Source organism: Mustela lutreola, chromosome 8, assembly GCF_030435805.1.
Source record: "Mustela lutreola isolate mMusLut2 chromosome 8, mMusLut2.pri, whole genome shotgun sequence".
In the NCBI taxonomy this organism is placed as follows: Eukaryota; Metazoa; Chordata; class Mammalia; order Carnivora; family Mustelidae; genus Mustela; species Mustela lutreola.
In genome coordinates, this window is record NC_081297.1 from 116,890,924 (window position 1) to 117,035,102 (window position 144,179).

Below are 144,179 nucleotides of genomic sequence, written 5' to 3' on the forward strand. Positions count from 1 at the left end.
GTATCATGATGCATGTAATTGTGTCCCCTTCCTTTCTTCTTGTATGGTAGTTCCTCACTCTGTCTTTATTTTTCATGATTTTCACAGTTTGTGAATTCACAGAATTCACAGTAATTCACAGAATTATCTGACTTTAAGTTAGAGTTCTTAAAATCTAACTTTAAGTTAGAGTTCTTTTTTTCTCATGATTGGACTGTGACTAAGGGTTTTTGGAAAGACTATCACAGTGGTGACATGTTCTTTTCATCACATTGTATTAGGAGATAAATGATATCAGCATGACATAACTGAGGATGCTATCCTTGATCACTTGGTTAGAGTAGTGTTTGGCAGATTTCTCTACTATATAGTTATAATTTTTCCCTTTCCGTATTCTATTACTTGGACACAAATCACTAAACTGAGCCCACCCTCAAGAGAGAGTGGGATTAAGCTTCATCTACAGGAGGGCGTATCTAATATACCTTAGAATTCTGTAAAGATTTTTTCATTCTTCTGTATTTACATAATCATCCATTTGTATCAATGGATATTTATATATATATCATCCATTTATATCATATGACCTTACGAATATTTGTTTTATATATTTGGGTTATGATTCAGTACTATGCTACTTATTTATTTTTAAATGTGTTCTTTTTTTTTATTTTTTAAAGATTTTTATTTATTTATTTGACAGACAGAGATCACAGGTAGGCAGAGAGGCAGGCAAAGAGAGAGAGAGGAGGAAGCAGGCTCCCTGCCGAGCAGAGACCCCGATGCGGGACTCGATCCCAGGATCCTGGGATCATGACCTGAGCTGAAGGCAGAGGCTTTAACCCACTGAGCCACCCAAGCACCCCTATGCGACTTATTTTATTGCTCAAATTGTTCCAGTGTAGGCCATTGAGAGTCCTTTAATGTTGGCTCCTGTACCCTTTGATTAGCCCCAGCTTTTCGGTTTTTTCTGCACCTAAGTTCCTGTCCTACAAGATGCTGCAGGATTACCTTGCACTTTCACTATCCCAGTCCTAAAATCAGCCATTTACTTAAGGATCCTTGGTTCCTTTTGTAGGAGAATGGTATATAGGAGCTGAGATCTTGACACCAGGTGTGTTTTTTCCTACTGGGGTAAATCTCATCATTTCATTTTACTTATTTACTTTCTAACTTAAAACTACGTGTGGATTAGGCTCTCTTTTTGGTCATTATCTCATCTTTTTGATGAGACTATCCTGACTACCCATTTCTTGGTGAAATCTTCCTCTCCCCCAACCTCCATTACAAGTTCCCATTATCTTTTTTTTTTAAATAAATGTCTATTTTAATGTTTTTCACAATAGAATAAATGCTTCTCTTGATGACTGCAGATATTATAAGGCTGTTTGGCAGTATTCAGAACCACCACAGTAATGGTCATCTTCCTGATTGTTGTTTAGTCTTCAGTAATTATAAGGAATTACTTGTCTGAAACTGCTGTCAAACCAGCAGGACTGCATTTAAGCATCCATCATTTTCAGGATTGTTGGTAACCTGGGCCTATTTTCCCCAAATAACTTTACCTCCTTGTGTCACAAGGCCCAACTAGCTCACAATCACCTCAATTACAGTACCTTTGGTAATAACACCCAAAGTTGTATATATTAAGGGGTGAAGGATTTTTTTTTTTTTTTTAACACTAAGTGTTGGCAGGCAAAAGGTGGCTTTCAATTCAGGATATGTTACATGGGCCTTTTTGAAACATAAGTCCATTGGCCTAATGAATCTTTCATATTTAGGTGGTTTTTGAGTAAAGCCATCTCCAACAAAGCAGACTTTAGTGACCATTCTCTTCCATGCTTTCTTCTTTCTCTTTCCTATTCTTAATATTTCTGTTTCTCCCTGGGCACGAACTTTGAGTAAAGGAACTTCCCAGTTTTCCGGTTTTCTCTTTTCCTTTTTGCTTAATCATATTGGAAAGTACTTTAGCTTGAGACTGTCCCTCCCTGTCCAGTAGGTACACAGGTACTGCTCCTTGTGGAGTCTTTCCATCATTCTTTTGTTTGGTGTTTCTCTTTTCATGCATCTTGATAGTCTTTTTCCTTTGTATTTTCTCAGCATGGTGCTGTTTATGGTAGAGCTTAGCTTTCATACCAATCATCTTTTTTGCCTTCTTTGACTGTTCATGAGCCTCTCTACCTTCTTTCTTTCTCTTTTTCTCATGGTAATCCAAAGAATAGCCACAGCGCTTCCAGTGTAACTCAATATATTCATTTTGTGGCACGGTGAGGGCTGCAGAGCCGACGGGTGCAGCTGTTGGCAAGCAAAGAAGCTTTCAATTTTCGGATCTCCCAGACCCACAAGCTAACTCCATGCAAGACATGACAAGAAAAAGATTCCCATTATCTTTTTACAGTGTTTCCTCTTTCATAGCACATTCAAAAATGTTATAGAAATGGGGCACCTGGGTGGCACAGTTAAGTGCTGACTCTAGGTTTCGGCTCAGATCCTGATATCAGGGTCAGGAGAGCAAGACCCTAGTCAGGTTCTATGCTCAGTGTTGTTACTGCTTAAGACTCTTTCTCTGCCTCTGCCCCTCCCCTTTCTCTAAAATAAATAATTATTTTAGGAAGTTACAGATTTTACTTATATTTTTCTGAGTAGCTCTTTCCCCCACCCAAAGATTTTGTTTATCAAAGAGAGAAGAAGAGAGAGCACACAAGCAGGGAGAGAGGTGGGCAGAGGGAGAAGCAGGTTCCCCACTGAGCAAGGAGCCCAATGAAAAACTTGATCCCAGGACCCTGGGATCATGACTGGAGCTGAAGGCAGATGCTTAATTAACTGAGCCACCCAGGTATACCCCAAGTAGTTTTAATGTCTGTTTTTTCCGCCCCTAAAATTTAAGTTTTATAAAGGCAGGGATTTTTACTTTGACCATTACTGTATATATAGCATACAGAGCAATATCTAACACAAAGGCGGGAGTCAAAGATATTTGTTAAAAAGTATGGATATTTGCAAGAAAAATTTAAGATCTAAATACATTTTAGCTTTCATCTCATCAAACATTAAATATCTCAAATTATGTTTAAATGTAAAATAGAGCAATTTAGGCAATTCTTTTAATAGGATTGGAAAAATACAAGAAAATCAGAAAACTGTACTGTTAAGATTATTTATTAAAGGCCACAAACTTAGTGTATTTTACATGTTAAAATGTAGATAATTGTACCTAAACATGTAAATAATTTATCTTTAGTGGAAGTTTATTTTTATCAGGTAAGACATACTCATTTAATATCTAATATTACAATCAAAACCTAATTTTCATTCATTAAACTGTCTGTAAATATAAGGTCATCAAATACTGTCAACTAATTTTACCATCTTATTGTTCTGTAATTAAATAATGAGTTGAATAAAACATTTGATATATGCTCATTTCATGGTTGCATAAAAGTCATAGTTTTAACCTTTGAAGCTACACTTCAACCAACTTGCTGCATTAAATGAGCATTAACAAAATAGTAATAGTTAAGGGCTTATCTGATCTTGATTCAGTTAGAACAAAAAGAGACAAGAAATAAAATTTAAGTGAAAACTTTATACTCTTAAAAAAAATCGTTTGCTATAGAAGTGATTGTGAAAACTTACACATCAATTTGGTAGTGCATGGAATCTAAATGTGTTTTAAATATGAGTTTATGCAAAATGATGCAATTATAGTTTAAAATTTGAATAGGAGTCTATATCAATTTCCTAAACTGTGATTCACAGTTTAGGAACTAAACTATATTTGAAACTAATGTTTCAAATACCTGAAAGCAGACTTTGATGATTCAAACCCTATTATAAATACCAAACACAAAAAGGAAGAAAAAGTAATACAATTTTGGAATCATAACTTTAGAGTAAAAAAAAACAAAAGTTAAATAAAAAACAAAACAGACACTATAAATTTAACTGGAAAAACAAAACCACCTTGATCCTTTCAATATATTGATATATTCACGAGACACCTGGTCATAAATAATTTCCTAGCCATGCAGTAAATTATACAATATTTTCTTGACAATTAATTTACTGGTAATATCTGAACAGTATTTAAGAAAGATAATTCTTTCTCTCTACTGTCTTTTTCCTTCCTTCTCACAAAAAAATTCACATTCATTTTCATAGTCATCCACAAACACACGCACACTCACAAACACATACACTCATGAATTGCACTTTTAGGCATTAGGAAGGATGCCAGATGAAATGCAAGATTGGTTTTCAGTCTAACCATGTCAATCTAAATATTTATAAGAAATAATCATTTATATACAAAGTAGGTTTTTAAAAATGATAATTTTTGTCTTTTAAAATACATGCTAATAGCAGTATTTCAGTAGTATATAAAATTTTGAGAAAAAAATCAGTAAGATCAATTAAGCTTCAGGAATATTGGCATGTTTTGCCCTAAGAGCTACATATAATGCAAAATAAGCTGTATTCTTAAGGAATGTAACTTCATCAGTTGATTGGTAAAAAAAAAATCATATTTATGAAAAAAATCGTTCAGAGATATAACCAGCATGGTGCTGGAGTCAGCTTTTACCAGGTTATGAGAGCTGAATGTTCCTGTTACTTCCCATCTCTGTGTTCCATCTTTCCTGACATGTTGGTAGTTAGAAATCAACCATGGTTGCAGTATTTACACAATGAAGATTGGAAAGCACTATACATTAAAAGGTTGCTTATGTGTGTGTGTGTTTTTGGTTTATTTTTTATTAAAGATTTTATTTATTTATATGATAGACAGAGGTCACAAGTAGGCAGAGAGAATGGCAGAGAGAGAGAGGGGGAAGCAGGTTCCCCACTGAGCAGAGAGCCCAACACAGGGCTTAATCCCAAGACCCTGAGAGCATGAGCTGAGCTGAAGGCAGAGGTTTAACCTACTGAGCCAGGCGCCCCTATGTGTATGTGTTTGAATAATTGATTACTAAAAATTAGCCAGCAAATCCCTGAATATCATCTAACCCTTGCACATTTAGCAACACAGTCATCTGGTTTTCTGTTTTAAAATTACACATTTCTTTCTTTCTTTAAATATATTATTTTTCTCTTGTAATTATAGAAGTCATTGATGAAAAAGTAAAGAATTACTTTTGTTTGATTGTCATAGCATGATAGAAATAATGAAGAATAGCTTCAAAATATATTTTACTGTTTGAATATTCAAGTTAGAATTAATATTTTTAGGAATCATGGTTTTCATTAAACTGAAAATGCTCTTTAGAAATTTTCTAGTCACTCTTTTTTTTTTTTAAGGTTTTATTTATTTATTGACAGAGAGAGAGAGATCTCAAGTAGGCAGAGAGGCAGGCAGAGAGAGGGGGAAGCAGGCTCCCCACTGAGCAGAGAGCCCAAAGAGGAGCTCAATCCCAGGACCCTGAGATCATGACCTCAGCCAAAGGCAGAGGCTTTAACCCACTGAGGCACCCAGGAGCCCCTCAGGTCACTCTTTTTCATCTTTCAGTGAATTTAGAAAATGTCAAAATTGATCTGCTTGATCAATTTCCCCATTTAGATAACTTTTAAAAGACCAAAAACAAAACAAAACAAACAGATGAAACTCTTGGGTAGATTAGATTATGATTGAGATGCCCATCTTAAACCTTGTGAAAAAAAGTTGAGATAATAAATAAAAAGGTGTTTAGCAAGTCAATATTTTCTCTCTGGGGACATACTTCTTTATCAACTAGTCAGAGAACCTTCTGTCTTTATGTTAGTTTTGAGTTCGGCAACATCTGTGCTGTTTTTCTTCCATGACCTAAGGAGCTACAAAATGTGGTCTCACGTATACCATTGTTCCCTGGAGTAAAGCTAGAGACTACATAATGAGGCCGGTAAAGCCACAAGAATATATTTAATTGTATTTACTTCAAGGATGTATGTAGACTTTTAGAGTAGTAATTTGCATCCCTAAATCAAGAAAATTTTAAAAAGAAAAGCTGCTTTTTTTGTACTATTATTGTTTTCATTGTTGCTTAGAAATGTAAGGTATTGTGTTACAAGGAAAATCTTTTTTATGGTAATATTTTTTTAATTAGATCTTAAAGTACATCGAATAGATCTGTATTCATTATCACACAAATTTTTCCCAACTCTCACAGGGAAGACAAAAAGGAGATAATATTTTAGGGAGGGAATTGGTTGATTCAAATTCTTTCTAGGACATGAAGGCTATATGATTAATATATGACAACTTGAAAAATAGGATGCGGTTCCACTAGACTAATCCATTGAAGACAGAATTTCACCATAAATATAGCCAGTCAGGCCTCTGTATTCATGGATTCTGTTTTTTCAAATTTGCCTACTCAGTAAAATGTATTTGTAATCTCCAAATGAAAACTCGTGACACTTTGATAGTCATTTATAGACTTAAGTAGAGAAGCAAAAATTTGAGTTACCTCACTCACGTGTTCGCAGCTAAGGTTTTTCTCTTCTTCTTTCATTTATTTTTTTTGAAATTTATCAGTTTCCTGTTATATTATAAATTAGTGTTCTTTCTGTGGTCTATTTCATGCTACACTTTTAAACTTTTGTGCTTTCTGTTGGTGGTTTTGCTTTTTAAAATGACACCCATTGCATAGCATTGTAGTGGGTTTCCTGTTCCTAAGTACGAGCAGGCTGTGATGTGCCTTAGGGAAAAAATACAGGTGTTAGATAAGCTTCCATTAGGTAGGAGTTATAGTGCAGTTGACTTCTACTGAGTTCATTGAGTTCAATATTAATGAATCAATGATATGTTAAGTAAATGCATAAGACAAGTCATCTAATGGTCAATTTCTGAAAATGTGACCAGAGACTCACAGGAACTTAACCCTGTATTTTTCCTAGGAGAAATGATTCAGTACTAATTAACTGAGCATTTGTAGCCATGTTACAGAATATAACTGTGATAAATTATAAGAATTGACTGTATCTTGAAGTAATTAATGTAGTGAGATAAAATGTCACACCTAAAAGAAATTTTGTGGAGAACTGTTAATTTTCACTAAAGCTTTTATATCAGTAGGTGATACTCTTCACTTGAACAAAAGAGATATTCATAATCCCAATTTTAGAAATAACAATAATGATATAAGTAGTAAAGCCGCCTGAAAATTGTCAGTTTGATAACTATCTGTTGGCCAAAGCATCCTAGAAGTTCGGTTCCTTTTGGTAGCAATTGTTTTTGATAATCAATCATAGTTTTGTATACTCTAGTTGATAAAGACATTCAATTATTAGGATTACTCAACTCAGTTAAAAACTATAATACATAGAAAAATGAGGAGGGGTGCCTGGGTGGTTCAGTGGGCTAAGCCTCTGTCTTCGGCTCAGGTCATGATCTCAGGATCCTGGGATCAAGACCCACATCGGGCTCTCTGCCCAGCGGGGAGCCTGCTTCCCCCTCTCTCTCTGCCTGCCTCTCTGCTTACTTTTGATCTCTCTCTCTCTCTGTCAAATAAATAAATAAAATATTATAAAAACAAAAGAAAAATTAGGAAAATGACTAATAGGATCTAAATATTCAGGTCATCTGTATTTGAAATATAAACTTCTATAATTTATATATATCAAAAAAGTTATTGTCTTTATAATATTAAACTATATAATTTAATAAGGAGGAGAAAAATAGCTACCATATATTGAGTACTTGTTATGAAGGAGATGCTTTTTTTTGCTCTTTATATATATATTATTCCATTTTGCCCAGTAATCACTGTATTAAGTAAATTATATTAGTATCCCAATTATACATTTAAGACTACTAACAAGTCCAATGTCACTCAACTGGTAAGGAAGAGACTCAAATTTATAAGTGGGTATTGATAACTCCACAGCCAGGAAATAAAGACATAACACAGATAACACCTTTTATCCGATGAGATTTTATCAGTATGTGAAAGTCCCATTTTCAAATCTGTTCTCCATCTATGACACCTAATATATACATATATATATGTTTTTATGATGTTCATTCTCAATAAACAATCCCTATTTCAACCCAACAAAGAAAAGCAAACAAAATAATTATTTCCTGTCCATTCTCACCAATTGATCCTCCTTTAGGATATTTGTAATTTGAAATGTTTCAGTACACCAATATTCAATACTGTTAATTAAGAAAGAGAGTGGTCATGAATATAATTAAATGTAAACTGGACTGAAAGTATAAGATATTTCAAAATAAAATTTGTCATACACTTTTTAAGGAAAATAGTTCTTTAGGTTATTGGAATGGCTATTTAATAAACAATTTAAAGAAACATAATAGTAACAGCACCAGAAAAGAACTCCTCCTCAATTTGGTACACATACAGGCACCTTTATATTAAGCAAAACTGATGACAAAAACAAGTTTTTTTGGAACATAAACACCAAAACTACAGCATCCAGATGTTGTACTCTATTCTTGATGAAATTCTCAGATAAATTTGGTTATGTTTTTCTGTTTGTTTAATATGCTCTATACATTTTAATAAAGTTATCACTATTCTTGTTTTTTCTTGTTGAAAGGAAGTGTGAGATTTCTCCCTCATTTTATTTGAGGCAGGATTTCCACATAACCTCAACCCCACTGGGGATCTTTCCAATGTTTTCAAAGAAATAGGTTTTTGACACTCTCTTTTATCAATTCAGTGGGACCTTTAGTTCAGATATTACTGCAGTTCTTTTATTTCAGTTCAAATCATTCGGAGAAGACCAAGCCAGATGATCAAATGCAATTCTTCCTAAGGGCATCACAGTACAACAAATGTATTTGTTTTGGGATTTGTGACTAGTAGCAGACTCTGTTTATAAATACAGATTATGCCACAGGTATTAGTGACACTCTGTCACACCATATCACACAGTTGCCACTGAATAATTTTAAGGTGTCTGATTCTCATTCTTTCTGTGACTGTTTATAAGCTGAAGATGATCATCTTTGCTACACTGAAATAAAATTCACAGCAAACATAAATTCTATCCACCCCTTGGTCATGTCCATCCCTGTTTAGTCATGGGCATCCAAAATGACATCAAGGGCAGAAATTTCTTTTCACCTTCAGAGAATACACATTTCATCTGATTTCATCTGTTCCCTTCCTTTTCTTTTTTTTTTTTTCTTTTGTTCCCTATAGTAGAAGAATCTGTCTTAAAACACTAACCTATTTATTACCGTCTGTAAAGTTTTGTGGTGAACTAGGCAGAGCTGAAATCAATGGAAAGTCTTTCCTGCTAGGCTCTTTAGGGTTTGATTCTCCTCCCATGGAATTTTCCAGGAAATCTCAATTATAGTTTGAGCTTTGCTGGAGGGTGTGACTCCCTGTGGGGAGCCTCTCTTACAGAAGGGATGAAGACCCTCCCTGCTGGACTGGTTCTGGAGTAACTCAGAGGATAAAGAGACAACATGGTCTCAGGAGCCTCTGTCCAGATACACGGAAGAGGGATTTAGCAGCCACTGCCAGGTCTTAATTAGAAACAGGTGCGCTGAATCCTTCACCAACAGTTCAATTTCTGTCCTTCTTTATGTTGTAGTGGTGTGTTCATGTTTGACAATTCAACCAAAAAATGCAGATATCTGACTATAATAGAAAAGATTATGAAGTCAGGGAAAAAGATGATTCTAGGAAATAAATTCTAGGATTCAAAACCACATATAATGGAGTTGCTTTTTGAGTTCATATAAGACATTAATTTGTAAGACAAAAATAAATTATCCATAATTGTACTAAATAAGCAGACTTCCTAGACAATGAACACGTTCAAGTCTGAAGTAGTCATTAGCAAAACTCAGGGAAAGAAGATACTGATGTGTGTAGTCGTTCTCAGACACTGAGGAAGACATGAATATGTAAAAGATGCTTAAGCATGTGAACTCAGGAGGCAGGTGGCCTGAGTGCAAATCCTGATCCCTCTCCTTGCTACCTGTATGATCTTGGACATGTCACTTCACCATTGGGGTCTCAGAGTTGTCATTTGCAAACTTGGAAATATGCTAACACTTGTCCCATGGAATTGTTGTGAGGATTAAGTGAGTTTTCACAGAACTGAAGTGCTCAGGACAGTCCCTGGCATAAGGTAAGTGTGATGTGTGTTACCTATTGTTTTCGTTATTGTTACTACCTTTATCTTGGATATTAACTTATCAGCCATCATGGCCTTGTTGAACATTTCCTTTTAGAAACATTTACTTTCTGGGCACCTGGCTGGCTCAGTGGGTTGAGCATCTGCCTTCCACTCAGGTCATTCTCTCAGCATCTTGAGATCGGCCCGCGCCCCATGTCAGGCTCCTTGCCCAGCAGGAGGCCTGCTTGTCCCTCTCCCTCTGCCCGTTCCCCTTGCTTGTGCTCTATCTCTTGGACAAATAAATAAAATCTTTAAAAAAAAAGAAAGAAAGAAACATTTATTTTCACTTGATGTCCAAACCACCACATTTCTTTATTTTCCTAATACACTGTTCTTTTTCTGTATCCTTTGTTGGCCTTTTTTCATCCAGTTGCAATGTCTCTAACATTGGATTCTTCAGGGCCTCTACATTTTGAGTGTGCCTGAGGGATCATTCTTTGGACCTCTTTTCTATCTGTACTTACTCCCTTGGTAATCCATTCTGATTCATAACTTTAAATTCCCTCTGTATGCTGACAATTCCCATGTATATATATCACCAGCCCATACTTATTTCTTAAACTCCAGGAGATCGCTATTTCAGTGTTAGTGGAATCTGCACAAAGCAGGAGCAAAAACAGATTTTGTGATACCTTAAACATGTAATTGGGGAGAAATTTATAGGAATATAATATTATATAATAAAACAACATTATAAATAATATAGTATTATAAATACAAAAACTAGGCATAACAGTGATTTTTCCTCCACATGTGCTGTAGAGATTCACACTACTTTTTCCTGAAATATCTTTTGGCATTTCACCATGAATGCTCATTCTTTAATGTTGCCTGTAGGCAACTTGATTTTTCCTCCTCACTTGGAACATTCTGCATCCCACAAATCAGTATTCATTGAAATCTATACAAGATAGGTGTTAGAGCTTATCTCTCCCTCACTAAGTAATTTAGTAAATCTGCTTTAGTAGAGGTATATTTGCATTGATTTTAATATATTCCTCCCTCCCCATGTCTAGAGAATTGGAAAGCTAAAACATGCATTATGGAGATTCCCTTGAAGCCAGGGTTCTGAGTGTTTTTCTTTTTCTTCTTCTTTCCCCCTACCCCCCAGACAATTAGATGTCTTTGAGCCAGTCTTGGTAGAGAACAGTGGCATGCAGATCATTTTCCTGGAAGCCTTGGCTGTTGTGTCTAGCGATGTAGGTCAGATAATACAAGACTCTCATATAGTACTTTCCAATGTCCACTTTCCAGTTTTGTGGATGAGAAGATTCTATTGTCATGGCAGGGACTTTTGACCTTTAATCACTGGATCACAGATAAATGTACCTGTTATTTGGCTTCTTGGTGAGGATAGGAAGTCAGTGCAGCACTGAGAGAAGAGCTATTGTACATATCTTATTTCTGGGTCCAGAAAATTATCTGGAAAAGGATCCAGTGTAGTGGAACAACAGAAGGGCTTCAGACACATTTGTTGAGTGTGCATCTAGAGGGTTTGCCTTTGATTTTTTGATTCCTGGGTAGAATCAGTGGAGAATGCAAGATATCAGTGGAGCATAGAAGGAAAGGGGCTAGTGAGCCAAGTAAAGTTCTTATGTCTCAATATTCTAAAGGAGGAACAGGAATATTCCATTTGCCTGAGTGTGACATGAACTGATCTGAGGAAACCCAATGTCTTTCCCGCAGCTTCGCCTGGAAGAGCTATGACAAAAATTACTCCCATTCTTAAGAGAAACCGAGAAGTAGTTGAAAGAGAGTGCCAAATGCAAAGGAGTCATGAGGTTGACAATAAGACAATTTTGTAGTAAACTTTAGACCTAAACTGCAGACCACATAAGAATGAGGAGCACTCAGAGAAACCAGTGTGGAAAGATGGTGTCCCAGACAAAATAGCTCCCTGTAATTTTGCTAGGTATACCAAGGAGAAATAAAAACCTTTATCCGTAGGAAGATTTGTAAACGATGTCTCAAAAGGCATTACTCATAATTGCCAAACATTGGGAAAAAAAACTTAAAATACCCAAAAATAATAGATAAACGATGTGTAGGTTCCAAATACAGATTAAAAAGTCAGCTGAAGCAATGTTGTCTCCCTGGGAAGTATCATTAAAATGCAGAGGTTTGTTTTTTTATTTTTAACTGTCATAATTCAGGTAGATATTGGACGAGTGAGTAGAGGCCAGATAGAGGTTTTGTTAAACATTCTAAAATGTACAGGATACCTTCTATGTAACAAAATATTACTCAGCAAAATATCAGAGTGCCACTGCCGAGAAACCTTGCATATGAAGTACAGGAATATGAATATCAGAAACTAGCAATGACTTTCTCAGAAATACAGATATCTAATGTGTCTTTTCTTAAAGTGTCCCAGTTTTATTAAGGAAGTGGTCCAGCTTTTTCTATTGGGGCTTTGATCTCTAAAGTTAGTTTCTCTTTCTTGGAAATGAAAAATTCACCAAATTGTCTATTAGGAAAATAGATTTTCCTTCTAAGTGGCGAAATAAATCTTTTCCAATTCCCAAACACTTTGCTAGTCTTCTCACTATGTAACTAGTACTATTGTGCATAACTGAAATCCCAAGAAGTCACTTTTTGTGCTATTTTAAACGAGTGAGTATTTCTGAATAATTAGGTATACTATACCAAATAGAGAAAAATCAATATGTCATTTTTGTTTGGCAGTTTAGACTTTAATTACATCATTTTCCTATTTATGTTTGCCTTTTCAAGTCTAAATAATGTCCATTAGCTTTTTTTTCTTCTATATTAAAGTATTACTTTTCTCATATTGAGATTTTAAAATATATCTTACATGTATGTCATCAATATCTTAAGTACTGGAATAAAGGGACTAGTTGGAATTACTGTAATGTCAGCAATAGCCTGTATCTATTGCTTTGCAGAAGAATAAAGAGCTTACATTATAAAGATCTATACCCACCAAAATGTTTGAAATATAAAGTTAATGGACCAAATATCTGTTTAAGAGTATAGAAAAATACATAATGATATTCAAACAAAACCATAGTTGATAGTAATTCATAAAAATTAGTTAATAAGATAATTCATTTTGTCGTAAACTAGTGAGTTTGTGATCTCTGGATCTTTTTTTCTTACTTATATTGAATGTCATTATTTTGGTCTTATACCTACCAAATATAAAAACAACATTTCAGAAAGAAGAATTTCATATATTGATCTGTGGATGAAAGATGAAGAATATGTCAAGATCTTTAAATGCAAAACATTGAAAAGGTAATTAAAGCATCTGAAAAATGAAATCTATAATATATGTTAATTAAATACATATTTAATGTATAGTCAATAAATATATGCCCATTAATTAAAATATTTAGTGACAATAAATAGTTTAATTTTAAAAAGTTAAAAAAGAAAAATTTTAATAAACCGGCCTTGATTGAGAGGAGTGTTATATTGGCTTCTCCTGTGTTACATAATTCGATTTTTCCAAGTAAATTTGGCAGGAACTTAGAAATTTTTACTGTCTGACTTTTTTCTTTTTATTCTATCAGGATGTAAATCTGATGGATCAGGATGGAATGACGTCTTTCATGCGGGCAGCTTATAGAACACAGAGGTAGGTAATCATTATAAAATATTTATTCAGATCATTTTCAACATATTAAAATGTAAAATAAATGAGGATAAAAAACAGTTAATGTTCTATTTGTTAATATTTAAAATGCTTATTATGAATATATACTGTATAATAAATTACCTTACAAAGATGAATTTAAAATAAGTTTAAAAAGTCAAAGAACTCCTGTTCTATTTAATGAGATAGATGTCTCAGGCATATAGGATAATTAGTCCAAACTGGAATTAAGAGAGAGAATTTTAGGGAGTAAAACTGATAAAATCCGTGATGCATCAGGATGTCTTAAAAGGAGATCAGGATAACTAGGGAAGAGTTTTGATTGAATAGATGTTAGTTTTAATTGTAATTTGTTAAAAAACAATTTGGTAAGCCCTGGATGATGATGTATGGAATTGTTAATGACTATATATAAAAGAAGCAGATTTTTGCAAATACTGATGTCATTTCTAGCACCTTCATTGTGACTATAAACATGCTATTTAAAAAGAACACTCCTGGGACACCTGGGTGGCTGTTGGTTAAGCATCTGCCTTTGCTCAGGTCATGATCCCAGCATCCTGGTTTCAAGTCCCACATCAGTCTCCTTGCTTGGCAGGAAGCCTGCTTCTCCCTCTGCCTCTGCCTTCCACTCTGTCTTCCTGTTCTCGCTCTTGCGCTTCTCTCTCTCTGACAAATAAATAAATAAATAAATAAATCTTATAAATAAATAAATAAATAAATAAAAAGAGCATGCCTCCAGGCACCTGGGTGGGTCTGTCTTCCCTCTGGGTATGATCCTGAGGTCCTTGGGATCAGCCCCTCATTGGGCTCCCTACTCAGCAAGGCTTGCTTCTCCCTCTCCCACTTCTCCTGCTTGTGCTCCCTCTCTCACTGTGTCTCTCTCTACCAAATAAATAAATAAATAATCTTTAAAAAAGAGAGCACTTTTCAAATAAGTTATTTTTAATAAGTTATTTTTAATTGTTAAAGGGTCACAATAACTAATTTAGCTTACTATTATAGTATTAAAAATTACTATAATTCTTGATGAAGACATCTTTAATCCCATGGAAAAGGACTGCACTTTTTAGTTAACAACTAACTTCTTTTTAGGGCTTTATTTTGAAAAAAAAAAATGCTATATCAATTGAAACTCTACATGAAGATCAATCCTTTGCAATTTAACATAATGAGAGATTCCTATCTCATAGATTGATAACATATTTTCTTTTTTTTTTACTATATTTATTTTTATTTTATTTATTTATTGTGGTTAAATATACACAAGATACGATTTACCATTTTAATAATTTTTAATGGTACAGTTCACTGTCACTAAGCACATTCACATTGTTGTGTGACCATTATCATCATCCATCACAGAACTCTTTATCTTCCCAAATTGGGGACAGCTTCAATTTGGGATAACACATTTTCTTAAGAGAAAATATGAACAAATACTGCAATTAAAATACGTTAAACATAAATATTCTATGCTTTAAAATTTTCCTGGTTCAGCTATTGAAACATTTTTAGGTATAGAAACACTGAAATCATTTCACAACACTTAACAAAATTTTTAGTGTTTCCTTCTTTTGTTTCTCCTAATATTCTAAATATCTGGAACATCAGCAATTCCTATTTTTCCTCACTAAATGGTAAGCATAAATTATGGAATGTGTTGATGATTATTATACAAATTTGGAACAAAATCAGACTCCAAAAATTGAATTACACTAGGGAAAATTGGGAGAGGAAACAGGGACTAATATTTACCCAAAGCCTGATGTGTGCCAGGCTTTGCAAGACTTATTAATATGCATAAAAAGTGACAACTTTGTAGCTACATCATTATGCCTGTATTTAGAACTGAGAAATCTGGGATGCAGAGGGATTATGTTCTTTCCCTGATCCTCACAGTCGGTAAAAGCCTATTAAGATTTTATCTAAGTTTGACTCTAAAATTTGACAGCTTTTGTTTTTGTCTTTTTTTTTTTTGATGGAAGTTTTCATTTATTTACTTTGTTGAAATTTACTGTAAGAGTTGCTTAATAGTGGGGCGCCTGGATGGCTCAGTGGGTTAAAGCCTCTGCCTTTGGCTCGGGTCATGATCTCAGGGTCCTGGGATTGAGCCCCACCTCAGGCTCTCTGCTCCACGGGGAGCCTGCTTCCTCCTCTCTCTCTGCTTGCCTCTCTGCCTACTTGTGATCTCTCTGTCAAATAAATAAAATATTTTTAAAAATAAAAAGTTTTAAAAAAAAGAGTTGCTTAATAGTGACATGGAAAAATTTGTATATTCTTAATGTGTACAACTTGATGAATTTGGAGATAAGTATACATCTGTGAAATATCATCACCATAATCAGTGCCATAAACCTATCCATTACTTCCAAAAGTTTTTTCCCTGTCCTCTTTATCATTATTATTTCTATCATTATTATCACTATTAATTTATGATAACACAACATAACCATCTTGTACTTATACAGTACATTATTGTAACTAAGCACTGTACTTATACAGTACATTATTGTACTTATATGAACTTTAACCATCTTGTACTTATACAGTACATTATTGTAACTAAGCACTGTGCTATAGCAGCTCTTTAGAACTTATTCATTTTGGGGCGCCTGGGTGGCTCAGTGGGTTAAGCCTCTGCCTTTGGCTCAGGTCATGACCCCAGGGTCCTGGGATTGAGCCCTGCATCAGGCTCCCCGCTCATCAGGGAGCCTGCTTCCTCCTCTCTCTCTGTGATCTCTGTCAAATAAATACATTTTAAAAATCCTTTTAAAAAAAAGAACTTATTCATCTTGCATAACTAAAATTTTGCTCCCTTTGACTATTAATACATTTCTCTCTACCCCTAGATTCTGGCAACTGCCATTCTCCTCTCTATTTCTATGAGTTGACTATTTCATATTTCTTATATAAGTGGTATCATATAGTACAAAATGCGTAGGGAACTCAATAGCAAGTCCCCCAAGTAATGTGATTTTTAAAAGGCAAAATACTTGAATAGACATTTCTATAAAGACATACAAATGGCATAGGTAAATGGAGAGGACCCACTAAACATCACTAATCATCAGGGAAATACAAATCCCGTGATAACCTATCACTTTACACCAAATAGGTTAGTTGTCCTCAAGTACTTTTTTTTTAAATCAAAAAAAGAAAACAATTATTGATGAGGATGTGGAGAAAAAGGGAGCTTTGTACACTGTTGGCTGGAATGTATATTCTTAGCCAGTACGGAAAACAGTATGTAGATTCCTTAGGAAATAAAAAAACTAAAACCACTATATGATTCAGCAATCCCATCTCTGGGTACATACCCAAAGGAATGAAATCAGGATATCAGAGATATCTGTACCCCCATGTTCATTGCAACAATATTCACAACAGCCAAGACACAGAAGCCTCATAAATGTCCATCAATAGATAAATGGATAAGGAAAATTTGGTATGTGTACACAATAAAATGTTATTCAGTCTTAAAAAAACAGAAAGAAATTCTGCCGTGTGCAGCAACATAGATGAAACTGTAGGCTATTATACTGAGAAAAAAATCTGACTTTCTGCTCATTAGAATATAGTATTAAATTTAGTGTTAAAAGATGGCATTGGTATTGGACCTTGTAATAGCAGTTCACCTGAGAATAGCCATAGTAGTAGCAATAGTAGTAATTGACAAAGGAGAAAGAGAAAAAGAGCTAGAACTATTAAATATTTGCGATATGCTAAGGACTTTGATTGGATTACTTACTTTAATCCTCAGAACACCAAAATGCAGTGGACAGTGCTACTTTTCACATTTTAATAGGTGAGAAACCTGAAGCAGAGTTAGATTAGTTGTCCAGGTAACATACTAATAAATTACATAGTTCAGATTCTAATTCAAGAATCTAATTTCACAATCCCTGTTACCACCTGACTGATAACTTATTATGGTTCATAATATTACAACTAAAAAATGTATTAGATGTAACACAGTAATTCTTCTCTGATCTACAATGAGATAAAACATGAAATGGATAGGAAGGATCTTCAATGAACAAAAACAGAATGAAAATAACACATGCAGTATAATCAATTATATTCAAAATTTTGCAAAGTGTATAAAAGTTACTGATTATTTTCCCTGTGTTGTGGAATCATCGTCATCATCATCATCATTTGATTTTGCTTTTTGTAAATTTTCCAAAGTTTCGTAAGTTATAATGTACAACTTTAACATTTTCATTAGATAATAAACAACATCTGTATGAGCTTTTACAGATAAGGAAACTGATGGGGAAAATATTTAATGATTACTCAATATCAATCTTTGATTTAAATGAAGAATAAAATCAAATAATATTATGAAAGGATTATTACTTCTATGCTTAGAGCAGGTACACACAAAATATAGGTGGGAAACCCTTTGTCAAGCTTTAAGGAGTAACTTTAATAACTGAATAGATAATTTTGTTGCTTTTCTTTGGGCAACAGCAAAACCATTTTAAATTTCATCTTTAACTTTCAAGCTGTTACAATTGGGAGGATTCTGTGATTTGTCCTGCTGTGCGTAAAAACTGGTTTTCCTACTGAAATTTACCATTAGCATATTATCATGTGAAGAAATAGCTAAAGAGAAGTGACTATAGTATCTTTTGAACTGCCAGATCAAATTCTATATAATGAGGGTGTTCATCTGCTTGGAATAATTTGAATAAAACATGTATTAGAGGATTGTTAATGAACAAGAAGAATATGAGGTTTTATTCCATTTATATTTTAGTTTCAGTTCATGACCACATAACAGTAAATGAAATATGGCAATAGAGAAATGAAAGGCTCTATTTTTAAGATGCAAAACTGAAAGATAACATGACAATTTGAGAGACAAGGTTTGAGGAGAAGCAGTTTAATCTTAACCTCAATTACACATTAATTTTTGTTCAGAACATAATCTTTCCAGGGTTTAGAAACATTCCCACATGGACTGTTTTTATGACAGTACATCTTCAACAATGGAGTTAAAATAGTTGTAAATCAGAATTTTAAAATAGAATTATTTATAATTATTAAAGAAAAATAGATACCTTAAAGATGAAAATCTGAAAAAAAAAACTTTTTTAGTTATCTAATTTATGAAATAACTTATTTTTGGTAATTTTAGAATGTTGAGACCTGGATTATTCAGGAAAGCAATATAAAAACTAGGATAGAAACAGCATGTTAAGAAATTATGGCATACCAAATACATCATCATCCTCTCTCCATACACGTCATTTCATTTTACTTTCAATTATTAATTACATTAGGAATTTTTCTCTATATCAAAGTATGATTTATCTTAATGCTTTTATAATAAAATAATTTATCCACAGGAGCTATGTAAATAGCAGCTAGTTGGGTTGTTAAAACCTTGATCAAATCCTCTATACCACATTCCTAAAATAAAGTTTTAACTTAATCTAGAAACATTCTAAATTGATTACTTAGACTCTTATAAATAATAGATCATTGAAGAAAATATGAGGAAAAAGGAAACAATTTTGAAGGAGAAAAAAGAGAAAGGTAAACCATGAAAAATAATTGTAAAATTTGCCTTATACTAGGATAACAACTGCCCTGATTTTTCTGCTGAAGATTAAAGTTACGAAATACAAAACTATCAAAGAACATCCTTTGCATACTAATCACTTGTAAACTTCATCTCCATTATGTTCACCATTCTCTTTTCCTTAGAAGTTTTTAACTTGGAAAATCTAGATTTCACTACTTATTATCACAGTCATATAGCAGTGTTTACAACAGTAATGACAACAATGTACAACTAGCATATTATAATAATATCACTATTGTGTACTGTGTTTCTCTTGATGCAAAAGGTTTTTTTGTGGGTTTGTTTTGTTTTGTTTTGTTTTTTGAGTAATAGTAATCATCAACTTGAGATGAGGAACCCTGTTTAAACATTTCTATGAAAAAATTCCAAACAGTAATTTCCTGATGATGATGGAAAGCAAAAATATTTGCAAAATGGCAGCAATGACTTTTGTAATATATTTGACAGAATAACAGTAACAGTATAGCATTTAAAAATAAAAAAGGATATTAGGAGGAAACATTGTCTCAATAATTTTAAAGTCTTTGCTTTCCGGAAAGTAATCTACCTTTCTTTCTCTTCTTTAGGATCAGTATTTTAGGTTCTTTTCCAGCTTGTCTGCCAAATTTCTATGCCAAATTTCTAATTGTATGGGTCAGTACTCTGTCAATCTCTCTTATTTTAAAAAACATTATGAAATTTTAACTCTTGACCTCCTTAATGGGAGTATTGTCAGTTCAAATTGTGGGTCCTTTGGCACTCAACAGTTTCCATCAGATACTGAGTTTAAAACTACTCTGCCACATTTCAAAACGTAAGTGCCAAAGAAAATACTGAACGAATCCAGTGAAGGATGTGGAGTTTAGATCAATTCTTTATTACAAGAACAAAAGCCCAAGTCTCTATAGTGATGAGTTTTGCTCTTGGAAAAAACCAAAGTTTAGATATAACTATTATATATTGCCTTTTTATTGATGCATTTTTTTTAGACTGATAATCATCATCAAATTAGGATGAGGAATCCTGCTTGAACTCCTCTATGAAAAAAATTCTGGGAAATTATTTCCTAAGATGAAAGAAGGAAAACAAAAATATTTGCAGGGTCTGATTTGCATTATGCCCTCGGTTAACAAGATTGACTTTTTCTAGTATGTTTATTATAATAATAGGAAAAAAATACAGCATTAGAAAATAATTTTAGGAAGGAAAGCTCACTAATTTTTGCCACTATTTTATTCATCTTATCTCATACATATTTGAGTCACACTTTCTGTTTTTATTAATCATTTCTTTGTGCTTATATGATTTTTAAAAAGTTGAAATAAATGTAATTATAAAATAATTTAATGCAGATTTTATATTGGATTAAATAAGGAGGGCTTCCCCCCCCCTTTTTTTCTTCTTTTAGTGGTAGCACTTTTAGAAAGGAGAACAGTCCTTCAGAGAAAAATAATTTAAAAATTCAGAGAAAAATCTAGCAAGTAGTATTTTCTGATATGTAATACTCTTCTTTAGAGGGTCTCTAAAAAAATTACCATGAGCTATTTTTATCCACTTGGTAGGCAGGTCTATTAGCTCCATTTATAGATAAATAAAAAGAGATTAAACAAAAAAAAAAATTAAGTTACTTGTCTGAGGTCCCGTATCTGGTCAAGGATGGCACAGTTTCCTCAGCTGCCTGACCCTGGTGACAATGCTTTCATCCACTACATCTGTGTTGTTTCTTTGTATAGTTGCCAGGTCCAAGCATTTTATCAACTCTGAAGAGTTGTTCAAAGCTTTCTGTCAAGAATGATCATATAGGGGCACCTGGGTGGCTCAGTGGGTTAAAGCCTCTGCTTTCGGCTCAGGTCATGATCCCAGAGTCCTAGGATCGAGCCCCGCAGAGCCTGCTTCCTGCTTCCTCCTCTCTCTCTGCCTGCGTCTCTGCCTACTTGTGATCTCTGTCTGTCAAATAAATAAATAAAATCTTTAAAAAAAAAAAAAAGAAAAGAATGATCATATAGACAAATTATGTGTGTGTGTGTGTGTGTGTGTGTGTGTGTGTGTTTAAAACAAGTTGTGGCCAGTTTTATTAAAAATTCTGCGTGGTTTACTTTTCACCAGTCTGTTCTGGCAGGCTTCTTCTGATATCAGAATCACCTGGATCAATGATAGCCAGCGTGCACACTCTGTAGTATTTGCCACAGGCTGTACCCAACTCAATATTATTGCCACTGTAGTGATGGACACCAGTTTTGGCCAAATGGTATAGTATTCTATTTCAGATTTCCTCAAGGCTGAGCAGTTGTCAGAGAGGATGACTAGCTTCACTTTGCCATGTCTGATCATTTTCAGAATCTGCTTGTACCCCAGCACACACTTTACACTTTTCATAGTGAGCTGGAGCCTGGAGTTGATCGACTCCAGCGAATTTTTCGTCTTCTTTGCGGCCATCATCTTTCTGCCTTAGGTACAGGACAGCCCCAACCAAGAGCCGCCACCAAAATGGATGGGAGAGAGAATGGAAAGAGCTTATAGACAATTTTTTTAAAACATGTATGCATGTATTTTTTCGATAGCATCCAAATACTTCAATATAATATCAGAATATTACTGTCCTTTAGACAAGGGTAAATAATGATCCAATTAAAGAAAATATAAATAATGGAAAACAGAATAAAGAAGGAATGCTTTATATAGATAAATAGAAGAAGAAACCAGAGTGAGAAGAAAATTCTCCTTAATATCTCACTGTCTAAATAACAAGTGTACAAAATTTGACTTCTCTCAAGATATATCTTGATATTTTAAGTTTACAAACATGACAGCATCTCTGTTCATTGTTTAATGTGTTTAATAAAAACTCTTAGTTCTAATAGAATTGAGTGAAGTTTTAAAGTTTTCATCTAAATATAGACATTTAATTAATATGAATAGTACAGCATGTAATATGGTCTAAAAATAGGGTTAGAATATAGCTCTAATTATTAACATTATAGATCTCCAACAGTTTCCCCTAAGAATGATGATACAGTCTTCCAAAACAAATGTTTTTTAGTTTTATTGCTAAATCAAACATTAGATTTATAATTATTTTATGCAGTTGTCATGGGTTTGATCTCAAAGTTTAAAAGTAGATGAGTATTTTCAATTTCCTTATTATTTATAGTCCTCAGTGAAATCCAGTTCTGAACATCAGAAAAGTTAAATGAAAGACAAATCAGCTAATTGGTATAGGAATCTCTTTTTCAGTTTCAGTGATATGAGAATGCTTTATAGTCTCCCTAGAATGGTGAAAAATGATGTGTTCATGCTATGATTAATACATGTAAAAGACCTCAACCTGCCTCACAAGAAGAAAATATATAAATAGCTTTCCTCTGCAAGATATTTTAGGCACTATTTTAATGTTAAAACTAATTGAAAGAATAATATATTAAATATATAAAATATGCAAATTAAACATCTTTTTTTAGATTAAGATAAATTTATCTTCAACATCTGCCTAACACATTTATTCAGCTGGTTTTTGTTCAGAAGTAGTATTTTTTTTAAGGATTTTATTTATTTGACAGAGAGGGACAAAGTGAGAGAGAGAGAACACAAGCAGAGGGAATGGGAGAGGGAGAAGCAGGCTTCCCCTCGAGCAGGGAGCCTGATGTGGGACTTGATCCCAGAACTCCAAGATCATGACCTAGCCGAAGGCAGATGCTTAACGAGCACCCACGTGCCCCCAGAAGTGGCATTTCCTTATGATGATCAATTTTATATAGGAAGCCACTCTCAAAAACAATTTGTTATGTCACTATTCGTATCTTCCTGACTGCATCTCCTAAAACATACATAATTCGGAAAAGCCATCATTTTGGCTTTTCCAGTGATTACTGTTATTATATTTTTCCCTCTTTTTTTTTTTTTTTTAAAGGAGACTATCCCTATACCCTCTTCAACTGCAGCCCTTTATGTAAGAAATATGTAGGGGTTTTTTGGTTTTGTTTTTCTGTTTTTAGGATAACATAATATATTCAGCTATTCCAATTAGCTCATTTTCCTCCACCCCCACTGTGATTTGTTATCTGTGGTCTTTGAATTTTACAGTCAGTTACAACAGAATGTCTACAGAGATTTTCTATAAGGTCATCTAAGTGTCCAGACTTCAAACAATATAAATTTCACTCAGAGTGACTATATCTAATGAAAGTGAAATTTATTATCATTTAACTTCATTTTGCTAAATAGTTACTAGAAACAAATTCCCTTACACATGAACTTGCTTTAACAGTTGATAAAAAGAAAAATCAAGTCCCCTAAGATACTATAGCTTCAAATCATACTGTTTTATTGCTATTAATCTGTTACTGTTTTATACTGTTTTTATACTGTTTTATACTGTTTTAATGCTATTATTGCTAATAAATTTGTTTTAACAAAATAGTGTAGGAAATTTAACAAAAAATCCCATTTTTCAGGTACCTAAAAAAGATGCAGAAGAATGAGTAATAGTTCAGGACTTGGATAAATAAATATGTATGTCATTATAAATTTATACCAACAATTGTAAGTGTCTAATCACATCTCATCAATTAAACTACATATATTTTCTAATAAAAAATGTTTTCTTTTGTGAATAGGTAACACATAAACTTAGTTGTTAATACATGAAGTACTTTTTCATTACTTATGCAGAAAAAATCAAAATTTATCAGTCAATAGTCATATGTTCATGCACACATATTTTCATGATGTTCACATATCATGTAACCTTTGTGGCAAGAAAGTTAAGTATCATATTATACTAAGAGCTTCAGTTGAGGACTCATAACTCACATTGCAGTCCATTAGTCTCAGATAAAGCTTACAACAGCAGACATGATTACTTAAACAGTTCAGGAATATATGATGAAGGCATTATTCAGTCATCTACTATAAGTAATCATAAAAGATATGTCACAATTTATTACAGTTAGATCAGCCAATGGGTCCTGAAGCACTAGCAAAATTATTTCCCTTTATTGTATATCCAACTCATCTTATAAGTAGGTTCTCATGAAGACAACAGTCACTGAGATTAAAACAGACCAAGGGAAAAAAATAATATGTATCTGCTGCTTTTCATGTACACTATAATGTAAGGTCAGCAAAAAACAGAGTTTGACTTTCTCTTTTCCCCTATGAAGAAGTAAGATGCCAAAACATCTTAGAACTTGGCTTTGATTCACCTGCAGGTGCGAAGAGTTGAATATGAGTAGTCATGGTGATTGAATAAATAAAAAAGTAATGTGAAAAAAAGTATACCTTTGAGATTTGAAATTTTACCTCAGCCAAAATGTACTGTAATATTTTAAAGACAGATTTTTTAAAAAATCAGAATTAAGGATACAAAATCTTACATGTGAATTCATTTGATTTTACAAAGTAATAGCTTATATTTTTTGGTAAATAGTCATGCAAAACCTTTTATTTCTTAAAGCATGAGAATTTTTATGTGCTTTAAAATTGCATATTCTGGAAAGCACTAAAATCCATGAGCTACATTCATTTTCTAAGTAATGACTAAGAAATGATGATAGATACTCAAATATTTTCTCCAGAATGAGCTTACAGACAGTGATTAAAAATAAAATGACTGATTTCATAGGAAATTATTTTTACAACCATTTAATCAAGTCAGGTTTATAGGAATCTCTGTTTATTACCAAATATAAACACATCTAAACTTAAACCATTTTTTGAGTGTTGTTTCAAGTATAGTCATCCTTTGATTGCCAGAAAATACAGTATCTAGAATACAGATTTTCCTAAACAGTTTACGTTAAAATGTGGCTTTTCTTTGCTATCTAACTTGCTTCTAACTTCTCACTATCACCAAGAAATGTCTCATTAGATGCTAACTTATTTTATTATTGTTTACAATTCGTGATTTAAATCACAAATTTGTGACTCATAAACAGTTAAGAGAATCCTATCTTAAACTGAACAATGTTTTCAAACACAAAAAAGAGTTGTATGTAAGTGTAACTTTGTCATAGAGGTGACATTAGCTTTATAGTTACCCTTTCTATTCAAAAACAGTAAAAAAAACTTTATATAGAAGATATTATAGACAATAATGATAGTGTCACATAATTATTATTCTTAATTCTTTTGATGTTTTTACCTAAGCTCAAGTCCGTAATGCTGATGTCTACCATCCTTCCTCTTGATAAATCTCCTGTAGGAAGGCTTTTGATTGCTAGGTTCATCATGCTGAAACCTGACTTGTCATTTTTTTTTTTAAGATTTTATTTATTTATTTGACAGAGAGAGATCACAAGTAGGCAGAGAGGCAGGCAGAGAGAGAGAGAGGAGGAAGCAGGCTCCCTGCTGAGCATAGACCCCAATGCAGGACTCCATCCCAGGACCCTGAGATCATGATCTGAGCCAAAGGCAAAGGCTTTAACCCACTGACCCACCCAGGCGCCCCGACTTGTCAGCATGTTTGCCCTAGTCTGTGGAGTAAGAACCTACAAGATCTAGTAGGCATTCCAAAGCCAGATATTTATCTGAAATAAAATGTAAACCTGCTCTCTATCTTTCAATTAAATATATTATTATTATTATTATTAATTATTGCATGTATTTTGTTTCCCAAGTTCTACCCTTTACCTCCCCTTCAAAGCCCTGACTCAGTCCCCCAAATATTGACACTTTGGAGGGGTCCACTCCTTTTTTCAATGACCAAGTTTTAAACCAAGTGAGAATGACACTAACAACATTGTGCAGGATGATTTTTTTTAAGTATTTCCTGATCTTGGCGAGGTCCTCAAAGTTCATTTTTGCTTTTGTTTCCTTTGCCTTTGGAGACATGTCTTGAAAGAAGTTGCTGTGGCTGATGTTGAAGAGATTACTGCCTATGTTCTCCTCTAGGATTTTGATAGATTCCTGCTTCCTGTTGAGGTCTTTTATCCATTTAGAGTTTATCTTTGTTTATCGTCGAAGAGAATGGTTGAGTTTCATTCTTCTACACATAGCTGTCCAATTTTCCCAGGATCGTTTATTGAAGAGACTGTCTTTTTTCCACTGGATATTTTTTCCTGCTTTGTCGATTATTATTTGACCATAGAGTTGAGGGTCCATATCTGAGCTCTCTACTCTGTTCCACTGGTCTGTGTGTGTGTGTTTGTGTCACTATCATGCTGTCTTGGTGATCACAGCTTTGTAAGAAAGCTTGAAATCAGGCAACATGATGCCCCCAGTTTTGTTTTTCTTTTTCAACATTTCCTTGGCAATTTGAGGTCTTTTCTGGTTCCATATAAATTTTAGGATTGCTTGTTCCAGCACTTTGAAAAATACCAGTGGAATTTTGATCAGGATGTCATTGAAAGTATATATTGTTCTAGGCAGTATAGACATTTTAACAATGTTTATTCCTCCAATCCATAAGAATGGAATGCTTTTCCATCTTTTTGTGTCCTCTTCAATTTCTTTCATGAGTATTCTATAGTTCCTTGAGTACAGAGCCTTTACGTCTTTGGTTAGGTTCATTCCCAGATATCTTATGGTTATTGGTGCTATAGTAATAGGTTATGCACAGCAAAAGAAACAGTCAACAAAACAGAGCCCACCATGGAATGGGAGAAGATATTAGCAAATGACAATACAGACAAAGGGCTGATATCCAAGATCTATAAAGAACTCTCAAACTCAACACACACAAAACAGATAATCATGTCAAAAAATGGGCAGAAGACATGAACAGACACTTCTCCAAAGAAGACATACAAATGGCTAGCAGACACATGAAAAAAATATTCATCATCATTAGCCATCAGGGAGATTCAAATCAAAACCACATTGAGATACCACCTTACATGAGTTAGAATGGCCAAAATCAACAAGATAGTAAACAACAAGTGTTGAAGAAGATGTGGAGAAAGGGGAACCCTCTTACACTATTGATGGGAATGCAAGTTGGTGCAGCCACTTTGGAAAACAGTGTAGAGATTCCTTAAGAAATTATAAATAGAGCTGCCCTATGACCCTGCAATTGCACTACTTGGTATTTACCCCAAAGATACAGATGTAGTGAAAGAAGTGTCATATGTGCCCCAATGTTCACAGCAGCAATAGCCACAGTCACCAAAATGTGGAAAGAACCAAGATGCCCTTCAAAAGACAACTGGATAAAGAAGATATGGCCCATATATACAAAGAACTACTATGCCTCCCTCAGAAAGGATAAATACCCAACTTTTGTATCAACATGGATGGGACTGGAAGAGATTATGCTGAGTGAAATAAGTCAAGCAGAGACAGTCAATTATCATATGGTCACACTTACTTGTGGAGCATAAGGAATAACATGGAGGGCTTTGGGAGATGGAGAGGAGAAGTGAGTCGGGGGAAATCAGAGAATGAGACGAACCACGAGAGACTGTGGACTCTAAGAAAGAGAGAATTTAGGGCGGGGGTTGGATGAGCCTGGTGGTGCGTAATATGGAGGGCATGTATTGCATCGAGCACTGGGTGTGGTGCATAAATAATGAATCTTGGAACATTGAAGAAAAAATAAAGTAAAATTACAAAAAATTAAAAATAAATTTTTAATAAAGTATGTCCTATACATTTTAAAACAGTGTTTCTTTTTAGTAATATAAATACTACATGACATGGCATGCAGTGTAATAAAATGGGAATGGAATGAATATTGATGCTAAGAGAATATACCAACAAAAGGAGAAATAGAATATAGGACCTCATGTTTAACAGAGGTGAAGAGAAATGAGAGTTCATTCTAATTTTCAGTAGGATATGTGCTCGCTTCGGCAGCACATATACTAATTTTCAGTAGGATAGATATGGTCAATTCAGTTGAAAACACATTATTTTGAGAGCTTTCTCTATCCTGGTCACTGATTCATGCACTACGTTCATCAAGTGTTTATCCATGATCTACTGTCAAAGTACTGCAACAGATATATTGTAGAAAAATTAAAAGACACATTTTTTGTCTTGAAGGTTCTTTTAGTCTACTAAAAAAAAAGAGAGAGAATTAAGGGATTATTGCAATACAGTAAGTACTGCTATATTAGAAAGTGACTATGGAAACATTCAATGATCCTTTGTGTAGATTAAAGGATGAAAAACCATTTTGGATGAGATTTTGCCAAAGATTAGTCTTTTTTTTTTTCCCCAGAGTTACAAAATTTATCATTTATGCACTACTCCCAGTGCTCCATGCAATACGTGCCCTCCATAATACCCACCACCAGGCTCACTCAACTCCCCATCTCCTTCAGTTTGTTTCTCAGAGTCCACAGTCTTTCATGGTTTGTCTCTCCCTCCAATTTCCCCCAACTCACTCCTCCTCTCCATCTCCCAATGTCCTCCATGTTATTCCTTATTCTCTACAAGTAAGTGAAACCGAGTAATTGACTCTCTCTACTTGAATTATTTTACTCAGCATAATCTCTTCCAGTCCCTTCCATGCTGATACAGTCTTAAAGAGAGAGTTCCCCCATGTCAAAGAAAAAGAGCTGATTCCTTTTTGTTACTTATTTTTCATATAGTCTACAATAAGAACTTATTCTGTCAATTTGCTTCCTCATTCCCCCCAGCACCATGTTCTTTTGTTATGAACACATTGAAAGTTTGTTTTTGTGTTGTTACCTTTGTTTACTTGTATATTTTGTTGCTAAGAGTTACTTAAATGTCAGGGTTGGTAAATGGAACCATTTTTTACTGATTGGAAAGTATTAATAGTCTCTTCAACATTAGAGAAATCATTTGTTTAAAAAAATAAATTAAAAACACTTTTCCACTCCATATAGCTTCCAGAATACCTTCATTCAATACAGACTGGGGCTTGTTCACTTTAAATCCTCCTCTTAATCCAACACTATTTCTTTCAGGTTGTTGTAGGCAGAAAACCTGGAAGACAGCTCCAGTTAATGTCCAGTATAGTTGGGGGGGGGGGGGTGGAGTGAAACTTCATGTAAGCCACAGAATTATAGACTATTGGTATACATTTAGTGTCATAATTTTAACTATTTTTAAAATATATCCACTTAATTAATTTTTCATATTCATTACAGATTATGTCAAAATATTTGTATTTTTATTCCTTTAGTATTTGTGTATATAATTCACACTTTTTAATATGATTATTGCTATTATTTTTCTTATGCTCTTTTTATTAGCTAAACTTTATATTTAATAGCATTTGTAGTTTATGAAACTATAAATTATTATCTAATTTTAGTATATCTATACTTCCTAGTTTTTCTAATTGGTATAAATAATTTTTACCCCATTGCATTCTTATTATATTTTTCCTACAGTTTACCAGTCTATCTATTTTAAAAGACATGGAAAAAAATATAAGTTTTAGCAAACTGTCGTGGAAATATTTATGCTTTAATCAAGGAAGGGTTTTTATATCCCTAAATGGTTGTTCATGAATTAGCCTTTTCATGCTGTGTAACATCCACCCTTAAAAGTAGAGGACCACAAACTCAAAGATCCCTATCTTGCTGAATTCAATTATAAATCAATTACTTCAGGCACCTGGGTGGCTCAGTTGGTTAAGTGACTGCCTTTGGCTTAGGTCATGATCCTGGAGTCCCAAGATTAAGTCCTGCATCCAGTGCCCTGCTCAACAGGGAGTCTGCTTCTCCCTCTGACTCTCTCCCCTCTCATGCTCTCTCATTCTCTCTCTCATGTAAATAAAATCTTTAAAAAAAAAAAAAAAGAAATCAATTATTTCACAGGCAAAAATGTTTCTCTGTATATCAAATATACTTCAGGAACACTCAGACAAATAGCCAGAATGTTACCTCCTAGAAACTCAAACTCATATACCCCTATATGAGGAGACCAATGGGCATGAGTCAAGGAGCAGAGAGGGAGAAGCAGACTCTATGCTGAGTGTGAAGCCCCACATAGGGCTCATCCCAGGACTGTGAAATCACAACCTGAGCTGAAACCAAGAGTCAGACGCTCAACTAACTAAGCCACCCAGGTGCCCCAGATGTTCAACCTTAATTTAAAGCAAAACTGCTAGCAATAAAAACCAAAGACTCCTAAAATGTCTATAAAAACACTGTGGAAGTTACAGCAGAGTATCTGTTACCAAACAGAATTCTTGTCATACTCTGAATGCAATCTGTTTTCGTTGTAGTTGTCATTTCTTCCCAATTATCAAGAGAATGTTTTTCATCTTTTGTTCTTGATAGTAAGAGCTTAAAGGAAGCGCTTAAATCAACATTTATTCTCATGTCATTTTTACATTTTTATTTGCAAGTAGTGTATAAAATACTTTATTTCTAAACAAGAAGCTAGGGGTGCCTGGGTGGTTCTGTCAGTGAAGCGTTAAGCATCTGCCTTCCCAGAGTCCTGAGATCAAGCCCCCCTATGTTGGACTCCTTCTTCAGCAGGGATCCTGCTTCTCCCTATCTCTCTGCTGCCCCTCCTGCTTGTGCTCCCCCTGTCAATTAAAAAAAAAAAAAATCTTAAAAAAAACCCAAGAAGCTACCATCACATTTAATGCACAAACAGGACTATCATTAATAAGCCCAACCAAATTAAATAATTAAGATTCTCTTAAAAAAAAAAAAAAAGGAAACCTAGCTTTGCGCAGTGGTAGTATGGTAGCCAATGAGGTTTATCCGAGGCGAAATTATTGCTAAAAAAGGAAACCTATGCCATTTCTCAGCTATACATGTCTGTTAAAAGGAAAACATTTCCTTTTGACAACGAATTTGAGTAGATATTAAAAGCTTAGAGGGAAATCATTGCAAAGATTCCCTGACTTAACAGAGGAGTAAGATGTAGGATTCAGAAGTAATATCAAAGACTCAATTTATTATGGTAAAAAGACTTACTTGTTGATTTTTTTTTCTTTCTAGCAAACTAGTAGAAGCACATAACCAGGATTTATACTTCTACACAGTTGTTTTTGATCCAGGATTATGTAAGAAAAAAAGGGAGTGGGATATGGTACTTAACCAAAAGAGAACAAACAGTTGATGGGGTCTGGACGTTAAGAAGGTAAGTTTTGACAGAAAACAGTACTGATTAGGGAGAAAATAAGAGTTGATAGAGCAAGTGGTTGGAGGAATACAGAAAGAGTAGAAAGTAGTAAAAAACAGTGGAATAAGCTTCGAATCAGGGTTTTATTAAAGGAAAAGCCATTTTTCTGGAAGCAGCCTCAGGGTTAGGAGTGAGATAATAGGTAAGCTGTAGGAAATGGATATTCTCAAAGGAAAATATATTGGCAGCGAAGGACAGAGGTAGAGAATTTATCAATCATAGAATGACTAGAGTTTCAAAGGACACAATGGGAAAATTTGAAAGAAGGTGTCAATTTAGGTCACTAGAGAGGAAGCTTATAGCTTTCTGTGTCTGTAGATAATCAATCAAGGTATAGATAATGTTATCAGTTTAGGCATGGAATAAGAAGAATGGAATAACTCTCATGGCAGACATCATTGACTGATGAGTGGCTATATATTAAATCACATTGGTCCCCAGTGTCACACTGAAAGCTCAAAACGAAGTAAATGCCTTCTCAATTGGTCTAAAGGCTATGGTGCGGTCAGGATAAGTTATCACACCAGGTGGCTGAGAGCAAATAATATGTTCATTTGGCACTTGTTCCTTTCCCATAAAGCCCTGATGCACAACGATGGGCAGAGAAGCCTGGGCTGGTACAGCAAGATTTGCAACTTCTGTCAAATCATATCATCTCTTGCATGTGGCTTCTCTGCTTTGCACTGCTCGAGGGCATGTTCCTTGAAATGAAATTTCGAGGGACCAAATGTCTCCTTCCAAATGTATTAGGATGGTGATACATATTTGAAGTAGTTCTGCCAGCTATATTTGGAATTTTCAAGAAACTTGGACTTGGAAAAGGTAAAGCCTTATTTCTGTGGTTCTTGTCATATTATACGGAGGGAAAAAAGGAAAGAAAGTGAGCAGGGACAAAGTTGACCACGTTTATTTGGTGAAGCAACCAAATTCATGTAATAAAAATTTCTTATTTCTTTCATTTAATTTAATGTTCAATGATACAAATATATTATGTCCTGGTGTTTATATCTTTGTACAGGATGTATGTGGGTTGTTTATATATCTGAACTAAATTTGACATCATTATGACTTCTGCCTCTTGTAGGTGCCCAATGATTGGAAAAAGTATTTCTGAAAATTTAAACAGCAGAACTAGAGACAACATTATAAAATCTCTTGAGATTAAGTGGACAGAGATTATTTCATCATTTGTCAGTATCTTATGGATAGTTAGATAAGGATAAATTCCAGAGAATTTCTTTTGTAACTATAACCTGGAATTAATGTTTCCAAGACATGGTTCTAGGAAAATGTATTAATAGGTACAATGTTTTGATTATGGAATTAACACCTTCTCATTGACTGTTACCAATCCTAAAGTGATTCCTTCAGATTATCTGGGAATTTATTTTTTAAATCCCATGTTTACCACAACTATTTCCTAAATGTGTTTTGAAGTGATAAGATCCAGAACTTAAAAGGCTAACCTAAATGTATATAGTTCTTATTCTTCCAGTAATATTTAGCTATGTATATAACTTTAAGTGATTATCCTTTTTCCACTGGGCTATATTATTAATAGAGTCAGCTGGATTTATATCTCCTCTGGCTAAAGTCAGACTAAAGTGAGGCTAAAGTGAGACTCACAGAATTTACTAATTTAAAGAATCTGTCAAGAGGACATAAAGAATGGAGAGATAAGGGAGAAAACACACACGAAAACATACAGACACACACCATACCTCCTTTTCTGGCTATATTTTTCCCTTCATTTCACCTTTCCAATGAAACATAAAATCTGCTTTCTTATTCCTGCAATTCCAATACTTAAGAATCTCTCTGCTACTACAGGTTACCAATATGATTACATCTAGGGCACTGTTTTTGATACTAAGATAGTGGATCATGATCCATTAGTGGGGTTGTAGAATTAATATAGGGTTTAAAATTAAGTAGTACAGAATTGAAAATTTAAGTGTATCAAATGCAGAATACACTTGCAGAATAAGAATAGGATTATTTCATGAGGCTTTAGTTTCAGTAATTATTGTGAATGTGTGTTCATGTGTATATATGCGTGTGTCCCTGCACGTAGCCTGCTTTGCAATGTTTGCTGTACTTAGAACTCGGGTTCATGTTCAAAAACATTTGAAAATAATGTCTTAGAAAGCAGATATTTATCCTTAAATATTTGATTTTTACAAACCCATGACTATGAAACTTTGGGTGCTACCACTTTGGGTAGCTACCACTTACCTCTATAGGAAAAAAACCATTATACTATTTTACATCCTATAATGTCATGTTGCCTCTATTTATATGCCTGCATTTCTTTGATGAGGTATATTACTTTGATAGAGCATATTGATTTGTTAATTCATCTTCATAACTAACAATTTTAACTGACTGGCATATAATAGACACTTATGCATGTCTTTTGAATAATTGTATAAACTGGTGTATTATTAATTAAAACATGTTCTATTTGAATGAATTAGTACTTATTTAAGGAGATGCAATTTATAGCTTAAAGTCAAATATTTTATAGTTATAATCGAAGTTTTATTTACCATTGGACGTAGAAAGTACATTTGTTGGTGCTACCTTACCAAATAACATTCTTAAAATGAATAGATGTTATTACTCAATTAAAAAAAAATAGGTGGAACGATATTAATTATAATCATCTGGAAACTTTCAGCTCCAATTAATCTACACAATGAAGAATGGGCTCATTTGAAATGTAGATGTAATGTATCTGTGCCACAGTGTCTACAAACAAAATTTAACTACTCTGAAGAAAGCTTTATAATATCATTGCTAATATTTGCTCATGTCAGGGATCTGCTGTGTTTTCTCTAGAGGTCAGATGCTAATACTAGCAGAGCTGGTTGCCTAGGTACCACCACACTCATCCAGCCTTCTTAAGCTAAGCAGCAATTAGTTCCGTGAACAGAGAAATAATGGCTTTCTTCTGACATTCCTAAAACAACTTTTATTTGAGCTGCTTCATGGGTGTTTTCTTTACTTTTATACCACTAAATGATAATTAACATTTTCATTAAGTGGCAGATGACATGAAAACAGACACTTCTCCAAAGAAGACATACAAATGGTTAATAGATACATGAAAAAAATGTTCATCATCATTAGCAGTCAGGGAGATTCAAATCAAAACCACATTGAGATACCACCTTACACCAGTTAGTGGAGCCAGATTAACAAGACAGTAAACAACATGTGTTGAAGAGGATGTGGAGAAAGGGGAACCCTCTTACACTGTTTGTGGGAATGCAGTTTGGTGCAGCCACTCTGGAAAACAGTGTGGAGATTCCTTAAGAAATTAAAAATAGAGCTTCATTAAATAAGTATTAAAAATAGCAAATGAAGTCATCTAGAAAGTTCTTGCAATGGACTAGATTGATTTACTAGTATTATTGTGATCATCTTTTTCTAACATGTCCCAATCCACAGAATGAAATTACTTTCTAATAATTACTCATGGCATTATTATATGTTATATATGAAAATATTATATGAGATCTACATATTTATAATAGAACATATAGCACCAAAATAATACAATTATTTTTATTGTGAAAAAGTTTGCATGTATGTGTATTTATATATAATATATATACATATATAAATATACACAAATCAATAAATAATTTTCCCTCTTTAGTATGCTATTCATATGGAAGACTGTTTTTCAAAGAAAAACAAGAGGGAGTGACACTTGGGTGGCTCACGCCTTGTGTCCAGCTGTTGACGTCCCTCAGGTCATGAGCTCCTGGTCTGGGATCCAAGCCCCCAGGCAGGCTCTGTGCTCAGCAGGGAGTCTCCTTGAGATTCTCTCTCTCCTCTCCCTCTTTCTCTCCTCCTTCCCCCATGTGCACTCTATTTCACTCTCTCTCAAATGATGGATAAATATTTAAAAAAAATAATAATAAGAGGGAAAGTGTCCATTGTTTTGTAATTTCTTATATATAATTTATAGCTTATAATTAAAAGAAGAAATGGTGAAAAGTCAATGATCTTTTAAAAAAATAACTGACTAAATTTTACAGAAAAAAATGATACCAAATTCATTATTTCATTGCCTATAAAACTCACAAACCTTTGTATATTTACATATATTATTCATAATGTAATATTGTTGTTCATTCTTTAATTACTAACATTTTATTAACAGTGAAAAATGAACCCCCCTCTTCCCGGCAACTAAAGGAATTTCATAGGCATAACAAACAAGCCTGTAATGGGGGGGGCGGGGATCTATTTTGATGTAATTTGGTTAGAAAACATATCGACACAGTTGAGATTTAGAGTCAATATTTGCCCAAATAATTGAAAATAATCGTTTAGCAAGATAAGATAGTATTTTGATGTGAAGTTGAATTATTCTTTTCAGAGCCACTTTGTTCCTTTTGTCTCTTTGTAAAGCTAAACCACAATTTTAATTGCTTTTATCTCTAGCAATATAAAATAAAATTTATTTTTGAACTTTAAGAACTAATTAAAATTGGACAAAGTGATACCCATCTTTTACCTTTAGCTTTCAGCATGTATAGAAAACATCAAACTGAACATGTATATTAAAAATTGCTAATCATTGGAAGTTAATGAATAAATACTACGTTAGTAATTTTTTAAAATTTTACTTGGCAACTAACATTATGTTTATGCAAATATCTTACGGTTTTTATTAATTTTAAAATACTCTGGCAAGCTATTGTGTTATTTTCACTAAATTCAGTAGGAATTTAGCTCATCTGAACTCAAATAATGTCAGTAGCGAAGTCAAACCAGATTACTTTGAAATTTTAAATATGACTCAGCAAATTTTTCAGTCTTTCTCTTTTGTCATATCTGTGGCAAATGGTTAATTCTAAAGATCAGTTCTGTCATGTCTGGCCAATTCAACAGATGATGAATGAAATCATAAGAAGTAGTTCAATAAGCATAACCCAGCTTTATTTCTGATTAGAAAGTAATTATTTATAAAGGGAGAAATCTCAATTTCTTACTGACAGTTTTAGTAATAGAAAATTAGTTGCCCTGCATATAATTTGTGATTTTTTAATCTTTCCTCCTTGCCAAGGAAGAAACTAACCAAATTAGGGAATTTTTTATTCTTGATAGGTTTGTACAAAGAAATGCAATCACTTCTCAATTCATAAACATTTCTGAATTATCTTTTCTAGAAGATGTCTCCTAAAAATTACGAAATCAAAAAAGATGAAGCATAATTACATAATCTCATAATATGAGGCTAATAATGGGAATATAAATAATTAGATATATTCCTGGCTCTTGGAATATGTGATAAAGCCACAGGGGAGTTGATGTATCTCATATATTTAGAAACCCATTCTTGGAGACATTTTCTAATATTTGCAAAAAGTAAAATAAAATCAAATTGCTTTTGCTAGAGTTGCTAGTAAGAGGTAACTAGTGCATGAATAGGACAATCATTAGTGCTTTTTGCAAAGTATTTCCGGTATTCACCATTGTAGAAATAGTTAAGATCCATCCCCCAGAACTCTCCTTCTCCTCTGGTGGTGTGAGGTGGCTGCTGCTTCATTATTAGCTTGATTCCCTGAGTTATCCACAGAGCCAAAATCCCTCCCCAAGTTGCAACGAGTGGTAGCATGAACAAGAAGGAAATAACATTTTGTAGGTTTTTTTTTTCAATATTATAAATTTGCCTTTCTCAATTGATAGAATGTAAGTAAAACCTGTGAACTTGGATATTTTACTCCATGTCCAAGGCTTTCATTTTCTTCACTATTCATCCTGTCATAGTGTGTTAGTAATCCTTAGTGGGTCATAACACCAACAGAATAGGTTATATCCAGTATCTTCAAATAAAGAAATTAAAATAGCAGAATTAAATGATAAATTCATCAGAATCTGTCTATCTATATATTGAGATGATCAGTTCATTTATATATATATATATATATATATATATATATATATATATGGTAGAATGTAGGTCACAGTCTAAAATATGATACAAGAGGGACACCTGGGTGGCTCAGTGGGTTAAAGCTTGCCTTCAGCTCTGGTCATGATCCCAGAGTCCTGGGATCAAGCCCCACATTGGGCTCTCTGCTCAGTGGGGAGCCTGCTTCCCTCTCTCTTTCTGCCTGCTTCTCTGCCTACTTGTGATCTCTGCCTGTCAAATAAATAAACAAAGTCTTTTTAAAAATATGATATAAGCAATAAGATATTTGAAAAAGGAAAATAAAAACATAATAATATATCATAATTTATGTGTTATAATCAAAGAAGTGCTCAGAGGGAAATTTATAACACAGAATAGTTGTATTAGGAAATAAGAAGCATCTAATATAGAAACCTAGATAATTGATATGAGGAACATTAATAAAATGTCTTTAGCCATCAAGGAAATACAGTTTTGATATTCAACAAAATATAGCTCAATTTTCAGAAAATAGTGTACATGATAAGATGTTATAAAAATAAGAAATACTGATGTGACAGAAACTTTTTTTTTTAAATGTGTTTTGTGTTTTTTTTCTCCATTACCACACTTAGCCAGACTATTTCTTATCAACTTGGGTATGGCTATGGGAGTAAGTTCTGGCTGCGGACTGCAAAAGCAGTGTTGTTTGCCCATTCCAGGCCTGGTTCATGAAAAAGACCTCTGTATGAGGTCCTCTGTCTTCTTTTGCCAACTAGATGAAAATAATCTAGCAACTTCAGATTATATGTTTTGAAGATGGTATAGTCTTCCTAAGTCTGAGCATCTGAATGGCTATATACATCTTCCCTTAAGGTATCAGTTAATATACACAACTAGAAACATCTTGAACAGTTCAAATGAATGAACAAAATAAATTTATATTTTTTATAGTCTCTATATCAGTCAGCCTAGCTAATAGCATTTGGTATAAAATTCTGCAGAAAAGATTCTGAAATATCTACACATTTAATCGCTTAACAGACTGATACCTTGGAATAAAAATTAAACTGCTGACTATTGGCTTACAAACATTTAATATAACTTGGCCTTAGGTAGTCTCTGAGTTTACTTTCTATCACTAGCTCCCTCTTTGCATATATTTCAACCTCAATGACTTTTTTACCATTATCCAAACATACCAGCATGTTTTGTACCCAGGACTTTTGCACACGCTATTTCATTTGTCTGGAAACAATATTCCCCCAGGTAATAGGACAGCTCTTAACATGACCTCACCATTTAATCTATTACTAAAATAAGAACCTACTCCCATTCTATCATTCTCTGCCTTTTGATATGGCTTCACTTTTCTTCAGAAAGTTATTACTACCTTTCACTGTATCATACGATACACTTACTGTTAATCTGTTGATTTCTTATATCTACTACTGATTCTTGTTTATTGCCAGAATATAAATTGCATGAGAGTGTTAATAACAGCTACAGGAGTACATACTAATTATTCAGTAAGTCTTTGTGGAAGGAATTAATTAATATATGAATATAATTATTGAGAATTTTGATCTTCTTAGAAATCAATGAGCAGAGCAGCCAAGCAAAGAAAACGAATATGTTAACATGAGTAACTCATCCTTTCATTGTAAGGTGCTCACTTTCCAGTTGGTCAAAACACAATTATTGTGCTTATCTTCTTTGATTTCTGTCTGAAAATCAGGAAGAAACATCTAGACAGCTAACATCAAAGAATTAGCATTTCCATAAATATGACCAACTAATGGATTTATTATTTAAAGGAATTGTCTGTGTTTAGGTAAAGTGTTAGGATGAAAAAATTGCAGATGTGTTTTAGATATTTGAGTATGTTGTTAATTAAAGCAATAAATTATGTACAAAGAAAGGCACACATAAAGACAGATATATTGATTTTCTTTAACAAATTTTTTGTTTACTTTAGTATGCTTTTAAACTCTTTGGTTGCAGGGATGTATTATTTATAACATTAAATAAATATAAAATACTGTATACTACCTGATAAAGTTACAGGTGAAGCTTTAGATACAGGTTAGCTAAAAGTCACAATTATTTATCCAAATATTATTGGATAAAAAATGTATGTTAGTTAAAACATAAGTCCAAAATTAGAAAAATATTTCACACTGGGTTGTATGTAATGATTTGCATGCCTATATCTTTTATTAGTTTTTGTCTTACCCAAAAGTAAGTATCGTATTCTTGCCATCATTATATCAATAGTACTAAATAGCTTCTTATTTTTATTTATTTAAATGCAATTAGCTGACCTGTAGTACATCATTAGTTTTTAATGTAGTGTTCAATGACTTGTTAGTTGTATATAACACCCAGTGCTTGTCACATTACTTGCATTCCTTAATACTCATCACTCAGTTACCCCATCCCCCTACCTACCTCCCCTTCAGCAACCCTCAGTTTGTTTCCCTGAATCAAGAATCTGTCATAGTTTTTCTCCCTCTCTGATTTCTTCCTGTTCAGTTTTTCCTCCCTTCTGTTCTGATCCTCTGTACTCTCTATTATGTTCCATATATGAGTGAAATCATATGGTAATTGTTTTTCTCTGATTGACTTATTTCACTTGGCATAATCCCCTCCAGTTCCAGCCATGTCGATGTAAATGGTAGGCATTCATCCTTTCTGATGGCTAAGTAATATCCCATTGTATATATGAACCACATCTTCTTTGTCCATTCATCTGTTGAAGGACATCTCAGCACCTTCCACAGTTTAGCTATTATGGACATTGCTGCTGTGAATATTGGGTTGTAGGTGCTCCTTCTTTTCAATACATCTGTATCTTGGTGATAAATACCTAGTAGTGCAATTGCTGGGTCATAGGGTAGCTCTATTTTTATCGTCTTGAGGAACCTCCATACTGTTTTCCAAAGTGGCTGTACCAGCTTGCATTCCCACAAACAGTGTAAAAGTGTTCCCCTTTTTCCATATCCTCACCAATATTTGTCGTTCCCTGTCTTGTTAATTTTAGCCAGTCTAACTTGTATAAGATGGTATTTCATTGTGGTTTTGATTTTTATTTCCCTGATGACAAGTGATGTGGAGCATTTTTTCATGGTCTGTCAGCCATTTATGTGTCTTCTTTGGAGAAGTGATGGTTCATGTCTTCTGCCCATTTATTGACTGGATTATTTGTTTTTTGAGTGTTGAGTTCGAAAATGTTCTTCATAGATCCTGGATACCAGCCCCTTATCTGATATGTCATTTGCAAATATCTTCTCCCATTCTGTAGATTGCTGTTTAGTTTTGTTGGCTGTTTCCTTTGCTGTGTAGAAGATTTTTATCTTGATGAAGTCCCAATAGTTTTGCTTTTCTTTCCCTTGCTTTTAGAGACATGTCTTGCAAGAAGTTGCTCTGGCCAAGGTCAAAAAAGTTACTATCCGTGTTTTTCTCTGGCATTTTGATGGATTCCTGTTTCATATTGAGGTTTTTCACCCATTTTGAGTATATCTTTTTGTATGGTGTAAGAGAATGGCTCAGTTTCATTCTTCTGTTTGTGGCCATCCATTTTTTTCAGCACCATTTATTGAAGAGACTGTCTTTTTTCCATTGGATATTCTTTCCTACTTTGTCAAAGATTCACTGCTAAATACAGATTCTTAATCAGTAAACAGTAAGTGCTGAAGGGATGTTTGTTTAATGGAAGATAGAATAGTAAGTGAAAGATTGATATGTGAGTTAGCGTTTCTGGTACACTTAGCCTTTTGGGACTCAATTCTAAGTAGGAAAGTGTAGTCAAAAAGGTAAAAACACATGTGTTAAAGTACTGTATTTCTTGGGTGAGTAGTTTCCAATTTTAATGTATATAAGAATAATCTGAGGACCTAAAATATTTTGTTTCACCTGACTCAGTAAATCTAGGGTAGGGACCAGAATCTATGTCTTTAAAGACATAAGAGCTACTGATATTCTACATTTTTATGTAGGAGGCCCTAGAAAGAGATTTTGGCAAATTCTCTATTAGGTTTTTTCAAAAACTTCAATTGCTTCTCATATGATACTTAACAATGTAAGTTATCTGGCTTTCTAGCTCAAGGGAAATTAGCTTTATCAATTCACAAAGAATCATAATGCACAGGATTTTTAGGAATCTACTGAGTGCATTTAGCTCAGAAATGTATTTTCTTCTCCATAATTATGCAATAAGGTGATTTTATCACAACATTTTAAAGAATGAAACAGAACTATTAAAGAAAACTACAAGGCCAATTGATGTTGTCCTCACTAATGCCGACTTGTATAATCTTGGTTAGACCTATAGTTCTACTAAATCCTGTCCTTCTGTTCTACCTCTATCATCTTATTTTGACTTAACAATTTTTTCTCACATCTTTTCATTTCTTGGGTGGTTTCATTTCTTGGGTTTTCATTTCTTGAGTGGGTTTGGTAGATCTGGCATCATAACCCCATGATTTTACACTCTCTAAACTATATAGTCCCAGCTGCCAAACTGGAGCAAATGAAAAAGACAGGAATTAATTTGTAAACACAACCCTCCTTTCAGAGAAAAAATATGAAAAACCATAAAGAAAATAAATGCCATATCCTTGTGATCTCTTATCTTTGTGACTTTAGAGCAAGTAACCAGCTATGGAGAAAAGAAATGATGCTTACTATATGATTTTTCCTATTATTTTCCTGACAGATAATTTAACATTTAATCTAAGATTTTCCCTCTTTCATAATCCATACTTTAGCAGCATGAAATAAATTATCTTTCAGGACACCTGGGTGGCTCAGTTGGTTAAGCCGCTGCCTTTGGCTCAGGTCATGATCCCAGGGCCCTGGGATTGAGTCCTGCATTGGGCTCCTTGCTCAGTGGGGAGCCTGCTTCCCTCTCTGCCTCTGCCTGCCACTTTGCCTGCTTGTGCTCTCGCTCTCTCTCTGATAAATAAGTAAAATCTTAAAAAAAAAAAAAAAGATTGTTTTTCATTGATTGGAGTCTGTCACCAGCTATAACCATTATTTTTGATAATCATTTTTAATTAGGTTCTGAAAATTGCATATTGCATATTGAAAATTGCATATACTCATAAAAAGGTAACATTCTGGCAGCATTTTGTCATATGTTTAAAAATTGTATAACCCTGGTAAATATGCTAAGTCTTTGTAGAATTTAGTTTCCTCCTCTAGAAGAAACAGCAAAAATACCCCTTATGTGGCTATTATGAAGGTTGTATCACATAATGCACAGAAAGTATTTATTACTGTATCTGGAAATCAAAGTTCTTAAGATCACTTTTGTACTCATACTGTAAAAAAATTGAAACATTTTTGTCAATAAATGACAAAATGTGACCATCAGGAAATGAACAGAAGTCTCAAAATCAGGACTGTCTGTGACAATTGAAAATAATGTAAAACCTTACTGGCAAAGTGAGGAACTGATTATACATAAATAACAAAAGATTCCATATTCTGTTGAAAAATAATATATATAACTTAAATAGTTATACCAGAATATCCTTTACATCCAGTTCCCTGAACTTAATTTTAGTGTATATTTAGGCGCATGTTCTTTTCACAAATATATTTCATTTTTTTTCATACTATAGATTTTCATTTTTAGATATACATACAATTTGGTGGTAAAATTTGTAGTGAAAAGCTCTAAAATTGAATATACAATATATGTAATACATCTGTGTTCAAATAATTCATTAAATATAATGTTTAATAGTTCTTCCATAATCATATTTATGTAAAATACTAATCAAGATTTATTTCTTGTGTTTAACATATAAACAGACCATCTTTTGACTTAAGTTAAAATGTTGAATAAGGAAACAGATTTCATATCTCTGTATATTTTCCTTAGTAATTATTTGAGACAGTGGCTAATTATATTAGAGAAGAATTCAATACTGACTGATAACTTTCAGGTGTGTGTGCAAATGTGCATGCATGAGTGTGTGTTTGTATAATTATATTTGTATAAATATGTGAGAAAATCCTGATACTTTGATATCACTAAAACTCTGGGGCACACGCTGAAAATTACTTTTCTAAATATCAATTTCTACAAATTTTTCAGATTGTTTTTAAAGCCGTTGACCAGCAAATAACACATGAAAGCTTTTTTCTTTTTTTCAGAAAAGATTTAGAACATCTTTACATCTAGCCTCTCATACATAATCATCTAAATGCTCTTAACCAATGTAAATAAAATGCACATTGAAGTCCAAAGGGAGGATAAATTCTCCCTGGTTTTCTGAGTTTCCTAGGCTTATATGTGACTATAGCATTTCATTTTCCCAGGAAGCTGTCAAATTCTACATACTTTGTACCACACTGATACTTGTATGCCTTGCCTAAAGGAGGTAGAGAATTTGATCAGTGATCTCAATTTTGTCAGTATACAGTCACCATGAAACAGATGCAATGCTAGAGGCAATGATGATATATGGGAAAGGACTCAGCATATTTTCTCCTTTTGTTCTTCCTCTAAGCATGAGGGGGGTTGGACTCATGCAAAAGATAAATGTAGTTTCTTTTTACATTAAGTCATATATAGAGATATGACTTTTAGCTCTTCACAAAAATCCATGGTTGTAATTCTGAAGAGATGAGATTTGGGCTCTCAAAAGGGCTCTTAACTAGGGATCATGACATATAAATTATAAAAAGCTTTGTCACTTTTCAACTTCAAGATCGGACATTCACTGCAGTGTCTCTGTGTCCCAGCCTTACTGTCAGTGTTTACACTAATAAAAAGGCTTCATTTTATATAACCCATTATGCTATTGTAAGGATTAAGTTAAGTGATATAGTGTATATTTAAACTGCCTTGTAAAGTATAATGTATTACAAAATCATTGAGAAAAGATTTGATGATTTATTCAAATTAGCAAATATTAATGAGAGGATTAGAGATTTAAATGCCATTAAAAATCTTAAACTCCTAACTGTTTCTGGTTTGATTAAAAAAAAAAAAACATAAATGGATGGTGAGAATTATCAAATATGTGTTTTTTTCACCGATCAACACTATCATATAGTTTCCCTGTTAATATGCTGAATTTCATTAAGTACCTTTACAATTAAATCAACATTTTATTCCTAGACTCTCCAAGATAAAATTTAAAAGGCCATGATGGGTTGCCTTATTTAATACTTTTCTGGATTTAATTTGTTAATGTTTTATTTAGGATTTTGACATGTATAGTAACAAATATGATTAGATTGAAGTTTATTTTTCTTGCATTATTACTACCAGCTTTTAGTAATAGTGATCCTAGTCTCACAAATTAGTTGGGAAATGAACCTTATTTTTCTGGTCTTTGAAAGTGTTTATGCTTGATTCTAATTTTCTGTTCCTTAATGCCTGGAGACACAACTTTTGTGGAGGGTGTGTGTATGTGTGTGTATATGTGTGTAGTGTGTATTTCTCTGTATCCATTTGTTTGTCTTTCTAATTTTGGGGACATTTTTATTTGCCACCTTTGTATTGTTTTTTGGTGAGATGGCTGTGAAGGTCCCTTGTTCTTTTTCAGTTGATTTGGTTATTTTCTTATTGTTGAGTTTTAAGACATCTTCGTATTGAATACAGTACATATTGTATATAAAGGATAGTACTTCTTTATCAGATAGGTGTTTTACAATAATTTCTCCCAGCCTGGGGGTTGTCTTCTCATTCTCATGACTGTGTATTTCCTAGAGAATTTTTTTTCTTTTTTCTTTTAGTAAAAGTCAGATTATCAATTATTTCTTTCATATATCATGTTTTTAGTGTTGTATCTGAAAAGTTATCACCATACCTAATGCCATCTAGATTTTCTCCTATTATTTTCCCAGAGTTTTTGGTTTTTCATTTTACATTTAAGTCTCTGACTCATTTTGAGTTAATTTTTGTGAAGGATGTAAGGTCTCTGTCATTTTTTTACATGTGGTTGTTCAGTTATTCCAGCACCATTTGTAGAAAATATTATTGTTTTCAACTCTATGGTATTTGGTCCTTTCTCAAAGATCAGTTGAATACATTCATGTAAATCAGTTTTGGGACTATTTCTCTGTTCCATCGAGCAGGTTGTCTATTCTTTTGTCTATTCCACATTTCCTTGATTACTGTATATTTTTGGTACATCTTTAAGTAAGCTACTGTTGGTCTTCTGATTTTATACTTCTTCAATATTGTGTTGGCAATTCGGGGGGAGTGTTTCTCTATATAAAACTGTAGAATTGTTTTCTGATATCCTCACAAAATCATTTGCTTATTTTACTGGAAATACGTAGAAGCTACAGATCAAGTTGGGAAGGATTGACATATTAACAATACTGAGTCTTTCTACCCGTGATCATGGATTATCTGTCCATTCATTTAGTTTTACATTCAATATTACATTCTTCAAAGTTTTGTAGTTTTCCACATATGGACCTTGTGTATGTTTTGTTAGATTTATACCTAAGTATTTCTTTTGAGGGAATGCTAAGTGGTAGTGTGTTTTTCTCTTAAGTCCTTTCGTTCATTGTTCATACATAAGAAAGTGGCTTTTGTATGTTAAGCTGGTATTCTGCAAATGTACTTACTATAATTACTTATTCGTTCCAGGAGATTTTTTTTGTCAATCCTACGTAGATTTCTACATAGGTTTTGGATTTTCTATATAGACAATTATGTCATCTGTAAATAAAGACAGTTTACTTCTTCCATCAGTCTGTATACTTTTTTTTTCTTTTGTTATTACATAAGGACTTATTGTGAAGGATTGCTAGTATGATGTTGCAAAGAAGTGGGGATCTCAATTGGGAAGCTTCTAGTTTCTCACCATTAAGTATGATATTGGCTGTAGGTTTTTTGTAAATGTTCTTTGTCAAGTTGACAAAGCTCCCTTCTACTCATAGTTTTCTAGGTGCTTCTTTATTTTTACTATTATTTTTTAATCATAAATATGTGTTGGATTTTGTCAAAAACGTTTTATCTGCATCTATTGATATAATCATTGATTTTTCTTTTTTAACTTATTGATGTAATGAATGGCATTAATTGGTTTTTGAGTATTGAACCAGCCTTGCATATTTGGGAATCCTACTTGATTAAGATGTATAATTTTTTTGTGCATTACTATATTCAATTTGCTAATAATTTGTTGAGGACTTTTCCATTGATATTTATGAAAGATTTTGGTTAATAGTTTTTCTTTCCTTATAATGTCTTTATATCTGGTTTTGTTATTAAGGTGATTTTGGTCTCATAGAATGAGTTTAGGAGTATCACCAAAACCTCTGTCTTCTAGAAGACATTACAGACACTTGGTAGAGTTTCTCCCTTAAATATTTGATGCAGTTCACCAGGGAAGCATTGTAGGCCAGCTGCTTTCTTATAGAAAGTTTAAATTGCTGATTCACTATCTTTAATAGATATAGGTTTATTCAGACTGTTTCTTCTTGAGTGAGATTTAGTAGATTATGTCTTTCAAGGAATTGGTCCATTTCATCTTCTTTATCAAATTTGTGAACATAGAGAATATCCATCTCCCTGCTTATATTACCCATTTGTTCTTGCATGTTGTCTACCTTTTCCTTAGTGGTCCTTAGCATATTAATTACAGGGTTTTTTTAAGATTTTATTTATTTATTTGACAGAGAGATCACAAGTAGGCAGAGAGGCAGGCAAAGAGAGAGGGGGAAGCAGGCTCCCTGCTGAGCAAAGAGCCGGATGCGGGGCTCAATCCCATGACCCTGAGATCATGACCTGAGCTGAAGGCAGAGGCTTAACCCACTGAGCCACCCAGGTGCCTTTTAATTACAGTTTTAAATTCACAGTCTGATCATTTCTACATTTATGCCATATCTTTGGTTCTGATGCTTTCCCCGTGTTTTGTCAGTGTTTATTTTTATTTTTCTTTTAGTATGCCTTATAAATTTTTTTTTGTTGAAAGTCAGTTGCAATATACTGAGTAAAAGGAACTCTGGTAAAAAGACCTTTAGTGATGTGGCATTAAGGTGTTGGTAAAGTGTGTATTCTATAGTGCTATGACAGGATCTCAGTCTTTTAGTGAGCTTATGCCTGGGGCTGTGAATTTCACAACTACTTATTTTCTCCCTCACCTAGTAGGGACATGATGACTAGAGGGACTGGAATGGGGAATTTCCTTTCCCAAAGCTGAGTTAAGCTCTGATATAATCGTAATAGATTGTGTTCTGGTAAAAATAGTTTTTCTTAAGGGCAGGTCTTGTTAAGAAAAATACTATGTTCTGACTATTCTAAAATCATTTTTCTCTCCTTCTGCCCAAAGCCTGAGGGGATTTTTCTCTGAATTTTTCTGTGAGAACCCAGTAAAGGTAAAACTTACAAAAGTGTGGGGACCTCCTCACCTTTTAACTCTAAGACTTATCTACACTGAGCCTTCAGCAATTCATGAATTATAGTTAGGGTTTTCCTATGAATAGTACTAGTTCCCAGGGAGGTTTCTGCTTAGGATTTCTGATCCAGTGAATTGTAATTCTCTGTATTCATCTGTCTGTCTTTCTAATTTTGGGGGCAGTGGTTTGCCCTGTGGCCTCACTTCTCTAATGGATCTAGGAAAAATTACTAATTTTCTGGTTTATTCAGCTTGTTATTTGCTGTTAGAATAGATTAGCTCCTTATACAGCAGACTGCACACAAGAAGTCTTAAGTCAGTTTTGATATGTTGAATTTTAGAAGAGATTTAGCCACATCCTCTCAGTTTTCAATTAACTTTCATAAAATTGACAATGTACTTTTTAAAATCCCAATATTTTTATATTCTAATATGAATGCTTTTTTCCTGGTTGGTTTGTTTCTGGCAAGTGTTACCAAAGATTTGTCCATTTTATTAGAACAAATATATAATATTAGGAAACAGGACAGAGAGATGATATATGTGTATGTGAAGGAGGGAAAATTGAAGCATTTTCAGACCATTTTAGCGACTTTGGCTTTTACTTTGACTGAAACAAGGAGACAATGGAGGCTTCAGAAGGAGGCAATGGAGGCTTATCAAACTGCTCTCTTATAGACTGGGGAGGTGGCAATGGTGAATACAGGAATATTGATAGGAGGATAGAGTCGCAACATTATGACAGATACTGGGTGCTGGTACCATATTGGTAGCAATGAAAGTGATAAGATACGGTTGGATTCTAAATATAATTTGAAAACAGAATTAAGCATTGCAGACAGATTTAAGGATTACCATAAAGTTTTTGGCCCAAGAAATAGAATGTGAGTTAGCTGAGATAGGGTCACTACTAGTTGCTGGGAGAGGGTTTGGTGATCATGATGGCAGTTAAATTAGAAATTTAGTTGCGTTAGTAACACACACACATGCACACACACGTTTCAATCCTCATGAAGACATTCTGCAAAAATGCATTTTTTGGTGTGGGAGAGAATGATTTTTTCCCTTTGTCCACTTGATAATTTAGTATTTTTCTTGGACATGAGTGTTTCATGATCTTCAAATTGTTTTAGCACTTTATGTTTTGATCCTGTGTTACTTTTGCCCTTTTAGTATATTTTATCCAGAGGGGTAACGTTCACATTTTGGTCGAAGTTGCAATAGATTTCACTTCATCTTTGAGAAACACATATGCATGACATTTCTTATTTTATATTATTCCTCCCCCTCCTTCTTTCCTCCCCTTCCTCCTCCTCCTTCTTCTTTAATCTATCAGCCATCCATACATCCTAATATTTTCTTTTAGATTCCCATGTTCCACTCAGATATAGGAGAATTATATTAAACCGGCAGTAAGTTGATTAATTTTACTGTGGAAAGGCAATTGCTTTAAACATAAGATTAACTCCAGCCTCAAACTCCTTTCCTTACTCAATAAATGCAGATTTCTTGATCATATGAGACATGAAAAATTTAGGTAGCATTTATAACTTACATAGTTTGGCATCACTAAGTAAAACATTTTCATGTATACCCTGTGGCATTTCTAAAACCACTTCCACAATTCACTAGCTGATTTCAATTCAACTCTTTTCACTTTAACTTCTTGCGAGCAAACATAGCTGGCACTTGATTTGGCTCTCTCAGTGTGCCTTCCCTCATGTCTATTTCCACCTCCTTCACAGATACAGAAATGCAATTACAAGGCATGGAAGTACTATTCTGCAGCCTCCATTATTTCTCAAAAGGTTATATTTTATAACACATATTCCCAGTTTTCTCTCCAATTCACCTCTAGTGTTTCTTTCCAAAATTCTCTTCTCTAATTTTCTAATTATTTTGAACAAACTACACATTCATTCTCCGGACTGTGGGTGTATTACACAAATAATCTCTCTACAGAAATCCTAAACCAAAATTCAATCCTATTGGGGTTGGGGAATTACTTCAGTTGGATATCAGAATAAAATTACTCCTCAGGTGATTCAGAAGTTTAATCTTATGGTTTCAAGCAGACATAGTCTGAATGTCTGACAGTTTTAAGTAGAAATGGGAATAAAACTATTTTCCTGGATCAGATCAGCCTCCAGTTAACCATGCCAACTTTCATTAATAAATGTTCTCAGAGTTTTGCTCTCCAAGCTATTTTCATTGTTTTTATTTCCTTTTTCAGACAATATACATTAAACAGGTGGGATTTTGAAATATAAAGCCTAGGACAATTTAAAGGTGTCCCAGGTGAATAAGACTACAACATTGTAAGAATGTCCCCAAACTAGGTCCTCAGTATTATATACATACTTAAACAACTTTATAGATTTTCAATAAAACTTTTGATGAATACTAATTTTAATAAAAGTCTTATATTATTAATATCAAAAATAAAAGTATAAAGCCTAAAAGATTATTTAAAATAAATTATGAACAGGTGTTTTATTACACAATTTTATTAAGTGTTTAATCAATGAATTATTAAAACAGTACAGTTTGTAATGCCACCTAGTGGATTTCTAACTGAAAAATGTCCCTTGAGTATAACGGATATATAATATGAAACATATGCAAAAAAAAAATGCTAATCCAGTCTTCCTGTATGTTAACACTATTCTTTCTCTGTGTCTGTAATATAGTATATATAGTATTTTACTTGAAAAATAAAGGATTAAAATTTTAAAAACATTAAATTAGAATAGAAAGGAAGAAAATGTATGTTTGAGAAGTTTATTTTTAAGTTTTCTATAGGTAGATAATGTTTAAATAGAATCTGAGAGACAATAGATAAATTCTTGGCACAATATGTTATAAATAACAGCCTATAAAGATGACTAAAATAAGTAAATAGCAAAGTGTGTGTGTGTGTGTATAAAATTTATGGTAATATATATTACATATACACATCAATGCATAAATTAAATTATTATTGGTTAATATCAGTTAAGTCTTTGATTTTTAATCCCATGTAATATGTTTGGATAAATACAAAGCTTTGGTTTGTAAATATGTCAGTGTACCAAAAATCTTCTGATCAAAATTCTTTAAGGAGGAAGCCCAAGAATGTCTGCTTCTGCAACCTCCCCAAGTTAATATGATACACAATAAAAGCTGATAATTGCTACTATAAATCATTATCTAGACTCAGTGACTAGTGTCCAGATTGCCTAAAACTAAAAAAATGAAACCTTATACAAAATATTGTCTTAGAATGGTTTTTATGTTTGGATATAAAAGTAGCATGACAATATTCACTAGTTCCAATTATCTATTGATTGATTTAAATACTGGCCTAGCCTATGATTCTTTGTTCCATCCTCTTTCCTCTCTTAACAATTACCCTGGCTCATATGCTTCATTTCCATGGTTTCAATACCACTTATATGCTGATATCTTCAAAATATATGTAATAAACTCATGTCTGTATCTTGACTCCAAAATCTATATGCAAATTCCTCCTAAAATAGCTCCATAGAGTTGCACAAATTTCACAGCATCCAGAGTTAAAGTCATTTATTCTATCTCTAAACCCCAAAGAAATTCATCAGATTTTAACTTCCCTATTTTAGTAATATAATCATCATCACAAAGAGAAGCAAAACACAAACATTTAAGTCTGATTCTTCCATTTACCAGAGTCTCATAATTTAGTCCTTAGAGCACATACTTTATACTTCATAGTCTTAAATCTACTTAATTCTTTCTCTCCACACTGGGATTACCTTAGCTAAACCTTCCTAATTTCTTTCTTTGATATTAAACTCAGTTCTGTTTCCCTCTAATCCACCTCTCCCCTTCACCCTATAGAGTGATACCAACGTGATCATTCTAAAATATAATACTTTAGACTGTTCCTAATATTCTTAAGTTCCTTTAAATGGCTTTTGAAATAAAATTTCTAAATTTTAACAGAAGTATCCCTGAGAGGCTCTTCCATAATCCAGTTGAACTAGAATCACCAAATGGTGTGCTTGTAGAAATGTGGATTCTAGGGTTTAATCCTAAACCATGGGGTGTGGGAAATAGTTTAAGGGACCATCCACTACAGAACAATTAGATGCTAAAAGGCACATTTTTTGAGGCTTTGCTTGCATTACAAGAATTAGGGAAATTTTTAAAGAATACCTTTTAAAACAAAAAGAAGTTGGTGCGAGATCTAGAAATACAATCACAAATTGCCTACAGTGTTACAAAGTAGTGCAATTGCTTGATTGTAGGGTAGTTCTATTTTTAAAGTTTTGAGGAAGCTCCATATTGTTTTTCACAGTGTCTGTACCAGTTTGTATCCTAACCAACAGTGCAAGAGTGTTCATTTTTCTACATATCCTCATCAACACTTGTTTCTTGTGTTTTTTATTTTAGCCATTCTGGGTTGTGAGGTGATATCTCATTGTAGTTTTGATTTGCCTTTCCTTGATGAGGAGCGATACTGAGCATCTTTTCATGCCCTGTTGGCTATTTGAATGTCTTCTTTGGAGAAAATTCTGTTCATGTCTTCAGCCCATTTTTTAATTGGATTATTGGGTATTGAGTTATATTAGTTCTTCGTATAGTATGGATACTAACCCTTTGTCAGATATGTTATTTGCAAATACCTTCTCCCATTCAGTAGGTTGCCTTTTAGTTTTGTTGATCGTTTCCTTTGCTGTGCAGAAACTTCTTATTTTGATGTAGTCCCAAGAGTTTATTTTTGCTTTTGTTTTTCCCTCCCTTGAAGGGACATATCTAGAAAAATTTTACTACAGACAATGTTGGAGGGATTATTTCCTGTGTTATCTTCAAAAATTTTTATGGTTTCAGGTTTCACATGTGGGTCTTTAATCGATTTTCCAGTATATCTTGAAATCTGGAATTGTGATGCCTCCAGCTTTGCTTTTCTTTTTCAAGGTTGCATTGGCTATTTGGGGTTATTTGTGGTTCCATTCAAATTTTAGGATTGTTTGTTCTAGTTCTGTGAAAAATGCTGTCAGCATTTTGAAAGGGATTGCATTAAATATGTAGATTGCACTGAGTAGTATAAGCGTTTTAGCAATGTTTTTCTTCCAATCCATAAGCTTGGATTTTTGTGTGTGTGTTATTGGTTTCTTTCATTGGTGTTCATAGGTTTCATAGTACAGTTTTTTGCCTCTTTGGTTAAGTTTATTTCTAAGTATCTTATTGTTTTGGATGCAGTCATAAACGGGATCTGTGATCTGTCTCGTGTCTACTATCCATAGTATATTAATATGGCTATGGAAAAGAGAAATTTGAAGCTGTTTAATTATAATTAAATTAAAAATCAAATTTTCAAAAAACTAGGACTTAACCTATTCATTCTCTCTCTTTCTCTCTCCCTCACTTTTCTTTCTGTCACTTCTATGTTTGTTTTAGTACTTTAAAAATTGATTTACCAGTCTCTCTTTCTGGAACTGGAAATCAAGTCCCTCTTAGAATACAAGAGTAGAAGACAACACTTACATAAATACCACCCACTTGCTGTGTCCCTAGATGGATGAAGCTTATTTATCACTTAGAGCAGAATAAAACAAAACTATATTATCAGTATTAAATAAATCGCCAAGGGAGAGAATGGGTTATAGAGCAGACCTTGAATAGAGCTAAGGAAATTAGAAAAGGGAATTTAGATCCATAAGTTATACCAGAACAAGACAATCCTTAAAATGTTGAGAGCAATTTTGAATCCATCCCAATATAAATACAGCTTCAGGGGAATTGTCTGAAGAGGATGAGAATGATGTGTTCCTGTTTCCTTATCCTCCTCAAGGCAGAAATGCACAGCCAGAAAAAATATTGTCAATCCAAGCTTTAAAAGTCACTGCTAAATATAGCACAGACTCATCTAAAATGCAAAAAATAGAAACAATTGTCGTGTTTTTTGCACAGTGAGCTTAACTTTATCCTACTGACCTGTATTGTCCCTAATTTATAACTTCCTGCATGCGTTTAATCAGTGTCTATCCTTATTTTCTTTTTTTAAAGCATGTATTAGCAATAAATTTTCAATGCAGTATACTTATCTGGGGAAAACAGTTTGGATTTAACTAATTTCGACTTATTTTGAGCAATATCTTATTGTTAACTAATATATCCTCTCCAGGAAATAATTTAACCAGGAAAGAATTTAACCAGGAAAGAAGGTGGCAAATTGATCATTGAAATTTTTTGAACTTATGTAAAGCTATTAGGTTTACTTGATTCCTAATATAGATAAGTTTATTTTATGCAATGATACATATGCATATTCATTTAAGTGCACCCTTCAATTCATTAAAGGATGAAGAATAATTCAATACTCTTTTTGTATTTGTCATTGAAAAATTATAAGCATAAATTAATAGTTATACCTAACTGAAGATAACAGGAGACATAATAATTTTCAAATTATCAAATCTCAAAATAAGAAGTGGACACAACTAATCCAAATTTGAAATTCCTGAGGGGAGGGGAAAACATTTACCTTTTCCTTTCCCCATTGAATGTAAAATAATAGTAGTTTCACCTGATGTAGAGTAGAGTATGTTCTGGGATTAAAAGCTATTGAGAGTTACCTGCCTTTAGATTATTTTTAGGCATCAGGGAATTTATGACTATTAATATTGTCTGCTTCTTATTCTTGAAGTCATGTAAATGTTTTTGGAATGAATGAGTTATTATACAAAGAGAATGAATAAATGTCCCTGACATTGAGAATTGCTGTTGTTTATTTGTCAAGACACACTTAAGTCAAAATAAATTTTTTTTTTTTACATATATATTTGTAATTTGTCAGAGAGAGAGAGAGAGAGCGAGCACAGGCAGACAGAGTGGTAGGCAGAGTCAGAGGGAGAAACGGAGCAAGGAGCCCGATGTGGGACTCGATCCCAGGACGCTGGGATCATGACCTGAGCCGAAGGCAGCTGCCCAACCAACTGAGCCACCCAGGCGTCCCCAAAATAAATTTTATATAGCTTCTGAGAATAAAGGTGAGAGCTATTGGAGAAAGAATGTCTGCATTGTGTGAATGGTGTTCTGGGTCCTTGGATTCCCCAGGAGAAGGTTTAAGTGGGGATCTGCACTCAGAATAAAGACAGCCATAAACAAAGCAGTTTATTAAAGCAAAAGGACACACTCCAGGTGGGAGAGCTAGTAGGGTCCCAGAGGTGGAACCAGTGTCTCCTTGTTTTGGAACTGGATATTATTGGATCTCTCTGAGCTGGGAGGAGATGTGATGCCAGTGAGGTGATCTCTAATGGAGAAGGCTACAAACCATTTGGGAAATTCTTCCCATAGTTTGGGAGGGAGAGTTTTCGACCCTATAAAGTTTACACGGGAACCACAATGGCAGCCTTTGCCAGTGAGGGAGGGGGCTATTCCTGCAATGCAAATACATTATCGTGAGTCAAGGGGTTACCCTGGGACAGAGGTGGAAGATGAGAGTGCTTGTTCTGAACCTGTGGCTCTTGATCTGTCAGGCACAAGGTCTTGGAAGCTACAGGTCAGGATGTTGAGCTCCCAGGCTTATAATGTGTAGTTATTTGTTGTTGTTGTTGTTGTTTTATCACCTTCCTCGCACCCAGCTTCTGTCTCTATCATTTCCCCTTCAAGGACTTGGGACTCTGTCTTGAGCCATGCCTTCCACTGCTCTTGTCCAGCTTCTACCTAATGGAAAGATACTGGAATATTTTTTGAAAGTTTATGAGAAACAAGAATGTTCTGAAGCATTCCCATGGATCACCCTTCCATCTCCTGCTTTTCATTTTTTGCCTATGAACTCCCAATTTCTCCACTCTTCTTCACAAGAAATATGGTCAAGGATAGCTTCCAAAACTTACATATGAAGACTACGACCAGGGAAGGACTCTCCTGCTCCTTGTCATAGGTTGGAAAATCTACTACAGATTTCTAATTGACTTAATTTGATTCAGGCACACAGCTCAGACTCACACAAGTGTAGTCAGGACTGACATGACTGGCTCAACTGGGTCAGGTTATGCTGCAGGTGAAGGAGATAGGGTAATGTTAGATCAGAAAAAGCCAGTTGAAGCCCAGTAGCATGTATCAGGCCTAGTCTTAGAAAGGAAGCAACTCCTTTGAACTAGGAACTATTTCAAGTTTTTTATCCTTTTGGTTGGCAATTTCACATTTTCTCTATTTCCAAACATTTCTTGATGTTAGGAATAAAAAATAATGTACTAGCTATTGTTCTGAAGAAAGCAAACATATTTCTCTGCAACACATAAGAAAATATAATTTAAAAATAATATATGTATGAATTAACCTTATTGTGAGAATCACTTCACCATATATCCGTATATTAAATCATCACTTTGTACACCTTAAGCTTACATAATGCTGAATGTCAAATATAGCTCAATAAAACTGGGAGAAAAAAGAACACTTATAATTCAATAGTAAGACACACAACATAATATAAAACTCTGGAAAGGATTTTTCCAGAATTTTTCGAACATAAACTTCACCAAAGGATACATATGAATGGCCAATAAACACATAAAAGATGCTCAGTAACATTATCATAAGAGAACTGCAAATTAAAACTACAAGAACACATCCACACATATACATAAATTAAACAGACAATGCCAAGTTTGGGGTAAGGTGAGGAACAATTGGACTCTTACATTGCCAGTGGAAGTGGAAAGATTACAACCACTTTGGAAAAGAGTATGGCACTTTTAAATAAAGATAAATATACAATCACCATATGACCCACAATTTCCAGTTGTAGGTAGTTACCTAAAGAAAATAATATACCATATATTCACAAAAATATTTGTATACAAATGTTCTTAGCAACTAATTACTGATACATACAATAACATGGATAGAGCTCACAAGCTTTATGCTGAGCAGAAAAAGGCAGAAGGGTACATAAACTATTTGTTTATTGTACTCTTTTCTATTTATATGAAGTTGTGAAATTGCTAAAACTATAAAAAACAGCAAAAAATAAGCTATAATATTTTATAAATCTGACGTAGATGAGTTAATAAAATCACAAGAAGATCTTCTACTAAGGGTTTCATTCATAGTTTATATTCAAACAATACATTTAAGTTAGAGTAAAATGTCACTTTCTATACACCACAAAGTACAATCAAAGGGAGCCAAGAGAAAAATGTTTTCTTACTTTTTTCAGGTTTTTTTTGCTAACATTCTAAATCAAAAGACATTCAGATAACAAATGAAATATATGAGGGGAAAAAATAGCTCAGAAAAAGTAAGAGAATAATTGTGAGGTTTTCTTCTTTTTTAACAATTTATAATTAGGAGGAAGAACATGGAATCCTGCCAAAAAAACAAAGTCCTGATTTTTTTTTTTTACCACTTACTTGATACTTATCATAAAATCCTTAGTGAATAATGCATACAGAAGGTCTAAATGTGGGGCACCTGGGTGGCTCAGTGGGTTAAGCCGCTGCCTTCGGCTCAGGTCATGATCTCAGGGTCCTGGGATCGAGTCCCACATCGGGCTCTCTGCTCCGCAGGGGGCCTGCTTCCCTTCCTCTCTCTCTGCCTGCTTCTCTGCCTACTTGTGATCTCTGTCTGTCAAATAAATAAATAAAATCTTTTAAAAAAAAAAAAAAAGAAGGTCTAAATGTTTCAACTGTGTAAAATTAAATGTGAAGAAATGAATGTGTAAGAATTTCCTATTTGAATGTATTCCTTATACTCCAGCTAAAGAATCTGCTTTTGTTTGTAGTGATTATCAGATATTATGAAACATGAAGCTTGCCATTTAAGAAAAAAGTATTCTTTTAATAGATATATAACATAAGGTCTGCAAATAATTATTGTAAAAAATATGTCTGCTGGTGATAGATTTGTTGCACAATATCATTCATTTTTTTCCATGGGTATACTCAACGTTACACAATTAGTTGTTTCTAAAGATAGAAACAAAGAGATGTTTTCCCAGATTTTCCTCTAAACAGTTCTAATTTTGATAGAAAATGCCAACCTATTACCTAGGAACACAAATGTCCATGACACCAACCCAACATCTAAGTATTGTGAATGATTAGTTACCAGTTATCTGAATAGTTATCTTGGTGCTTCAGAGAGGTAGGGTTGGCAGATATAAACTGATTTTTTTCCCCAAAAATACTGGCTCAGCCTTTGTCACTAATGTAAGTACAGATATAAAATTATCTACTGATATAAAGTATGGAATGTAAAATTAGACCTTTTTATTTCCTTTTGAAATTTTTTTTTTAAAGATTTTATTTATTTATTTGACAGAGAGAGATCACAAGTAGGCAGAGAGGCAGGCAGAGAGAGAGAGAGGAGGAAGCAGGCTCCCTGCTGAGCAGAGAGCCCAATGCGGGACTCGATCCCGGGACGAGAGATCATGACCTGAGCCGAAGGCAGCGGCTTAACCCACTGAGCCACCCAGGTGCCCCCTTTTTGAAATTTTTTAAAAGATTTTATTTATTTATGTGACAGACAGAGATTACAAGTAGGCAGAGAGGCAGGCAGAGAGAGAGGAAGGGAAGCAGGCTCCCTGCTGAGCAGAGAGCCTGATGCAGGACTCGATCCCAGGACCCTGAGATCATGACCTGAGCCAAAAGCAGAGGCTTTAACCCACTGAGTCACCTAGGCGCCCCTCCTTTTGAAATTTTCATAGTAATTTGGAATTTTTAGCACAGTATTTTTTAACCTTATTTTAGCTCATGCTCTGAGAGCTGAGCTAACTTTTATTTCTAGAATTGATGTTACAAAGATATATTTCTTAATTTCTTAAATATGAATTCATTTTATAATATTTGGTGTGATGTGTCACAGCCCAATGACTTACCTGCCATCTCCAGAAAGTTTTTATGTGTTCACTTTAAAGAGCAATCTTTCCGGGTCATGACTCATAGGAAAAAGAACATGGACTTTGGAGTCTCAGTAAGTTAGAGTCTACCCTCAGCCATAAGGTCTACCAGTATAATGGTAGTTCTCTGCCCTAACCCTGATAACTTTTTTCCTGTTAAACGAGAATAGTATTTATCCTTCAGATTTTCTGTGAGAATCAACTGAGTACTGACCTGAAAATACATAGGACAATAACAGGCATATAAGTGGCTCAACAACCGCTCAGTATTTCTGAATTGTTGAAATGACATCCTAGGGCCATTCAGTTAATACTCTATATACATGTCAACATTTATTTTGACAAGCAAAAATACAAATAGTAAAATTAAATTATTTTAAATTAAATAGTTTCTTTTTCGGACACCCATTATACTTGTATGAACTATTATGGTAAATATTGTACTTTCAACACTGGATCTGTTGACATGCAGTAGAAACCATCCAGAAATTCATCCAGATGAAACATGCAGAAAAGAGTAAAAAAAATAAGTAAGAGCAGGGCACCAGGAAGTGATGAAACAATCTCACATGACCTAAAATAGATGTAATATGTATAACATATGTCACTATAGTTTGTGAAGTAAAGGATGACATAACAAATATTTGATGAAATACTAGTCAAAATTTCCGAAAATACAATGAAAATATTAATCGGTAGATTCAAAAATCTCAGTGAACCCCTGACTTAATAACACAGTCACAAGCCAGAAGGAAGAGTAACTGCAAGACAATTTGCTTGTTTTGATTGTTTAATGAAGTTTATTTGAGGCAGTTTCTCAGGTTGGGTTAACAATGGTCAGCATGTCAAAAATACTGTAAATAATCAGGTTTCTATTTTTTAACTTTGAAGAAAGTGCAGATAAACAATATTGACCAATTATTTACTTTTGAGCTGTGTAAGCTTTAGCACATAATACATACTAACAAGTTAAAATTTCTGTAATATTTTATTTGCCATTGTGTTTTTAGGAGGTTAAAAATAAGTTTTGTCTCTCCAGAAATCAATACTTAGAAAGCAACAAAGGATCTTCATCCTAATTTAAATGCTCCAGGTAATTTTTTCCAAGGCAGAAAATAGAGGTTTTTGTCACTCTACTGAAGGAGAGATGCTATGATAGAAATGGGGGTAACCAGCAAGACCATGTCTATCATTCTTCTCAAACAAGAAAACTTATACTTAGCTAGAGAAAATTACCCCTTTCTAGTTGTGGGGCTGAAAAGGGGCCAGAGTACAACTTCTCTGAGCTTTCACCAAAGAAGACCATTATGGCTATAAAATCTAAGAAATAATAAACAAAGTGTGATTTAAGTGCACTCTAAAACTAGAAGAGAGGATATCATGGCATTAGCTAAATTAAGAGAAGAAAGGATTGATTTTCCATTTGTTTATTATTTTAAAATAACAGTTATAACTATCTCAACCAAAATTCTCTAAAGTTGCATTTCTAAAAAGGAAAAAAGGAAAGACAGAATACTTATTAGGCTAAATAAGCTTTTATAAGCCTAAAGATGATATCATTAACTGACTTGTTTAAATATATAGTTAAATCACTTTCTTCAGGAGTGTGAGTGAATTAAAACATTCCCTTCATAAAGCAAACTGTATGTGAAGAATTATTTTCCAGTTCAGAGCTTTCATTCTTAAGTTCAAGTTACATAGCAAATTCTCAATTATTATGACTTAAACTCTGTTGTGGCCAATAATATTTTTAATAGGTGCCAAAAATCCTAGAATATTGCACATTATGAGGATTATATATACTATTTCATTCCATGCTGTATTGGGAGTGATCTGGGGAGGCTGAAGTATCAGGATCCAAGCTTCCCAAGATTTTTGCTTTATTCTTACAGTGGGGGGTTTGTGAAAATGGGATGGGGGCAAGTAGGGCTCAAGTGTCCCCTGAAAGAGTGCCTTAGAGTCACTCAATTCTTAGTCAAGCTCCTTGGTAAACTGTTTATGTCACAGCTCTTCACCTTTCCATGTGGAGATCTTCACTAGAAAAACACTTCAAGCTCTTTACCCACCAGCTGTCCATTTCTTTCTGTGGAAGAAGTGAGTTGGAGATTAGAGATTTAAGAAAAAGGAGCCTGGACAAGCTCAGCTTAGTTCTTTCCTCTTTTAGAGTCAGGGGTCTCTTCATGCCATAAATTTTATAAGGGTAAGTTCAATATAGGAAGTTTGTGGTTTTCCAGCTATGTCTGTACCTGGGTGAGTAAGTGTAATTCTTCGATGCACTGTTAGCAAGCCATGTCTTCCAACCTAGCTTTTGTCGTAAATAAAGATGATAGATTAATCTCCATCTGTCTGACTCCTTCATCTAAGCCACACTTTCTCCTGTTGCACTCTTTGTATATATTTATGAAGGCTCCTGTTTCATTCTATTGCATTTTAAATTTATTCATCTCTTTCACGGGGCTGTCATGCCCATTTAGGCAGAGCATGTCGGTTTCATTGCCCTATTTTAACTGCTTAAAAGGTTTAAATATAGGAAATAGGCAATGAATGTTTGTGGAGTAGATGGATCAAAAGTGTAGCAAGAATCCTATATGATAAAGTTTATCTTGGATATGTTTTACATAACAAATCCTAAAATAAATGTTCAGTAATCTCGTTCAGCAGGCTTGGTGCTGTTTACTGGAGTACGAAACATAAAGGGGATAGATTAGTTCTAACAGGAGCTGCAAAAGGGAGCCAACCTCCATCCTTAACCTGCTGAATGAACTTTGTAGAATCAGAGGACTTTTCCAAGTAATTAAACAACCTCCAAAACACATAACAGTTTTCCGTTTCTTCTGTTTGATAGTTCATCCTTAACCTGTGGTTCTTTGTGTGATTCTTTCCACATAGATCAAGTGAAAGAAATAGAAGTTTTATAGAAGGTAAAAGAGAACACACTGGCACAATTACAGGAGAAAGCCTTTGAAACTACAGGTATTTCTCATTCTTTTAGCAGAACAGACTTTGTTTCAAACCAGCCGTTTGATTCTCTAGGGTCATATTTCTTAGACTATCCCAACATTATAAACATTGTGGCATGAATTAAAAATATATATATATATATATATATAATGTATATATGTATATATACATATGTGTATGTATAAATACATATACATATATATGCATGTATATATTCTAATATTATATATATTCTAATACTAATTTAGAACCATAAGATTCAAATAAAATGGTCCATGTATGAATTTAGGATTATCAATATAGTCAAAGAAAAATATATTACTGGAAGTAGGGAATGTTAAAACACTTACTAATATTTATTTACTGAAATATTGGCTTATGAAATAAAAAATAGCCAGGACTTTGTAAGTATTAAATAAAATGTAAAATGCTTCCAGGTCATGTTATATGCCTCAAAAATCGGGCAAGAATTTTTCCATTTCCTTTCTTTTCCAAGAGGAAAATAATAGTAATAACTGTGATATTGAACCTCCTCTGGGATTTGGTAAAACATTATAAAAACTCCAACCTGTGCATTTTTGGTTTTCAGGACCTGAACTGAACATGACCTTATCCCATATTTCCAACTTCCTTTCCAAAATTGAGAAATTAGTGATTTATAACGTCATGTCATTTTTGGCTGAAGTAACATATCATAAATGATGTTGCACGTTGCTACAACATGCAGAGTGTTGAACAAATATTTCTCTTCTCTTTCCCTTTTCTGTGTTGTTTATTCACTTGTATTCCTAGAAGATGCCAACTCAACACAAAACTATCTGGCAAAGAAATCTTTAAATGAGTGGAAAGACCCAACTATATTTTTTGGTTTAGGAATTGTACTAGCTATAGAATCCCTCAAGCCTACAGGAAGAAGCTATTAAAATGGATTCCCTGCATGTTCATTTTAAATGGGTCAGAAGGTTACATAACAACATAAAATAGCACACTAGAGTTTTAAAAATGATTTATACTTTGTTACATTTATTAATACTAATAACTCTGAACATTTTATATAGAAAAAAAAGCACTTTGCTCTTGAAAAATATCATGTCCATCTGTGGACATATGGTGTTTGTAAAGTGTCTTTATTCACAGCTTTATATCCTTATTTCCAGATTTCCTATGAAGTGTGGTTTTTGTCTCAAATTTAGGCTTTTCTTCCATCTTCTGGAGAAAAGTGGCTCTTGATATTAGTAAAGAAAAAAGGTATATTCTGTGTGAAGTCATGATATGTTATCAAGAAAATATATGCAATTAGCTTGAAGAAATGATTTTATAAAGAATAGGCATGTTTTATAATTTCTAGTAATTTCTATAAAGGCCTTTACTCATTTAATTTAGTTAAGAAAATTTTCATACCATTTAATTCATGCCTAGCATTACTATGAATACTTTTCATTACTATGCACTTCTTTCAACAAACTTAGTTACTCCCCTATCATACACTATGAGGTAGCATCTGTTACCATCCCTGTTTTATGGGTAAGAAAATTAAACCACACTGTTTTTAAGGAATGGCTGAAGTGACTCAGCTAGTGTGATGAAACTGGCTCTAGAGACTGAGCTACAGAGCCTGTGATCTTGCTCCTAATGCAGTTACTGAAACCCTAGAAAATCAAGGAGAAAAGCAAGCACTTCAAAATACTACATAATATTCTTATCTACTCTTCTCTATAATCCTATGCCAAGGGAGTGAATTTATGCTTGCATATATCTCAACAGTTATGCCCACATTAGCTACACAAAATTGTATCTCACTTAACCTACAATTTTATCATAAATTTAAGTCTGCTTTTATATAGTGAATTTGACTATCAATTTGGAAGATGAATAAAATATTACTCTATGTTTGTATACTTATCCTTTACGGAGGTTGAGATTGAATACCATTTTCTCTACAGATAATAATTGTGATTAATATTTGGAGAATGGGGCTTAACTTTTTCATAATATAAACAGCATCATGTAGGTGTAATTATTCCTATTTTAATGAGGAGGGAACCAAACACAGGATGATCAGATAGGTAATTGGATGTCACACAACTTATGGACTAATACAGGATATGGATAGGCTGTTTGACTAGAATCTCTGGTCTTGTATATATTATATTCTTTCCCATTGAGTAAACCATCGTGCCTTGGAAGTTGTCCAGGGTCAAAGGCTAAGTGAATTGCCAAGACCGTAGATGCGTTTAGACAATTTGACATTGGAAAGGCTTGTATCATTTACTTACTCAGCTAGACTGGAGATGTTACCCAACCTCTGCCAGTATTAGAAACTTTCTCTTCCTCTGGATCCATCTATCTTTTTATCTCTACACATATGTAGAAATATATAGAAATGTATTTGCTTAAATTATTTTAAAATAAAAAATAACAATTTAAATATACCTATACTTTAATAATCATTTGCATTTAAATGTTATACATATGTTTGACTTATTTCATTCAGCATAAGCTCTTCCAGTCCCATCCATGTTGATACAAAAGTTGGGCATTCAATAAGTCAAGCAGAGAGAGTCAATTATCATATGGTTTCACTTATTTGTGGAACATAACAAATTACGGAAGACATGGGGAGAAGGGAGTTGAGGGAAATTGGAGGGGGAGATGAACCATGAGAGACTATGGACTCATCTAAGGGTTTTGAAGGGACGGGGAGGTGGGAGGTTGGGGGAGCCTGGTGGTGGGTATTATGGAGGGCACTTATTGCATGGAGCATTGGATGTGGTGCATATACAATGAATTCTGTTACACTGAAAAGAAATTAAAAAGTAAAATAAAATAAATATTAAAAGGAAGTTATACATATGTATATATACATGTATATAGTTTTATTTTCCTTTTTTGTATATTTTTAAATAATTTTGGCATTTTTAGTTACTTTGTAATGCCTAGGATGTATTAATATAATAAAACATCATTTCTCTACCTCATTTATTTGTTTTGCCATTTTTGAAGAAGTCCTTTAGCTGTGTTGACACAGTAGCTGAATAATTTTTGTGTCCTATCTTCCTAATACTAATCCAGCAAAAGAGAAATGATACCCATTAGTTTCAACCAAGTGCCAAAATAGAGACTGAAAACTGACTGGCCCAACTTCAGGCAGGATCCAGCTCTAGAAATAGTCCCTGTAGCAGGTTAATGAGATGTGTGCCAGTTCTAACTCACACACTCCACCCTTGAGTCCGGAATTGGAGCTGTACATGAGAAAAGGATGGATTGAGAATTGGTAAGATATGGCTCCCCAAATGAATATGAAGAGGAATTAATATAAACACGGAGAATGCTGACTGACCTAAATCAATAACTATAGCCAAGTTAAGTGAATAAAGCAGATAATTACTGATCTCTTGAAGTTTATATTCTTGTATATGAAGACAGGTTATAAATATATATATAAAGCAAAGAGTTGATATAAATGAATTTATAATGTTATACTCATAATATCTGGTAGCGTTGATATCAGATAGTGCTTACTTTTATAAATTTTCTAACTTTTCTGTGAGCTAGAACATTTCTTTTAGTCATTTAAATATACTGATTTACTAATTACTCATACTGATCTTTAGGACATTTAGAGTCTGATAGGAGAGATGAGATATGTAAATACATTTCTTTTTAAATTTTTTTTGCTTATACTTTTTAAAGTTGGAATAATAAATTAAAATTATAATTAAGGCATAAAATTTTTAGGGCCCCAGGAGTTCAAGCAGATTTTCTATGAGATAAGATATACTAATGGTATAGATTTTATTAACAATATGATACACCTACCTAGCATAGACTAAACAACCCAAGTGAAGAATTTTGGTCAATATAGCATAAACATAACAGAATGATGACAACTTAATCCTGTGCTTATATAAGCAATGTGTATCTGGAGAAGGTGTTTGACAATGTGCAGTGAAATAGTTATAACATTTCAATAATTGTTCATGTATATCTTATTTTAAACAATCTTGATAGTAATTTCCTAATCTTTTGAGTTTGTATTTATATTTGAGCAAAAATTATTGCCTTTAATATAGTTGTTTCTTTGTAGTGTGTCTTCATTTATTTTAACATATACAAAACACAACTGTGTAGAAATGATGAGTAGTTTTTACTATAGTACTTTATGATGAAACTCTTTATATAATAAAAGTAAAACAATTATGATTTCAGAGGTTACAAATGATGGCGCATTTTAAAAAGAAAATTACTTTTATTGGTTATAAAAATTCCTCCTTGATATAAATGACCCCCAAATTTTCTCACTTGAGTGAGATATTTTGGTTACCTTTTTATTGATCTAAGAAATTATGGCCATATTGCAGAATTTTCCTTATTCTTAAACTTTTGGACTTTTGTATCTTTCTCCTTTCAGAGCCTTACATTTTCTTTTATGCACTTAAAAGCTCAAAGATCATTGTTTGTAATATTAGCAGAAAAGCAGAGAGTACCTGGACTTACTTTTCCATTAATAAGCCAAGACAGATGCTTGGAAAAAACTTGTGATACAGAACAGCTATAAATAACTGGAAAATGTAGAAAATATTCGTTGATGCAACACTATGCTTAGAGGAGAATTATAAAAGTCCCCAGAGCTCAAAAAATAAAAATTTAAAAAAATGAATAAATCTGAACCAAAAGTTGCAAGCTAACTTTCAAGCTATAGTCACAGTAGGGGCATTTACTAGCTATCTTTAAGAATACTGGTGTTTAATGCTGGACCCTAGAATGTATAGCACCTCAATGAAAATGTTGACAAAAAAATCCCCTAGATTAACAAAGGTAGCTGAAAAGGAAAATTGTTTATTTTGCATTTATAACATGCAAAGAAGTTCATACAGAGAAAATATTAAATAGTTCTCAGTTTGGTAGCAGCCAGGGACAACTAACAAAAAGTAATTGCAGGGGTGTCTGGGTTGCTCAGTGGGTTAAGCCTCTGCCTTCGGCTCAGATCATAGTCTCAGGGTCCTGGGATCAAGCCCTACATCTGACTCTCTGCTCAGTGGGGAGCCTGCTTCTCTCTCTTTCTCTGCCTGCCTGCTTCCTTGTGATCTCTGTGTGTCAAATAAATAAATAATATCTATTAAAAAAAAAGTAAATGCAAAGTACTCCCATAGATAAAGTTAAAGAAGGTCTCACTAGACTACAAACCCTACTAAAAATGACTAAAAATCCAAAATTAAAAAATAACCAAAGAAACAGCAAATCATGAGTGATATTCCCCAGAACTGAACATCATGGAACTTCACATGATGCAAATGTTGAGTGATACAGTCTAGCTGAATAAGAAAATAATACAAGACTTTCACATATGAAATGGACAAAATATACCTACAACTTTGAAAATTCTCTTACCCTGTGACTCGGGACTCTCTATCCAGTGTTTTATTCAGTGGGAGGGAATGCAATGTCATATAAGAGCAGAGATTCAGGTCACACTGCTGATTCACATTTTACATTTGTCCATGTGGCATCCAACTATCAACCTGATCTTCCACTGCCTAGTTTTATCCTCATTAAAATAGGAATAATTATACCTGCTCATAAAGTTACTATGAATCTGTTAGGGATTAAATTGAATCTGTAGATCACTTTGGTATATTAGCAATTGACATTTAATATTTAAACAATCCATGAATATGAACATGAGATGTGTTCCCATTTATTTATATCTTCTTTAATTTATTTTATTATTTATTTTATTTCATTTTATTTCATTTTTTTCAGTGCTCCAAGATTCATTGTTTATGCACCACACCCAGTGCTCCATGCAATATGTGCCCTCCTTAATACCCACCACCATGATCACCCACCCTGCCAATCCCCCAAAAACCCTTAGTTTGTTTCTCAGAGTCCATTGTTTCTCATGGTTCATCTCCTCCTCTGATTTTACCCCCTTCACTTTTCCCTTCTTTCTCCTAATGTCCTCCATGTTATTCCTGATGTTCCACAAGCAAGTGAAACTATAAGATAATTTGCTTTTTCTGCTTGACTTATTTCAATCAACATAATCTCCTCCAGTCCCATGTTTGTTGATGCAAAACAGGTATTCATCCTTTCTGATGGCTGACTAATATTCCATCATGTGTATGGACCACATCGTCTTTATCCACTTCTCTGTTGAAGGGTATCTCAGCTCTTTCCACAGTTTGGCTATTGTGGACATTTCTGCTATGTACATTGGACTACATATGGCCTTTTTTTTCACTGCATCTGTATCTTCGAGGCAAATACCCATTATTGCAATTGCCGGGTCATAGGGTAGATCTATTTTTAATTTCTTAAGAAATCTCCAGTTTTCCAAAGTGGCTACACCAACTTGCATCCCCACCAACAATGTACGAGGGCTCCCCTTTCCCCATATCCTCTCTAACATTTGTTGTTTACTGCCTTGTTAATTTTGGCCATTCTAACTGGTGTAAGTAACTGGTGGTATCTCAATGTGGTTTTGATTTGAATCTCCCTGATGGTTAAGGATGATGAACATTGTTTCATGTGTTTGCTAGCCATTTGTTTATCTTCATTGGAGAAGTGTCTGTTCATGTCTTCTGCTCATTTTTTGACTTAATTATCTGTTTTTTTGGGTGTTGAGTTTGAGAAGTTTTTGTATAGATCTTGGATATCAGCCTTTTGTCTGTAGTGTCATTTGTGATTATCTTCTCCCATTCCGTGGGTTGCCTGTTTGTTTTGTCGACTGTTTCCTTTGCTGTGCAGAAGCTTTTGATCTTGATGAAGTCCCAAAAGCTCATTCTTTGTTTCCTTTGCCTTTGGAGACGTGTCTTGAAAGAAGTTGCTGTGGCCGATGTCAAAGAGGTTACTGACTATGTTCTCCTCTAGGATTTTGATGGATTACTGCCTCATGTTGAGGTATTTCATCCATTTTGAGTTTATCTTTGTGTATGGTGTAAGAGAATGGTCAAGTTTCATTCTTCTGTACATAGTTGTCCAATTTTCCCAGCACCATTTATTGAAGAAACTCTCTTTTTTCCACTGTATATTTTTTTCCTGCTTTGTCAAACATTATTTGACCATAGAGTTGAGGGCCCATATCTGGCTCTCCACTCTGTTCCATTGGTCTATGTGTCTGTTTTTGTGCCAGTACCATTCTGTCTTGGTGATCAGAACTTTGTAATAAAGCTTGAAATCAGGCAATATGATGCTCCCAGCTTTTTTTTTTTTTTTTTTCGTTTTCAATATTTCTTGCCAATTTGGGGTCTTTTCTGGTTCCATACAAATGTTAGGATTGTTTGTTTCAGCTCTTCGAAAAATACTGAGGATATTTCGGTCAGGATAGAATTGAAAGTATAGATTCCTCAGGGCAGTGCAAACAATGTTTATTCTTCCCATCCATGAGCATGGAATGGTCTTTCATCTTTTTGTGTCTTCTTCAATTTCTTTCTTGAGTGCTCTGTCCTCAGAAGTACAGATGTTTTACCTCTTTGGTTAGGTTTATTCCAAGGTATCTTATGGTTTTTAGTGCTATTGTAAATGGAATCAGTTCTCTAATTTCCCTTTCTACAGTTTCATTGTTAGTATATAAGAAAGCAACTGATTTATGTGCATTGATTTTTGTATCCTGCCACATTACTAAATTGCTGTATGAGTTGTAGTAATTTGAGGGAGGAGTCTTTTGAGTTCTCCACATAAAGTATCATGTCACCTGCGAAGAGAGTTTGACTTCTTCTTTGTCAATTTGAGTACATTTTTTTCTTTTTGTTGTCTGATTGCTTTTGCTGGGAGTTCTAGTACTATGTTGAACAATAGTAGCAAGAATGGACATCCTTGTTGTGTTCCTGATCTTAACGGGGAGGCTTTCACCTTTTCCCCATTGAGAATGATATTCACTGTGAGTTTTTCATAGATGGATTTTATGAAGTTGAGGAATGTTTCCTCTATCTCTATAACCATAAGTGACTCTTAATCTCACAATACTCTGAATAGTTTTAATCAGGAAAGGATGCTGTATTTTGTTAAATGTTTTCTCTGTATCAATTGAGAGGACCATGTCATTCTTCTCTCTTCTCTTATTAATTTTTCTATCACATTGATTGATTTGCAAATGTGAACCACCCTTACATCTCAGGGATAAATCCCACGTGGTCATAGTGGATAAATCTTTTAAATGTACTGTTGGATCCTGTTAGCTAGAATCTTGTTGAGAGTCTTGGCATCCCTGTTCATCAGGGATATTGGTCTGAAATTCTCCTTTTTGATGGGGTCTTTGCCTGGTTTGGGGAATCAAGGTAATGCTGGCTTCATAGAAAGAGTCAGAAGTTTTCCTTCTGTTTCTATTTTTTGAAACAGCTTCAGGAGAATAGGTGTTATTTATTCTTTGGATGTTTGGTAGAATTCCCCAGGGAATCTATCATGTCCTGGGCTCTTATTTTTTGGGTCGTTTGTAACAATGTTTCATAGTTTTCATTTAATAAATCTTTCATCTCCTTGGTTAAGCTAATTCCTAAGTATTTTATTCTTTTTGATAGTATTATAAATGGAATTGTTTTTGTTATTTCTTTCAGATTGTTGATTTTTTATACAGAGAAATGCAACTCATTTTTGTTGTATCCTGCTACCTTGGTGAATTTATTTAGTAGTTCTAACAGGTGTTTTTTGTTTTTGTTTTTGTTTTCAACTCTTTAGGGTTTTCTATATATAATATCATTTTATCTGCAAACAGTGGTAATTTTATATCTTACTTTACAATTTTAATGTCTTTTATTGTTTAATTGTTCTGGCTAGAACTTCCAGTAGTATGCTGAATACAAGTGTCAAAAGTGAGCATTTTGCCCTATTCCTAATCCTAGAGGAAATATTTTTAGTTATTCACCGTAGAGTGTGATATTCACTGTTCATTTTTAATATATGACTTTTATTATGTTGAAGTGACTTCCTTCTATTCCTGGTTTATTGAGTGTTTTTATCATGCAAGTATGTTGAATTTTGTCAAATGCTTTTCCTACATTGATTGAGCCATGTAGGTTTTTTAGTTTCCTTCATTCTGTTGATGTGACATGTTGAATTAATCAATTTTCATGCTGAACTATCCTTGAATTCCACAAATAAATACTATTGGTTATGGTGCAAAATTCTTTTAATATGCTGCTGAATTTTGTTTACTAGTATTTTGTTGAGGATCTTTGTATCAGTGTTCATAAGAGATATTGATCTGTAATTTTCATTTATTGTAGTATCTTTGGCCTTTAAATGAGTTAGGAATTATCCCTTTCTCTTCAGGGTTTTGTTGTTGTTGTTGTTGTTGTTTATTTGTTTTTTGGTTTTTGGTTTTTGGCATTTTTTTGGAAATATTTGAGAAGGATTGGTATTAGTTCTTAAATGTTTGATAGAATTCACCAGTGAAGCCATGTGGTCTAGAACTTTTGTTTGCTGGTAAGTTTTTTATTACAGACTCAGTCTCTTTTTACTAGTTAATTGTCTGTTCAAATTTTCTGTTTCTTTATTATTCAGTTTTGGTAGATTTTGTGTTTCTAGGAATTTTTCCATGTAACCTAAGTTAAATAATTTGTTGATATACAATTATTCATAGTACTCTTATTTTTAAATTTTTTAAAAAATATTTATTTACTTATTTATTTATTTGACAGAAAGAGCAAGAGCACAAGCAGAGGGAAAAGTAGGCAGAGCAAGAGGGAGATGCAGGCTTTCCACAGAACAGGAAGCCCAATGTGGGGCTTGATTCCAGGAACACAGGATCATGACCTGAATGGAAGACAGACACTTAACAGGCTGAGCCACCCAGATGCCCATAGTACTCTTTTATATTCATTTTTATTTCTGTAGACTTGGTATTAATGTCCTTACTTTCATTTCATATTCTAATAACTAGAGTCTTTATTTTTTTTTCTTCATCAATATATAGAATCTATAGAAAGTATTAAGATCAAACATACAGAATAAGGAAGGACATAAGAATGTCTCCTTGATTTCTAGCTTATATTACTGATGGTCCTGTTAAGATGGGAAAGCATGGGAGAAGGTACAATGATAGGATCAAACAAGGAAAAGCAAACTGAAGTCATGTTTCTATATCTCCAAAGTCTATGCTTTGCTCAATTCCTAATAACCTTCTCTCCTATTTGCTATAGAAAAAGCCCATTCTTTGTGGTCTCCTTCCTTAGTATGCTATAACTTTCAAGGAGACAGGGGTTTGCTTTATATAATACATCCACACCTCTAGAATACATCAAATAAATGTAAAATATGAATAGAATGAGAATGTTAATTATTTTGTATCAAAATGAGTTTCCTACCTCAAACATATAGTTGTTCTTTAGCATTTCTTGTAAACAAAATTTGCATCCATCACTCACAAGAATGACAGATTCACAGAGAAAATTCACTAGAGTAAGGACAGGAAGCTATACAGAGAAAGCAATGTCTTTAGGGCCCATCAAGAAATCTATTTGGTGAGTTATATGAAATTGCCAGCATCTGATCCTTTTTTACCTACAAGAAAATGCAGTCTCATATAGTTTAACCAAATAGCAGGTCCAGCAAAAGGTCAAGTAATTTTTTTTTTTTTTGAGAACTCTAATGGTGTTAATCTTATAAGTAGGTCTTCTTTTCTATTCACTGGTATTCATATTACTTGGAAAATCTCTGACTTTAGTTTTTTTTTTTTTTAAGTATTTTTTTAAAGATTTTATTTGTTTATTTGACAGAGATCACAAGTAGGCAGAGAGGCAGGAGAAAGAGAAAGAGAGAGAAGAAGAAGCAGGCTCCCTGCTGAGCAGAGACCCTGATGCGAGACTCAATCCGAGGACCCTGGGATCATAACCTGAGCCATAGACAGAGGCTTTAACCCACTGAGCCACCCAGGTGCCCCTAACTTTAGTTTTTTGCATGTATTTCATCTTTTGCTCCCTTACAGACTAGTGAAAACTCAATATATATACATTTATTTAATTTTTTAAAAAGAGAATCTGGTAATGAATCTTTTTACCATTGCTTTCCTTGGGACAGAGATTGCTTACCAGGTATAAAATTTTTACTCCCTATCAAAATGTATTAAAATCCATTAAGGTTGATCATAGATATTAGGTGTTTCAACTCCGTATTTGATAGATATCAAACACAAACCACCACATTTCCCTCTTAGTCTAATTACACAGACAATAAGCTTTATATTTTTGTAACATTTTTTCTATAGATAATACCACATTTTCAGTTTTTTTCACCAATATAATGTAATTACTATGCTGATATTAATTAATCAACTATTTATTAGTGCAATAGAAACAATCAAAATTTTCTAAAATATTAGATGATTTATCAATAAAATAAATGAAGTTTTATTAAGCATAAAAGTACATATTTTGTATTGAAATTTAAAGATATTAAATAAGTCAGGCCATTGAATTCCATTTTCATCATTATGTTACAATGTGATGCATACATTTTATTTTCTATTGACTGTATTAACTTCAAGTAATATTTTGTCACTATGTTTTTTTGGCAGGGGGAGTATGAATAGAGATTAGGTGACTGTGAGATATATACTAACTTGGCCTTTTATATTGCTCTCCTGTGTGATGCTGGACCCTGCTCATTATACAATAACACAATAAAAGTTAAAAGATGAAATTGCAAGATGAATAAGCTGCATTCAATTGAGCATGGTTCAGGGGATATACAACTGCTAAGAATCTCGGGAACTAAGCTGACATCCCTGAGAATCCCAGAAACTACTTGTCTTCTGTAAAGCAGAAATATGGATTCTTGCCACATCTAATTCATTCAGCTGTCATAGTGATGAAAAATGAGATAATGATGGTGAAAGAACACAATGAATAAATTGTTATAAAAATATACTTAGATATCTGTTTTAAAAATTTTTTTAGATATCTATTTTGTATAGATAAGGAAACTTAGATTTAGAAAGACTAAATGACTAATTAATTATAAACCTTCTTTTAAAAATCTGTGTGATCTTTCTTTGACATTTTATAGAGAATGATACAAACTTTAAGACAATAGTTAGAGTAATAGCTCCTGCATTTTATAATTTTTAGCCTAAGTCATTCCTGTTGCAATTTAGTTCAATTCTCTGGTCTTGCTGTGGAGCAAGGAGAGAACAGGTGTTCATCTACCCATAGAACAGATCATTGATATCACTGCATAATATGCTATTATTAGATTCTTTCCTTAGCTGTATTTTATCAAAGTCACACAAACATAATTTTTGAGATCTTACCTGTTATCTTAATTTTATTTTGAATCATCTCTCTTTTTTCCCCTACTATGCTGCCTCTGATGTTTTTTCTTCCTTTCTTTATAGTTTTTTTTTTTTTTTTTAATTTGAGGCATTGAATTTGGAAACACTATTAATGACTAGGTCAATATCAGTTGTTTTTTCCATATTCTCTGGGTAATAGATTCATTTTGAATATTTAAGACTCGTGCTTGATAGTAACCTTAATTGGTTTCATTTATTGTTTCAAATAAATTATGGTAATCTGCTACACTCCATTCCTCTAAAGTGGGAAAATGTATGTCAAGCTTCATATTGATGTAATTATATATCATTTTTCTTATATTCCCTCATTATTATTATTATTATTATGCACTCAATTTAGCTTTCTTTTGAGGTTGGGATGATTGATCAATAGTATTTTAAAAGGCCTCACACTTATTTTTCACTAATGGTACATAAGAAATATATATAATATAGGCTGAAATAGAATCACATTTATTTTAATGATAACAAAACTTTTGATGAGAGAATCAATATCATCCTTATTGGTTTTAGCAAAGTTTAAGCATCTTAGATCAGTTCGAGAAAGGTAAATTGTCAGTGGAGTCATTATGTTTTCCTTGTACAGTTGTACAGTTATCATTATTATCTTGGAGTCCTTCTTGGACTTTTCTTTGGCTACAAGGCCTTTTATTCTATAAAGAAGCCAAATATTACTTATAGGTAATGAAAAACAATGGTAAACATACCATTTAACAAATTTGTAATATATTACCCAATGATAATCAAATAAACGCCCTCAGCCAATTCACACAGTCCTGTCCTTCACTCCATAGCTTATTATTGCATTGTGTTTTAGACAATAAATTAAATACTAAAAATTTTTTGTAGTACTTTAAAGAACTTTCACTCCAATAATAAAATTTTCATATAGTTATCTGGAAATGTTTTTATTAGTTTTAATTCTAAAGGATTAGCAGAATAGAAAGATGTCTGCATAAAGGAATTTTTATTTGAGCATAAAATGAAATTATTATAACTGATACGACTATAAAATTTCTACATGAATAAGGACAAATTTCTAGGAAATAAAAAATAAAATGAAAAAGGAAGAAACAATATATAAAACAATAGAAATAGGTAACATATGTGCTATGGAAATACTTTTGTTGTTTTAAGTATCTCTTCTGTGGTTTTGGACCTAATATTTACTTTTAGACTTTCCAGTTTTAAGCAGCACAATTAAGAAAAAATATCCCCTTCTCTTCTCAGAAAGGTTTATATTATTGAGACGCATCTGCAGCCCTAAACCATAATACATAAACAAAACAAAACAAAAAACTAGCCAAATGCAATGAAGGTTAAGTAGAGATGTGAAGGTCCCTAAGAAGTGATGACGTTGAACTAAGCTCTGAGAGTAGCAATGATAAATAAAACCTCATACACAACTTTTGTGTCCCAGAAAATGGCTTACCCAAAGAACCATCCTTCTCTGTATAGTTTCTTAGACTTGCTGTCCACTCATTCATGACTCCTAGAAGACTCACAGAAGACATACTTGTTTACCTCTGAGAAGGTAAACACAGATCTTTAAGCTGCTGCTTTAACTTAACAAGGCCAGATACATACCCTCCAGCTTCCCATTCTTTGTATCATCCATGATTAGTAAATGTGGTCTAAAGTAGACAGACACAGAAATGAATAGTCCCTGTTTTGCTGATTTGACTGAGACATGTCCTGATTACAAACTCAGTTCCAATAGTAGATCATTCCAACTATGACTCATCTACTGCTCCTTATAAAAGTATAAGAGGGTATCCTCCTGCCAAGACACTCTCATTTTCAAATCTGAGGTGTTCTTTCTATTGCAATAACTTGAATAAAATTACTTTCCTTGTTTTATTCTGGTTGTTGAAAAAGGGAACATTCAAAGATGTGCACCCTATAAAAATAAGGCAGAGGCTCTTTCTCTCCATGACATTCAAAAACATTAACTCTGCAGCCATTACATCTGGATTACAAATCCCATATCTAACATTTAAAAGCTTTTTGAACTTCAGAAAATGTACTAAAATGCTTATCTTTGAGCATAAAATGAAATTATTATAACTGATTAAAATAGGCATCAGTGCATTACCTATTTCATAGTAATAGGAAAGTTAGAGTTACTGTATATCTGCATAGATACATATATCACTTAGAATTTTGCCTCTCACATGTAAGGATTATTGGAATGTTAGATGTTCTTTTTATTACTCTTTCTGCTTTTGAATATTAGCTCCTTTTATTATTATTATTGATTTTATATTTTTCTCTCAATTAAGTTGCACAGTTTAGAGAAATAAAGCAATACTCAGTTTGGGAAACTGGGATAAAATTGAGTGGGCTGGAATGGAGAACAAACATCTTGAGATGTTGTGTGAAAAAAATGTATGGGTCTAGATTAGGAACCATTCAGAAAATCATTTATGCAATATGGAGTAATTAATCAGGATAGAATAGAGAAAGAGTTCTAAATTATAAGTGTGGATTTTAGTTACAAGTACTAGGAATTAGCTTGCATTTATATACAATATATATACATTATTATAAAAACAATTTATGCTTCCTTCAAAGAAGTACTTGGCTCACCTCTATATGAACTTCATGGAAACAGCTAGTTCAAGAAGAATTAATCTCATAAAAATATGAGTAATATCCAGATAAAGACAAATATACTACTCATTTATTTATTTGTTTATTTATTCAATCAACATTTCATGAGAACTCACTAGTGCCAAGAATTTTTCTGCTACATCAGTAAACAATAATAACAACAAAATAATGGTGACTGCTCTCAAGGAATTTTCATTTTATTGGGAGAAACAGATAATAAAGCTACATTTCAAAAAATAAGCAATAAACTTTATAAGTAGGTAAAATTCATGTTGTGGTAGATAGTGATTAAGATTGGAAAGGGAAAAAGAAAACAAGATGAAGAGAATGAGGAATGCTGAGTAGTACAAATGAGATATACTACCAGTATAATATTAAATAAGATGGTCAGGGTAGGGGGTGCCTGGGTGGCTCACTTGGTAGAGCATGCAACTCTTGACCTCAGGCTCATTAATATGAGCCCCTCATTGGGTATAGAGAATAAGTAAACAAACAAACACATAAATAAATAAATAAATAGATAGATAGATAAATAGATAAAATATTTCTTTAAAAAAAAAGAAGTGGTCAGGGTAATCTTTGAAAAGATGAAGTTTAGACAAAGACTTGCAGAGTGTGAGACAACGGAACTGGATATGTGAAAGAAGAACATACAAAGCAAAGAGAACATTTGGAGCAAAACAAAAATGTGCCTGGTGTATTGGAAGAAGAAGACTAAAGTGACTGGAGCAGAATGAAAAATAGAGTAGTATAAAAATCTGAGAAAGAGTGGGCAGGTTATATAGGGTTTGGTAGACTGGTGAAGTTTTGTTTTTTTTGTTTGTTTGTTTACTCTGATTGAAATTAGAGAGTATTACAGGGCTTAGAGCAGAAAAGGGACATAATCTAACTTGGTTTTAACAGGATTACTATTTCTGCTCTTTTGAAAATAAATGAAATAGTTTTGTTGATTGTTTCCTTTGCTATACAGAAGTTTTTCATTTTGATGGAGTCCCAGTAGTTTATTTTTGTTTTTGTTTCCCTTGCCTCAGGAGAGATATCGAAAGAAGTTGCTATGGCTGATGTCATAGAGGTTACTGCTTGTGTGTTCCTTTAAGAATTTTAATGGTTTCAAGTCTCACAGTTAGGTCCTTAATCCATTTTAAATTTATGTTTATGTATGGTGTAAGAAAGTGGTCCAGTTTCATTCTTTTGTATGTGGCTGTCCAGTTAGATCCTTAATCCATTTTGAATTTATTTTTGTGTGTGGTGTAAGAAAGTGGTCCAGTTTCATTCTTTTGCATGTGGCTGTCCAGTTTTCCCAATCAACACCATTTGTTGAACAGACTGTCTTTTACCCAGTAGATATTCTTCCCTATTTTTTGTGCCAATACTGTACTGTTTTGATCACTGCATCTTTGTAATATAATTTGAAGTCTGGAATTGTGATGCCTGTAGCTTTGCTTTTCTTTTACAAGGTTGCTTTGACTATTTGAATTCTTTTGTGGTCCCATACAAATTTTAAGATTGTTTGTTCTAGTTCTGTGAAAAATAATGTTGTTGTTGTTATTGTTGTCGTTTTTTATAGGGATGGTATTAAAAGTGCAGATTGTTTTGGAATGTGCCGAGAATAGCCAGCACTCCCTGTACCAAAGGATAAAGATTACTCCAAACTTCCCAGTGAAAGAGCGGAGACGGCAAGGGGGTCAACCCTCACAAATGAAGACACTTTGCTCTTATTTGCTCCCACCTTTATTGGTTCTTCAGGATAATCATAGATATTTATCACTGTTTCTCAAGCACTCGATGTGTGACAAGGGCTCTTACTAGAACTAGGAGGATCTGTTTACAAGAAAGATATGATGTGCTAATCTGCATGTTCTACAAGTTCTGCTAAACATGGCCTAAGGGACAATGCATACATCTCTTAGATCAGAGGGTGGCTGTTTGGGTTAAGAAACTTTTGGAGAAAGCAACTCCCTGCAGCATTCCTATAGCAGAGTTGTTGCATAGGCCTCGGCATTCCAATGGTCTACACCCTTCTCAGAAACCTTCCCTGCCCCCAAGATCCCGTGTTACATTTTAGCAAGCCAGGTATTATGGATGATTTTATGTTCTACATTAACCTCAACAGCAATGGGTTAAATAAGTGATTGGGAGTTAAGGGAGTGTCCTTGTGATGAGCACCTGGTGTTGTATGGAAGTGTTGAATCATAAATCCTACACCTGGAGCTAATATTACACTGTATGTTAACTAACTGGAATTTAAATAAAAGCTTTTAAAAAGGGACGCTTGGGTGGCTCAGTTGGTTGGACGACTGCCTTCGGCTCAGGTCATGATCCTGGAGTCCCGGGATCGAGTCCCGCATCGGACTCCCAGCTCCATGGGGAGTCTGCTTCTCCCTCTGACCTTCTCCTCGTTCATGCTCTCTCTCATTGTCTCTCTCTCAAGTAAATAAATAAAATATTTAAAAAAAAAAAAAAGCTTTTAAAAAAAGAAAATAAATGAAATAAACTACATGAATGATAGAAATAGGAAGACCTTTTAACAGCCTATTAGAGTGTAGAATGATAGTGGCTCAGTCTGGGATAATGACAGTGCATTGGTGAGATATGTTCAGATTAGATTTTGGAAGAATAAACAAAAAGTCATTTGTGACATGTTGAGATTTAGATGTATAGAAGTTATTCAAGAGAAGTTTGTGTAGGCATTTTTATAATTTAATCTAGACTTTGGAGAGAGGTCTTTATAAATTTATCCAAGTTAAATCTTAAAATTTAATTTTAATTGTTTAGGAAATTTAAATTGTTTTGGAAATATAATCAAATGCAATAACCAAGGGATGTAGAACAGAAAGCAAAAACGTACCAAATGTGCATAGTGAAAAGTAAAAACAAACTAACAAACATGGTATAAGAATAAAAATGTTTAAGTTAAATTGCTAATGCCATTATATAGGAAAGATATTAAGAGAGCAAATCCTAGGAATACTCATCACAAGAATATTTTTTTTCTTTTTTTTTCCTTTTTATTATACCTGTATGAGAAGATGCATGTTAATCTCTTGTGGTAATCATTTCAGAATATATGTAAATGAAACCATCATCTTGTATGCCTTAAACTAATATAATTATGTATGTCAATTATTTCTCAATAAAACTGAAAAAGAATCTTTAAAAATAGATGTATACCATGTTCATGGATTAGAAGATTCAATATCATTATGACATTACCTCTCCTCAAAGTGATATACAGATTAAATGTAATACCAATTTAATTCACAGCAGACATTTTTAAAGAAATTTAAAAGCTGATTCTAAACTATATCCATGCAAAGAACCTAGAAAAGTCAAACAATTTTGGAAAAAACAAATTTAAAATACTTTCATTACAGATATCACAGTTTATTCTAAAAGCAGAGTAATTGATAGATATATGATATTGACATAGACAAATAAATTGATGTAGCAGAACAACTTCAGACATCATCCAAAATGGAGATCTTCTGAAGAAATATTGCACAAACAAACAAGACCTGGTTGGCTACACTTTAAGAGTAAAACATATTGAATAATACATCATCAAAAATTAAAACATATATGATCATCACATATGGAAGCAAAAAAGGAAGTGGCTAGCCTGGCCATATAGTGGGAGAAAATCTTTCAATACATCTATCTGACTAAAGACTTAATCCAGAATATAGAGTTCCTACAACTCAAAAGAAAAAAGAAAAATAAATAAAATGGGTAAAGGACTTGAGCAGATATTTCAGAAATGACCAACAAACACATGTAAAGTGCTCAAAATCAACAATAAGCAGGGATATGCCAGTTTAAACTGCTGTTAGTTATTTTTTATAATTTTGTAAAATTAAAAAGACTAATAACATCAACTGTTGGTGAGGATGTGGAAAAACTAATGCTTTTATATACTACTGTGCCAGTATAAAAAGATACAACCATGTGGCAAACTGTACACAAGTTTCTGATAAAATTCTATCACTTAACAATTCTATCCCTATGTATTAAATATCCATAGGAAGACCTGCATAAAAAATGTTCAGAGCAGTTTTATTCATTATAACTACAAACTGGATGCAACCCAATTGTCTAAAATGAGACAAATAGTTAAAGAGAAAATTCTTTGAAATTAAATATATATGATTTCTAAGAATTTAGTGATTTAGATGAAAGAGTTAAGAAATTACTGAAGAACTTAAAAGCAAAATTCAAATTAAGAGAATACATGAGAAAAAATATAAAAGATGAAAAGGATTGGTCCAAAAGATCCAAGACCCAAATTAAATGAATATTGAAAGTTATAAATAAGGTATTACCAATGGAAAGGATATAGGAAATTTACAACTGAATTGAGACAAGTATCTTCTTTTTAATAGCTCTACAGAGTATAAGCAGCATAAATAAAAAATCAAATGACTCACATATGTTATATAGTAACTTTGAGATTTGCATTTTTCCTTAAAGAAAAGAATTAGCTGGAGGCATTTATTGCTACTATTAAATTATTAAGTACTATTTAAAATCTAATATTATTTTGGAATATTTTCTTTTAAATATAGGTGGCCACTAGGAAATATTATTCCTGATCAACTAATAATTTATAAGAAAACAAATAACTATACACATATAATGATTTGCCTTTTCTTTTCTGGATAAAATAATACCTAGTAATAAAGAACAAAATGGCTTTCAAAGGGAAGACTGATTCTTTTCCACAGCACAAACGGCCTGAGGTATAAAAACTTGATCTATACTTCCTCATGGAAAACAAGCTGCAAGAAAAAAGTAGAAAGCCAGTTCTAAGAGGCACATATACACATACATATACACACATACACACACACAATTTATTTGGTTATTAGGGATAATTTTGATTTTGGGAAGAAATTACTAATCATTTTATTCTAAATTAAAAGGGAATTATTTATTACTAATGTTATACTATTAAATATTATTAAATACATAAAATGTGCATATGTAAATGAAATGCTTCTCAAATCTTCAAAGCAATAATGTGAGACCTTCTTTTGCATGTTTAAGACTAAATGTAGTAGTAAAAGCATGTGATTTATAATTTCAGATTATAACCAGGTCAACATGATTTAAAACCCTAAGTTTACTAGGGGTAAATTTTGGAATCTTGGAATCTGAGGAGTTCAATGTCATCCATCAAATAAGAATCAGAATATGTACCTTGTAAATTTAATGCAAATTTGAATATATGTAAAATATCTCATATAAAACCTTAAGTATTATAGATACTCAATTCAGAATCATTTTGTAAAATCCTTACCTGGCTTCCCAGTTCCCCTACAATAAAATCCCTTGTCCTACATATGTATCACATCTTTTCATAATCAGAGACTTCTTCATCTCTCCACCTAATATCATGTGTGTCCAGCAATATTCAAGCACTTACAATTTCTTGAATGTGCTATCCACTTCTACACTTTGCATATGCCTCTTTCTGTATTTGTCACTCTACTCTTCTATATCAGTATGTTTCAGCTTTCACCTTCTCAAACATCTTACTTATTTTTTATTTCTTCATTGACATATTCATTCATCACACAGGGCTCGTACCTATTTGTAAGGCACTGCATCTGACTCTCAGAATATGGTGTTAAGCGGAATAAAGATTTGTCCTCACAGACCTCACAGTGGAGTGGGTGGAGACACATCTACACTCACGTACATACATACTTAAATCTATAACACAGGCAGGCAAAGAATGTAAAATCTGGTGGTAATGAGAGCTATGATCAAAATAGAGCCCACAGGCTATAATGCAGTGTGGGTTTAACAATGTCAGTTAAGATAAGGCCATGAATGGGAGGAAATGAAATCACTGCCAGGGAACATCTGATGTACCACCCAGTAGTACGTACTGAAAAATTCAGATTTTATTTTAGGAAGACTTTGGAGGATTTGGAGCAGACAAATAGTATAATCTGATAGGCATTTTAGAAATATCCTGATATTTGCTAAACAGAAAATTTTGCAGGATAGTAAGAAAGGAAAAAAAAAGACCACATTGTCAAGGTGAGAGAAAATAATGACTTTTTAAAAAATTTTATTTATTTATTTGACAGACAGAGATTACAAGTAGGCAGAGAGGCAGTCAGAGAGAAAGAGAGGAGGAAGCAGGCTCCCTGCTGAGCAGAGAGCCCAATGTGGGGCTCAATCCCAGGACCCTGGGATCATGACCTGGGCCAAAGGCAGAGGCTTTAACCCACTGAGCCACCCAGGCGCCCCAAAATAATGACTTTTATTAATGTCATAGAGGTGGAACTTGGATTAAGGGCTTGTTAATGAAATATGAAAAATTCACTTTGACTTCCTGATTAGACTTCGATGTGAGAGATGTAGGTGCCAGGCTGATCTGTAAGCATGTTGGTGATGCACTGCCAGATGCCAAGATGAGGCGTTAGTGAGGAAGATTTGGGAGGAAATCAATACTCTTTTGTAACACACGTTTCATTTGAGATTCCTGGTAAGCAGTTTTTCAAGTGAACATATCGTTTAGTGATATTTTGAAGGAAATAGTCTACAGATGATATTAGCATCTAAATGGCAGTTAAAGTCTAGAGCAAAGGATTATATAAGGTAGAGAAAGGGGCAGGATACTAAACTTTGGGTAGCTTGAATCTTCTAGCGAATATAAAGGGGGAAGGTCGTAAAAGGAAACATGGACAGAGTGACCAATAAATAACAGTAAAACTAGCATAATAAGTTGTCCTGTTCATGTAGTAAAGAATTTTGTGTTATTTAGGGTAGAAGAAGCTAAACACACACTGGGTTAAATAGAAAAATCATATTAATGTATGTCCAAGGGTTAACAGTTCAAGCTGTTAGGGCATTTGGTTTTGTCATTCTCAGTGTGTCTCCCATTGCTGGATCCATGTGTCTACTCTTCTTTGAATCAGTCATCTCCCAGCTGGAGGAAAAGAGAAAAGAGATAAAGGGAGTTTACTCCTTTCTTAAAGGCCATGGCACAGAAGAGCCACATACCACGTCTTCACACATCCTGATTGCGAGTACCTCATTTCACATCTGTGCCTAGTTCCTGCAGAAGTTGGAAATGTAGTTTTTAAGGCAATGGCAATGTGACCAGCTAAAACTTGATTACTACAGGAAAGGGAAAGTACAGATAGTATAATGATTAGGTGTTTCTTCTACATAACTCTATTAAAGAGGGCAGTGATCATTTATGTAGAATGTTGCTATGAGGTCAAGTAATCAGACAAAGAGATTCATTGTTGGATTTGTCAAAATAGAACTCACTAGGGACATTGATTTAGTGAGTTTCAGTAGAGTAGTGGGATTATGGAAAGAAAAAAAAAAGCTTAAAAGTCAGCATGGCTAATGCAAAGATGAGCGAAAACCAGCATACTAAAACAAAACAGAACAAAACAAAACAAGAAACAAAGGAAAGGTGTATCTCAAAATTTTTACAAACTCCATATCTATACTTTAAACTTTTTAGAATCAGAATTAATTAGAGTAATGCCGACATAAATTTGTTCCCTCAATTACAAATTTTAACAACAAAAGGCAGCATAAAGAGAGAAAAACTTAATAGCATCCATTTATTTACAAAAACATATCATGGGTCACCAAATAACTTGAACGTATTCCAGCAAAATTGAAACGATTGTAAGCCAAACTGAAACAAGAGAAAAGACACTCAGAGAATTCTTAACCTTGATGTATTCATATCTCCAGTATTCAGTTGTACATGAAGATGCTCAAAGAATTGCCTGCTTTTATTATATCACTTTAGTTAATATTTAAATGGAAATTCAGTGAACAAGAGAACCCTGCAAGGTAAAATGACAGAAAGAACTTTCCTGAATAACTAATGAGTCTGATCATTACAGAACACCTAGCTAACCTTGATTCCTGACATATATAGTCAGATGAGAAATCAGACACCAAACAGAGCATGGAGGAATTCAGGAATTATTTATTTTTAAAAATTTTTAGAGTTTGTTTTTTTGTTTTTTTTTTTAAGATTGTATTTATTTATTTGTAAGAGAAAGAGAGAGAATTTCAAGCAGACTCCTTAATATATCTATAAATCATAACCTGAGCGAAAATCAAGAGTTGGCCTCTTAACTGACTGAGCGACCCAGGAGCCCACAGGAATTATTTAAAGACAAATATTTAAAATGGATTTGATTTTGCACCTCTGAGTCTTTTTTCTATAATTTTGAAAAGGCATTTTTTAATACATACCACTACATACATTTTAAAGTATTATTTTTTAATGTGAGAAAATCCTGTTGATTTTTTCCAGTTTTATTGAGAAATAATTGACATACATCATTGTATAGGTTTAAGGCATATAGTGTGGTGGTTTGATTTACATATAAAGGGAAATGATTGCAATAGGTTTAGCTAATAGCCACCTTCTTGCGTAGGTATAACAAAAAGAAAGAAAATTTCTCCTTGTGATTACAACTCTTGGGATTTATTCTCTTAACAACTTTCCTACATATCATGCAGCAGTATTAACTATCATCATCATGTTATACTTCATCTTTGCTAGTACTTATCTTATAATTGGAAGTGTTTATCTTTTTTATCTTAAATTCTCATACATTAGGACCATTTCATAGATAAGTCACCAGGTACTAAAAGTTTGAGAACTGATATTTTCATAAAACAAAAATTTTAAAAAGGGGATATGTTTTATCTTAAAATCACTTCTTGTTTTATTACATCCCACTGCCTTTAAAAGACAAGTGATTCCCATTCTGTCAAAATATAATTCACAATTACTGTAAAGCATGAAGTGTATAGAACATCAACATAATTACTCATTGGTAAAAGACCAATCAAATTGAAACTAAAAAGAAAATTTCCTTTATAATATGTCTTTCATTAATCAATGTTTTTCAATGAACATGGTGAAATGAGTCATCTGATCTTCTTAAAAACTATTGCTTTTGAGAATACACTAATTGGTGTCAAAATAGAAAATATCCAGCTGGCTATTTGACATTTTTGACCAAAAATGATTTCATTGAAAGTTTTTTGCTAATAAATTTTTATTGTATAATAAAATCACTGTTGTTAAATTAAGAATGAGATGCTTATAAATACCAAAATAGCAATAACTAAACATGTAGGAAACATTTCATTTGCTCTAAAAATACAGTATGTCCTGGTTTCTGCAATATATCTATAGTCACAAAATGTATCTTCTTCTTAATGGCAGCAGTTAATTCTTTCTAATAACAATAATAGCTTGTTCAATTCTGCCTACATCCAAAGAGTATTTTTATGTATATACGATGGAAAATATTAAATAAGCTAACCTCTGCTCTCACCTGACCACTTGAAGTTACTTGTGAAAGCTACGCATAAATATAGGTGTTTCTGACAACTCTCAGCTTTCATGTGTCTGGATGAAAAGTCACAGGGCACTGGGTGTTTTAAAGTTCAAGCAAGTTCAATCAAAACATATTGGAGCAATCCCGAGTGTAAATGTGAAAAACAGCAGAGCATATATATTATGGCATAGGTAATTTTAACAAAGGGATTCCCTTCTCCCTCCAATTTTGAAGGAACATATGTAAGCTCTAAATACTAATTTAGACTATAAGAAATAACTCATTGTTACACACACACACACATACACACACACTTTTGGGAGAGAAATAACAAAGGTAGGACCTTTATTTTCAAGCCTGTTAGGAAATCCTCCTAACTAACCATACCTCCTTACAATGTGTATGTACTAAATGCACTCTTTTTAAACTCTATTGCATTATTCTCTAAAGTTATATATTTTTAAATTCCAAAACTGCTCAACTAACACTTCTGAACCATTAATAATTTACAAAAATCATCTTTTCACATAATTTCTCAATCAATGCTCTACAGATAGGCAAATACTATTACTATATCCTTTTTATGGTTAAGAGAGAATGTTCAAGTGGATTACGGTGACCAGTTGTTAAGTAGCTGTTCCTAAAATCTGGAATTAGCAACATGATTTTTTTTCTAATTGCATAGTAATGTTGAAAAATAAATCTTCCTGGAGATTTAAAAAAATAATTCTAATAATCATAGTTTATCATCTGTCTTATAGTGCCATAATTTTCTGTAAATAGAGATTAGTTCTTTGAAAGAGAAACTATGATAAGCCACATATTTTCTAAATATCAACATTAGAATGAAAATTGATTTTGGAAATCAGTGATGAAGGGAAGAAAAATAAAAACAGCTAAGGTATATTGTGGCGGTGATTTGGTAGAGGTCAGTGTGCCTCGAAATATTGGCTTATAACCTAGAGGCAAATATATTGTTTTTCTTAAGACAGAATTTCCCAAATATCTCAAATTAAAATAATTTTCTAAGAGACTTATAAAAATGATGTACTACAATTCAGATCTAGTGAATGAGAATATTCTAAAACCAAGACATGGAATCCATATTTTTAATATATAAACTAAGTGATTCCTACAACTGTAGAAGCTTGGGAGAAACCAGCCTTTATATATTTCACAAACATCTAAAGCTAAAAAGAAATAAAGTTAATTATATGAACTCTTTTTGTTCTAAATAAAGATACAATACTTAGTGTGGTTTGGTAAGTTTTGAGAAATGCAAATACTTGTCTAACCCATAATGTTACCAAGATTTAGAATCTTACTTTCATATTTTGCCAGAAATTTTATCCAGAGTTTTCCTAATATCCTTTACAATCAACTCACCTGTGTGGAAGCAATGGCTATTCTGAATTTTTTCCACCATATGTAAGGTTTGCTTATTCTTTAAGGTTTGCTTATTCTATAAAGTCATAAAAATGGAATGAAACAATATGCTCTTTAAGGTTTCTTTCACTCATAAGATTTTGGAGTTTAACTCACGGTGTTGCATGTGCTGATAGTTTGTCATTTCTATGTAGTGTTCCATTTTATTATTTATACATCTTCCTGTTGGTACACATAAAAAATGTTTTCCAGTTAGGGGCCATTATGAATAAAACCACTATGAACATTCTTGTACAATATTTTGTAGACACATGTTTTCCTTTTCCTTGGGCATATACTTAGGGTTAGAATGGCTAGGTCAGAGTTTTAATTTTTTAAGAAACTTCCAGATATTTTCCCAAGTGGTTATAACATTTTACACTGCTGCCTATAATATGACCTCTTGTTACTCTACAGTCTTCCATCATTGTTTTCAGACTTTTTATTATGGTTTTGATTTTTATTTCCTTGAAGAATAATGATGGTGAATATATTTTCATGTACTCAGTGATTTTTCAGAACTCTTTTCTAGTGAATTAAAAGTGTGCCCACTTCATTTTGATTGTTTTCTTTTTGATAAATTCTTGCCTACTGCATGTTGAGGCACACATACTGATTTTTTTTTAAAAAGGTAATTATGAATATAGATATGTAAGGAAAAATACAGATTACCTGTATTGTCTCCTTCAAGCATTCAGTAAGTTTCCAAACACTTCTCCTTTGGCAACCTCTCTAAAAGAAGAAAGGTAAGGTCATAACTTCACTAAACAAGGCTTTCTGACTGTGGCTTAGGATCCAAGTTGACTAAGAATATAACATTCCCCTTGTCCACCTTGGAAAGCTGAAGACTCAAACTAAAGGTAGAGGAAAGGAAGAAAGGAAAGCAAGACACTGTTAACCACACATAGATCCTGGAGTTATGAAGAATAATAGTTAAAGGGGTCCCTCCATCAATTACTTTTTTCAAATATTTTTCTGTAACTCTACTTCTGGGTCTACAGATACATTTTTGAGAGTGTTTGACATAGTTCCACAGGTTGCTGAATCTCACATATTACTTTTTCAGTGTTTTATTTCTCTGGGCTTCAGTTTTGATCATTTATATTCCTGTATTTTAAAGGTTACAATGACCTTTCCTTATGTCACTTCTAAATTATATTAATTTTATCCTAAGTTATAGACTGCATTTTCTTCTTTCTTCATCTTTGGTGAAAATTTTGTTTATGTTGGATTGTGATTTTTCTATGAATGTTAGAGGCTTTTTGAGGCTTGTGTCTATTGTAACCAATTTATCCCTTCTATAAAGGCATGATATTTGGGGGTATTTATTGAATTACATGTGGTCAACAAGGTTTCTCCACAGGGGATGGTTGCACTTGGCATTATAAAATAAATTTTGACATTTCATATTTTTCTATGACTTATTATAATTTAAATAATAAATTTTACTGAATGTTAATTTTAAAAATATGAATGGGTTCCATGGTTTGGGAGAAGACCCTCTTCAACTCAGTGCTTACGCTGAAGTACGTCTGCCTTTGTTCAGTTTCTTCCAAATAATCTATTCATAGCTATGGTCTGAGCTTCCTAACTAAGACCAAAATCCAGTGCATGGTAGGCTATGACTACCATCACAATCTACTTACCTCCCACTTTCTACTTATCTCTACTCTTTTTCTCAGTAGCAAGAATATAAAATATCTATATGAAATAAATAAATTAATTAATAATAATTTAATACACATTATTTAATTTAAATTAACAAATGTTTTTCAATAAAATGTCATTAACATCCTTTATCAATTTTTTTCAATTTTGTTATTTGTTTTATCAAAGTATAATTAATATGTGTTCTTCTAGTTTCAGGTGTACAGTATAATGATTCACCCTACTCCATACATATTTCAGTGCTCATAATGATAAGTCTACTCTTGCTCCCCTTTGTCTATTTCACCCTCCCCATCTACTTCTCCTTTGGCAACCACCAGTTTGTTCTCATATTTGAATCTATTTTTTGTCTCTTTTTGTTTGTTCATTTACTTTGTTTCTTAAATTCCACTTATGAGTGAAATCATGTGGTATTTGTCTTTCTCTGTCTGCCTTATTTCACTGAGCAATATACCTTCTAAGTCCATCCATGTCTTTGCAAATGACAAGATCTCATTCTTTTATGGCTGAGTAATATTCCATTTTAGATACCACATCTTCTTTAGCCATTCATCTATTGATGGACACTTGGGTTTATTCAGGGCCTTCTAAAATAAAAGAAATATGGGCAACACCCCTGGATTTTTTAAAAAATTATTATAAAATTAAATCTAAGTTTAGTTTAGCAGAAGTTTATAATTGTCACTGTACTTTAGAGGGATATCTTTTAAAATACTCTGAGTTCTTAAATACATTTTTGCTGTACAGAGACTCTGCCAACTATTGCTGTCACAATGTTCATAAAAACATAATTATAAACAACTGTGAGCAAAAGTACATTTTCAATGTACTAAACACTTGTGTTTTTAATTCAAATCAACACCTGGTTTTATTCTTGTTTTACCACTGAAGAAGCAAAGTTTGATTAAGTAAAGAAAGATCAATTACTAAAAATGATAAATAATTATATATCCTCCTCATTTAAAGTGCCCAATTATAATACTACTTTCAATTTATATCTCAATATCACTACTCTTAAATTTATGATTATAACAAAAAGTTCACTCTTTCAAAAATTGTATTAATAGTGTTTCTCTACTTGCTATTATGCTAAATGTTTTTTTTTTTTTTTTTCAAAGATTTTATTTATTTATTTGAGAGAGAGACAGTGAGAGAGAACATGAGCGAGGAGAAGGTCAGAGGGAGAAGCAGACTCCCCATGGAGCTGGGAGCCCGATGTGGGACTCGATCCCGGGACTCCAGGATCATGACCTGAGCCGAAGGCAGTCGTCCAACCAACTGAGCCACCCAGGCGCCCATGCTAAATGTTTAGTAAATTAATTAGTAAATAGTGGGTGGTGAGATATTTTCTTACAATGTTTGTTATTTTAACTATTATTTGCATTAAAACTGTTAAATCTCCTGCAGAGGTTTGCTTTACCAAAACATTTAAAAATTGTTACATCTGACATTTCTTTTAGCTAAATATATACATGGATGGATAGATAGAGAAACCATTGTATATATGTGGTCATATTATACATGGGTTAGTATATATACATATATTGCTATCTCTGAGAGAATTTAGAAGCACCACAGTAGCAACAAGCACATCAACTACTAAGGCTTTAGTTTCTAAATATCATTAGCTAATAAAGAGAAACAAAGTTTCTTGAAGATACTTAATTCTAGGACTGAAAGAAAAATACAAAACAGTTCTGGGTATTTTTTATTCTCAAAGAATAAGAAAAGCTGAAAAAGAAACAAAGGGGATGAGAGCATGTCAGAGGGATACAGGAGCAAGCTGAAAGAGCTCCCAAAGATCGAAGCTGGAAAAATTTGAGCAAAACAATAAATAATTATAATATTGGGTTATAAATCAAAGAATAAAATAAGTATCTAAATTCATATTGATAAAAGTTTATGATTAAATAAGTCAGAGGAGAACAGATATATTTTTTGTACAGAACAATTCCAAATAATAAAAACAGAAAAAACAAAAATACAAATAGGAGATCATTGTTAAACAATCACGTTAAAATTGTTGTATGCAATTGTTGTATGTTAAAATTGGTGAATGCTAAAATTAAAATTGGTGAAACTTTAAAAAGAATCAATAATTTTATAGCCTCAATGTGTCATTAGTAAAATATTTAGTTATTTATTTGAGAGAGAGAGATTACATGTGCATGTATGCAAGCGTGGGGGAAAGAAGGGCAGGAGTGAGAGAATCCTCCAGTAGGTTCCCTGCTGAGCATACGCCCCACTCAGGGTTCATTCCAGGACCTTGAGATCATGACCTAAGCAGAAATCAAGAGTCAGTCACTTAATAGACTGAGCCACACAGGTGCCACCGATATGTTATTATTAATCACTGCAGTGGCTTTAACCATTGTGGTGGAGTTTAATTCCTTTCCCTTTAAGTGTGGACTACACTTAGTGATTTTTTAAAGGAATAGAGTATGGGAGGTAGAAGATACTAATTTGCAATAGAAAACCTTGGAAAAAGACAACTTAATGGAATGATTTAGGGAAATGTTACCAGACACAATCCATATTGATATTATGTATCCTTTAAAAAGATTTAATTAAGAGGACATTTCACCTCTATTCTATTCTTCCCCTAATCCAAAGACCAATCACAAGAAAATATTAGACAAACCTTAATTGAAGGAATTCCATAAACTACCTTACCAGAATTTTTGTGTAAAAGTCATTAAAAAATAAAAAAGAAAGAAAGAAAGACAGAAACTGTCACAGATTGAGTAAACTTGATGACTAAATGCAATTCAGTATCCTGGATTTTGATCCTGGGATGGAAAAATGACATTAGTAGAAATATTGTTAAAATTCGTATAAGATCTAGAATTTGTTAGTATGTTATACCAATATGAATTTCTTATTTTCTGATTTTTATATAGTTATTTAAAAAACTAACATTATGGGAAAATAGGGTAAAGATATGAGAACTCTGCCCTCTAAAATTCTAATGTTACTTCAAAATAAAAAAGGTGAAGTCCAAATGATCAATTAACAAGAAATGACAATCAGATTCATTAGTAATCAGGAAAATTTAATGAAATTCTCCAACACACATACCACAGATTGACATGAGACTGGAGATGCTGGAAGTAATAAATATTTGCTAAAGTATAGAATGAGTTTTCTGAAATATTTCTGGTAGAAGTATAAATAAGTATGACTTCTTTGGAAAATCACTTGACTTTATGTAGTAAATCTCAGAATATACATATCTATGACTTAATAACTCCACTCTGAAGTGGATGGAGTTAGTAAATTAAATAGTAAATAGTGGGTGGTGAGATATTTTCTTATAATGTTTGTTATTTTAACTATTATTTGCATTAAAATTAACTGTTAAATCTCCTGCAGAGGTTTGCTTTACCAAAACATTTAAAAATTGTTTCATCTGACATTGTTTTTAGCTAAATATATACATGGATGGATAGATAGAGAAACCATTGTATACATGTGGCAATATTATACAGGGGTTAGTATATATACATATATTTCTATCTCTGAGAGAACTTAGAAGCAAGACTCATGTACATGTACACCAAAATAAATGTCAAGCAAGACTCATGCACATGTACACCAAAATAAATGTCAAGAATATATATAGCATTGTTTTAACATTAACCCAAATCCCAAAATAGTTAAAATGCTAAGTAGTAATAGAATGGATAAATTATTATAAAATCACACACCAAATTAACAAATATACAGCAATTAAATTTACTGAATTCCAACCACATGTATATATGTATATCATAAAAACAATATTGAGTGCAAGATACAAACACAAGTTAAAATATGCAGTCTGATTATGTTCATAAAAAGATAAAAATACAGTTATTAAGCCTTTTGAGTTCGTATACATAAGTAGTGCCCACTGGACTGTTATAACAAAAATACTTTACACTTGATGACTAAAACAATAAACTTTTATTTCTCATGGTTTCAGAGGCTGGGAAGACCACAGTTAAGGTGCTAGTCAGACTGTGTGTGGTGGGTGCCTGCTTCCAGCTTCATACAGTCTTCTTACTGTGTGATGCTGTTGAGGAAGGGGCAAGAGAGCTCTTTGGGGTCTTTTAGGAAAGGGCACAAATCCCATTCTAAATGGTTCTGTCTTCATGACTAATCATCTATCCCAAGCTCTACCCCATAGTACTGTCACATTAGGGGCTAGGATTTCAACATGTGTTGAATGCAGTGAGGTGGAGGGAGACACACAAACATTCAATCTATAGCAGTTGTAAAAACATGAAAACAAAGAAGAATTATCAAAGTCAGCCTCTGTGTTACTTGTAAGACCCTGTTGGGATACACAGTAGGTGGTGAACATACAAAGTATGAAGCTACTTACCATAAAGGCTTGCATAGTAGTTACTCTTGAAGATGGAAGGTGAAATCAAACAAAAACACATGAGGGACTTTTGCCAGGTGGCAAGTTTCTTTCCAACCTACATGGTGGTGACATGGACATAGTTATTTGATATGCTGCATGATAAAATTTCATGTGTTATTGTGATAAATGTTATTTTTCATATTTTTAAGAGAAAAAAGCATAGATACATTCAAGAAACCCAGAATCCAAGCTAAGTCTTCAAAATCTGTATTACTCCAAAAATAGCATTTATAAAATTTAAGAATAGAAGAAAATTTGGTTAAGCAGAAGTTAACACAGTGCTTACCAAAGGTGTCATTTGACTCTAAATTTGAAAATTAGGTATGGAATAAAAATTCCATGAATGTGAAACACATTTCCCCTTATATTTTGTAATGTAAAATCTTAAATTTATGTGAAACTAGGCATAGCAGCTTGGCTCACTGTCCAGTCTAAATATTCAAAATTACTGCCAACCTGAGAGATTTGATATAATATGTTCAGACTAAGCTGAAACACTAAAAAAAGTGAACACCAATTACAGGGACACTATAAAAATCACAGGGGAGGTAGAAGGAGAAGTAACACAATATTACAAGTTTCACTTTTGCATCATTTCCAATAGTTTATTATTCAGGCAAATCATAATCCTAGAAAGATTATACTCTCTCTGTGGCTGACATCAACAGTCCAAGTAAAATATTTTAGTCCTTCATGGACTAGGTTATACAGCTAAAATAAGGGTTAGTCACTAAATAGATCTCTTTAAATCCCTAGGCAGATTTAACTCCTTCACTTGCCCATTGTGGAGCTTGTATTATTATTTTTAAATTTTTTAATAATATCTTTTTTTTTCAGTGACCCAAAATTCATTGTTTATACACCACACCCAGTGCTCCATGCAAGATGTGCCCTCCTTAATACCCACCATAGGGCTCCCCTACCCCCCCAGCCCCCTCCCCTCCAAAACCTTCAGTCTATTTCTCAGAGCCCACAGTCTCTCGTGGCTTGTCCCACCCCCTCTTCATCTCCCAGTGTCCTCTGTGTTACTCCTTATGCCCCACAAGTAAGTGAAACCATATGATAATTGACTCTCTCTGCTTGACTTATTTCACTGAGCATAATCTCTTCCAGTCCCATCCATGTTGATACAAAAGTTGGGTATTCATCCTTTCTAATGGTTGCATAACACTCCATAGTGTATATGGACCACATCTTCCTTATCCATTCATCCGTTGAAGGGCACATTGGTTCTTTCACAGTTTGGCAACCGTGGCCATTGCTGCTATGAACATTGGGGTAGAGATGACCCTTCTTTTCACTACATCTGTATCTTTCGGGTAGATACCCAGGAGTGCAATTGCAGGGTCATAGGGAAGTTCTATTTTTAATTTCTTGAGGAATCTCCACACTGTTCTCCAAAGAGGCTGCACCAACTTCCATTCCCACCAACACTGTAAGAGGGTTCCCCTTTCTCCACATCACCTCCAACACATGTTGTTTCCTGTTTTGTTAATTTTGGCCGTTCTAACTGGTATAATGTGGTATCTCAATGTGGTTTTGATTTGAATCTCCCTGACAGCTAATGATGATGAACATTTTTTCATGTGTCTGTTAGCCATTTGTATATCTTCTTTGGAGAAGTGTCTGTTCATGTCTTCTGCTCATTTTTTGACTTTATTATCTGGGTTTTTTGTTGTTGTTTTTGAAAGATTTTATTTATTTAACAGGCAGAGATCACAAATAGGCAGAGAGGCAGGCAGAGAAAGAGGGAGGAGGAAGCAGGTTCCCCACTGAGCAGAGAACCCGATGTGGGGCTCCATCCCAGGACCCTGGGATCATGACCAGAGCCGAAGGCAGTGGCTTTAACCTACTGAGCCACCCAGGTGCCCCTGATTATCTGTTTTGCATGCATTGATTTTGAAGAGTTCTTTACAGATCTTGGATATCAGCTTTGTGTCCATAATGTCAAAATATCTTCTCCCATTCCATGGGTTGCCTTTTGGTTTTATTGGCTGTTTGCTTTGTTGTGCAGAAGCTTTTGTTCTTGATGAAATCCCAAAAGTTCGTTTTTGCTTTTGTTTCCTTTGCCTCTGGAGACCTGTCTTGAAAGAAGTTGCTGTGGTTGATGTCAAAGAGGTTACTGCCTATGTTTTCTTCTAGGATTTTGATGGAATCCAGCCTCATGTTGAGGTCTTGCATCCATTTCTAGTTTATCTTTGTGTATGGTATAAGAGAATGGTTCCGTTTCAGTTTTCTATACATAGCTGTCCAATTTTCCCAGCATCGCTAATTGAAAAGACTTTTTTTCCATTGTATATTTTTTCCTGCTTTGTCAAAGATTTTTTTTTTATTTTTATTTATTTATTTGACAGAGATCACAAGTAGGCAGAGAGAGAGAGAGAAGGAAGCAGGCTCCCTGCTGAGCAGAGAGCCCGATGTGGGGCTCGATCCCAGGACTCTGAGATCATGACCTGAGCTGAAGGCAGAGGCTTTAATCCACCAAGCCACCCAGGTGCCCCTGTCAAAGATTATTTGACCATAGAGTTGAGGGTACATATATGGGCTCGCTACTCTGTTCCACTGGTCTGTCTATTTTTATGCCAGTACCATGCTGTCTTGGTGATCACAGCTTTGTAGGAAAGCTTGAAATCAAGCAACGTGGTGCCCCCAATTTTGTTTTTCTTTTTCAACAATTCCTTAGCAATGCAGGTCTTTTCTGGTTCCATACAAATTTCAGGATTATTTGTTCCAGTTCTTTGAAAATACCAGTGGAATTTGGTCAGGATGTCATTGAAAGTATAGGTTGCTCTAGGCAGTATAGACATTTTAACAATGTTTATTCTTCTGATCCATGAGCATGGAATGGTCTTCCGTCTTTTTTGTCTTCTTCAATTTCTTTCACGAGTGTTCTGTAATTCCTTGAGTACAGATCCTTTACCTCTTTGGTTAGGTTTATCCCCAGGTATCTTATGGTTCTTGGTGCTATAGTAAATGGAATAAATTCTCTACTTTCCCTTTCTATATTTTCATTGTTAGTGTATAAGCAAGCAACTGCTATCTATACATTGATTTTGTATTCTGTCACATTACTAAATTGCTATATGACTTCCAGTAGTTTGGGTGTGGAGTCTTTTGGGTGTTCCATATAAAGTATCATGTTATCTGTGAAGAGAGAGAGTTTGACTTCTTTTTTGCTGATTTGAATACCTTTTCTTTCTTTCTTTCTTTTTTTTTTTTTTTTTTGGTCTAATTGCTGTTGCTGGGAGTTCTAGTACTAGGTTGAACAAGAGTGGGAGAGTGCACATCCTTGTTGTATTACTGATCTCAATGGAAAGGCTTTTCCCCATTGAGGATGATATTCACTGTGGGTTTTTGGATTTTAGGAAGTTGAGGAATGTTCCCTCAATCCCTGTACTTTGAGACATTTTAATCAGAAATGGATGCTGTAGGGGCAACTGGGTGGCTCAGTGGGTTAAGCCTCTGCCTTCAGCTCAGGTCATGATCTCAGCATCCTGGGATCGAGCCCCACATGGGGCTCTGTCCTCAGCAGGGAGTCTGCTCCCCACCCTGCCTCTCTGCCTAATTGTGATCTCTCTCTCTCTCTCTCTGTCAAATAAATAAATAAATAAAAATCTTTAAAAAAAAAAAAAAGAAATGGATGCTGTATCTTGTCAAATGTTTTCTCTGCATCAATTGAGAGGACCATGTGGTTCTTCTCTCTTCTCTTATTGATTTGTTCTATCACATTGATTGATTTGTGAATGTTGAACCATACTTGCATCCCATTGATAAACCCCATCTAGTCATGGTGGAAATCTTTTTAATATACTGTTGTATCCTATTTGCTAGGATCTTGTTGAGAATCTTGGTATTTTTATTCATCAGGGATATTGGTCTGAAGCTCTCCTTTTTGGTAGGGTCTTTGCCTGGTTTGGGGATCAGGGTAATGCTGGCTTCATAAAAACAGTCTGGAAGTTTTCCTTCTGTTTCTATTTTTTTGAAACAGCTTCAGAGAGTAGGTATTATTTCTTCTTTGAATGTTTGGTAGAATTGTCCAGGGAATCTATTAGGTCCTGGGCTCTTGTTTTTTGGAAGGTTTTTAATCATTGCTTCAATCTCATTTGTAGATACCTGTTTATTCATGTTGTCAATTTCTTCCTGATTCAGTTTTGGAAGTTTATAGATTTCCAAAAATGCATCCATTTCCTTTAGGTTGCTTAACTTATTGGCATATAACTGTTGATAATAATTTCTGATGATTGTTTCTATTTCCTTGGTTTAGTCGTGATCCCTCCCTTTTAGTTTTATTAATTTGGGTCCTCTCTCTCTTTTTTTTTTTTTATTAGTTTAGCCAGTGGCTTATTGATCTTATTTATTCTTTCAAAAAACCAGCTTCTAGTTTCATTGATGTGTTCTACTGTATCTCTAGTTTCTATCTCATTGATCTTTGCTCTAATCTTGATATTTCCCTTCTCATGTGTGGTGTTGGCTTAATTTTTTGTTGATTCTCCAGTTCTTTAAGGTGTAAAGAGAGCTGGTGTATTCTGGATTTTTCAAATTTTTTGAGTGAGGCATGGATCACTATGTATTTTCCCCTTAAGACCACCTTTGTCATATCTAATAGGTTTTGGACCAATATGTCTTCATTCTCATTGGTTTTCATGAATTGTTTAAGTTCTTTGATTTGCTATTTGATCCAAGCATTCTTAAGCAGGGTGATCTTTAGCTTCCAAATATTTGTATTCCTTCCAAACTTTTTCTTTTGGTTGAGTTCCAGTTTCAAAGCATTGTGGTCTGAGAATATTCAGGGAATAATCTCAATCTTTTGGTACCCATTGAGCCCTGATTTGTGACCAGTATGTGGTCTATTCTGGAGGATATTCCATGTGTGCTCAAGAAGAAGGAGTATTCTGTTGTTTTAGGGTGGAATGTTCTGTATCTGTATCTATCTATGAGGTCCATCTGGTCCAATGTCATTCAGCACTCTTGTTTCTTTATTGATTTTCTGCTTGGATGATCTATTACTGAAAGTGGTGTATTAAGATCCCGTACTATTAATGTATTCATATCAGTGTGACTCTTTATCTTGATTAACAGTTCTCTTATGTAGTTCGCTGCTCCCTTATAGGGGGCATAAATATTTACAATTGTTAGATCTTCTTGGTGAATAGACCCTTTAAGAATGATGTAGTGTCCTGCTTTATCTCTCACTACAGTTTTTAGTTGAAAATCTAATTTTTATGATATGAGAATCACTATCCCAGCTTTCTTTTGAGGCCCATTGCTATGAAAGATGCTTCTCCTTTCCTTCACTTTCAGTCTGGATGTATCCTTAGGTTCCAAATGGGTGTCTTGTAGACAACATATGGATGGGTCCTGTCGTTTTATCCAATCTGCAATCCTGTGCCATTTAATGGGAGCATTTAGGCCATTCATGTTGAGAGTGATTATTGAAAGATACCTTTTTATTGACATCATGTTGCCTTGTGAAGTCCTTGTTTCTATAGATTGTCTTTGTGAATTTCTGTTCTATGTCCCTCTTGGGTTTTTGTTTCTTGTTTTTTTTTGTTGTTGTTGTTTTGTTTTGTTTTTAATAGAAACCCCCTTAATATTTTTTGTAGTGTCAGCTTAAAGGTCACAAATCTTGCCAGTCTTGGAAGCTTTTTATTTCTCCATCCATTTTTAAATGTCAGCCTTGCTGGATAAAGTATTCTTGGCTGCATGTTCTTCTCATTTAGTGCTCTGAGTATGTCTTTCCAGCACTTTCTGGCTTCCCAGGTTTCTGTGGACATGTCTGGCATTATTCTGATGGACCTTCCTCTGTACTTAAGGAATCTCTTCATCCTAGCTGCCCTCAGAAGCTCTTGTCTAAAACTATGATTTGTCAGTCTCACAATTAAGTGTCTTGAGGTCCTTCTAGATTCATTGATGTTGGGGGTGTCCTTTTGACCTCTAGGACACGAATGCTGGTTCCATTCCCCAGACTGGGAAAATTTTCATCCAGAATTTGTTCAACTATATCTTCTAGTCTTCTCTTTCTCCACCCCCCTAATAATCCTAATCCTAAAGGATTAGGGATCCTAATAATTCTGACATTGGAATGTTTCATGGCATCCTTTATTTCCCTAATTCTGTTTTCATGGCTTCTATGTTGTTTCTTCCATGCCTCCTCCTGATCCTTTTTCTCTATTAATTTGTCCTCTAGATCACTAATTCTGTCTTCTGCCTCAGTTACCCTAGCTGTCGGAGTATTTAGATTAGATTGAATCTCATTGATAACATTTTCAACTTCTTCCCTGGGGAGCTTTCACTTTTATCCTTAGAGATTCTGTGTTGTCACTAATGATTTTCTCCATCCTAGCCATTGCCTGGATAAGTGCTACCCTGTATTCCTTTTCCAACATACTGTTTATGTCCGTATCCAGTAGTTCTGATGGAGAGGGCACAGTCTCTGAATTTTTCCTCTGTTGAGTGTTCCTCCTCCTAGTCATTTTGGTGAGAGGTGGTTGAGGGGATGTATAGCTGAATATGTCAACCGCGATCCAGGCAAGGTGCACCCTGGAACACTTTTGAGCAATTGGAAGTCACCACTGCCTCAGTTCTGATGTCCACCTCAACTCTGGAATACGGAGAAAACCAATTAGGTCTAACTTTTCACAGGACCTGCTTCCTGAGGCATTCTGAGCAGCAGCCTGCAGCGTGGACTTTCTGAGAACAGAGACTTCAAGCAAACACTGAAGCATCCATTGCCTGCAGGTGTTGACAATACATAGACACTACACCTGCATCTATGTAGGGTCCTTTTTAAATAATATCAGGTGCCATTCCCACTTGCCCGATTGTTCACTGACTATAGGATTTAAATAAATCCAGACCATGAGAACTTATCCTGAATCTTTCATTTGCTGTTATAGTAAGATTTTCTCACCATCTTTTTTGATACTATAGCTTCCATTTAATAGATTTTCTCTTTTAACTAAACTTTTCTGTCATTATCAGTCTTTCTTCATAGTTTATAGTTTTCCAATTATGGCAGAAAGGGATGTAAGGACTTCCCAGTACACATGCTTGTATCTTGACAGCTCTTTCTATACCATTTATGGTATCCAAAACAAAGAAGGCATGGATCATAGGCATTCCTTTCTCCACTCCTGGATTTTGATCTTACTTTGATGGATTCATTCCAGCCTATCTCTTCACTGGACATTTGTTCAATTTCAAGACTGATCTATGGGGACATATAGCCAACTCCAGTTGTACTTGGAAATCTTCAAATACCTGCCATTCAATACTAGAACATTGCCTATTTCTCCTGTATTCTATAGAACAACTTTCAAGTACATGAGGAATTTATCTTTTCATAGATTCAGTCCATAGTTTCAGTATCCTAAGTGTGTATGCAGATTACCTGAGGCCATTTTGTCAGTCTCTCTCTCTGTCTTGGATGGTAGTAGTTCCAGACCAAATGTTACATCAGTTTGATTTCACACAATGGCCAAAAGAAAAATTTGCATGTAGTAGAGATCCTAATAGTTTGTCTCTGTTCTAGACATAAATAAGTCTGGTCAAGGAACAGCCAGTCAGATTAGTGGAAATGGCAGCCCATAAATATGTGACTGATACTGAAAAGTATCAGAGAGAGTAGCTTTTCTGAAAAATGTGAGAGTTTTTTTTTTCTTATAGTCACATATGTAAACATTTACTACTTAAAAAACATTTAAAGTTTTAAAAATATTTCTAAAGATCTTTTCTGTGTAAAATTTAAATTGTTTTATATTATATGTAAATTCTGAGTAATATTACTCTGTCTAGGCTATTAATTGGTATTTTTTAATCAAAAACCAAATGAAATTTGTAACATGAATAGGAGGATAACATGTAAGACACAAGATATGAGCATCCACATGAGAAAACATATTTTGATTGTTCATTTTCAATTACCATAAAATTGGATTTTGAATTGGAAAGTAGAATTTTGCATGAGAAAATAAATACTCAGTTTTCATGTTTCTAGATTTTCTATTTTGTCTTTTCCTCCCTCAGAATAAAGTATTGTAAAATATTATGAGAGAGATAAATCAACAATCATGCAATATGTTGTTGTCTGTGGCTTCTGAAGGAAATTAATAACATCTGTAATTGGAAATGTTGTTGAAACAAGATCTCCAATGAATGGCACCACAAGTGCTATTATTGACTCAGAAAATTACTGTCTAAATAAAAATGAAAATCCATGTTGCAGTCCATTATTATTTCCTGGCCTCAAGTTAATTTCCTCTACACCACCTTTCCCACTGATGACAACCACTAGAGTTTTGACTTACCACAGCATATTACTGTTCAAATGCCACAATAGCACAAAACATACCCATACCAGAAAAACTCTTAAGAGAGCTTTGTTCCCATTCCAAGTTGAAAATACTTTTTCAGAATGATAAATAGATAGAACAGTTAACCTCAGTGGCATTCTGGCACTCACAAATATAATATTTTAGTATAAATATCTGTTTTAATATTTCCCTATTTAGCACTTAGATTTTATTTTCATGTCCAATAAATATTATGAAAAGAACAACCTATCTGCAAAATGATAATTATGTGAAAAACTAGCAATACTATTACGGAAGGAGTCATGTTGAAATCATGCCGAGTGTGCTGACAAATCCAATTTCTTAGCTATAAGGTCAAGAGTCAGTCTCTGGGGTCTTGCAAATTCATGAAGGAACATGGCATTTTGTCAGGTTTCTTGGCCTCTTCCTTGGATAATTTTTGGTATCCTAACTGCAGAAATCCATAGTTTTCAGATAAAGAACCTACAGCTTTCAGAAAGTAAGCAACATTATTAGTGGTAAACAATTGATGGAAAAGCAAGATTCCAGATCTGGCCTATTTGATCCAAAGTCTGAAATTTTTCCAATCATTTGTCTTTGATCTTATCCCCTATTCTCATCAAAATCCTACAGAGACATAATCTTAATTCCTTAGAGTTATGAAGACTACGTATGTAGCAACTTGGAAGATGCAATGTGGCAGTGAGAAGGTGCAGTATGAGAAACAGGTGGAAAGTATTCAAATAGCAGGGCTAGAGGCAGGGGGCATCCGGAAAAGAGAAATATCATAAATATGGCAAGAGAGGAAGAGATGTAAGTGATTTACATAAAAAATATATAGGATATAGCTCTTTTAATGTAAAATATGAAGAGGAGGAGTGCTTCATTTTTTATGAATTTTGAAACCCTGATAAAAGTATGAGTTTGGGCAATTACATTTATCTTTTGGAAACTGAGAATTTGGAAATCAAGACTGAGCCAGTCTCTCTTGAGAACTTGAAAGGAAAAAATATATAAAGAGTTCAGATACCCAGAAAAGAGCAGATACGTAAAAACTGAGAGGAGTTTAGGCCCGTGAGAAATAGAAACTTGAATTCCTGGTGGCTTTTAAATTCACAGCTGCACTCCATAAGAGGTCTGGATGTGTTTTGGCCTTTTTGTGGGTTTCTGTGAGACCACAGTGTGTACCCATATAAAAACCACTCACTTGAGATGGTTCAAGTGAGTCTTTGGTGCCTTGTGGGAAAAAGGAAGGAGGGAGGGAAGGAGGAAGAAGGAAAGAAAGAAAACAGAAACAAGCTCTCTAACTAAGAAAGAACAGAAATTGTTGAAGAAGGTCTATATTAATGGTGATAGAAACAAAAAAGAGGTAAAGATATAAAGAACACGAAACCGGTAGGCATAGAGGCATAGATGGATAACTGCTTTCCAGAAATATACTCAGATGATCCCAACTGAATAATGAAATAGGAGCTCATGTATAAATATGGCTGAAACCTTAAGGAAATTTGTCTGTAGATCAAGTTCAGTTTGAACTCAATTAAAGCAAAGGCTGGTCCCAAATCTAAAAATACATTTTTTTTACCAGGACAGTTTTGCTATCCTGTTTAAGCAAAACACGATAATGTCTGTTATCATCTGTTTAATGTCTTTAATTGTATATATATTTTTTAAATTTTATTAACTAAATTAAGTTTAAACATTTTTATTATTATTATTATTATTTTTTAATAAACATATATTTTTATCCCCAGGGGTACAGGTCTGTGAATCACCAGGTTTAGACACTTCACAGCACTCACCAAAGCACATACCCTCCCCAATGTCCATAATCCCACCCCCTTCTCCCAAACCCCCTCCCCCCAGCAACCCTCAGTCCATTTTGTGAGATTAAGAGTCACTTATGGTTTGTCTCCCTCCCAATCCCATCTTGTTTCGTTTATTCTTCTCCTACCCACTTAAGCCCCCATGTTGCATCACCACTTCCTCATATCAGGGAGATCATATGATAGTTGTCTTTCTCTGCTTGACTTATTTCGCTAAGCATGATACGCTCTAGTTCCATCCATGTTGTCGCAAATGGCAAGATTTCATTTCTTTTGATGGCTGCATAGTATTCCATTGTGTTGCACAGCAAAGGAAACAGTTAACAAAATCAAAAGACAACTGACAGAATGGGAGAAGATATTTGCAAACGACATATCAGATAAAGTTTAAACATTTTAAGTTTAAAAATTTAAGTTTAAAAATTTTAAGTTTAAAAAATAAGGCTACTATTAAAAAAGAAGTGAAAATTTTATTAATTATTATATTAAGCTATACTAAATATTATGACAACTATAGTGGGAATAAATAGAATTTTTATTAAAATACAAAATTGGGTTTATATTTAGGAGAAAGGATAAATCATGGTCAGGAGAAAAATTAGAAATATTTTAGATGAAAATGGCTTTAGGCCTAATCAATTTTGTTTGGAAGTACTTTTAAACTATCAAGGAATAAATAATCTCATTGCTATGTGCTAGTTTACAGAAAATAATCTATCAATTCACCTGTCTATTTATCATATCTATCTAGTGCTATATATGTGTATGTGTATGTGTGTGCTACATATATTATGTACATATTTATGAATTAACCTTCATCAAATAAAAAATTATTTGAAATGTAATAAATATATTGACATAGGTAAATTTTTGGGGCTAAAGCTTTCATCATGTTAATCTAGCTATAGACAAAACCCTACAGTATTTCATATTATTGTTCATTTTGACATAGGAGATAAGTAATCTGCAGATTAAGAATAGATTTTTTTAGTTTTATGCAGTTAACATTTTTAATACTATCTTAACCGGAGTCATATTATTCCAATAATATATACTCCTACCTCAGATATTGCACAGCCAAAGCATTCTCTAGTTCTTCGTTTTGAAACTCTGACTTCACTAATATCTACTTCTTTCTCAGAACACTTAGGAACAGCTACAGAAAAATTAAGCAAGAGGTCTAAGTCGTTAGGAGGAAGGCAGACAGAGACAAGAGAAGGAAAATAAATTATCATGGTCTATTTCATGCCAAACACTGTGATGGTTAGTTATCTTTCGTCCTCATAACCCAACACAGTAGATATTCTCCTCTGACAAATGAGAAGATAGAATCAGAGATGGTTATTCTGAGTTTACCACACAAACAATCCTTCCATACATGACAGCCTGCTGACATCTTATTAGAACAGTGGATTCAAACTCAGTGTGAACATCTCAGTTCTCTTAATGAAGGACATTAGAGGATAGTGGTTAAGAACAGAGACTCTAGGGGCACCTGCAGGGAGTCAGCTGGAGTTTCTCTCCCTCTGCCCCTCCTCTTCCCCCTCTCAAATAAATAAATAAATCCTCAAAAAAAAAAAAAAAAAGAAAAAAAAAAGAACACAGTCTCTAAAACTAGATGGCCTGGGTTCAAAATAAAATATGAGGTTTATTAAGTTTTGTAACATACTGCAAATTTTGTGAACTGTTTGTGCTTTAGTTGCTTCATCTTTAAAAAGGGTTGGTGATAATGGACATCCCTTAATCTCACAAAACAAACTGAGGGTTGCCGGGGGGAGGGGGTTGGGGAGAAGGGGGTGGGATTATGGACATTGGGGAGGGTATGTGATTTGGTGAGTGCTGTGAAGTGTGTAAACCTGGTGATTCACAGACCTGGGGATAAAAATATATGTATATAAAAAATATATGTTTATAAAAAATAAAAAAATTAAAAAGGGTTGGTGAGAAATCTTTCCTCCTGATCTATTACAATGACTCAGTCAGTTAACATATATGAAACACCTAAGAGAATGCTTGGTACATAGTAAGGGATTTTACAAGTTTGCTGATAATACCATTTCATAAAATTAAACTTGGTGGGCAAATGAGAAGAATTTTCTGTCCCATAGATCAAAGCGTATTTTCTATTCAGTTTTGTATCTTCTATAAATATGACATGGTGGATTCCTACAGAATCCCTTTTTTCTCAGTCTTTCACATAGGCTTATAACTACCCCAAGTAAAGTGAAATTTTCTGTAGTTTTGAGTATTAATATCCTCCTCTTACTTAAAGCAATTGCCCTGTGTAATAGTTAATTTTATGTGTCAGTTGTCTGGGGCCACAGAGCCAGATTTTTGTTTCCTTGAGCTGATTTTTGAATAGGATTTGCATTTAAGTTGGTGGACTTTGAAAAAAAGCAGATTGTTCTCTATAATGAGGGTGAGATTTGTCTGATCAGTTGAAAACCTGAATAGAATAAAAAGCTTCTCCTCCCCTGAGCAAGAGGAAATTCTCCAGCAGACTGTACAGACTTCACCTGCAACACTGACTTTTTCTGAATTCTACACAGGCAGAGGTTCGTTAGACTTGAACTGGAACATTGGCTTTTTCTGTGTTTTCTGCCTACCAGCCAACCGTATGGATTTTGTACTTCTAAGCCTCCGTATTTGCATGAACCAATTTCTTAAAACAAATCTTTACACACACACGCACACACACACACACACACACACACACACACACACACACTATTGGCAGTGTTTCTCTAAAGAAACCTAATTCACTCTGATCAAGAGTCAAACGCTTAACTGACTGAGCCACCCATGCACCTCAAGGATTTTTCTTTTTAAGTCAGAAATTTTCAGGAGCCTAGGTGGCTCAGTCATTTGGGCATCTGCCTTCTGCTGGGGTCATGATCCTGGAATCTGGGGACTGAAACCCCTGGCAGGCTCACTGCTCAGCGAGGAGTCTTCTCTGCCCTTCTCCTTGCTGGTGCGTGCTCTCTCTCTCTCTCTCTCTCTCTCTTGCTCTGTCTCTCTCTCTCTCAAATAAATAAATAAAATCTTTACTTTAATTAGAGTTAATAGTCCAAGTACTGTTGTAAAGTATTTTCCTTGCTTGGAAATAGCATTGGCCTAAAATGAGTCTGAAGAAGGGTAATGTAACATAATCTCACATGGGGACAAATCATTGCCCATTCATTTAATCTCCATGAACTCTCTGAGATGATAACCTTTTTTACACAAAATCTCCAGATCATCTACACATTAAATCATAAAATTTCATAGTTGTGTGTTACTTATTGGAGTTAACTGTATGGAATATCTAAATTAAAAATGCTAGAAAATATCCTCATGCTATTAGAAAAGGAAAGCAAAACAAATTAAGCATTTTTTTGGTTAAGAACAAACTGAGCCATACAGAGATGGGACAAAATGATGCAGGTTACTGTAGTGTAGTTTTAAGAGTGGGATCTGGAAACAGGTAGTACAACACTACCGCTCACTTAACTTTTTTTTTTTTTTTAAGATTTTATTTATTTATTTATTTGAGAGAGAGGGAATGAGACAGCACACTCAGGGGAAGTGGGAGAGGAAGAAGCAGGCTCTGCACTGAGCAGGAGGTGGGATGCGGAACTTGATCCCAGGACCCACAGATATGACCTGAGCTGAAGGGCAGAAGCTTAACCGACTGAGCCACCCAGGAGCCCCTACTGACTTAACTTTTATCTTTTATTATTTTTAAACGTTTACTTGGAATTAATTGTGGAATCATATGCAGATGTAAGAAATAAGACAATTTCCATGTATTATGTATCCCTTTCCCCCCAATGGTAATGTCTTGCAAAACCATAGTACAATATCACATCCAGGATATTGACATTGATACTGTCAAGATACAAAACATTTTCATCACCACAAAAAAACCTCATGATACCCTTTCATGGCCACATTCATTCCATTCTACACACCTAGTTTTCTTCTGCCTTTCCTCGTACCTGCAACCACTAATGTGTACTCCATTTCTACAATTTTGTCATTTCGAGATTGTTATGTTTAGAAAAAATACAGTATATCCCCTTCTGGATTGGCTTTCTTCACTCAGCATACTTATCTGAAAATTCATTGAGGATATTGTGTGTATAATAGATCAGTTTGTTTTTATTGTTGAATATCATTCCATGGTATAGATGGACCACAGTTTTTTTACTCAGTGACCAATTGAAAAACATCTGGGTTATTTCTAGTTTAGGGTTTACAAATTTACAAATAAAGCTGGTGTAAATGTACAGAATTTTTTGTGAATATAAGTTTTCATATCTTTGGAAAAATGTACAGGAGTGCACATTTTGTGCATATTAATTTTGCATCCTGCAACTTTACTGAATGCATTTACTGCATATTTATGCAAATAGTTTTTTGGTGGAGTCTTTAGGGTTTTATATGTATCATGTCATCTGAAAATACTAATAATTCTTTGCTTCTAATTTGGATCCCTTTTATTTCTTTCCCTTGTCTAATTGCTGTGGCTAGGATTTTCACTCTTATGTTGAATAAAAGTGACAAGAGTGAACATTTTTGTCTTGCTTCTCATCTTAAAGGAAAAAATTCAGTCTTTTAATCATTGAGCATGATATTAATGATGGATTTTTTTATATATGGCCTTTATTATGTTGGGGTATGTTCCCTCTAAACCCACCTTGTTGAGAGTTCTTATGAATTGTTAAATTTTGTCAACTGCTTTTCCTGCATCAATTGAGATGATCATATGGCTCTACCTCCATTTTTTTAATGTGATGTATCACACTAATTGATTTGTGGATATTGAGTCATCCTTGCATGCTGGAATAAATTCTACTTGATGGTGGTGAATGATCCATTTAAAATATTGTTGAATATGGTTTGCTAATATGTTGTTGAGTACTTTTGCAGCTGTCTTCATCAAGGATATTGACCTGTAGTTTTTTGTTTGTATTGTTTGTTTTTTTGTTTTGTTTTGTTTTGTTTTGTAATGTGCCTGGTGCCTGTCTGGTTTTGGTGTCAGGATTGTTAACTTCATAGAATACATTTTTTAAAAAGATTTTATGTATTTATTTGTCAGAGACAGCACAAGGAGGGGGAGTAGCAGGCAGAGCAGGCAGATGGAGAAGCAGGCTTCCTGCTGAGCAAGGAGCCCATTGCAGGACTTGATCCCAGAACCTTGGGATCATGACCTGAGCTCAAGGCAGCTGCCTAACCAACCGAGCCACCCAGGAGTCCCAGCTTCATAGAATACATTTAGAAGTTTTTCTTCCTCCTATTTTTTGGAATAGTTGAGAATAGGTATTAACTCTCTTTAAATATTTGGTAGAATTCACCTGTGAAACAATCTCGTTCTGGATTTCTCTTTGTTGGGAGATTTTTGATTCATTGTGGTTTATATTTGCATTTCACTAATAGCAAATAATGGTGAACAACTATTAATGTGCTTTTTTGCTATCTGTATATCTTTTTCAGAAAATGTTTATGCACATTTTGTAATTTGATTGTTTTCCTATTGAGTTGAAAGTTCTTTTTATGTTCTAAATATTAGGCTTTGGTCAGAAAAATTGATATGCAAATATTTTATCCAAGTGTGTAGCTTATCTTTTAATCTTTTTAACAAACTATTTACCAAAACAAAAGTTTTTTTTTTAATTTTATGAACTCTGATTTAGTAATTTTTCCTTTTTTGGATTGTACTTTTGGTATCAAATCTATAAACTCTGTCTATTCTTAGATCTAAAAGATTTCTTTTTATGTTTCTTTCTAAAAATTTTACAGTTTTATGACTTACTCAAAGTTCATGATTCATTTTGAGCTAGGGTATGTTATTCTAACCTTGGAAGAATGAAATTCTGGGCTCACCACCAAACCTTTTCTGGTATATGTAGTCGTGGGGCCACTTTTTTTTTTTTTTTTTTAAGATCTGTTTGAATAGAGTATAGCCATTATTATCTATCTTTCCTGGCTGTTTGATTAGAGATGGCACCTTTGTCTCTTCTTGTTGGCATTTCTGGATTGCTAGCTTCTTTAGCTCTATGTCTGGGATATATGAGGCAAAAAGAAAATCTGGGGAACTTAGCACTATATTACTCATTAGATTCCAAAGTCCCTGGTCAATTTGCTTCATTTTTTCACTTCTAGAGTCTTCTTGTGTTTATTTTATATATAATGGCCACAGAATTTATTTGTACTAACTGGTAGGAATAGGAAAAGTTGTGTCTACTACCTCTTCCCAGAGTGAAAGTCATTACTTAAACTGAATTTGAATCTGTTTCTATATCTGTAAAAGAATATGAGTTCATTGTGAAAATTAAAACAGTTTATTTAAAGGATCTATAAAATTGTGTCATATAATAAGCACTTAACATATGGCATATATAATTAACATACAATGGTTTTTCTTTTATGTCTAACTAATGAATCCCATGTTACTAAACAGAATTCCATATTCTAGGTCTGCATATTATTTAATTCACTAACACACAAGCACACACAAACAAAAGTTGAACTGTAATGGATTTTAAATTAATAATTAAAAGTCCTGGAAATCACAAAAATCGCTCTTTTTCTAATACACATTTTTTATCTTTTAGTGTAAGTTCTTCAAGAGAAGGAAGCAATTTCATAAGAAGTCATAAATACATATTAGTATTAGATGAATGATTGAATATATGTTCTAGAATTTAGTTTAGGCTATTAGTACAAATGTATTTGTATTTAGGGAAAAAATGATATAAAAAAAACCCGAAGCTTCTTCTTTATCTTTTTTTTCTTTTTTTGTTTATTTCCTTCTCTTCTGTTTTTCCTCTTTTTCTTTCCTAAACAATTTAGTCCTACAGGCTTTTAGCAGTGCTGAACATTGTATGCATCTGGGTTTAGGAGAATCACAGTAATCCAGAGTGTTAATGCACAGCCAGCTTTAAGTGAGGAATAAATCCAAACTGGAGGTCATCTAACACAAGAGTCAGCCCAAGCAAGATGAAGACTTGTCTTATGGAAGGGCAGATGGCATGGGGTTTCAGAGCTGAAGTGATCAGAGTGAGGCTGCCCAGCCAAGGGTAAATGATGAGGATCAGAGCTAAGGAGGGTATTCAGGTACCTCCTGAGGTAGCTGCCTAGCACAGGATGTCAGAATCCAACTGACATCAATGCAATAAGGCAATGATGAGAATTTGATTATGAGTAGGAGGGCCATTCAAAAAAGTAAATGCATTGTATATAATGGGAGACTTCTCTCTGTCTGATTACAGAGTTAGAAATTTAAGAGAGAGGGGCACCTGGGTGGCTCAGTGGGTTAAAGCCTCTGCCTTCGGTTCAGGTCATGATCCCAGAGTCCTGGAATCGAGTCCCTTATCAGACTCTCTGCTCGGCAGGGAGCCTGCTTCCCCCTCTCCCTCTGCCTGCCTCTGCCTACTTGTGATCTCTCTCTTTCTCTGTCAAATAAATAAATAAAATATTTTTAAAAAAGGAAATTTAAGAGAGAGTAGGCTAGTAAGCTCTGTGGTTTTGAATTAATATTGGTGCTCTCAGTGTGATGTAAATAGGCAGAGAAATAAGTATAAAAGTATGTGTTTATTCATCAGCTTTATCTACTGACATTACTGACATCACAAGGTTAATAAGCACAAATTAGTAATAAGTAATAAGCCCAGAACATTGTCAAGAACTTTATCAAGAGCATTATCCAAATCTTTATTAAGCTCAGAACAAATAATAATTAGTAAGCCCAGAACATGGTTTTATCAACTCTACTATTAAAAAAAAGAAAGCTCAAGATTCCTTTGGGAAATTTTTTTTTTTAAGATTTCATTTATTTATTTGACAGAAATTACAAGTAGGCAGAGAAGCAGGCAGAGAGAGAGGAGGAAGCAGGCTCCTGCTGAGCAGAGAGACTGATGCCGGGCTTGATCCCACAACCCTGGGATCATGACCTGAGGGGAAGGCAGAGGCTTAACCCACTGAGCCACCCAGGCAGAGAAATTGTTGATTCCAAGTGTGAGTCAGGGAAAATACAAAAAAGCCTAGAACATTTAGTTTTGACATAAAACAACAAAGTGTTTAGAGAATAACTTATTCATGCCAAAAGGACCTAGAAATAGGGCAAAAGTTCTCCCACTGACCAAAACAGAGACGCTTAAAGTATCAAAAATAAAATTATAGCAACAGATTATATATTTTTCAACAAAATAAGAGTCTATGAATTTGTACTGACATAAATGAACTAATTCAGAACATGATGATGAATGAGATACTTATTTAGATTCAAAGTACCTCCCATCAATTTTATGAATTGACACAAAATGACAATGTTTTCCATTTCTGGTGATGTTAGCATTGATCATTGATTAGGATTGGATTTTCCAGGCTTCCAAGCTATATATTCTTTTTCTCTTTGTAGTTAATAAATGTTTTAGAAGGGGTTACTTGCAAGAAACTATAAAAAATTTAGGATCAATGTGTATATGATTTGGACTGCTAATCAATAGATTACATTTCCTTGTGTTTTTATTATTCTTCTGTGGATTTATAGAATGCATACTTAGTAAGAATTACCCTTTGTTTTTATGTACATAGGTTTAAACTCAGATGTTTTTAATATCAAATAGGTGATACTGAGATACAAATACTAATAAATAACTTCCTTAATTCTCATTTGATTTAGAGTTAGAGTAAAATTATAAAGATAATTTTTACTTATGAACCAAATTTTTCCTAGGATTTATGTCCTCTCTATGGAGTATATAAGTCAATTAATTCACAAAAGTGGTAGCAAGCTTCATAAAATATGTAACCACTCCATACCATATTGTGCTGAATACTTTACATTTTATCTTAGGCATTTTTTGTATCAATTCTTTTGCATTTTATGAATAATAAATGGAGTCTATTCTCACAAATGTTTTGTTTTAGAGCTGGGATTTATAACTATGCCTTCAAGATAAACCTCTTTGCTCCATAACACTATACGGCAGCAATTCATATGTTGTCTGGCAACTATTTGTCAGAAACTAAAGCATGATAAAAGAGTAGTTTTTGAATACTGTCCCTCATATCACCTCTACACTCAAAAAGAAACATTCTGTTCTTCTCCCTAATCCTGGGTAAATCTCTTCCCCCTAACATAGACTTTTAAATGATTTCATGACACAACACATATTCAACTTGAAAGTTTAACCATAATTCCCACACACTTAGAACTTCATCTTTTTATTTTTTATTTCTTCCTAAATTACCTATTTTCATGTCTTGGTTATCCTCATGAGATTAAAGGATCATTTAAGAAACCAAATCAGTGCTTTGCTTCAAGCAGCAGACTTGAGTAAATACTGATTTAAAGTTTTAATAAGGTCAATTTACTTCTTCAAAAATATATCCCAATATTTAAGTATATTGCAAGAGATAGGGTAAAGTTAAAAAGTCTAAGGGAAACGGCAGCTGAAATTTTGCTGAGATAGCTTCTTAAAGTTTATTTAATTAGCAGTAGGCATTTTCTGTAGAAACAAGGCAAAATTCTAATAAGCAAGAATGTCTTTTTCATTTCTTAGTAGAGGTTATGTGAGAAAATATGGTCTTATGGTGAGAAAAAACATATTTGAGGTTCTGCTTTAGTGGGTCTGAGAAATGCTTTCCATTTTCCTTTTTGAAGAGGGAGAGTAGGAAGAATAAGAAATCTTCCTTTCTTGTTATCTCTTCCATAGGATAGACAAAGGACATACTAAGAAGAAATGTTCTTATGCTATCCAATAGATGGAGGGTTTTGGCATCAAGGACTAGAAAGAATTAGAGGGAAAAAAGGAGATTTTGATATAAAGTTACTGAAAAGATACAATGCTTTCTTTGAAGCCAGTTATACACAGTTAAAGAGAGAAGATCCAAGAAAGGACAATTGCTTATAATCAAATTGCTAATAATCAAAAGTATACAACTATGATGTATATTAATTATTTTTGCATTTATTTTTGATTTTATTTATTATTAAATAAACTCTTAATAATATTCTTATATGAAGAAAATTTGAGCAAATAATAAATCTAAATAAACAATATGTTTTTGAAAATGATGCAGTAACTGTTGTCTGACTAGGTCTTTCATTGTAAACAGTTTTAAACTGGACAATATACATATTGAAATTATTTTCAAGTCAGCATAAAAGTAACACTACAACTCTAAGAAAAGGGAAGTCTACAAAGTGAACTTCAGCATGAATGTCCAACTTGCTCCCTAAGGTCAGTTTTCTGACCACAGTTTGGAAAGGTAGTTTATAGAACCCAGTGATACTGTTGAGTTGATGAAGCAATGATCAGATCTGTGAGTTAGAATATCTGAAAGAGGAGGGATTGCAAACAGAGCGGTTCTCACTCTAACAGATTGTGCAATACCATGTGAAGGGTTCTCACATCCAAGAGATTGTGCAATACCATGATTGAGAAGTGGGCTATATATGCAGGGAGTATGATTAATTGAGGCTTTCCAGAATGTGGAAACAACCAGGTTAAAGCCAGAAGAGAGACACCACATTGGGTTGGCATTATTATATTGGTAAAAACAAAAATGGAAAGATTTGAGTTCTGGCCCACCTAGAATTGTCAGAACTTACTAACATTTATAAAAAATCCAGAAATAGCAAAATTAAAACCACCAAATTGAGTACTATTTAACAAGGGCTTTTTTTCATGCATGTAAGAACAGTTCATGAACTGGGAGCTTTCAATTCAAAACTGATATGAAATTCAGGTGCATGAATACAGGATGGCTTATAAAGTGAGAATGAGGAAGCTGTTTAGACTTCACAATGTTTGGTTGTAACAATGAAGATTTCTTGACAACTGGATATTAGGTTAAGTGATTATTTTATAGCATTTTTAGGAAGCTAACATAAGTTCTTTTACATTTATCAAAGTATTTATAAGAAAACCTAAATTAAGTTTTGCATACATTTATAAAATAAATTTTGCTTATGCGGCTTAAATGGTTTTTGCTCTGGGAATTTTCATGTCCAGTATCAATTGTATTTAATTTTAACTTGGTATCCATCTGAGATGGCAGAAAGACCACCGTGTATTAAGAGTAGGGACCATGTCCTAGAGCAGTGATTCCCAATGGGACAGTTGGGAAATCAGGTGGGTTTTCAATGAGTGAACAATATCTGGACTAAACAATGTTTGGTGATGTCTGGAGGCATTTTTGATTGTCACAAATAATGAAGTGCTACTAGCATTTGAGGGCAGAGGCCAAGGATGTTGATAACCATCCTCCTTTGCATTAAAGAGCCCCCACAACAAAAAATTATCTGATATAAAATGTCAACAATGCTGAGGTTGAGAAACACCATCCTAGAATGGGATCTACTCTCAACTTATCCCCCCCAAAAAAGCCTTAAACTAAGCCTCAACAAGATCCATGGGAGAAAAAGACATCTTATGTACAGGGTAACAGAGATAATAAATTGTGTTGACTTTTCACCAGAAATAGTGGAGGCCAAAAAAATCAATTTGACAGATCTTTTGAAGGGTGAAAAGTTAAAAAAAGAAAAAGAAGAAGAAATAGTAAAAGAAGGAAGTAAGGAAAGAAAAAGAAAGAGAAAGGAAAAAGAGAAAGAATGAAAACTGTTGACAGGAATTTTAAGTTCAGTGAAAGGCAAGGCTTTAGTGACATTATTAGAAAAATGAAAATGATTACAGTTTGTCACTAAACACAGTGGTAAAATGTTTTTCAGTCTGAAAAGAAATGTTACAAGATTGAAAGTCAAATGTACAGAGAAAGGGAAGTCCCTTGGAAATGGAAGTCTGTGGAGAGTTTGGTCTCCAGAGGTGATTAGTTGCTCAGCGTGGTCAGGAAGATTTTAGGTTGTCTGCTTGTTTGTTTTACCTTTCAACTAAGAGGGAAATATCATAGGATGGTAACAGTATGTCTGTCACTGTGTTTTGCATCAGTTTCTGACACAGTAACTACACGTAAAGGGGATTATCTCTTTGTGGTTTTAAGTAGTAAAAGAATCTTTCCCAGAGACTTTACAGCGTATTTCTTTGGCCTAGTTGAATAACACACCTTTTATAAAGCTGATCACAGGCATAGTTTTTTCAATGATTGGTGATGAACAGTCACTTCACATGGGGTAAATTCCAAAGCGTCACCTTCAAAGTCCTCAAACACATGAAAGTAACTCGAATCTCCAATAGTCACACTCAGTCTGTTATTTTGTGGCCATTCACCTTCCACAAATTCACATCATTAATCTCCTACTGGCAACATGACACCTAGATGTTTGAGATGGAAATTAGTCCAGTTCCTTGTGTAGGTTTGTGGTTAACTGCAGGGTTTCTAGGAATATGTAATAATATAGTCCATATTCTATCAACTATTTTATGAAATCTATAAACTGTTGAGTCTTTAAGTTCTCAGGATGAAGGGTAGATTGGTAGAAGAGAGAAGAGAGAAACAAACATCTTATTTTTCTTTTTAAAGAAACAGACATCTTGAATTCATTGTTAATATAAAACAAAAACAAAAACAAAAACAAAAAACAACTCTGTGGAAAAAGATCAGGAATTTACTCCCAGATAATGTGGATGCACTCCCTTCTATATGTGGAGAAGTAGAGACTGCATCCTTGGGCTATCCAATGTAAAGCAGTCCCCAGTTCTACAGATCCATCGGTTGACTGGGTAAGAGAGCATTGGAGCTACACATTCATCTCCAAAGTTAGTTCTGTCCACAGTAAATATTTCAGGGAAACCCTGTGTTGATCCTTGAAATTGTCTTTATTTTTTTTTTTAACTCTTTTCCAAGTTTTGTAGGAATATCTGTAGGATCTTGAAGTTTCTAAGATCTGATTTCACTCTACTTACCACTTAGATACAAGTAAGACTGTCTTTGCCACGAGCCATCATTCTGAGCCAGAGCAGGCCCTTTACCATGTACCCTCCTCTCTCTACAGCTCTCCATTGTTTAGTTCCCTACAACAACCCTCATTGCGTGTTATTCTCATTCCCAAAGGTTTTTCTGTCATCTCCAGTGCCCAAATCCTATCATTTTTGCAGATCTAATCAGTATCACTTCCTTCCATAAGGGATTCTTTAGTTCCGGTCCTACCTTTCAGAAAGAGGTTGTTTTTCTGTTTCCAGAATTGCTGTTTTTCTTCTCTTCAATCTGCCGATGGATTTTCAGGTGTTTGCAATCTTTAGATAAGGTATCTAGCTGATCTCCGGCTAGCTGAAGCAGTCTCAGCTTGCTACTTCTCCGCCATCTTGACTCCTCCAGTTTTTTTAAAGATTTATTTATTTGAGGGGGGAGGGACAGAGGGAGGGAGAAAGCAGATTCCCTGATGAGCACGGAGCTTGACGCAGAGCTCAGCCCTAGGACACCAAGAGCTTGACCTGAGCCAAAATCAAGAGTAGGATTGTTAACCAGCTGAGACACCCAGCTGCCCCACTCTGAGGCATTCTTAATCCAATAGGCAGCATTAATTATTCCTAGAAGACCTTGAAATTTTGCCATGTCTCATAATAACCATCTATAAAAGAATCAAAAACATAAAACATAAATTGAAAGAAACTTCTTTAATTTCATAATGGTCTCCTATAAAAAAGAAAAAAGATATTTAGAAAACATGTTATAAAACCAAAAGAACTAACCATGACTATGCCAATAATTAACTATATGAATGGGAATACGTACAAAACTATATTTTCTGCTTCATTGTTCTTGCTGAAGAAAATTTTGGAGTATTTTAAAATATGTAATAAGACAATTATGTCCACTATCTCAAATCAATTAAACATAGTAATGCAGGTTCTATGTAAAATATTATGCAGGGAAACTGGCATAGGTTTTTCAGAAATGTTAATGTCATTAATAGAAATGGTTCGAGTATATAGGAGAAAAATTGACCCAATGGGAAAACCTTTAATATGAACTCTTGAATAGTATAATTGTATCAATGTTAATTCTCCATGAATATGGTAATTACATTTTATATTGGAAATACATGCTGAAATATGTAAGTAAGGTCCCATTGTATCTGCAATTTACTTTTAAATGATGCCATCAACAATATACATAAATATGTGTGTATCTCTGCGTGTGTGAATGTATGCAGAGAAAGAAAGCAAATGTTATGAAACAATAACAATTGTTGAGTCTAGATGAAAAATATATGTGAGTGTTCATTGTATTATTCTTTCAAATCTTCAGCAGAGATTTTATATTTCTCAAAATAAAATCCTTTAAAATTCAGTGAAGAACAAAATGGACTGTTCAGAAAATTGTATCAGGAAATTAAAAAAAACAAAAAACAGAATTGGATCCTTACTCAAAAACCATGGCCATGTGAATTAAAATCTTATTTGAGGAAGAAAACTGTTAAAGACTTACAATGTAGAAGAATGTCCTAAATATATATATATATGTATATGCATATACATATATATATGCATATACATATATATATATGTATTTGCACACACACAAAAACTATAAAGGAAATGAGTGGTAAATTTGAATGCATTAAAATAGCAAAAAAAAAAAAAAAAGAAAGAAAGAAAGAAAAAGAAAATGAAAGTCACTAAATGTGGTTTTCCCAAGTGCATGTAACTGTCAACAAATTAGTATCCAGAACACGTTGGAATCCTTACAATAATTAAAACAAAACAAAAACACACAGTAAGAAATTAAATAAAAGATGCATATAGACAATTCACAGTAAGGAATCACAAATAACCAATAAAAACATGAAAATGTTTTTAGACTCACAGGCAATTATGGAAATTTTAATTAAAACTAGAGAGAAACATCAGCTGTTTATATTGTCAAGAAACAAACAAAACAAAAACATACCAAAAAACTCCAGATACCGATGATATCAAGTATCTGCAAATTATTTTGAGCCATAGAAACTTTCATACGTAGCTGTGGGACTATAAATTAGGACAGTCATGATGGAAAACAAACTGGCAATAACAAAGACAAACAATAATATTGCCTTCAACACAACAAATCCACTTGAGGTACTTACCCCAGAGAAGCTGTCATATATGCATAAGGTAAAATATTCAGAAATGTTTATGGTACACTATATTTAATAGTTAAATCTTGAAAGCAGACTAAATTCACAGTACAATGATGCTTTATTTTTTGTATTTTTGCAATGTAATATAATGCAACAATAACAATGTATACATTACAGTCTACTATTAGGGAGAAATATCATTTTAGAAAGATTTTTGTATTATGATATCATTATTGAAACATGGACATATAGGTTGAATGTTGTTATTTAGAGATGTATGTGTGTGTAGAGTTATTTTCACAAAGGAAGAAAGAAACAATGGAACACAAATATTTAAGTGGAGAATTGAAGAATGAGCTTGGAAACAAGCCTGAAATGTTAAAAGTTCATTTTCAGTCCACTTTGAGATAGCAAGGTGACTTTTGGGATAAAGTCAGAAAGAGAGCTCTCATCAGGAACCAGGTTTACCAGACTTGATCGTGAACTTACAGCTTCCATAACTGTGAGAAGTAGATGTCTTTGTTTGAGGCACCCAGTCTGTGGTATTTTGTTATGGCAGCCTGAGCAGACTTATACTCCTTATGAAATACACACTTAGAAAATGTGTCATAAAACCAAAAGAACTACCCATCACAATGCTAATAATTGACTCTATGAATGGAAATATGTAGAAAACTATATTATTTTTTGTATATTCTGTTTTTTGGTAAAATACCAGAATAATATAAAACCAACCCTTTTAACCAAATTTTTAAATGTATGTTCTTGCACATTCTTGCAACTATATGCATATTCTTGCACAGAAGGTATCTAGAACTTTTCCATCTTGCCTAATGAAAACTCTAACCCATTAAACAACTCCCAATTTCTCCCCTATCTCCCCAAGCTTCTGGCAACAACCATTCTACTTTCTCCTTCTGAATTTGACCACGTATATAGTAGTACTATATAAACTCATATAAGTGGGTTCTTGTGCTATTCGTTAAGACTTATATGACTGGCTTATTTCACTTAGCATAATGTCCTCAAATGTTATCCTTATTGTAACATATGGCAGGATTTCCTTCTTTTTAAAGTTGGAATGATATTCCATTGTATGTACAATCACATTTTCTGTATCCATTCATCCACTAATGGTTATTTAGGCTGATCATAAAAATGATCAAGAAATACTTAAAAAGATGCTGAACATCAGTAATTGTCAGGGAAATGCAAATCAGAACTATAATAGCCATTACGAAAAGAAAAAACAAAAGGGCAGAAAATAATGAACATTAGTGAAGATGCAGAGAAATTAGTGAGGATGCAGAGAAATTGAACTCTTTGCATTGTTGGTGGGATTATAAAATGGTGCAGCCACTGTGGAAAACACTGTAGTGATTCCTCAAATAACTGAAAATAGAAACTCTTTTGGATACAGCAATCCCACTTCTAGGTACTTATCCAAAAGAATTGAAAATAGGATCTCAATATGTGTGTTCCCATGTTCACTGCTGCACTATTCATAATAGCCAAAAGATGAAAAAAGTCTATATCCTTAACCGTAAATTCTTTGAAATCATGGTGTGTAAATCTTCCATAGACATTATTTTATATGTGGTTTTGGCCTCCTTCAATAGCAAATAAGTGCATCACAAATGATTTCATTTTGTGTCAGATTATTCTTCAGATGAACATTTAAAGTTTAAAATATGAAATTCATAATCAAAAGATGACTTTTAAAACCATGAAAAGAGAGGTTAAAATAAAAGCAAAATTTTTGGCTACCTTTATGTACCACATGCCATAAATTCTAAGTTTATTTTTCCTTAAATTATACATAGCTCCATATGTCTCAAAACCACCACCCTACATAGTTCAGTAACTTACTTATTTATGCAAACAATTCAGGTTTGGCTTTAATGAATGAGATATAGATAGATATTAAAAACAAACCAATAAACTGATATCAAACTTTGTGCATTCATATGTATACACATATATAGCATAGAAATGATTGATTGTATTTGTGGACCGCACTAATATTTTTCATTATTTTACCTTAGTTTTGCTGTATGTAAGTTATGCCAGTCTTACTGTCATGGAAACATTGATTCCCCACTGTAATCACTGCTGGTGTAAAACACAGCTGCCTAACAAATGTACACTGGAATGGGCTCCTTTTAGCATCTGTTAAATCTCAATACAGTGTATAACTGCTCTTTTTAGAGTGCATCAATCATGGAAGAGTGAGACAGAATTAAAGAGTTTAGCCCTGCTTGGCTCCCTTTGTATCTAATTTAGGCATGTATGACCCATTGCATTCATTGTTGTGCTTACCACAGCTGTTTCTTATTATTAAGAAAAGCAGCTTTGCGTGCAGAACATAAAACAATAAACGCTAGCCATGTGGATAGAGTACATTTGCTTCTAAAGGTTATAAATATACACTGAATAAAAAAGCAAGGTGACACGAACCATATTTCACTGAGAACAAATGATATCAAGTCAGGCAATAGAGTCTAACACCTCCTGCTTCAAAAAAGCAACAACAAAAAAACACAACAATAAATACTGAATCCAACAATTTCAATCACTGCAAAAAAAAAAAAACAAATTACAATTGATAAATTTACAATGAGCAGAAAACATGGATTCAGTGCTTACGAATTATGGTTCAGAAAGAGCATCTTTAAGGTTTTTTTCTAAAATGCCATCTAATTAACTTTAGAGACTACTGAGAAGTCCAAAAATTATAAAAATGTTGTTGAGTGAATGTAAGGATTTACACTGCAGACCATGAACTTAATTTTACGTATATGTGTACATTTTACGTACATCTGCAGAAAAAAATTGGAAATAGTTTTTTTTAAAAAACATTTGCCTGGTCTAATTTGTAATGTGAAATTCCAGTACTTTAATAATTTTAACAAATAAGTATTATACATTGACAGTTAATCCTAACTTTAAAATTCCCTGCAAGGGGAATGTTCATAGGCAATTTAAGTACTTCATTGGTTAGGAAACATGAATCAGTAGAGGTCAAAATAATAAAATTATAACATAAATTTTTAAAAATTAACTTTCTTTATATGATAAAGTTTTTTAAAATATAAGTGAGGTTTAGTGTGGTGAGGTCCGGAGCCAATGACCAAGAAAGAATTCTTGAGATGTCTTTGGTGCAAAATGGTGGTTTATTAAAGGACAGGGACTGGACCCGTGGGGAGAAAGAGCTGCTGTCCCGGGGCTGTCCTGGGGCTGTGAGGAGTGGTCCATTATATACTCGTGAGTTGGGAGGGGGTCAGGGATGGTGTAAGTCTCTGAGGAATTTTGGAAGCAAGGTTTCCAGGACCTTGAGAGGCTAGCTATTGTTGGGAAAAAGGTTTTTCGTTACTGGTAATAAAACCTTTGTCGTGAGACCCTTTAGATGTTTATCAGTGGGCCATATACTTGGGAATGATTGTCAACATGTATTTTGGAGGGTTTAGAGATAAAGGAAGTTTTCAAAGGAATTGTTAAAGTAGACTTCAGGATCCTGGTAGGAGATAGGGGTTGTCAGGCTAGGATTGCCCTTTGCCCAGGGGATAGGGGTTGTCAGGCTAGGATTGCCCTTTGCCCTTAGCAAAGCCTTAAGTTCAGTCCCTAGAGGAATGTCACTCTGCCTGTCTCAAGGGTTTGTCAGTGGGTAAGGAAATTTGGTAATTTTTTTTTCTGCCTCTGTTTCCCACATCATGTATGTCCTCCCTTTACCTATAATTATAACAAAAGAAGTTTTAAAATAGTGTTTTCTGCATTATATTATTTTCTTTCATCTCTTTTCAAGCTAAAGGTCAGTATATTTCTAAGTGGTTTTTGCTGATTGTGAGCGGTAGGTGCTACATAAGCATAATTTTTTGTTGTTGTTAACTTTCTGGTAAAAATGCTAGCAACTACTAGGAGTTCAGTAAGCACATAATTCATTTTTTTTCCTTTTTTGATATGAATGATAATCTAATAGTCTTTATTTGAGTTCTTTTTAAATTTTTGTTCCTCCAAAGTACCTCTCCACTCTGTTTTATGATAATGGTTTATCTTTTAAATTTTCCCATAGTGCCTTCTTTATAATGCTTTTGTTTTTTCATTTCCTTTCACTAAACATTCTAAAAAGAGGTTGTAAGGCAAATACTTATTATAAGAGTATTTGAGGACTCTCCAGAAACCTGTACATCTTTGTCTTCAAAAACTCCGTTATATACTGATAGATTAGTCTGTGAACTTCATAAAACCAAGGACTATGGTAACACTGGGTCATACTAGCCTAGAAGTAAAAATTAAGTTTTCTGATAAACAAAATTTCCCTTTTTCTCATCTGCTATTGCAAATACTAGTCTCTCTCAAAGTCTTTCTTACCTATTGGAGCCCACATGGGTTATCTAATGAGTGGCATGAGAAGACTTGAAGTTCTCATCTTCCTCTAATAGTCAGGATGCCTGTTATTCAGATACAATATGGTTTTTGACCACCTTCTGCCATAGCCCTTTGTACCTGAGCCTGCACTGGGCTGACACAAAGAGGCTGCCTCTACCTTTCCCAACCTTGATACTATCCTCTATCCTTTCTTATATGTTACCCAGATCATGCTACTTTCTGATTCCAATGAGTCAGAGACGTTTTTCTGAAAAGAGTTGCATCATTTTAAACTTGCTTCACGTCTTTCTCTTCTCAGTGTTCAGGTATGAGTTCTTGGTATCGAGCTCACAACAAATTTAAATGAGCATTATCTCTTCTGAAGAAGGGAAATTGAGGGACCTTTGGTAAGCATGCTTTCCCTCTGTCCCCTGAGGCTCTGTTTTTCACCAGGCAGGCCTGTTGGATGGTTTCTTATTTAATGCCGCTCCCATTTCCCCATTCCCTCCCACCTGAAGTGTGTCTGCATTTTTTTAAAAGATTTTATTTATTTATTTGACAAAGAGAAAGACACAGCAAGAGAGGGAACAGAAGCGGTGGAGCAGCAGAGGGAGAGGGAGAAGCAGGCTTCCTGCCGAGCAGGGAAGCCTATGCAGGGCTTGGTTCCAGGACCTGCTTAATGACTGAGCCACCCAGCACCCCTTGCATTCTTCATAGAAAGCAAATTCTGGTGGCTCATCATGACCTTCTAGACATGCATTCTAGATTCAGGTTGGAATTGTCAGCTACACATTAAATTAACCTTTGTTATTCTGAAGCACCATCCAAATACGTATGCTTAATATATGGGTACTTAAAAAAAGTTTTTAAGTTGAATAAAATTGCTTTACAGACTAAAGCAATTGTATATACAGAATCATGAGTTTTGGGTTTTCTAAAAAAGATTTTATTTATTTACTTGACATGGAGAGAAAGAGATCACAAGTAGGCAGAGAGGCAGGCTGAGAGAGAGGGGGAAGCAGGCTCCCCACCAAGCAGAGAGCCTGATGTGGGGCTCGATCCCAGGACCCGGGACCATGACCTGAGCCGAAGGCAGAGGCTTTAACCCACTGAGCCACCCAGGCACCCCTGGAATCATGAGTTTTTAATAATAATAACAAACACTGATTCATTTCTGTGTTTTAAAAATATTGTCACCCTCAATATGGGCTACACACCATACTCAGCCCTACTGAACTTAGGGTGAACATAACATTCTGTAAGGAGCATTGAATTCACAATCTAGTGGGCGAAACAAACACCAAACAAGTGAACAAATACAAAATAAATATTGACAACTTTTTAAAAGTTCTCTGAAAAAATAGTCTAATGAGAGAGAATAAAGCAATTGAGAATGGGAGATTATCAGGAAAGCATAATTTGTCAAATAAAATTTATTTTTAAAAAAATATGAAAAGAACTAGAAGGAGACCAGTTGAAGATAGAGCCAAAAAGCACATAGCCTCTAATAACAGGCAAGAGCTTGATGTGTTTTGTCATGTGACAGAGGATGGTGTGACATGCAGCAAAGAAAGAAAGACAACTGGAAGAGCTAGCCCAGGCAGAGCCTTACAAGAACTGCTAAGAAGTTTGAATTATTTTGAATTTTCAACGGGAACATACGATGCCTTAAATAAACTTTTTTTGTATTTGCTATATAACAAAATATATCTGACAGTCCCTCGTATATGATGATATGCATATTTAAAAAGCAATACTCATTTTTGTTTATAAAAGTGAAAATATGTATCCAGAATTTTCAAGAGATTGTGATGTACAATTTTAAAATTTCCAAGTGAGTCTCAGTCTCTATGCCGTAATAATTTAAACAACTCATTATAAATGCTCATAAATAAATAAGAAATTTCAAATATAAAACTCCAGAATATTTATCTTTACATTTATTTTTATAAAATGATTTATGTCCATGGATGTCTACTATGAAATATGCACTGAATTTTTAGTGAAATGAAATCTCCAGTTTACTAAGGAGTAGTATTTTATGAAAGAAAGCTTTTCCTTTGCTATTCTCTCACTTGTTAATGATTACTTTGTTGTAGTATATGTATGGACCTGTATATTCTTTTTTTAAAATAAATATACTAGAATTCACTTATATCATTATTCACTTTGAAGCTCACATTTAGCCAGTGAGGGCTGTTTAATCTGGTTTCTGTGTGGTTTAGCCGGATTTCCCTTAGTCCGATAGCATTTTCTGACTTTCTTGGATAATTAGGTAGTCCAACTTACTTTCAAATTCCCCTGTTCCAGATCTGAAACCAGTTATTTCTACTAGAAACACTTGTGAGTTTGCTTGTTGGTTAGTTAATTTTTTTTTTTTTTAATTAGGGAATAGTTCTAAAATGTGGTCGTGGCTAATCAGCTTTTCTGTATTTAATAATGAGTTAACCCCAATGCCTCTAACTCCAGTTCAACATATTCCTCCCTCCCCTTCTTTCCCTGAGGAAAATTTGTATCTCTCTTCATCTAGAGTAAGAACAATTGCTCCTAAGTATATAAATATATTTACTCATTTACTTATTACTCCCATAAACAAATTTAAGTTTTGAAGTACAAAATAATAACATGGTTCAAAAATCAAAACTGTGGCAAATGGTGTATTCACAAAAGTTGAATCTACTTTATTACTTTCAATTCACCTCCTGTAAGTAATTATTTTTATTAGTTTCAAAGGTTCTTATTCTTGTATAAGAGCCTTCCACAAAACCTCTTTACTTTTATTTATGTAAAAAGTAACATATTATATATACTGTTACACATAATTGTTAACTTATTAATATAGCCCAAAAGTATTCCATCTAAGTTCACAGAGATTTTTCTTATATTTTTATAGCTGTATAGTATTCTAATGACTAGATATATTTCTTTTTCCAATCACTAATCTATAAATGCTATTAGATTATTTCCAGCATATTGATATCAAAATTGCATTTTTGCCTACATTTTTGTTGTTGATATTATATCATTGTTTATCTTTAAATTAGTGAATGGGCCAAAAAAGTGTTTCACAATATTTCATAATATTCTCTCAATAGAGATTGAATCATGGTTCATTTGAATTAATATGAACTTTTGCAATATTTTTAGTCTTGTCTTGTTTTAATCAAGCTTTTGGAATTTTGCCAATGTAAAAGGTGAAAAATATCTCTCTCAAAGTTCTAATTTACACTTACCTTAGTATAAATGAAGTCAAACAACTTTATATATAACAATGTATATTTTAGGGATAAGTATGGCAGTTTATTTCTTTTGTCTGTTTTTTAATACATTTTTCACTTTCAGTTCCTATATTATTTTGATAGTTTATTTTTACATTGAGATATAATTTATAATTATATTGAGATATGCAATGAAATGTCCAAGTTTTACTCACAGAGTTTGGGAAACTTGACTAATACTAATACTAATACACTGAAGTAACCATCACTTCAGTCCAGATAAAGAAAATTTTCCATGATCCCAGAAAATACTCTCATGCCGATTTCTTGTCAAGGCCAACATCTGCTCTCCAAGGCAAACTCTGGTTTGATTTTAAGTAGCATATGTTACATTTGTTTTCTTTTAAGTGATATGTTAATAAAGTCATATTGTATAACTCTTGGGTTGGGCTCAACATTATCTCTCAGAGACTTGTCCATGTTGCTGCATGAATCAGTAGTAGCTCATGTGTTTTTATTGCTGAGTGGTATTCTATCATCAGTTTATCCATTACTATGTTGGTAGTTTCTAAATTTGGGGTGTTATAAGTTTAACTATTATAAGGATTTTGATATAAATATTTTTGATAATATGCTTTTATTTCTCTTTGATAATATATAAGATAGCATGTATCAGAAATTCATAAGAAAATGTTGAATAATTTTTCAAAATGGTTGTTATTTTATATACCAATGATCTACATATGAGAATTCTAATTCTTCTACAACCTTTCCAAAACTTTATGTCAATTATTTTTAATGTTGGCTATTCTAAATAATAATGACTGTATCTTATTGTGATTTCATATTGCATTTTGTTATGATTAATAATGTTGAGAACCTTTTCATGGACTAACTGCCCATTTGAGTATCTTTTTTATAAAATGTAGGTTCACATTTTCATCCATTTTTATTACATTGCTTCAGTTATTTATATTTAGTGGTTTTATTTTATTTTCTGGATACTATTCTTTTGCCTATAGCAGGCACTGCCAATATTTTCTCTAATCTCTGCATTGTCCTTTCATTTTCTAAATGATACTTTTTTGATGTGGAAAAGTTTTTAAGTTTGTTGAAGGCCAACGTGTCACTTTTATTTCTTTGTGATTAGTGTTTTTTTGTCTTAAAAATACTTTTCTACCACAAGGATTCCAAAACATTCTAAATTTTCATTGTAAATCTTTAAATTGTACCTTTTTTGATTAAGCTTATGATCAATCTTATATTAATTTTTTATATCATGAAAGGAGTCAAAATTTTTCCCCTCTATTTCTATAGTTATTCAAAAACAACTTCTTCTAAGTTTTCTTTTCCAGTTGAATTTCTTTGAAGTCTTTGAAGAAAATAAAGTGACTATATGTGTGTGGGTCTATTTCCAGCCTCGATTCTGTTCCATTATTCAATCCCTATATTCTTATGCCAATACCATACTTCTTTGATTACTGTAGATTTTTATTTAGTCCTGAAACCATGAAATGCAAATTCCCCAACTCTTCATTTTCAGTATTGCTTTGCTTATTTGCAGTCTTTATAATATCTTGTGAATTTTACAATCAAACTGTCAGCTTCTACTCCCCCCAAAAAATGTTACAAGGGTTTTGATTCTGGACATTTACTCTGTAAATTAATTTGGAGAAGGTTGGTATTTCAATAGCAAGTCTTCCAATTCATGACCACAGTATATTTATGTATTCTTTAATGTTTTTCTTGTAGTTTGCAATGTAGAGGTTTTGTATACTTGTTAAATTTATTCATAAAGATTGTGTTTTTGAATATACATTTAATGGTTATTTTTAGCTTTCCCTCTTCCAACCGTTTATTCCTTAAACAGTAATGTAGTGGGCACATTGACCTTGTATCACACAACTCTGATCAATACTAGTTTTACAAATGTATACATTGTTTAGAATTTTCTACTTGTAGAATTAGGTCCTCTGCAAATAAAAATGTTCCTGAGCAAGAACCACTTAAATAACATGATGCTGAAATAATATACTTTATTCTCTTAGATTTCCTAAATACATGATCACATTCATGAAATATCCTCTTACTACTACTGACATTTTATTCCCTTCTATAAAATTATTTATGTTTCTAGTTTTGCTTTTTGTCTGATTGCACTGGCTAGAATCTCCAGTTCAATGTTAAGTAGTATAACATCTTTGTTGTATCCTCATGTTAATTGTGATGCTTCCAATACTTTATCATAAAGTGATTTCTGTGAATATCCCACATCTGTCTCTTAAAATTTAAACAGATTCATTGCTAGTTACATGAGATTGATTTTTTATTTATTTTTTTAAATTTTTAATTTGTCTTTATTTAGAACAACATAAAATAGCAAATGAAAACACCATGATGAGGGAGTTGCAGAAAGTAAAAAGCTTTGTTTTAGTATTTGCTTTAACAACACTTTAGCACTTTTTTTCTACTTTTTGAACAAGGGACTTACATTTTCATTTTGCACTGGCCCTGTAAATTATGCAGCTGGCCCTGCTTTGCTTCCTCATGCTCCACATTTTATCTACTACACCTCTTCTGCCAAGTCAACTCTTTGTTTGTTTATTTGTTTTAATATGAACATGGGTTAAATTTTATAAAATTATTTTGGAAATTTATTTAGTTGTCACATTATAGTATCTGCTTTGCCCTGCTGTTCATAATGGTCTTGGGTTCAGAATGATAGTGTAGTTCCCTAGAAAGAATGAGTTTAATACACATTTCCTGTTCTTTTTTAACAGCTTTGTTGGGGTATAATTGATAGACAAATCTGCACAGATACTTCAGTTTCCTGTAACATGTATAAGTCCTCATTGTGCTTGAACAAGTAAAAAACAGAACAAGCTGAAAAATCAACAGCTCTTCTAGGATCTATAAAAGAGATGAGAACATAAGACAAACTTCTGATTCCAAGATTTGTGAGATGGACAGAGAAATACAGGAGTGACAGGCTTACCTGAGCAGAGAGTCATGAGAGAACATTACCCTGGGAACCAATACTAGAGTAGGAAAACCTGTGCTGTAATGACTGATGAGTTGCTGGAACAGTGGATATCCACATCCATATAACTGAGACACAGACTTTACCCACTTCAGGAAATGAACTCAAGGTAAATCATAGGCCTAAATATAAAATATAGAACTATAAAGCTCTTAGAAAATAACACAGGATAAAGTCTAGATAACTTTGGATATGGTGATGACTTTTTAAATACAACACCAAAGGCTCTGTCCATGAAAGAAATAATTGATAATCTGGATTTTATTAAAATTAAAAAGTCTGCTCTGAGAGAGACAGTGCCAAGAAAATGAGAAGGCAAGCAACAGACTAGGATAATTTATTTACAAAAGACACATCTGATAAAGAATTGTTATCCAAATATAAAAAGAACCCTTAAAACTCAACAAGAAAGCAAACAGCCAAATTAAAAAATATGTCAAAAATCTTAACAGACACCTCACCAAAGATATATAGATGGTGAATAAATATAGGAAAAATGTGCTCCACATCATATGTCATCAGGGAAATGCAAATTAAAGATCAAAGAGACACTAGTACACACCTATTAAAATAGCCATTATCCAGAATACTGACCATACCAAAGCTGGTAAGGATGTGAAGCAACAGGAACTCACATTCATTAATGGTGAGAATGCAAAATAGTACAACTACTTGGGAAGACAGCTTGCTATTTCTTTCTTTTTTTTTAATTTATTTTTTATTTTCAGCATAACAGTATTCATTATTTTTGCACCACACCCAGTGCTCCATGCAATCCGTGCCCTCTATAATACCCACCACCTGGTACCCTGACCTGCCACCCCCCCGCCCCTTCAAAACCCTCAGATTGTTTTTACAAAACTAAACATACTTTATCATAAGATCCATCATTCACGCTCATTGGTATTTATTCACACAAAGGAGTTGAAGACATGTCCACACAAAAACCTGCCTGTGATGTTTACAACTCCTTTATTCATAATTGCCAAAACTCAGAAGCAACCAATATTCCCTTTTGAAGGTGAATAGATAAACAAAACTGTGGTAAAATTCCAGACATTGGGATATTAGTCAGTACTAAAAAGAAATGAGCCATCAACCCATAAAAAGACATGGAAGAAGTTTAAATGAATATGACTAAGTGAAAGAAGCCAGTCTGAAAAAGCTACATACTGTATGATTTGAACTATATAACTCTCTGGAAAACGTGGAACTGTGGAGACAGCAAAAAGATCAGTGATTTTTGAGATTGAAGTGGGGGGAGAGATGAATAGGAAGAACACAGAGAATTTTTAAGGCAGTGAAAATGCTCTGCATTTTACTATAGATGGATACACGTAATACATTTGTTCAAGCTCATAAAATGCCTAACACCAAGAGTAAATCCTAAACTATGGACTTTAGGTGATTATGATGTATCAATACATCAATTGTAAAAAAGTTAGCACTTTATTGGGAGATTTTGATAACAGGGAGTGGGGGAGGCTATGTATGTGTAGGAGCAGAAGGCATATGGGAACTCTATACCCTCCCAACAGTTTTACTTTGAACCTAAAATTCCTCTAAAAATATTGTCTTTAAAAATGTATGTATTTAATATATAAAACTTGATGAATTTGGTCATATGCACACACCCATAAAATCATTAGCCAATCATGGAAATAGACATCTCCATCAACTCCAACAATTTCTTATATCCCTTTTGTGTGTGTGTGTGTGTGTGTGTGTGGTAATAATACATAACATGTTGTCTACCTTCTTAAAATTTTAAGCAAACAATATAGTATTGTTGACTCTAGACACTATGGTACAGCAGGTCTCTAGAACTAAACCAAGTTGCATAACTGAAACTGTATACCAGTTGAACAACTCCTCATTACCACCCACCCCAAGTCATTGAAACTAACATTTTATTCTTCTGTGAGTCTATTTCAGGTACCTCATACAAGTGGAATCATGCAGTATTTGTCCTCTTTAAACTGGCTTTTTACTTAGCATAATGTCCTTCAGGTTCACCCATGTTGTCACAGATGTCAGGATTTCCTTTTTCAAAAACCAAATAATATTTCATTCTATTTATTAACCACCATTTCTTTATCCATTCTTCTATTGATAGACATTTGGTTTATTTACATAACTTTACTATTGTAAATAGTACTACAGTGAACACAATTCTGATTTTCATTCTTTGAGGTATATACCAAAAGTGCAAGCAACTAAACCAAAAATGGATAAACGGGGATAAACTAGACATTTTTCCACAGCAAAGTAAACAATCAAGAGAGTAAAAAGGCAACATACATAATGAAAGACAGTATTTGGAAACCATCTATCTGATAAGGGTTTAATATCCAAAATACACAAGGAACTTGCACAACTCAATAGCTACAAAAACTAAAATCAAAGAATAGACAACCCAATTTTTAAAAGGTCAAAGAATAACTATTTCTCCAAAAAAGATATCCAAATGGTTAACAAATATTGAAAAGGTGTTAAATATTGATAATTATCAGGGAAATGCAAATCAAAACCGGAGCAACATGTCACTTCACACCAGTTAGTATGGTTATTATCAAAACAAAACAAAAACAGGGTTGCTAAGATGTGAAGAAACTGGGAACCATTATATAGTGCTGTTGAGGATGTAAAATGGTGCAAAAAGTAAGAAAAAAGGTATGCTTAAGTATACTTATTTTTAAGAAGAATACAGGACAAGGAATAGAACAGTATGCCTAGAGACATGGGATGTTTCATTAAGTTTTTCTTGCAAAATTAACTCATTTGGTTTTTAGGAAACTATTTAAGCCAGATCCAAGGTAAATGGTAACCTGAGGACCATCCTAGAGTAGTCGCATAGCTTTATTGTCAGGATTGTTTATTGTGTGGTGTGTAACAGGTTTTGAGATCATATAGCTGCATCAGAAAGTAAGATATAGTGCTGTATCTTGAGAGGATTATGTGACTGCTAGTCATATGTACTGATTAGTGAAATAAAAAGGTGAAGAGACAGAGAATGATGGATTTCTTGAGCCATATACATCCAAATACTTCATCTCTCATGACCATACATGACCTACATATGACATGAGTGGAGCATGAAAAATTGCCTGGAATCATGATACCTTTGCTCTGTTCTTACGTTGCAAGTTGCTCTGCTTTCTTTTTAAGCAGAATTGAATATTTATATATCATATCTTTGTTTACAACATATATTTCCTTGAACCTTTTTTTCTATATAAGCTACACACACACACACACAGAGAGAGAGAGAGAGAGAGAGAGAGAGCATTTGGTAGTACTGTTCTTAAGATTTTTATCCAGCCCAGGGTGCCTGGGTGGTTCAGTGGGTTAAAGCCTCTGCCTTCGGCTTGGGTCATGATCCCGGGATCCTGGGATCAAGCTCCACATCGGGCTCTCTGCTCAGCGGGGAGCCTGCTTCCTCCTCTCTCTGCCTGCCTCTCTGCCTGCCTGTGATCTCTCTCTGTCAAATAAATAAATAAAATCTTAAAAAAAAAAAAAAGATTTTTATCCAGCCCAACACACTGAGGAATATGATAAATGCTCACGAATGCACTGACCACACTATAGGAGTGTGCATTTAATTCTGATCTGACTCCTAGGGCATAAAAAAAGTCCTCCCAACCTTTTTCACATCACAGCACACAGAGAAAAGATAATAAACCTATGGTACATAGAAGTGATGAGAAGGCTAAGTAAGGTTGGTGCTGGCTGAACCCTCCTGTGTTTCAAGAGTTTGATCATCAACCTGATTACTGCTAGTAGAGTTAAACTGGTGGTAATTACATTTTGTATATTTATTATTTTTACTTTAACCTTATAATGCTGAAATAAATTTTACATAATGGTTATATATTTTTCATATTAGTTTTTAAATAATGTATAATTATTTTGCATTGATATCTATAGTTTGAGCATCTATATCCACAAAATTGACCAATAGTTTTATTTATTTGTTGGTTGGTTGGTCAGTCAGTTTGTTATTGGTACTCTCTTTGTTTTATGGAAATTTATGTAAGGAGTATATCATCCTTCTAAACTGTGCTGGATAGGTGTCCACATTTTTGTTTTAGTTTTTTCCTATAGAATGTTTTATAAAAAATGAAAATGATCCTTTTCCTGAATGCTTGCTAAAATCTTCAAGACTGCCTTGGCACTGTCTCTCTTTATAGGTAGAAAATTTACAACCTTTTTATATCGACTGCAGTTATTGATCTCTTGAGATACTATGCTTGTTTCTGAGCCAGTTTTAAAAATGTATATTTTTCCCTGAAAATTGACCATTTTGTCTATGTTGTCAAATTTATTGCCATAAAGTTGAACACAGTATTCACTTACTATTTTATCTCTCTTGCTTAGATCTTTAGTTACGTGGGTTTTTTGTTGCCAATCTTGCTTGTGTGTGCTTTTCCCTTTTTTTCTTTTCTTTCATTTTCTTTTGTTTTCTAATCACACTTACGATAGATTTGCTGATTCAATAGTGTTTGTAAAGAATAGGAATTTTTTAATTAATAGACTATATAATGGTTTTTCTGGTTCATCATTCTGGCTTTATCTATAGCAATTACTCTCTTCTAATTATTTTGTCCTTTTTATTTAAAAAGATAAACATTTAACACTATATATTTTCCTATGAGTATTCTCTTGGTTCTTTCCAAGTGTTTTCAAATGTGTTTGGTTCTTCATTCTTATAATATTGCTTGCTTTTAGACAATTGGTTCTTCTTGGACCCATGCTTACCTTTATATTGTTAATTTCTTATGTTAAGTAAGTTCTCTCTCTATTCACTATAGTCTTTGAATATAAAGGGATATGGTGCTGCCAGATTTCACATGAATGATTCAGTGGGGGGGCAAATTTCAATTGCTGCTGTTTAAAATGAGCCAGTGTCACCTCTGGGACAAGAATCAAATTCTCCCTCCTGAGTGTCAGTGGTCATCTTGAACATTGCTCTTTCTCTCTGGTGCATTATTTCCCGCTACTTATTGCTCCCAACTTTCATTTTATCTCCTTATGATCTTTCAAATGAAGGACCTATTTCCTTTTTTTTTTCTTAACATTTTATTTATTTGAGAGAGGGAGGGAGAGAGAGAGCACAAGCAGGATGAGGGGCAGAGGGAGAAGCAGACTCCTCACTGACCAGGGAGCCTGGTGTGGGGTTTGACCCCAGGACTCTGGGATCATAACCTGAGCCAAAGGCAGATGCTTATCCAACAGAGCCACCCAGGATCCCCAAGAAGGATCCATTTCTTATTTTACATTTTAATTATACATTGTAAATAGATTGATAGATTGGTTGGTCAATAGCTGTATGTGTATGTATATACAGACATGGTGCAGGTATAGGTGTATGCATGAATGCTTATGCATACATGCGTATTTTATTTTAATCAGCTATTCAAATACCTATATTATAGAAAGAATGATAAATTTTGAGAAAGGGGATTAAGATACATATAACACATTTAATTTATTTTTTATTTTATTAATCTGTTGAGAAATAGAGATAGTATATGGTAGTCAAAATATCAAATTTTAGGAGTTGTGAATTATGTAATTACAGTGCAGAAGCACTATGATTGTATCACTGAATCTAACAGTATTATTCCCCCCACCCAAAACCAAATAGGACTAGGAAAACACTGTCCCTTCTTCAGAAACAAGAGAATATCTAGAGAAGCAAAATGGCTAACGTGCTCTCTGTAGGTAGGCAGACCTGAAGAAAGTACCATTCAGATAGTATATTCCTCCTACTAATGGGAAAGACGCGTGAGCGGAGAAAGGGCAAGACTGTCTTAATACTGGATATTACTTTACCTGAATATTTGAGAAACTGAGAAGAAATATTTTCCTCTCTCCTTTCAATGAATCATAGATTCAAAGCAGATAAGAGCTAATAGAGTGGGGATAAAACATCTAAGTCACTGGTTAGCAGTAGATGGTAGAATTACAAGCATCATCTCGTGAGTTTTATCAACATGCATCTCTAATGGTCTTGATTCAAAACTTCTGATTCAAGAAAACCTATTGATGAGTTCAATAAGAATAGCTAGCTTAGGTTCATTGTTTAGGAAGCTAATGCTCATTAGTTGGAAATGACTTATTAAGGCGGTTTAGCAATATGTAGTTAAATGAGGATTAGAATATAAAAGCCTCACTCTTATCATTATCTCTCACTGCCCAGACAAATAATTATTTTAAAGCTAATTTGTAACTTTTTTTAAAGATTTATTTATTTATTTATTTGACAGAGGGAGATCACAAGTAGGCAGAGAGCGGGGAAGCAGGCTCCCTGCCGAGCAGAGAGCATGATACGTAGCTCGATCTCAGGACCCTGAGATCATGACCTGAGCCGAAGGCAGAGGCTTTAACCCACTGAGCCACCAAGGTGCCCCTAATTTGTAACTTTTTATAGCAACAAATGGTAACTACACTTAGCATGGAGGGAATTTTGTACTTTGTGTAAGTGTTCGATCACTGTGAAATTATGATATTCTATGTCAACTATATTCTAATTAAAAATAAAGTAAAAGGATCTATCTGACAGCTATCTGAGGATTAAATGAGATAACATTGTACATAAAGTATAGTCCTGATACCCTTAGTCACTGTCAGGTATTTCACTTGAAAAATATAGGACAATTTATTTTAGTGATAATCTAAAAGAATTCTTAAAGAATTTATCAGCATGATAATATCTATTTAAAATATTTATTGAGCACCTGTATGTATAAGGTACTGTTTATGGAATCACCAAAGCAAATGTCATCTTGCAAAGTAAGAAGCAAGACTATGGAGGAGGATTTTCAAAGGATGAGTTATTAAAGATTTTAATTGCTTTTTTGCTTTTCAATATTCACTCACATTTCTGAAGTCTAATGGTATCTGGAGTTCGAGGCTAAAATGGGATTTACCAACAAATCATTGGTCTCCTCTGAGTTCCACTTCCCCACCAGAGGAGGAGAGTGTGAAGTTTTAAGAAAACTCAGTGAGTTTGATTAATGCCCTGTGAAGAGTACACTGGCATTGGACTCAAATAGAGATATCTAAAGGGAAAGCGATGAAATGACTAGCAGCTTTGACACACAAGTGATAGAAAAGTAGCTGCTTTGGGTGGCCCACCTTCCCAGAGCTTGTTGGGATAAAGCATCTGTTCTTACCAATGACCAGATGTGTGCCAAGCTATGAGAGAGTTAGCATGGTTTTGTCTTGGACATCATCCAAGAAAACTGCCGTGAGGTGTAAAAAGATCTCAGTGAAGAGACATTTAAGATACCACTACAAAGTTTAAAGCTGAACAAAGACAGAATGGCTGAAATGTGTAGAGATGCCTTTTTAAGGTAGCTTTAGATAACTAACAGACAGCCTCTAAGTGATAGGCAACATCCATAAAATTTTCCAAAGTGAAAATTCAATTAAAATACTTTCAAGTTCCTGAAGCTAATGCTATATGAGTGCAAGACTAAGTTGAGTTATAATGTTCCTCTTGCTGCTACATTTTCTCCTCTTTATAGCAAAACCTTGTAAAGATCAGAAACATTATCATGATAGGAAAAGGCAGATCACCCACTTTTTATGGCTCTAGAGGCACCATTCCCATTAAACAAAATGTGGGTGCTGTTTCAGAACGTATACAGCATAGCAGTTCATGGATAAGAGAAAAAGAAGTGTTGGCTGAGAAAAGAGAAAAATGAACTAATCATCTTTCCCAACTTGAATACTAATACTAATACTAATACTTGAATACTAAAAGGGCCAGGGAATAATGTATAGCCTAAGTTAAGAATGAAATTTTGACAAACACACAGGGCTACACAATCAAATGATGGTAAACTGAGACTGTGTATTATTTTTTGGAATGATCAGAATGTTTTTGTTATCTAAATGCCACCATAAAATTCATGTGTTTTAGTTGGCATCTTCCAAGATGGTCCTCAATGATCTTGTCTACATGTATTCATGCCCTTATATAATCTTCTCCCTCATATTGTGAACTAAGGAGTAGAAATATGGCAGAAGTAATGTGCATCACTACTGAGATTAGGCTCCCAAAGACTGTAAGATCTGTTATGCTGGCATTGTTTATTTGACCTTGTGCAGGTTCATTCTAATCAAGTCAGCTACCATGCTAAGAGCTGTTGTATGAAGAGGCCCATGGAGCTGGAAAGTGAGAGAAGTCTATTGTCAACAGCTTGTGAGATATTCAGGCCTTTTTTTTCAACAGCTTGTAAGGAAATAAATCCTGTCAACAATGAGTAGAATAAGCTTGAAGATTGATCCATACCCATCAGGTCTACAGAGGAGAATATATCACTGGTTAGCCCCATGATTGCAGCTTCATGTCAGACCCAGAGTCTGATGGCCCAGCTAAGCCATGTCTGGATTCTTGACTCATAGAAATGGCGAGATAATAAACATTGTTATTTTGAGCCACTAAGTTCTGGGACAGCTTGTTACAAAGCAATAGATAAGTAAACATGAACCCTGCCTTCAATTTCATCTACGGACCTCAGAGGATATAAGTTTAGCATCTAAGTGTAAGAACAGAAGGAGGCAAAGATAAAAAAAAATTGTGTCTTCTCCTAATACTCCAGAGGACCTGTTTTCATATATGTAACCATTAAATAGTTTACATAAGACATATTACCTGATTTTCAATAGTTTACAATCTCACAATGGAGATCTGCAGCACGGCAAGATGTCCTAAGAATATTTTAAAATGTAGGTACTGGAGAATTCTAAGGCCCTATTTGTAGAATTCATAAAATCCTAGAAGACCATAAGTTCTTTTCCCTATCTCTAGCTCAAATATCCCACTAACAATGAGTTATCTCCAGTTAATGATCATCTCAGTACCCTAAGTTGTTCTCTTTCTTTCTCACATACTTTCACATATAAAAATTCACATATGTACACACACACACACACACACACACACACACACACACCACCTCCAGAAGGTATTTAAGTGTAGAAGACTATACTGAAGATTAGAATAGTGATGGGAAGAACAGAAGGTATACTGATGTTCAAACAACATGCATTGATACAAACAGAACTTTAGAAGCAACAATTACAATTATTATTTCCCTCCAACTCAAAATATTTATAAGCTGTTTCATTTTATATAGTACACGATTCCATGTAATCTCAGTATTTAGTTATCCAGGCAGTGCCCTTTCCTTTATAATTCTCTGTCCCTTCTTTCTTAAGAACAAAATATATTCCTGTAATTAATTATCTACATTGTACACTTAGTTTCTCTCTTCAGTTTCTGAGGCCCTTAGCTAATACTCATATTCTAAGGGTCAATCCCTTTATCCTAGACACCTATTAAAATATTGTATTACAAAAGCATGACAATTTTTAATTAAAATAAGTTCTGTTTCAAGCTGCTACTTTTCAACTGGTTAATGGAGGTTGACAGTAATCTAATTTAGATTGATGCTATGGACACTGAGGTGTGCTCCCCATATATCCTCCTCTTTTTAAGACAGAAGCATCCATTTCCTCCTAGCTGATTAGGTTGTGACAACTGAAATTGACAACTGAATTCTCTATGCTGAGGAGAGCTACCTTGTCCAATTATGGGAGATTCCTTTTGAGAGGTAGTCTACTCTAATGACTGGCCAGTGTTGGAGTATATTCTCATCTCCTTGCCACAATATTTTTCCTTTGCGTAATTCTGTTCCTACACTATCCCTGTATGTTAATCATTCCTAACTTTCTGCACACACACTCTGTGTGTAGAAATTGTGTGTCAATCGCAGTTAATAAATCTTTACCTTTGAGTTTTATTACTGGGGAACCTAACCTGCAAATATTGGCTGGGTAGGATAGCAGACTTGAGGAGGATGTTAATGAGATAGATTTCAGATATATTGGATTCTATGTTCTATTAGATGGCTAGTGTAAATTGCTTGCTGGTAGCAAAGAGAATAAATAGAAGACTAAACAAAGCTGAATATATAGATGTTGGAGTAATCAATACACTGATATATTTGAAATCACAGGAGTTAACTAGTTTCTTTTTGTTGAAAAAAAAAATCTACAAAGCAATGAACAAAACTTGTCTTTTGGTTCCAGGACAGCCAAGTTTTTTTCCCCCTCTGGAATTTTCCCCCAAGTTCACTTCTTACTTCTCACCTGCTAATAAAATAGTCTAATTGCTCATAAGTTAAATAACTAATTCATTCAAATAATAAACTTAATTCCTATGATGTACCATAGAATGTCTAAGATATATTGTAATGAAGAGCAAAGAAATGTTTTACCTAAAAACTAGGAGGTAGACAATCAATGATGTGATAGAATAATAATCCAGGCAAGGATTCTGATGGGTGAATTTGTTTGGTGCACTTAGCATCATAAATAAGACCAGTGTAGCTGGAAAGTAGTAAATGAAGCAGGAGGATATACAGAGATGAGTTAAAAGAGTTGAACATGTGTTATAAATTATAGGGCTTTTAGACCATGCTTTGAATTTGTTTTACTATCTAATAATAGCAGGAAGAAACTGGGGATTTTATGCACCACATAAATTAATGCATCAATTATTAAAACTTACTGAGCACCTACTCTGTGTTAGTTTATATCTCTTATTACTGGGGTTCCAATGGTGAACAAAACAGATCACCTACTTGTATCTACATGCTCATGATATAAGAAATTGACAGTAGAGAAATAAAGAAGAATAATAGAGTAGAAAAGTAAAATACATGAATAAACAGGTAAATATTTGTGTAACAAAATACCAGGTAGTGATAAAACTCATACAAAAGATAAAGCATCAAAATATATAGAACGACAAAGGGTATTAATTTAAAATGTGTAATCAGGGAAGACTTTTTCAGCACACACCTGAATAAAGCACAAGAAAGGATACAAAAATAATTGCATTTGTTGTTACAATCATATTTAAACTTTAGAATATTGTATTAGCTGTAAAAAATTTGGGGATTCACAAGCGAATAGATGACTTTTAGAACATTGCTATTGGATAAGTTCACCTTAAAAATGAATGTAAAAAGGAAAGAGATAAAAGCAGAAGTAGGCAGAGTTCAACAAGAGTCTTTCTGTTGAGAAGAAAGAAGAGAGTCCCACTGAAATAGAGTGAAGTGAGAAGATGTAGAGTGGTGAAAAGCGTAAGTCTGAGAAAGTGAGAAAGTTCTGAGAAATTCTTCTGGGAATGAAAAAAGATGTGATAGTTTGGGGTGGGGTCAAAGGAGTTTTTTGATGATCCTGTTGTACATTCTGTGTGCTGGTGAAATACGTTGATCATGTTGAATTTGGTGATGCGGCAGAGCAGAAATAATTTTAAGAGCACAGTTCTTAATAATGGAGGAGAGTGTGAGCCAAGGCAGAAATGGAGAAATTGGCAATGGACAGGAATAGAATTCTTTCCTCTGTAACAAGGGAGAGACTCCAAATTGAAAATAAGATTATTTATGGTGACCTCAAAATTAACAAATACAAATTGAACACACCGAATTTCCGCAATCTTTTCTTTATGTGTTTCCTAACTCAGTCACTAGAACAAACTAAATGTCCAAGGCCGGGGGGAGGGGGGGTACAATCTTCAAATCCCTTTCCCTATCACTAAATTCCAACATAACCATCTAAATTATCTCTAAGCCCTCAAACTTCAGTGAGAGTGAGACATACTAGTGGGATAAAGATGAAGCCCTTCAGTGCAGTCTCTGCTCCAGGAGGGGACCTTTCCTAAGGATCATGGTTGCTTTTTGTATCTGCTATGTTCTGTTCTTTAGTGTTCTCTTTATTACTTACCAGTCAATCTCTCATTAATCCAATAGCCTATTTTAGTTATTAATTCTTTAGTATCAGTTTTTCCTGTTCAAATTATATGCAGATGCTCTCTCCCAATTTTAATTTGACCAGTATCTCTCCATCAGTTCACATAAGAAGGGAAACTGAAATTCAAAACCAGATCTATTAAAAACAGATAGTAATATTTATGAAACTGCACCACAACATTTTATACCTTACTTGAACAATGAACTCAAGTCTTTATGAAATTATCTTAGTGAGCAGAATTTTTGAAAAGAAGACATTGATTACTCATGTAGATCTGCATTACCAGGCAGTTTGGTTAGAAGTAGAAAAATCATTCATTAAATAGATATTGAGAAAGCCCTTGCCATACTCAATGTATTGTTGTTAGGCTCTTGAACTAGAGAAATAAATTAGACTAATGAAATCTATAATTTCACTACTTCTGAAAAAGAAAGTGTCATAAGTTTTACTACTGATGTTTTGGGTGTTTCAGCATTGTTTTATAGAGGAAACCTATATATGCTTTGTGTTCTTATGATTATAAACACTCACATGCAAACTTTGTACATTTCTGTAGACTATTATCATTGACTATTATACTTTACTCATCATATTCTGTGTTACACCTCCTAAGTTTACATTTTTATAATAATAAGAGAAATAAAACTCAAGTGAAGATAGTTTTATGTTACTGTTTTCCTGGAACTTAAACAATCTTAAGTTACAGAATGTAAAAAGATTTGACTTTTTCTTAAAGAGAATGAAAACAGAGTACACATAATGAGTTTTCTCTTCACTCAAAGTACCATTCAAAATATATGATTTTGGGGTGCCTGGGTGACTCAGTCAGTTAAGCATTTGCCTTCAGCTCAGGTCATGATCTCAGGGTCTTGAGATCCAGCCCCTCATAGGGCTCCCTGCTCACTGGGGAGTCTCCTCTCCCTCTGTCCATTCCCCCAACTTCTGCTACCTCTCTCTCTCTCTCAAATAAATAAAATATTAAAAGAAGTGTATGATTTCACACTAAGTCACTATTTTATAAGTTACACCTCTTAAAAATGAAAATTCCTGGTGGTTTAATATCCCCAATGGGTGCTTCTATCCCTTCCCATTTCCTTTTTGAAAAAGATTATTGTAACAGAGGCATTCTTTCTGCTCAGAAGTAATGGCAATTTGAAATATATTTTCATAAAGATTTCTTATTTTTATAGAAATTATAAAGAACTTTTTTCTTTATACTACTCATATCCAGCATCATACTTTTTTCCAGGTGGAAATAAGGTATTTCTTGATCTCATACATCAAAATCTTGACTTTGTGTGTGCATTTGAGATGTTACTCATTAACCATCAAACACATAATTAAAACTTACTATTCTTTAATGAGATAGGTGTCTTGTAAATTAGACAACTACAGAAGGCACACATATTAAAAATCATGTATTACTTTAAAAATAGTCATTGATGTGTTTACTTAACATTCAACATCTCCATCACTTCATATTTAAAAATGTAAATATGTCAAAAAGATGTAAATATATCACCAGAAATGTGTTTCTAATCATAGCCTCCTGATGCTTTTTAAAGAGTCACGGGAAAATATACACAGCGTGGTGATAAAAAAGAATCTGCTACAAAATAGACAAAATATTGGAATCTAGGATCTAGAATCTAGAAATGCCTCCCTTCTCAAATATCATTACCTCTACACCTTATTAATTTCTAAATCCCTTTTTTATAATTTCAAAAATTTTCAAGACAATTTCAAAAAGAAATTAATATACTCTCAAACTTAGGAAGGATTCTTATATTTGTGCCACAAAATTAATCTGAAAAATATATAAAGTATATAATATTAAAATAATAATATATCTATAATATTAATATAGTAATATTATATAATACAAATATATAAAAATTATTTTTTCTTTTTAGAGTTTTTATTTACATTCCATAAAAATACATAATTTTTAAATGAAGTATTAAAATCCTTTTAAAAATTCTTAAAAACAACAACAACAAAATAAACATGAATGCGAGGTAGCTCAGTCTGTTAAGCCGCTGCCTTTGGCTAAGGTCATGATCCCAGGGGTCTTGGGATTGAGTCCTGCATCAGTCTCCTTGCTTAGCTGGGAGCCTGCTTCTCTCTCTGCCTCTGCCTGCTGCTCTGCCTCCTTGTGCTCTCTCTCTCTCTCTCAGATAAAAAATAAGTAAAAAAATAAAATCTTAAAAAAAAAAAAAACTGCCCAAGCCTTAACTGTTCATTTGAAAAGCTTATAAATTGCAGTAAGTCGACACAATTCAGAGTTATGCTAATAATTTGTTAGACATATATACTCTGAGGAAATATAGGAATAGTTGAACTTTCTTTATGTGTAAATCAAAACTTCCAAGTTCCTTGGTAGTGAAATATTGGATGTAGATTGTAATACAGTAAATCTGGTTTAATATAACATGTTTATAACTGGAATACCTACATTCTAAACAAACAAAACATCTAATATGTTAGATGTTTCAAACATGCAGCATATTTAATTGTATGGGCACTTCATTTTTCAACCAGAGAAAATTTAATCTTTACATTATTAAGGGTTCCTTATGTGGCAAGAAAAAAAGAAGTGTTCTCTGTCTTCATTCAGTTTTTGTGAATGTGTGACAGGGATGCTCCAAATCTCCAAGTCACTAGAAATGGAAGAGTAATCAACTCAACCCTATTGTTGGATTTTGTCCTCAAACTCTACTGTGAGTTATTAATATCCCCTCTACAACAGACCACAAAACTGGAAATAGTAGAAGTAGTAAGTTACAAAGTCACCAATACAGCCCATGCCTGTCTGTAGAAATAGACGATTTGAGGACAACAGTTTACTATACTTATTAATAGAAAAAAGATAATAATGTCAGCTTTGAAGTTTTATCCTATAGTACCATTTGTTTAGGATATAGTTAGTTAATGAAAATGATGTTATACAAGCTTTATATTTATTCATTCATTGTTGCATCTGTGTTGAACATTGATTAACTTAGATCTCATATAAATGAGATTCCTTTTTTTCATTAAGAAAGAATCAGTTTTAAACATTTATTTTTTCTAAGAAAGAAAGGGATTAAGGTGTTCAAATTAAAATCAATAAGAGCATGATTTGAAGGAGATACTATTCTCCACAGTTACATCAGGCAGAAACTATTATAAAGAAATTTGCTTGTAACCGATAAATTGGAATATATATCTAAAACTAAAATCATAATTATAATCAAAGGACATACAAAGTTTTATACTTTTATAGAAAAATATTTCATTAAATTATTATTTTTATTATACATTTTTATTTGAATGATGATTTGCATTCAGTTTTTGAAATGCATATGTGAAAATTAAAAGTT

The 144,179-nt window shown here is 33.7% G+C and overlaps 1 long non-coding RNA gene and 3 pseudogenes across 1 annotated transcript; 2 read left to right on the forward strand and 2 right to left on the reverse strand.

The window, feature by feature from the left end:
• Window positions 1–1,431: 1,431 nt before the first annotated feature.
• Window positions 1,432–10,137, reverse strand: LOC131839824 (ribosome biogenesis protein NSA2 homolog; annotated as a pseudogene).
• A 3,157-nt stretch (window positions 10,138–13,294) lies between these two features.
• LOC131839226 (uncharacterized) lies at window positions 13,295–72,337 on the forward strand. The gene is made up of 4 exons (XR_009356872.1): window positions 13,295–13,368; window positions 13,647–13,711; window positions 31,172–31,313; window positions 72,186–72,337. It is a non-coding gene; the product is annotated as an uncharacterized LOC131839226 (long non-coding RNA).
• LOC131839223 (large ribosomal subunit protein eL30-like) lies at window positions 21,387–21,743 on the reverse strand (annotated as a pseudogene).
• LOC131839960 (U4 spliceosomal RNA) lies at window positions 30,892–31,041 on the forward strand (annotated as a pseudogene).
• Window positions 72,338–144,179: the final 71,842 nt, after the last annotated feature.